General features: G+C 41.4%; 8 protein-coding genes, 1 long non-coding RNA gene and 1 pseudogene across 13 annotated transcripts; 9 read left to right on the forward strand and 1 right to left on the reverse strand.

Annotated features, from left to right (window-relative positions):
* Window positions 1-7,460: 7,460 nt before the first annotated feature.
* On the forward strand, window positions 7,461-12,927 carry LOC121684160 (extracellular calcium-sensing receptor). Its single transcript, XM_042064118.1, has 7 exons — window positions 7,461-7,476; window positions 9,456-9,639; window positions 9,783-10,071; window positions 10,207-11,022; window positions 11,102-11,329; window positions 11,802-11,925; window positions 12,017-12,927. Exons 2-7 carry the CDS (start codon window positions 9,473-9,475, stop codon window positions 12,925-12,927), a joined length of 2,535 nt encoding a protein of 844 aa, XP_041920052.1. The 5' UTR covers window positions 7,461-7,476; window positions 9,456-9,472.
* An 852-nt stretch (window positions 12,928-13,779) lies between these two features.
* Window positions 13,780-16,811, forward strand: LOC121684166 (extracellular calcium-sensing receptor). The gene is made up of 5 exons (XM_042064130.1): window positions 13,780-14,064; window positions 14,432-15,244; window positions 15,333-15,560; window positions 15,642-15,765; window positions 15,898-16,811. The coding sequence occupies exons 1-5, from the start codon at window positions 13,813-13,815 to the stop codon at window positions 16,809-16,811; spliced, it is 2,331 nt and encodes a 776-aa protein (XP_041920064.1). The 5' UTR covers window positions 13,780-13,812.
* Window positions 16,812-37,656: 20,845 nt separating this feature from the next.
* Window positions 37,657-68,525, forward strand: LOC121684541 (extracellular calcium-sensing receptor-like). Its single transcript, XM_042064602.1, has 3 exons — window positions 37,657-37,722; window positions 67,035-67,158; window positions 67,612-68,525. Exons 1-3 carry the CDS (start codon window positions 37,657-37,659, stop codon window positions 68,523-68,525), a joined length of 1,104 nt encoding a protein of 367 aa, XP_041920536.1.
* Window positions 68,526-69,652: 1,127 nt separating this feature from the next.
* On the reverse strand, window positions 69,653-78,006 carry LOC121684162 (sterile alpha motif domain-containing protein 3-like). Of its 5 annotated transcripts, XM_042064124.1 has the most exons (8): window positions 77,719-78,006; window positions 76,143-76,190; window positions 75,122-75,216; window positions 74,233-74,308; window positions 72,540-73,597; window positions 72,287-72,442; window positions 71,880-71,966; window positions 69,653-70,597 (listed from the first exon to the last, which is right to left on the reverse strand). In XM_042064124.1, the coding sequence occupies exons 5-8, from the start codon at window positions 73,587-73,589 to the stop codon at window positions 70,319-70,321; spliced, it is 1,572 nt and encodes a 523-aa protein (XP_041920058.1). In that variant the 5' UTR covers window positions 73,590-73,597; window positions 74,233-74,308; window positions 75,122-75,216; window positions 76,143-76,190; window positions 77,719-78,006; the 3' UTR covers window positions 69,653-70,318. The 5 variants fall into 5 exon arrangements, with proteins under 5 accessions (XP_041920058.1, XP_041920055.1, XP_041920057.1 ...); XM_042064121.1 differs by lacking the exon at window positions 74,233-74,308; XM_042064123.1 differs by having other exon boundaries at window positions 72,540-74,308.
* Window positions 78,007-85,668: 7,662 nt separating this feature from the next.
* LOC121684151 (extracellular calcium-sensing receptor-like) lies at window positions 85,669-88,841 on the forward strand. The gene is made up of 6 exons (XM_042064107.1): window positions 85,669-85,889; window positions 86,031-86,322; window positions 86,469-87,260; window positions 87,350-87,577; window positions 87,702-87,825; window positions 87,928-88,841. Exons 1-6 carry the CDS (start codon window positions 85,669-85,671, stop codon window positions 88,839-88,841), a joined length of 2,571 nt encoding a protein of 856 aa, XP_041920041.1.
* Window positions 88,842-93,162: 4,321 nt separating this feature from the next.
* Window positions 93,163-94,207, forward strand: LOC121684542 (vomeronasal type-2 receptor 1-like). Its single transcript, XM_042064603.1, has 4 exons — window positions 93,163-93,280; window positions 93,416-93,695; window positions 93,810-94,019; window positions 94,139-94,207. The coding sequence occupies exons 1-4, from the start codon at window positions 93,255-93,257 to the stop codon at window positions 94,205-94,207; spliced, it is 585 nt and encodes a 194-aa protein (XP_041920537.1). The 5' UTR covers window positions 93,163-93,254.
* Window positions 94,208-95,598: 1,391 nt separating this feature from the next.
* Window positions 95,599-96,414, forward strand: LOC121684543 (vomeronasal type-2 receptor 26-like). Its single transcript, XM_042064604.1, is given in 3 exon segments — window positions 95,599-95,908; window positions 95,911-95,959; window positions 95,961-96,414. Coding segments are annotated over 3 exon segments (813 nt in total).
* A 24,405-nt stretch (window positions 96,415-120,819) lies between these two features.
* Window positions 120,820-124,281, forward strand: LOC121684161 (extracellular calcium-sensing receptor-like). The gene is made up of 6 exons (XM_042064119.1): window positions 120,820-120,938; window positions 121,057-121,345; window positions 121,666-122,478; window positions 122,557-122,784; window positions 122,870-122,993; window positions 123,368-124,281. Exons 1-6 carry the CDS (start codon window positions 120,835-120,837, stop codon window positions 124,279-124,281), a joined length of 2,472 nt encoding a protein of 823 aa, XP_041920053.1. The 5' UTR covers window positions 120,820-120,834.
* Window positions 124,282-136,944: 12,663 nt separating this feature from the next.
* LOC121684544 lies at window positions 136,945-137,696 on the forward strand (annotated as a pseudogene).
* A 2,045-nt stretch (window positions 137,697-139,741) lies between these two features.
* Window positions 139,742-141,215, forward strand: LOC121684188. Its single transcript, XR_006023053.1, has 3 exons — window positions 139,742-140,442; window positions 140,732-140,766; window positions 141,027-141,215. It is a non-coding gene; the product is annotated as an uncharacterized LOC121684188 (long non-coding RNA).
* Window positions 141,216-144,179: the final 2,964 nt, after the last annotated feature.

The raw sequence follows: 144,179 nt of genomic DNA on the forward strand, positions 1-144,179 counted from the left end.
TTTTTTGTTAAAAAAAAAAACATAGTCCAGTATTTCTTTAGAAATTGAAATGAAGTTGTATGGACTGGACTATGTTTTTTTTTTTTAAAAACGGCGACGAAATTGTGAATTTCCAGAGCGTGTTACTCCACACTCGGCAATCGACTCCTACTGACTTTCCCCTAAAGTTTGTGTTAATTAAATGTTAACTAAATGTTTTAATTTGGTTTGTGGGCCCCTAGGCAACATTTTCTGTAGCCCCCCCCCCCCCCCCCCCCCCACACACACACACACACAAAATGGCCTACCACATAAGGCAACATATCATTGAACCACCAAATAGTCATAGAACATCTCTGCAACGTCGAAACAGCAAAAGCTGAACACCAAGCAGGCCTACTCACACCAGGCAGCATCCTTACAGAGCAGCATTTGAACCACCAACTACTCACACATAAGACAACGTTCTTACAGCAAGAACTGGCCTACTCACATCAGGTAGCATCCTTAAAATGCAGCAATTGAACCACCAAATACTTACAGACAAGACGTCCTTGCAGACAACTTCCTTACAGCAACAACCAACATAAAACAAAAGCCATAGCCTACAGTTTGCTACACCAACAGACAGCTTACAATAATCGACAATAAACGCAATAATGCTACAGCAGTTATGAACTAACCTACATATTCCTACCTTTAGAAGTTTTTATTCATTGTTTGGTAAAAATCCAATTTTGTCATGAGCTCTCTCTCTGCCTGGTAACACGTGCTGATTGAAGTCTGATGACCTCCACCTGTTCCTGCTCTGCTCTGCCTCACCCTCGTTACCTACCAGCTGCACTGCATTCACCACTCATCATGCCCTCTATATAAAGCCTTGCTTTTCAGTCCACACTTGTCAGATCGTCTGCAACCAGCACCAGTTACCTGCCTGTTTATTGAAAACGCCTCTGACTCTTTGCCTGTGATCCCGGACCCGCTCGACTACTTCTGTGTTCTCCAGCCCCGGTAATCTTGACCTGCCTTCCGTCCCTCTTCTACGAATACCGCCTAGTCCTTGACTGTACTGCTGCTTCGTTTCAATTGCTGTTGTGTGTGTGTTTCCCCCAGGACTTCCCGGATCATCCAGCTCCTGCCTTCGCTGTTCGGCTACTGGGGGAACACACACACGCAGACTCTTGGAACTCCTGTACCCCCCCCGGAACCCCTGAAACCCCCAACCCTTAAATAAACTTTTGAACGTGACGCAATTGTGGTCCTCGTCCTGTTTGGTGTCTGACAGTACGATCTGACCAAACATGGACCCAGCGCACGGTCGAACCAGCATGGAAACCGACGAACCAGAACCACCCACCGCCATGCAACGCCTGGAAGAGACAGAGAGAGAGGTAAACCGCAACACTGCTGACATTGCCTCCCTACTTCAAGCCGGCTTGAGCCAGCGTCAGCAGTTCCAGCAGCAACAGCAACAACTTGCAATGATCATTCAACTTCTCACCAACCTTTCTCCTCTGCCTGCTCCCACCGGCCCAGCCCCAGCCAGCCTGCTCACCGGCCCAGCACCCGAGTCTCCTGCCCAGTCCACTGCTACCGTGGCTGCCGGAGCCCCAGAACCCAGGATCGGCAATCCAGAGCGGTTCAGCGGCGACCCAACCCAGGTACGGGCGTTCCTGACGAGCTGCCGTGTCCAGTTTACCCTGCAACCCAGGACTTTTGCCACTGAAGGGGCGAGGGTCGGTTACGTGATCACTCACCTGACGGGCCGAGCTCGACTCTGGGGAACGGCGGAGTTCGAGCGCCAGACCCCAGCATGTGCAACCTTCAACCTATTCGCAGAGGAGATGCTCAAGGTATTCGATTTGGAATCCACAATAGCCGAGGCATCTCGGATCCTGATGAGTATTCGCCAAGGCAGAAGGACTGTTGCGGATTACTCCATCGACTTTCGAACCGTGGCAAGTCGGAGCTCCTGGAACATGGAAGCATTGGTGGATGCTTTCCTCCACAGCCTGGCGGACTACATAAAGGACGAGCTGGTTTCCCATGATCAACCCCCCACTCTTGATGAAGCCATTGCTCTGGCTGTCCGCATCGACCGCAGGATCCAGGCCCGCCGTCATGAGAGAGGGCGCCAGAGTCCATCCACCAGCACACGGAGTGTCCCAACTGCCCTTCTGTCCGCACCTGCCACACCATCTAGCCAGCCGGACCAGTCTGAACCGATGGAGATCGGCCGCACCTCCCTAACCCCTGCAGAGCGCCAGCGACGCATCACCTCCAACTTGTGCCTGTACTGTGGTGGTGATGGTCATCGAGTCGCCACCTGTCCAGCAAAAGCCGGAGCTCACCAGATGTAGGAGGAATCCGGATGAGCTCAATGAACATTCAGCCCTCCATCAGCCGTAAACCCCTCATCCAAGTCTGTCTTCACCTGTCTGATTCCACCCACACCCTGGCAGCCCTGGTGGACTCTGGCGCAGAAGCAAACATTATTGACACAGGACTTGCTCGTCAGCTGGGCTTGGAAAGCCATCGCTTGTCCACTCCTGTTCCAGCCCGGGCCCTGGACGGTCACGCAATTGGCACAGTTACCAGCATCACAGCCCCCATCTCAATGATGGTGTCAGGAAACCACCGAGAGACCATCCGCTTCCACCTGCTCAGCTCTCCAGGCCAACCCCTAATACTGGGCTACCCTTGGCTCCGTCTCCACAATCCTCACCTCGATTGGGCCTCCGGAACTGTGAAAGAGTGGGGAAATGCCTGCCACCTGACCTGTTTGCGTGCTGCCTCGCTGCCCCCCGGCTCAGTACCCCCCAGCATTGCCCACGACATTTCTAATGTCCCTGAATGTTACCATGGCCTCCGAGAGGTGTTCAACAAGACCAAAGCCACATCTCTGCCCCCACACCGTCCGTACGACTGTGCCATTGATCTCCTCCCTGGGACTGCTCCACCCAAAGGTCACCTCTACTCACTATCCCCTCCTGAAAGAAAAACTATGGAGGATTACATCAGGGACTCCCTGGCAGCTGGACTCATCCGCCCGTCTTCCTCTCCTGCTGGTGCCGGGTTCTTCTTTGTGGGAAAGAAAGATGGTTCTCTTCGCCCCTGCATTGATTATCGAGGTCTGAATGATGTCACAGTGAAGAACCGGTACCCTCTGCCTTTACTCACCTCTGCTTTTGAATTGCTCCAGGGATCCACTATTTTCACCAAACTGGACCTTAGAAATGCTTACCACCTAGTGCGAGTAAGGGAGGGTGACGAGTGGAAGACAGCATTCAACACCCACACCGGCCATTATGAGTACCTGGTAATGCCATTTGGCCTCACCAACGCCCCAGCGGTATTCCAGGCGCTGGTGAATGATGTGCTGCGGGACATGCTGAATAAATTCGTCTTCGTGTACCTGGACGACATCTTAATTTTCTCCAGAACTCTGTCCGCGCCTGCCCCACCTGCAATCAGAACAAGTCCTCCACTCGGCCCCCCGCTGGTTTACTCCAGCCCTTGCCTGTGCCCACACGACCCTGGTCCCACGTCTCCTTGGACTTTGTAACTGGCCTCCCACCATCAGGTGGGATGACTGTCATTCTCACTGTGGTTGACCGGTTTAGCAAGATGGCACACTTCATTCCCCTCCCTAAACTGCCATCTGCCAGAGAGACTGCCCAGGCTGTTCTTGATCATGTCTTCCGTCTACACGGGCTGCCCAGGGATGTTGTCTCTGACCGAGGCCCGCAATTTACCTCTACATTCTGGAAGGAGTTCTGCCGTCTTCTAGGGGCCACAGTGAGTCTCACCTCTGGGTTCCACCCCCAGTCCAATGGTCAATCCGAGCGGGCAAACCAGGAGCTGGAGAAGGCGCTGCGGTGCATGGTTTCTCGCAAACCCCAGGCTTGGGCACAACAACTGATGTGGATAGAGTATGCTCACAACTCCCTCACCTGCTCTGCCACTGGTATGTCACCTTTCCAGTGTGTGTATGGCTACCAGCCCCCCCTGTTCCCCAGCCAGGAAGGAGATGTGTCCTGCCCGTCTGCCCTCGCCTATGCCCGCCGTTGCCGTCGTACCTGGTCACAAGCTCGTGCCACGCTACTCAAGTCAGCTGTCAGCTATGCCACTGGGGCTAACCGCCGAAGATCGCCGGCACCCGCCTACCGTGTTGGCCAGAAGGTGTGGCTGTCAGCCAAGGATCTCCCACTGCGGGTGGAATCGCGTAAACTGGCACCTCGATTCCTCGGCCCGTTCCCTATCCAGAGGGTCATCAGCCCAACCGCAGTCCGGCTCCAGTTGCCAACCTCCATGAGGGTGCACCCTACTTTCCATGTTTCGAAAGTCAAGCCGACGCATGAAAGCCCGCTGGTCCCCGTGCCGCTTCCTCCTCCTCCTCCTCGCCTCGTTGACGGTGGGCTGGTGTACACCGTTCGACGCCTGCTTCGGTCCAGACGGCGAGGTAGGGGCCTCCAGTATCTCGTCGACTGGGAGGGCTATGGACCTGAGGAGAGAACCTGGGTGCCAGCCAGTCGGATTGTGGACCGGACACTCATCGCCGACTTCCACCGTCTGCATCCTGATCAACCTGCAATCCGTAGGGGCCGCCCCAGAGGGGTCCCTAACCGTCCTGCCCGCCCGGCTTCCTGTCATGTGCCTGACCCTGACCCTGTCTCGGTACCTGTCCCGTCTTCTGTCCACGACCCTCCAGCTCCCTCCGAGGATGAGGATGTTCACTCGGACCGCTCGGAGGAATTCTAGCCCTCCACCGGCTCCCCTCCGCCCTCCCGACGTGGTGTCACTCTTGGGGACTTCTGGGGCCGTCCCTTAGGGGGGGGGTTCTGTCATGAGCTCTCTCTCTGCCTGGTAACACGTGCTGATTGAAGTCTGATGACCTCCACCTGTTCCTGCTCTGCTCTGCCTCACCCTCGTTACCTACCAGCTGCACTGCATTCACCACTCATCATGCCCTCTATATAAAGCCTTGCTTTTCAGTCCACACTTGTCAGATCGTCTGCAACCAGCACCAGTTACCTGCCTGTTTATTGAAAACGCCTCTGACTCTTTGCCTGTGATCCCGGACCCGCTCGACTACTTCTGTGTTCTCCAGCCCCGGTAATCTTGACCTGCCTTCCGTCCCTCTTCTACGAATACCGCCTAGTCCTTGACTGTACTGCTGCTTCGTTTCAATTGCTGTTGTGTGTGTGTTTCCCCCAGGACTTCCCGGATCATCCAGCTCCTGCCTTCGCTGTTCGGCTACTGGGGGAACACACACACGCAGACTCTTGGAACTCCTGTACCCCCCCCGGAACCCCTGAAACCCCCAACCCTTAAATAAACTTTTGAACGTGACGCAATTGTGGTCCTCGTCCTGTTTGGTGTCTGACAAATTTACACAGAATATCAATGGACATCAGAGACAGTTGTTTCAATCTGTATTGGCTCATTGGATCTCTATTTTTAACAAGTTCCAGTTTTGAAAAAGAGCGCTCTCTGCTAGCATTGTTACAGGCAAAGTCATACGTTGCGGTGCTCTACTGAGCTGAATGTGATGCTTGAACGTCGCTGTCGTTGGCATATGGCTAGTGTTCTAAAGTTGTAACATTATCGCCATCAACCGTGACGCTATGTGTACATGGACATTAATATTCTGACTATTGACTATTGTTGCATCCCTTGCGTGTTGATCTCTGGTTCTTTAGCTCTTAGACTACAGGCTTTCGCTTTTGAGCCCCGCTCTCATACCTTCTTTCCGACATTTTCTCAAGGTGTCCAACCAATGTTCCCTCTAAGCTGCACGCGTGCGGGCTAGCAGACCAGTCGAAGTGGCCGCGCAATAGATTTTTCAGACCGAGCACATTTTTCAGACCGCACAAACGATTTTTTTCAGGGGTTAAAAATCTGAGCATCAAAGGCGATGTAGGCTAGGGAATAAACATTTAAAATACTGACATGTCTGACAACCAAGCCGGATGCAAGTTAGAATGTTTACATACAAAGTATCCTTAGGCTACTCTAGGCAGGCCCTGCTTCAGTTATGTAGTAGGCTACCATATTGAGCCGATGCTCCAGAAAAATGTCTGCCTAACGTTTAAACATGAGTGGCTAGATTAAATACTCCAATCTGACACAAAAGATGGTCCAGGTAGGAAAAAACTTTCAGACATATTTACGAAAGGAGTGGTGTGATAGCAAATTCTGCTCGGAGGCCAAAGCGAAAGGAGAGTTCGCTTGTGGGAAAACTTGGTCTGAGTGGAATCTTGATTACCTAAAGCGTTATCTGACACAGAAAGTCCATGTAGACGTATTGAAAATATTAAGACATAGACATGGGAACTCTATCTATCAAATTCTCCCCGAAACTAATTCATCCCGAGAGAGACGAATTCAGAGAGCACGATCCGACCCTGAACAAATACAATTATTAATCGACAATAGCCTGGGTGTTCCCATGCTGCCTTGCGCGCGATTTGATTCCCGCTGCTAAGGCAGCCTGGAGACCATGGAGCAAATTTTCGCCTGAGATAGGGAACCAATCACAGAACAGGGGGGAAAGCAAGACGATGATGAAACGGATCTGGGCATTTTTTTCAAATACGAGAAAATGAACGTTTGGTTCCCAGACCACGTCTCATTGAGAAGTGGTGGTGCTAGCCAGGCTAAATCGACAATGTGATGCTAGCAATTAACACCAACATGTCCATGTTATCAGTTCAAGATATACGATCATATGGCACGATGCTTGTGCTTTACATTACGTTTTGGAAGCAAACTGATTTCAGTTACAAGACAGTTTTTTCTGGAATCATTCAGCTTTCAGGATGCCCTGCAGAAAACATCCTTGATGCCATTACCCAGTTCTACGCAGACCATGCGCTAAACATGAACAAAATGGTAATGTTTGCTTCAGATGGTGCTTAAAGGTTGTATCAGCGATTACAGCTGAACGTCACTTCTGTTGCTGTTCAAACAAAGCAGAGAGCTAGCTCCCTACTCCCTTCCCCTCCCTCCCGTGCAATTGAAACTCTCCTAAACGCGCATCTCGTTGGTTATTGGTTGGAACCCTTTATTTTGCCTTTGAGTGGTTGCCAACACTTGTTGGTAGCAATTGTTTTTGTGTACAGATAGGCTGCCTTCAGAGACGGCCTGCTTATGGCAGGCAGCTAGCGGATCGTTAGGAAAGATTAGATGAATTTGTATTCATTCAATTTAGATGAGTACCGCACCTGACAAGATGAGCCACATAGCCAGATAGGCCTATCTCCCTCAATGGAATTCAAATGACATGTTTTGTAGCCTAGTTTGTTGCAAACCACTCCAGTTATAAAATTGTTTATATAGGCTACCTTTAGGAAAAATGACACCATGTCAATTAAACAGGCCTATAGTTATTGTTAATCACTGCATCAGCATTTTTCTTTCAATGAAGTTCCACTTAAATGTTGTACCTGCTGAGAAATGACTAAACAACTTGGATACTTTTATTTGTATATATCTATATAATCATTATCAGTTATAACCAGTGAACCAGTCATAACCTCTCTAAACCTTACTGAAGTTCAACCAAAGATCCTTTAAGTTCAACTAAACTGACTGATAAAACACCATCATTAAAATGTTCCACAAGTCCAACCATTATAAAGGATATTGAATAAATATCAACCTTTTTAGACATATTGATGCATTTGCCGTTATCTCTTTGAATTCCCTATAGCTAACGCAGGTTCACGGTCATTTTCGGCAGGTCGCGTGGTTGCTAGAGGGAACATTGTGTCCAACTAAACTGTAGGCCTATGAATGACATATGTTTTGAAAACCAAATTTGACCATGAACTCCGCATATTTACCCAATCAGCGTCTTAAAACTTTAAATATTTATTTTGGGCCAATGAAGTTTAAGTTTTATTCTCTTATGTAAATTTAAAGTAATTATTATTTTTGTATGCCCAATGTGGGCCCCCCTGACAGTCTGGCACACTTGGGGCCCCTAAGCTGCACCCATATTTAGCCTGTGCATTGATATACGCCTGACAATAGCCTTGTTATTTTGCTAATGTTAATAGGAGCCTAAACTGACTTTGTGTAGGGTGTGATCTGTATAAGAACGCATAGTGTAATACATCAATGATTCTCATCCTCTTCGTCATACCCAGGTGATGGATGACTACAGTAGTATGTAATCAGACTCTGATTATCAGAGTTGGAACTGTAAGCCCCCTTTTATCAACAAGGTAAAACGACACAAAGTGAGGCAAACGGTGAACTTCTACCGCTGTACCATTGAGAGCATTCTCACCAACTGTGTCACAGTATAGTATGGCAACTACTCTACCTCCGACTGTAAAGCACTTCAGAGGGTGGTGAAAACTGCCCAACTCATCACCAGTTCCTCACTCCTGGTTAGTGTAGGAACAGAAATTTGTCTAGAGATTGTTTGAGAAATGAAGTGTCAGTCAGCCAGGAGTAGAGTCAGAAATCTCAGAGAGCTGTATTCACGAATCCGGAGACCTACGTCGTGTTGCTAACAGACGCAGTCTGATGTTACAAACAAGGAAACACAATTTATACCCCCCTCACAGGTCAGACAAGACATCTCCATTAATGGTACGCAAAACTTTTTACGACTTAGTTACCCAAGGGTTGACCATATGTATAAGGTTGTATCCCATAACGACCGACATCTATGGAATCCAGTCAAGATTGACCCCAAGACAGTAAATAAGGTCTTGGGCGCCAGCCCGTCCGGAGCAGGGCCTACCCAGACTCCTTCGAAGACACATACACACACACACAGCATGTCACACTCAAACACACGGCATGGCTGCGCAAACACCTTGAACACGGCATTCCACAGATGTTACCTCATAAATCTCTCCTTCACATTCTGCTTACAGCAGCGTCTCTTTCTTCAACATGTGCACAGACCATACCAAAAGAGAAAATGGTTGAATATAGCACACAAACATAAATGGTGAACACCTTTAAGGCCAAAATGCCTTACTACATTAGACACAAACTGCATTTCGTTGTCTCTGTACTTTGATTGTCTCATGCTCCTTGAACCACTCTTTCACAATTTGAGCCCGATGAATCCTGGCATTGTCATGTTGGAATATGCCTGTGCCATCAGGGAAGAAAAAATCCATTGATGGAATAACCTGGTCATTCAATTTATTCAGGTAGTCAGCTGACCTCATTCTTTGGGCACATAATGTTGAACCTAGACCTAGACCTAGAACTGCAGCAGCCCTAGATCATAGCATTAATCCCACAGGGAGGCTCTTACCTATTTGCTTAGTTAAATCCAGGCGGTGACCTTTTTTTGGCCAGGCAGTGTAATAATGACTCCAAATGGAACCTAAGTCATCAGCAGCTGAGTTACATCAACAAAGAGGGCACTTTATAAGGTCTTGCAGACTCCCCCTTACCATTTGTAAACAGCTCATTCTACTCTGAGATGCCCATCTGTGCATTACTCCTGATCTACACCTTGATGGCAAAGGCAGAGAAGCCTGTCTGTCACTTAATGGGGATGCCTGAAGGACCTTTGTTATCAAAACAAGGAGATGTGATCATCGGAGGAGCATTTTCAATTCACAGCAAAATTAACCAACCACCAATGACTTTTATGGAAAAGCCAGAACCTATAACATGTTCTAGGTTTGACTATAATTTTACAATGTTCTTTTTTGCATCTAGCATTTAAATGTGTGGAATTTATATGTCAAATGCACTGCCATATTTACAACAGCTTTAACATTATGTAACATGTAACATGATTTTTATATTGCTTTATTTTCCAGCATAAACTTCAGAGAATTCCGCTTTGCACAGACAATGATTTTTGCCATTGAGGAGATAAATAATAGCAGCAGCTTACTTCCAAATGTGTCCATTGGTTATAAAATATATGATAGCTGTGGCTCAACTTTATTGTCGATTAGATTAGCTATGGCTTTAATGAATGGACAAGACCTCACAGTTGGAGAATCATGCACTGGGCAGTCAGCAGTGCATGCAATTATAGGAGAGTCAGAGTCCTCCTCAAGCATAGTACTCTCCAGAACAACTGGACCCTTCAAAATTCCTGTGGTAATGTATCCGAAATTCATTCTACTACTACTACTACTACTACTACTACTACTACTACATACTATATTATATGTTTTGACATTTCACTGAAATGCTGTCTGTGATCCAATTACTACAATGTGTCTATTTCAACAGATTAGTCATTTTGCTACTTGTGCTTGTCTAAGTAATAGGAAGGAGTTCCCCTCCTTCTTTAGAACCATTCCCAGTGACTACTATCAAAGCAGGGCTCTGGCCAAACTTGTTAAACACTTTGGCTGGACCTGGGTAGGGACTGTGAGAAGTGATAATGACTATGGAAACAATGGTATGACCACATTTGTGGAGGCTGCAAAGAGAGAGGGAATATGTATTGAGTACTCAGAGGCCATTCAGAGGACCAACTCACATGAGAGGATCGCCAGTGTGGTGGAGATCATAAGAATGGGCACAGCTCGTGTATTGGTGGCCTTTCTGGCACAGAGTGAGATGGAGGTGCTGCTGGAAGAGGCCATTCTTCAAAATGTCACTGGACTGCAGTGGATAGGAAGTGAGTCCTGGATCACAGCTAGGCACCTGGCCACTCGAAGGACAGCTAGGATCATTAGTGGAGCCATTGGCTTTACAATAAGAAGGTCAAAAATCCCTGGGCTGAAGGATTACCTCTTGAAAGTGAATCCACTCAAAAACATTTCCAGCTCCATTCTGAGGGAGTTCTGGGAGACAGCATTCCAGTGCCAGTTGCCTGAAAAAGGCAATGCAAAAAGTATGAGGCTATGTTCAGGTTCTGAAGACCTGACAGAGCTTAAAAACCCCTACACGGATGTGTCAGAGCTTAGGATCTCCAATAATGTGTATAAAGCAGTATACACAGTGGCTCATGCAATGCAGAACCTTTTGGAATGCACAGATGGTCAATATCCTACAGAGGGCAGAGAGTGTATTCTCAAAGACAGTAGAGGGCCAGGTCAGGTAAGGCTGCTTGTGATTTTAAGACCAATAAAGTCCAAAGTAGAAACAAAATGATGAATAATACATTCTCCAAATTCAGGTATTACATTATTTACAAGAGGTCAATTTTACAATGCCCTCTGGAGAGAAGGTTTACTTCGATCAAGATGGAAATCCGGCAGCAAGATATGAGTTGGTAAACTGGCAGAAAAATGCAGCAGAAGACACTGTGTTTGTAACTGTCGGGGAATACGATGCCACGCTACCAGAAGGCAAGCAATTTGCCATGAACAATGTCAATATTGTTTGGGCTGGCAACAACAATTCAGTAGGTGCAATGCAGACTGTATGATTAAAAATAACTTCTGCTATAATTTGCAATATCATTTGAACATTCTACAATGCCCTCTGTACTATGTAGATTCAATATTGTCTTTTTGTATCTTGTGTGTCACAATGCTTTGGTGATAAAAGTACAATTACTTCAAGTACTATTGTCCTGTTTGATTGTCTTTTAATCCATGGTACTTTGCTGTGAAAATGATATATTCCAACAATGGTCTCTTCAAAAAGCATTTAAAACTCACTCAACAACTAGTTTATTTGTTATATCCATACAAAGTTACTTTGTCCCAGCTATCCAATTCATAATCTGATATTTTGTTGTTGCTTTCTTTTGTATTATGCAAAATGCTTAATTTACCCTGTTTATTATTGCTCTATTAAATGTGTTTAAAGTAATTCTACAAAAAATTCACCAAATACTTTAAACTTAAACTTGACTTTTAACTGTACAACAGAAACCAAGCTCTGTGTGCAGTGAGAGCTGCCTCCCAGGCTATCGCCAGGCTGTGATCAGAGGGAGGCCTGTGTGCTGTTTCTCCTGTGTGAAGTGTGCTGAAGGGGAGGTCAGCAGTAAGATGGGTGAGAGACTAATCTATGATAACATGCGTGGCAATTTTCAATAAGAGCATATTGACTGTACTGTATAATAACAAAGTATGTGTTGTTTTAGATTCTACAGAATGCACAACGTGTCCTCTGGAGTACTGGTCAAATAAAGACCACAGCGGCTGCATTCAAAAGCGCATGGAGTTCCTCTCTTTCACTGAAAACATGGGAATCATCTTGACTACTTTTTCTCTGGCAGGAGCCTGCTTTACAATTATAGTGGCAGTTGTGTTCACCTGTTTCATTGACACACCCCTGGTTAAAGCTAGCAACACAGAGCTCAGTTTTCTGCTCCTGTTTTCTCTCACCCTCTGCTTCCTTTGTTCTCTCACATTCATTGGCCAGCCCTCCGACTGGTCCTGCAGACTGAGGCACACAGCGTTTGGGATCACCTTTGCTCTCTGTCTGTCCTGCATCCTTTCCAAGACTATGACAGTGGTCATGGCTTTTAAAGCCTCAGTACCAGGTGCTGGGGTTCCTCAGTGTTCATTGCCCTTGCAGAGACTGAGTGTATTATGCTGTACACTTCTACAAGTGATCATATGCGCCCTATGGATAGCACTTGCTCCTCCAGTACCATACAAAAATATGACTAACTTCACTGATAAAATCATTCTAGAATGTGATCTTGGATCAGCAGTGGGTTTCTGGGCTGTGCTAGGATACATTGGACTTCTTGCTGCCTTATGTTTCATACTGGCTTTTTTGGCTCGAGAGTTGCCAGATAACTTTAATGAAGCCAAATTCATCACATTCAGTATGCTGATATTCTGTGCAGTCTGGATCACTTTTATTCCTGCTTATGTCAGCTCTCCTGGAAAGTTCACTGTGGCTGTGGAGATATTTGCTATGTTAGCATCTAGTTTTGGCCTCCTTTTCTGCATATTTCTTCCTAAATGTTACATAATATTATTTAAACCAGATAAAAACACAAAGAAACATGTGATGGGTAAAGCACACATGAAGTCACTGTAACCTGTTCCACACAGACATCCAATGTTTAAAGGAAAATACTCCATCAAGCTACTTTAAGGATCTATCCTTATCATTAAACTACTATTAAAGACTATTAGTACACATTAGATCCACTACTGTATTGCCAACTGTCTCTTTAAATTTTCCTTCATGAATCACTGTAAATCACAGAAGTACACAAAGAATGTCCACTTGAAGAGAAGAGTTTCCACTTGATAATATCTAGAGAAGGGCCCCAGACCTATATTATGAGTTACTTTGGATAGTGTCTTCTAAATTAATAAATCTAAATTATTGAGAAATATGAGACTTATGTTGAACTTTCAAGACAAAATGCAGTGGAGAAACTCTTGAGGACAGATAGGAGCTGACTGCTCTATTTTTCTGTCAATCAATATTCATTTGCTCACAATTGGTTGAAACAATACTCGACTCTATGCTGCTCTCCACGCCTTGTCCTAGATTATCTACTATAAGAACCAGATCATCAGTGTGACTGGATGCTGTCTGACAGATATAGTCTGTGGGGGAAAGCAATGTTGTTGTTAGCTTATTCAATTCTACTTACATTGCTAGATGCAACACATACATGCAGACCTTATGGATCACAAGAACTCCTTCATTTTTCAAAAGACGGCAACATTAACATAGGAGGCATTTTTTCATTTCACCAAAATCCGACAGGTGTGAATCCATCACTTCAGGTAAACCCAGGACATGTAAGATGTGAAGGGTAAGATAATGACAACATCTAATATTTGTAATAAATTATATGGAAATATCTCGAAGTCTAGAAACACATTGGTAAATAGCATAATAGTACTAATATTACTAATATTTCTGTGTTGTTCTTTCAGACTTGATCTTGGAGAGCTGCAATATGCCATGACTATGATCTTTGCCATAGAGGAGATTAACAACAGCACTGAGCTCCTGCCGGGCTTCACGCTGGGATATAAGATATTTGGCTCCTGTCCCAGCGTTCCCCTATCTGTGGGGGCTTCTCTTGCCATGATGAATGGTCCTGTGTCAGAGAGCTGTGTCACACCTAACACTGTGCATGCAGTCATAGGGGAAACCACATCCACTGCCACCATAGGCATTGCGAGGACCATGGGTCCATTTCACATTCCTGTGGTGAGCACAGTGACCGCAGGGAACAGCCATATATATCCATGATGAAACTGTCTGACACCCAAAGTGTTACTGATTTACTCCACTTTTTTCTGTTTCCTCCAAACAAATTTGGATGAATACTTGAGTGTATACTGAATTACAAGCTGTTGTGTAAGGGGCATAGACAAAAGTATTTGCCTACATCCACTGAAATTAATAATTTATTGGCAAATAAACCCTGGAAATACATATTTTTTATGACCTTTGATGACTGATGTTTTTTTCTTTCAATTTCATTGTACTATCTTGTCTGCTTTTGAGTATTATTATTATTACTATTAATTAGAATAAGCATTAATTATCATCCTGTTGGCTTCTTTTGCTGCAGCTCAGCCATTCAGCCACATGCGCGTGTCTGAGTAACAGGAAAGAGTTCCCCTCCTTCTTCAGAACTATTCCCAGTGATTACTACCAGAGTAGGGCTCTGGCAAAGCTGGTCAAGCATTTTGGCTGGACTTGGGTAGGGGCCATCAGAAGCAGGAGTGATTATGGAAACGATGGAATGGCCACTTTCCTTAATGCAGCTGAAAAAGAGGGTGTCTGCGTTGAATATTCTCTGGCTATCTATAGGACTGACCCACATGAAAAGTTTCTTGAGGTGGTCGATGTCATCAAGCAGTCTACATCCAGAGTGATTGTGGCTTTTGCAGATGGTAATGATCTAGACATTCTCCTTAAAGAACTCTTTCTCCAGAATGTAACTGGCTTTCAGTGGGTTGGCAGTGAGGGTTGGATCACATACAGGTATGTCGCCACGCAGACAAACTATGCAGTAGTTGGTGGGGCAGTGGGCTTTGCTGTGCCCAATGCAGTCATCCCTGGATTGAAGGAGTTCATGTTGGATGCCCGTCCCTCAATGCAGCCTGGGAACCGGGGGCTGGTGGAGATGTGGGAAAGTGTGTTTGAGTGCAGCTTTGACCCTCACTCACACAGCACAGCCAAAGCTTGCACAGGGGAGGAGTCCCTGGGAGACACAAACACTCGTTTCACAGACGTGTCAGATGCCAGTCTGCTAAACAACATTTACAAGGCCGTGTATGCTGTGGCACACTCTCTAGATGAACTCCTTGCATGTGAAAATTATCGAGACCCATTTGCAAATCAGTCCTGTGCAAACAAAAACCAAATTGAACCATGGCAGGTTTGGTGACTTCCACTCACTTCTAATATCTTATTTTGCTCAGCAATTACAAGACCATAATATAATGAGAGAGTGTTTTGCATTGCAGGTCTTGCATTATCTGACCATGGTGAATTTTACCACAAAGCAAAAGGAAAGGGTATTTTTTGATCACCATGGGGACCCAGCTGCTCGATATTCCCTAGTAAACTGGCAGATGAACTCTGCTGTCACCATCACCTTTGAATCTATAGGCATTTATGATGCATCTCTACAGGAAGGACAGCAATTCATGGAAAATGGTGTCACTGCAGTTTGGGCTGGAGGCCAACAGGAGGTAAATTCTCTGAGATACACTTCAGAGATAACATGTATGCTAGTTTATGTGTCAAACATACTGTATGCTTGCTTGTTTAAGGTACCAAGGTCTATCTGCAGTGAGAGCTGCCTGCCAGGCACTCGGAGGGCTTTCGTAAAAGGAAAGCCCATCTGCTGCTTTGACTGCATCCACTGTGCAGACGGTGAATTCAGTAACACCACAAGTGAGATGGCACAGCTCCTCACCTTTACTCTAATGCTGTTCATGTTACTCTGCGGAAAGATCACACTTACCACATTTGTCAGATATCTAAAAGTGGCCATCTTTCCCATATTCAATGTGTTTGTCCTTTCAGATGCAGACACATGCTTGTCCTGTCCACCTGAATTCAAGTCAAATGAAGAGAGAACTCAGTGTGATTTGAAAAATACAGAATACTTACATTTTAAGGAACTAATGGGGATACTGCTAGTGACATTCTCTGTGTTTGGTGGATGTTTCACAATCACAATAGGCCTAGTATTCTTCCACTACAGGCAAACACCTATTGTTAGAGCCAACAACTCAGAGCTGAGTTTCCTGCTGCTCTTCTCACTGACTCTGTGTTTCCTTTGTTCTCTTACTTTCATTGGTCGGCCCTCTGAGTGGTCCTGTATGTTGCGTCACACAGCGTTTGGGATCACCTTTGTTCTCTGCATCTCCTGTGTTCTGGGGAAAACAATAGTGGTGTTAATGGCCTTCAGAGCCACTCTTCCAGGCAGTAATGTCATGAAGTGGTTTGGGCCTCTGCAACAGAGACTCAGTGTTCTTGGCTTCACTCTCATACAAGTCCTGATATGTGTCCTTTGGTTAACTATATCCCCTCCATTCCCACACAAGAATATGCATCACTACAAAGACAAGATCATTCTTGAATGTGATGTGGGTTCAGCTGTTGGATTCTGGGCCATATTAGGCTATATCGGACTCCTTGCTGTCTTGTGTTTCATACTGGCTTTTTTGGGTCGTAAATTACCTGATAACTTTAATGAAGCCAAATTCATCACATTCAGTATGCTGATATTCTGTGCAGTCTGGATCACTTTTATTCCTGCTTATGTCAGCTCTCCTGGAAAATTTACTGTAGCAGTTGAGATATTTGCTATTTTGGCATCTAGTTATGGAATGCTTTTCTGTATATTTATCCCAAAATGTTACATAATTTTACTCAAACCAGAGAAAAATACAAAGAAGCATGTGATGGGAAAAGTGTCAACAAAAGCCCTCTGACTGTACAACCCTTGTTTTACTGTATACTGTGTAGCCTGTGCAACATTGTAGGTTGCTTTTGTGGAAAATGTTGAAAAATTGCTCTTATGTATTGGAATAAAATGTGCTTTTACAAACTTTCCAATAAATATAGTCATTATTTTCTATCACATTGTATTATCACCATATTGTTTAGAAATTGTGGCATGTGAGGCTATGCCTGTTGATGGTAATAGTTTTTTCACCACAACACAACTGTCGGATCCATTTACTGTGTTGTACTCAAAGCTTGCAGCCCCACCGTTTAAATATATAGATATTATTATTAAAAATATTATTATTATTATTAGTAGTAGTAGTAGTAGAATAGTGGTAGTAGTAGTAGTACTAGTATTTGTCAAATTCAATAGAGGCTGTCAATAACTTCTCCAGAAAGAATGGATTATTCAGTCTTCAGTGATGCTTTCTGAATAGGCAGACACAGCATTGCCAGATACAGGGCCCAACAGTAACACTTTCACTACTTAATTAACAACCCAACATGCTGACTATAGACACCAATTAGTCACACAGATATATACAATAAGTGATTAAAAAGTGAAATGGTGTAATTTAGTCATGATGGTGATAGAAGTGTATGGTAAATGTAGGTGTAAACTGTGTGTAAGATGAGTACGTATTGGATGGGCTGGAAAGAGTGTGATGTGTGGTGATGAGGTGAAATCCAGTCTCAATAATATAATAATTATGTCAATAATAAATACAGAACTTCTGACATGCACAGCAGGTATTGACACAGACTGTTTCAATAAGGGAAACTGATGTGTTCATTTACATGAGAAAGACACACATAGTATGATAGTACAAAATCGTTATGGCTGTGGAAGTATGGTTTTTTTTTAACAAACTCCAGATTAGAGCTCCCTCTAGCAGTGCTATCCAGATGGTGCATCCTTACCAGAAACTATACATGACTTGAAAGGGGGAGACTGGATAAATGAAATGCTCTAGGTCTTTTCTCCATCTGACATTCATGCGGCTATAGCAGACTCAAGCCTTCTCAAATTGTATCTCTTCACTGATTGGCCAGCTGGTAAAAGTGGTTGATGTTATGTCTCTTTTATTTGAAATGTTTTCAACTTGCAAAATTATGCTTTTTGGAGCAATATAGTTGTTAAATGCTATTGCATTTTAAAAAGGAAGTGGCAGTTGTACGACGGAGAATTAAGGCCACACATGAAGAAAAAAAATATTTTTGCCATGACTAAATTAAACTCGACATGTCAACTTTAAAGGTAGGCTACAACTGAGAAGATTGAAAAGGAGGACGAATGAAACATTTGAGTTTTCTTCGAGTGCAACAACTATAGACAGACATCATTTGGACAAAAACAGATCATATTAACCTCCGTTGCTCTGCCAAATACTTTACTGTTACGTCCTTTTTATCACAGAGTTATAGGCGATAAATTCGATGGTCAAAAGTAAACTTCATTAGCGATTTATTTATTTATTTTATTATTAAAGAGTGTTTTTCATCGAAAGGTTCGACTTCATGCTTCAGTAGCCTAGACTACTAAGTGTTCTCCCCAATCCCAGACTTTCACATTGCATGTTTGTTTGTATTGGATGCAAAACAGCCAAGGCTATTGCTGAATGTCTATGGACAGACGAATGAAGCTGTCGTCCCGACCAGGCAACCCCATGTAAATGCACAGATATCTGTGTTTATACTATATTTTATGTAGGTGAGACATGGAAAAGCAGTTTTAGAAAAACTTTTTTGTCAAATATTGAAGTTGTGGGAAGTGTACATAGCTTAAACTGTATGTTTAAACTGTATTTCGAGTTAATGTCGGCAATGTCGGTCCCTATCAGACCAGATCAAATGATTGTTTGATGCTCAAGGTTCCTCGTACCAACGCTGAGTTGGGAAAGTCGGCCTTTTGTTATGGTGCCCCTACTTCCTGGAATAATCACTAATGTAACATAAAAAATAACTCTCTACTTTCCTATAATCAATTCAGATCTGTAATTACAAACCTTCCTATGTCAAATTGTACCTGTTTTATGTAAATGTTATTGCATTGCATGTAAATGGACTATTATCACTGTTCTTCTTAATATTATTCTTCTTCTGACCGAATTTGACGTGACCACTGAACCGTTTGACGTCATTCAAACACTCCTACAAAGGTCTTGTAACGGAGATTTGTCCTATGTCTTTTCACATTTGTGAACTTTATACTTTTTGAGATATTTACGATAAAAGAGCAAGAAATTCTCATAGAGTTAACATTGACCGCTGTGGCGGCAACTTAATTGTATTATGACGTGACCTGCAGCTGAAAGCAATCAACAGCTGAACGCGAGCTACCACTGGAGCTGTGAATCTTCTGAACGTCTTCGCTTGCCGTGCCTTGGTCACTTTATTTGCTCGTAAAACTCTCCTTCAGAGGCACATTTCAGACAAGGTAAGTGTTCCGGTTTTTGGTATTTGAGTCATTTATGTCGTCAAATATTATGTAACGTTAGCCTTATATATGTATGAAATGATGGGTCACAAATAGAGTGCGGATCGGGCCGCAAATTTCTGTCCGAACCCGGCCCGCGTCCGACAGAGTTGCGTCCGAACCCGACCCGAACCCGACAGGCATTTTCATTTTTATGTCCGAACCCGACCCGAGCCCGACGCAGATGATGCCTCAGTTATTCCCATGCTAGTGATTAAACGTTCACGTTTGTGGATAGCCTGTCTTTTTAGCCAATTAAACGGAACACACAACAAATTGTCTACAGAATCAGATGAGCGTGCACGCACGCAGGTCACACACAGCGCACATTAACACAAGAGGCCCAAGCAAGCATAGCCTATTGAAATAAAATTCTTGTCTTACCATTGACGAAAAGTCTTAAAAATGAACTGCAACAGTCGTTGAAACTACAGTGCCTCTGTCACTGATCCATATGCAGCATCGACGTTAATTGGGGCAACTCGAGGAAATCCTCATCCAGTTGAACAAGACGACCTATCGGTAGCCTATGTCTTTACCACAGTATGCAACGCAAATAATCTTAAAATCTCCTGATAGGCTAACAACTTTTTTTAACGTCACCCAAGACTGTGCTTATGTGCATATGTGCGAAATGTGCATAACCATTTGTTTATGTATCGTGACAACGCGTGTGCATTTCAGGCGGCATGCCTGAAATGCGTTGTCACGATAAACAAATCTTGCACACAGGAAGAAAGCTATTAGGTCTTTTTTACATTTTACTTTATTCTCAAAAAACAAACGTTTGCATCATGTAAAGCAGACCTGTTGGTTACCCAACATAATAAGGAATTTTAAATGTAAAGCTTCCAATGCATATCGCCCCCATGTGTTCGAACCCGAACTGAACCCGACTACAATTTCTAAATATTTGTCCGAACCCGTCGGGACCCTTTGGGCTTGGGTCGGGTAGCCACACTCTAGTCACAAATAGCTAAACTAATGTTATAACGTTAGGTAACGTTTTAACGTTAGTGAAATAGTTGACGTTAGCACCTTGCTACGTTGATATTTATTATGTAAGGAAACCCACTGTTAATCAACGTTAATATGTCGTCAACTTTACAGTGACCGGTTAGCTGTAGGTTTTGATAGCTAACGACAATCAAACGTAACGCACTAACGTTACATTTGTTCATTAGGCCTACTGTAGGCTACTGACCAGGGGGTCGTTTCTAGAAAGCATCGTTTGCTAACTTGCGTCGCAACCTTGGTAGTCCGCTCCATCGTTCTTGGATTTGGTGTTTCTAGAAAGGGTAGGTCGAACTCTCAATCGCAAACAAGGACGCAAAGTTTGGTCGTTTGAACTACTGCCCCTAGGCAGTCGCACTTGTCACAAAATCACAACCGCCTAACCAAAATTTGCGAAGTGGATGTTTATCTCGTGACTCAATGATTGATCTATCCTGTAGCTTAATTTTGATGAAGACACTGCTCCCCTACTTGGCTCATTCTTGCTATTTATGTTAATTAAAGTATTGCCTTGCTTTTAGTATTATAATCTTCACAGTCCCTAACAACAGCAGTGTTAAATGGTGTAGTGGCTAAAGCAGATGACTTATTATGCCAACGTTGTAGGTTCGATTTTCTTATGATGTGAGATTGTCCTCTTGCTTCTCGCTACCTGCAGGTGAACTAGTGTGACACGTCCAACGCGCTGCCGTTAAGCCACGAGACGAGACACGTCCCATGTCCCCATGACCCCAGCTTACATTACAAAGTCCCGCAGATGAGCGGGTGGCCTGCGGGTACGTCCCGAGTGGCTCGGTGGCGTCTGCGTAACAGACGGGGTTGTTCCAATGTCCGACCCCCCAACAGTCTCCGTTTCACCCACAGTCTCTGTTTCCCCACCGGGACGTGCTAAGGGCCGGTAGGGCGCCAATCGGTCACGGTGAAGGACCACGACTCTCCTACGTCCCGTAAGCTGAACACGGTACACCACATCAGATAGCTTCGCTAACACAACACATGGTCCTATCCATTTGCTACACAGTTTAGGGGAAACCCCTTTTTTACGCTGCGGGGAGTAAATCCATACTTGGTCCTGTCCCGCAGAGCGAGTGTCATAGGCACGCTTCTGACGCATCGCTGCTGTGTGCAGAGCCTCGTGATTGAGTTCGTAGGCTTCCTTGAGCCGTTCACGGAGCTTGTAGTAATAGTCCAGCCCTGGCGTACCCTTGACTGCTGGTTCCGGGGGTGGCCCGAATGCTAGGTCCACGGGTGTCCGGAGGTCGTGGCCGAACATTAGAGCGGCAGGCGTACACCCAGTGCTCTCCTGGACGGCGCTCCTATATGCCCACAGAACCATCGGAATGTGAAGGTCCCAGTCTGCCTGTTGATTACCAGTGATGGTTAACTGTTCTGCCAGCGTTTTGTTAAAACGTTCTACAAGACCATCGCTTTGTGGGTGCAGTGGAGTAGTCCGTGTCTTTTTCACCCCCAGCAACCGGCAAACCTCTCGGAACACCTCTGCCTCGAAGTTCCTCCCCTGGTCGCTGTGCAGTTCTTCTGGGGCGCCGAACCGAGAGAACATTTCGTTCACCAAGAATGCGGCTGTTGTGATGGCACTCTGGTCAGGTGTGGCGTATGCTTCAGGCCACTTAGTAAAGTAGTCCATTGCTACCAAGATGTACCGGTTATTCCGCTCGGTGACAGGAAAGGGTCCCAGGATATCCACGGCAACCCGTTCCATGGGTGCTCCGACCTGGTACCGCTGTAGCGGGGCATGGGAGCGCCGTCCGGGTCCTTTCCTCGCCGTACAGGCGTCACAGCAATGGACGTATTGCTCTGTATCGAGGCGGCAGCCAGGCCAATAGAACCGTGACCGGAGCCGGCGTAGTGTTTTCGTGACACCGAAATGGCCGGTCCCCACCGCGCCGTGATTCATTTGGAGCACCTGGCCGCGGACACAGGGTGGCACCAGCAGCTGCAGTGTCTCTCGCTGTCCGGACGGTGTCTGCCAGCGGTGATACAGCAACCCATCCCGGATGGTGAAGTTGGGCCACTGTGAGTAGAGGGCTTTAGTTTCTGAGTCCAGGGCAGACACAGCGGACCACTGTGGACGCTGCCCTTCTTCCACCCAAGAACGGAGCCTTGCGAGGACGGCGTCTTGCTCTTGCATCCGCCGCAGCTGCTGACGGTCGAATACTTCCCACCCGCTGGTGTCTGCCGGCGGCACCGTGGCCGCACTCCTGGAGATGCAGTCTCCCATCTCTCTTGAATGCTCGTTGTCGATTGCCTCCACTGCTGTCGTGCTCCTCATCTCGTTCCGCTCACAGTGGCGGAATTTTGTTTCCAAACATGGGCGCCGTGACAGCGCGTCTGCATTCGCGTGCAGCCTGCCAGCCCTGTGTCGTATTTCGAAGTCATAGTCTTGTAGTGCTTCCAGCCATCGGGCCAACTGTCCCTCCGGCTCACGGAAACTTAGCAACCAAGTGAGTGAGGCGTGGTCTGTGCGTAGTAGAAACTTGTTTCCATAGAGATAAGTTCTGAAGTTTCTTATCCCCAGAACCACCGCTAGCAGTTCCCTTCTCGTGACACAGTAATTTCTCTCTGGTCGACTGAGAGCCCGGCTAAAGTAGGCAATAACCTGCTCCCCATGCTCTCCCTCTTGGGAAAGCACCGCCCCGACACCCACATCGCTTGCATCAGTGTCGAGAATGAATGGCCGAGTGGGGTCAGGGAATGCCAGCACGGGTGCCTCCACTAGCGCTGCTCGAAGCCTGTCGAATGCGTTCGTACAGTCCTCACTCCAGTTGAAAGACTGTGACTTCTCAGTCAGCCGGTACAGCGGGCTGGCTTTGAGAGCGAAGTCTTTGACGAAGCGCCTGTAGTAGGACGCCAGCCCTAAGAAGCTCCTAAGCTTGGCAACATCGCGGGGTTTTGGCCAGTCTCTCACGGCGGCGACTTTGCCTGGATCAGTTGACACGCCGGCCTCACCCACGATGTGCCCGAGGAAGGCTGTTTCCCTCCGCAGCAGATGGCATTTCCGAGGGTGTAGTCGCAGCCCAGCCTTCCAGATAGCTTCGAACACTTCTTGTAGGTTGGCCATGGCTCCCTCGAAATCCGCAGCATGGCAGAGTAGGTCGTCAAGAAACACCACACAGCGACTCCGTGGCACGCCCGCGAGCACTCGCTCCATTAAGCGCTCGAAGGAAGCGGGCCCGTTACAAAGTCCAAATGGTAGGACCCTGAACTGCCACAGCCCCTGCCCGATGGAAAACGCCGTCTTGGGACGTGCCTCTGGCGTCAGGTGCACCTGCCAATACCCACTCCGTAGGTCCAGCGAACTGAACCATTTCGACCCAGTGACGTCATCAAGCGCGTCCTTGAGCTTCCTTCACATTCACTGTGGCCCCCAACTCAGTAAGTCCAGGCCGATGATGCCGTCATCTTGTATATCAGCCAACCAGAAGGGGTGTTGGACAGTGCGACCAGCGATGGCAACGGTCATGGCTTTTCTTCCTTTCATGGGTGCCCGTTCTCCCGTCACTCTGGCAATCTGTGTCTGTGTGGCTACCCAGCCAGGTGGTGTTGACAGTTCGGTGCCGGGTAACACACCCGGTCGGATGATTGAAATGGTCGAGCCAGTGTCCACTAATGCCCGCACGAGTACTTCATCAACGTCACAGTCCACATACAGTCCATGCGCGTGGCTAAGGCGTCCCAGTCTTTGTCGGTTAGGAGGAAAGTTGATTGTCGAGGGCAGCGGTCCTCCCACTGGGCCAGCCTCTATTGGTTTGACGCTGGCTGTGGAGGTGCTTTCCGCGGGGTGGGCGCAGGGCATTCCCGGGCTATGTGCCCGAGCTCCCCGCAACGGTAGCAGCCCTCATCCCGTTTCCTCTGCTGTCCGGAACTTCGCCGTGGATATCGTCTGGCGTTGATCGTCGCCACCTGGCGCGTCTCCATAAGCTCCTGCTCGCCGGGCTCCATGTTCACCTCCACCTGCCGTACATGCTGCCTATTGGCGCATAGGACATGCTCAACACGTTCCGCCTCGTCCAGCGCTGTCGTCAGAGAGCGGGGGAAGCTTAGGCGGATGTGCTCCCGAAGCCGTTCTGGGCGCAGGCCCCGCACAAATGCCTGTAACGCTAGCTCCTCTTGTTCAGCACCGGCAAAACTTGCATATCCTCTTCGCGCATAAAGCCTCAGGTCCGCCGCGAATGCCCCCAGGCTCTCCCCTTCCTTTCTGTAACGAGTAGCTAGTTTCTCCCGTGCATCGTCTACGAAGATGCGCTGGCCAAAGCGGCGCTGCAGGGCTCCTTTGATCGCCGGCCAGTTAGCGTGTTGACCCGGCGTTAAGTCCATTAATGCCTGAAGTGCCTTTCCCTCCAGGGCAAGTGCAACTTGCACGCCTGTCTCTTCCCTCGACCAGCCATTAAAGTCGGCTGCCAACTGTACTTGTACGAGATAGGTTTCCAAATGCCCTTCACCATTGTACTTTGGCAGTTTCATGGTGGTTCTCTTAGGCGTGTTCTCTGGCGGACGAGTTGCCATGTTCAGCACAGGGATTTCCGGCAGCGGGCGAGTTGGCATGCTCAGTGCAGGAATCTCTGGCAGCGGGCGAGTTGGCATGCTCAGTGCAGGAATCTCTGGCAGCGGCCTCGGTTCTAAACCTGGCATTCCGTCCAGGGCAGTCGGCTTGCTAGGGACGAGTGCAGCTGGGTCGCCACTCTGTCGTGGGTCACTGGCACCATCTGCCTTGGTAGAGCGTGATGGATTTCGAATCGGCGATTCTTCCATCTCATAGGTGGGAATCTTGCCTTTCACGTAAGTCGTGGGTTTGGTGGATCTTCCAGATGTTGTCCACGTCGGTGTAAACATCCTTCTCTCTTTCTAGACCTTTCTGACACCAATGTGACGAGGCAAAGAATACTTGCTTTCTTGGCAGTTTATTACCAACATTTACAGATAACAAACATACAACTTGGAATGGGTCAGCTTATACCCAGTGGCTATACTACACAACCTGGGTGGCATCCCGTAACATAAACCCTTTCGTCCCGACAACACAACAGCCGGCTAGTTTACACACATACATTACAAGTCACTCACCGGTGATTAACACATAACATTAGGAAGCTTACCCAGTATCTTAGCCATACATTTCTCCCATAATGCACTGCATGAAGGTAAGCATAACAGTAACACATTTCCCTGTCAGCATGTCCGAGCCACGCTACAATATGTATCACTGCATCATCAACAGTGTCGTTGTTTGGTCGCAAGTTGCGTCGTACCATGGTGGTTTTCTAGAAACGACCCCCAGCAGCGTTTTAACTAGAACATTAGCAGCTAACCAGGGGGTCGTTTCTAGTAAAGTTAGCAACGACGTTGCTCAACCACCATGGTACGACGCAACTTGCGACCAAACAACGACATTGTTACACATGTTTCCAGAAAGCATCGTACCTGTGTCGCAATTCGCTACCTCCAACAACGTTGTTGATGATGCAGCGATAGATATCATTGGTGGAAACAGTGGCAACGTGTAATACCCCACCCCCTAGAAATTCTCTGCCACAGCCTATGTTGACATTTTTCTCTTTAACCGAGTGATTAATGCTGGCATTGTCATTGTCATCTGCAAAAACCTAAACCTATTAATTGCAAGTATATAAAACATTTTACTGAAGCCGACCAATATGTGCCATTATTTGCGTTAAATATCTATGTTGGAAAAAATATATAGCCTGGACAAATGTCTGGGTATCGCAAATGTTATCTATTGTCTCGTGGCTTAACGGCAGCGCGTCAGTGCACTACGCGCTCGGCCGGAGTTCGCATCCTATCTCTTCTTTTCATCTCTGAGTAAGAGTAGGCCTACGAGACACAACAATAGGTTTTGACCATACATATTTATGTATATAGTTACTCTACATCGAGAGACCATAAGTACAATACATCAGTCAAAAACAATTGAATCTACCTGTCACACTAGTTCACCTGCAGGTAGCGAGAAGCAAGAGGACAATCTCACATCATAAGAAAATCGAACCAACAACATTGGGATAATAAGTCATCTGCTTTAGCCACTACACCATTTATCACTGCTGATGTAAGGGTCTATGAAGATTATAATACTAAAAGCAAGGCAATACTTGAATTGACATAAATAGCAAGAATGAGCCAAGTAAGGGAGTCAGTGTCTTAATCAAAATTAAGCTACAGGATAGATCAATCATTGTGTCACGAGATAAACATCCACTTCACAAATTTTGGTTAGGCGGTCGTGATTTTTGGTTAGGCGCTCCGGACACCAACAGGAACTACCAAGGAATGACACAAGTGCGACTGCCTAGGGGCAGTAGTTCAAACGACCAAACTTTGCGTCCTTGTTTGCGATTGAGAGTTCGAACTACGCTTTCTAGAAACACCAAATCCAAGAACGATGGAGCGAACTACCAAGGTTGCGACGCAAGTTAGCAAACGATGCTTTCTAGAAACGATCCCCAGAGAAGTAGGTAGGCTATAGCCTACTATGGCTCTGGTTCTATTCAATACCAGGTCACTTTCCACAGGTGTATAGAATCAAGCACCTAGAATAGATTATGAATGCAGACTACATGGTGCTTGATTATAGCCTACTGAAGGGACCTGATGAAACCCATCATGGGTTTCATTCATGGCATGAATAACGTTACTTGTTGATGGTCATAACGTTATGGTTACCGTTCACATTTTAGTTAAAGCTGACAAATATTCTCCTGTCTTTATGACCAAATGTTTAACATTGTACACCGCTTGTTTGTGTATAACATAGGCCAGGCTACGTTTTCATTCTACGCTTCTGATTCTTACGCAGCCTAACACCATCACAGTATGCTATCATAGTTCGTCTATTGATGGGTTTCATCAGGTCCCTTTCCACAGGTGTATACAATCAAGCACCTAGATTATGAATGCATTGGTGCTTGATTAATACTCCTGTGGAAAGGGACTTTAGGAAATAGACCATATAGCAGTTGGTTATCAAGATAATTAGTATCAGAATGATACGTCCTTACTCATATGATTAGCAACAGCAACAACAAACCCTTTGGCTGCAAAGTTTTCTAAGCTTTTTACGTTTTATATTTTTAAAAATATGATTAACTATCAACTATTCCTAAACTGAAAACAATAAAACACTGAACTCTGCTTTGTTTGCAATTTAATAATAGGCTGGCAACTACCAGTAGCTTGATGGTGCAACAGTTGTATAGTACTCTACCTTTTTTTTTAATTGTCCTAGAATTGTTGAGAGAATTGTTTAAAAAGCTTAAACTGTTTACCATGTTAGTTGTTAGATTAAAATGTGTCAGCCTAATGTAATGTAACAACTTCACTTAAATAAATGAGTTGTATTGAACAATTGTACAATTGCAGACATTCCTTGCATTGTTTTGGTATAACTGTTAAACTTGTTTGCTTTTGTCTTTTAGGTTCCAGATCAGACCAGTGGTGATGACTGTATGACATTACTTGTGTGCCTGTCTGTGCACACCTGTCAACCATACATCTCTGACAATGTTGCTAGCAACATACCTACTAACATACATTCTTACAAACATGTGACCATATCTTAACATATCTGTGCACATACCATTTACCATACTGTGTCAGACACCAAACAGGACGAGGACCACAAAAGCGTCACGTTCAAAATTTCATTTAAGGGTTGGGGGTTAAGGGGGTTCCGGGGGGGGTACAGGAGTTCCAAGAGTCTGCGTGTGTGTGTTCCCCCAGTAGCCGAACAGCGATGGCAGGAGCTGGATGATCCGGGAAGTCCTAGGGGAAGCACACACACAACAGCAATTGAAACGAAGCAGCAGTACAGTCAAGGACTAGGCGGTATTCGTAGAAGAGGGACGGAAGGCAGGTCAAGATTACCGGGGCTGGAGAACACAGAAGTAGTCGAGCGGGTCTGGGATCACAGGCAAAGAGTCAGAGGCGTTTTCCAAAACAGGCAGGTAACTGGTGCTGGTTGCAGACGATCTGACAAGTGTGGACTGAAAAGCAAGGCTTTATATACAGGACATGATGAGTGGTGAATGCAGTGCAGCTGGGAGGTTAACGAGGGTGAGGCAGAGCAGAGCAGGAACAGGTGGAGGTCATCAGACTTCAATCAGCACGTGTTACCAGGCAGAGAGAGAGCTCATGACAGAACCCCCCCCCTAAGGGACGGCCCCAGAAGTCCCCAAGAGTGACACCACGTCGGGAGGGCGGAGGGGAGCCGGTGGAGGGCTAGAATTCCTCCGAACGGTCCGAGTGAACCTCCTCATCCTCGGAGGGAGCTGGAGGGTCGTGGACAGAAGACGGGACAGGTACCGAGACAGGGTCAGGGTCAGGCACAGGACAGGAAGCCGGGCGGGCAGGACGGTTAGGGACCCCTCTGGGGCGGCCCCTACGGATTGCAGGTTGATCAGGATGCAGACGGTGGAAGTCGGCGATGAGTGTCCGGTCCACAATCCGACTGGCTGGCACCCAGGTTCTCTCCTCAGGTCCATAGCCCTCCCAGTCGACGAGATACTGGAGGCCCCTACCTCGCCGTCTGGACCGAAGCAGGCGTCGAACGGTGTACACCAGCCCACCGTCAACGAGGCGAGGAGGAGGAGGAGGAGGAAGCGGCACGGGGACCAGCGGGCTTTCATGCGTCGGCTTGACTTTCGAAACATGGAAAGTAGGGTGCACCCTCATGGAGGTTGGCAACTGGAGCCGGACTGCGGTTGGGCTGATGACCCTCTGGATAGGGAACGGGCCGAGGAATCGAGGTGCCAGTTTACGCGATTCCACCCGCAGTGGGAGATCCTTGGCTGACAGCCACACCTTCTGGCCAACACGGTAGGCGGGTGCCGGCGATCTTCGGCGGTTAGCCCCAGTGGCATAGCTGACAGCTGACTTGAGTAGCGTGGCACGAGCTTGTGACCAGGTACGACGGCAACGGCGGGCATAGGCGAGGGCAGACGGGCAGGACACATCTCCTTCCTGGCTGGGGAACAGGGGGGGCTGGTAGCCATACACACACTGGAAAGGTGACATACCAGTGGCAGAGCAGGTGAGGGAGTTGTGAGCATACTCTATCCACATCAGTTGTTGTGCCCAAGCCTGGGGTTTGCGAGAAACCATGCACCGCAGCGCCTTCTCCAGCTCCTGGTTTGCCCGCTCGGATTGACCATTGGACTGGGGGTGGAACCCAGAGGTGAGACTCACTGTGGCCCCTAGAAGACGGCAGAACTCCTTCCAGAATGTAGAGGTGAATTGCGGGCCTCGGTCAGAGACAACATCCCTGGGCAGCCCGTGTAGACGGAAGACATGATCAAGAACAGCCTGGGCAGTCTCTCTGGCAGATGGCAGTTTAGGGAGGGGAATGAAGTGTGCCATCTTGCTGAACCGGTCAACCACAGTGAGAATGACCGTCATCCCACCTGATGGTGGGAGGCCAGTTACAAAGTCCAAGGAGACGTGGGACCAGGGTCGTGTGGGCACAGGCAAGGGCTGGAGTAAACCAGCGGGGGGCCGAGTGGAGGACTTGTTCTGATTGCAGGTGGGGCAGGCACGGACAAATTCTCGGACATCCCTTCTCAAAGAAGACCACCAGAAGCGCTGGGCAAGGAGATGGCAGGTGCGGGCGGAGCCCGGGTGGCAGGCAAGGCGGGAGTTGTGTCCCCACTGTATGACCCGGGACCTCAAATTCTCTGGGACGAAGAGACGACCGTCTGGGCATGCACTGGGACTGGGATGGTCACGGAGGGCCTCTTGAATTTCCTCCTCGATATCCCAGGTCAGGGCAGCTACGACGCAGGGATCGGGCAGAATTGATGCAGGTTCCTGGGAAGGGGCGTCATCCTTATGAAACTGACGGGAGAGAGCGTCCGGCTTGGTGTTCCGAGAACCTGGGCGGTATGACAGGGTGAAGTTGAATCTGGTGAAAAACAAGGCCCAGCGGGACTGTCTGGGGTTAAGACGTTTGGCATTGCGGATGTATTCGAGGTTTTTGTGATCGGTCCAGACCAGGAACGGAACTGTGGACCCCTCCAGCCAGTGACGCCACTCCTCCAGGGCAAGCTTGACAGCCAACAGCTCACGGTTTCCAACATCATAATTGCGCTCTGCAGGTGAAAGCCGGCGAGAGCAAAATGCACAGGGGTGCAACTTGTTGTCCTCCTCTGCCCGTTGAGAGAGTATGGCCCCGACTCCCACGTCTGAGGCATCCACCTCGACAACGAACTGCCGGTCTGAATCCGGCATCTGGAGGATGGGGGCAGTGGTGAACCGGGCCTTGAGGGTATGAAAGGCTGTGTTGGCCTCTGGGGTCCAGAAAAAGGGGTGTTTGATGCTGGTCAGAGCTGTGAGGGGAGCGGCGACGGAGCTGTAGTTCCGGATGAATTTCCGGTAGAAATTGGCAAAACCGAGGAATTGCTGCAACATCTTCCTATTCCCCGGAACTGGCCAGGAGGTAACTGCCGAGACCTTTGCGGGGTCCATCTGGATATTGCCTTCAGCGACGATGTATCCCAGGAATGACACAGTCTGAGCATGGAACTCGCATTTCTCCGCTTTGACATAGAGCGAGTTCTCCAGGAGCCGCCGAAGAACCAGCTGGACATGACGGGTGTGTTCGGACAGAGTTCTGGAGAAAATTAAGATGTCGTCCAGGTACACGAAGACGAATTTATTCAGCATGTCCCGCAGCACATCATTCACCAGCGCCTGGAATACCGCTGGGGCGTTGGTGAGACCAAATGGCATTACCAGGTACTCATAATGGCCGGTGTGGGTGTTGAATGCAGTCTTCCACTCGTCACCCTCCCTTACTCGCACTAGGTGGTAAGCATTTCTAAGGTCCAGTTTGGTGAAAATAGTGGATCCCTGGAGCAACTCAAAAGCAGAGGTGAGTAAAGGCAGAGGGTACCGGTTCTTCACTGTGACATCATTCAGACCTCGATAATCAATGCAGGGGCGAAGAGAACCATCTTTCTTTCCCACGAAGAAGAACCCGGCACCAGCAGGAGAGGAAGACGGGCGGATGAGTCCAGCTGCCAGGGAGTCCCTGATGTAATCCTCCATAGTTTTTCTTTCAGGAGGGGATAGTGAGTAGAGGTGACCTTTGGGTGGAGCAGTCCCAGGGAGGAGATCAATGGCACAGTCGTACGGACGGTGTGGGGGCAGAGATGTGGCTTTGGTCTTGTTGAACACCTCTCGGAGGCCATGGTAACATTCAGGGACATTAGAAATGTCGGGGGCAGTGCTGGGAGGTACTGAGCCGGGGGGCAGCGCGGCAGCACGCAAACAGGTCAGGTGGCAGGCATTTCCCCACTCTTTCACAGTTCCGGAGGCCCAATCGAGGTGAGGATTGTGGAGACGGAGCCAAGGGTAGCCCAGGATTAGGGGTTGGCCTGGAGAGCTGAGCAGGTGGAAGCGGATGGTCTCTCGGTGGTTTCCTGACACCATCATTGAGATGGGGGCTGTGACGCTGGTAACTGTGCCAATTACGTGACCGTCCAGGGCCCGGGCTGGAACAGGAGTGGACAAGCGATGGCTTTCCAAGCCCAGCTGACGAGCAAGTCCTGTGTCAATAATGTTTGCTTCTGCGCCAGAGTCCACCAGGGCTGCCAGGGTGTGGGTGGAATCAGACAGGTGAAGACAGACTTGGATGAGGGGTTTACGGCTGATGGAGGGCTGAATGTTCATTGAGCTCATCCGGATTCCTCCTACATCTGGTGAGCTCCGGCTTTTGCTGGACAGGTGGCGACTCGATGACCATCACCACCACAGTACAGGCACAAGTTGGAGGTGATGCGTCGCTGGCGCTCTGCAGGGGTTAGGGAGGCGCGGCCGATCTCCATCGGTTCAGACTGGTCCGGCTGGCTAGATGGTGTGGCAGGTGCGGACAGAAGGGCAGTTGGAACACTCCGTGTGCTAGTGGATGGACTCTGGCGCCCTCTCTCACGACGGCGGGCCTGGATCCTGCGGTCGATGCGGACAGCCAGAGCAATGGCTTCATCAAGAGTGGGGGGTTGATCATGGGAAACCAGCTCGTCCTTTATGTAGTCCGCCAGGCTGTGGAGGAAGGCATCCACCAATGCTTCCATGTTCCAGGAGCTCCGACTTGCCACAGTTCGAAAGTCAATGGAGTAATCCGCAACAGTCCTTCTGCCTTGGCGAATACTCATCAGGATCCGAGATGCCTCGGCTGTTGTGGATTCCAAATCGAATACCTTGAGCATCTCCTCTGCGAATAGGTTGAAGGTTGCACATGCTGGGGTCTGGCGCTCGAACGCCGCCGTTCCCCAGAGTCGAGCTCGGCCCATCAGGTGAGTGATCACGTAACCGACCCTCGCCCCTTCAGTGGCAAAAGTCCTGGGTTGCAGGGTAAACTGGACACGGCAGCTCGTCAGGAACTCCCGTACCTGGGTTGGGTCGCCGCTGAACCGCTCTGGATTGCCGATCCTGGGTTCTGGGGCTCCGGCAGCCACGGCAGCAGTGGACTGGGCAGGAGACTCGGGTGCTGGGCCGGTGAGCAGGCTGGCTGGGGCTGGGCCGGTGGGAGCAGGCAGAGGAGAAAGGTTGGTGAGAAGTTGAATGATCATTGCAAGTTGTTGCTGTTGCTGCTGGAACTGCTGACGCTGTTGGTAGCCGGCTTGAAGTAGGGAGGCAATGTCAGCAGTGTTGCGGTTGGCCTCTCTCTCTGTCTCTTCCAGGCGTTGCATGGCGGTGGGTGGTTCTGGTTCGTCGGTTTCCATGCTGGTTCGACCGTGCGCTGGGTCCATGTTTGGTCAGATCGTACTGTCAGACACCAAACAGGACGAGGACCACAAAAGCGTCACGTTCAAAATTTTATTTAAGGGTTGGGGGTTAAGGGGGTTCCGGGGGGGGGTACAGGAGTTCCAAGAGTCTGCGTGTGTGTGTTCCCCCAGTAGCCGAACAGCGATGGCAGGAGCTGGATGATCCGGGAAGTCCTGGGGGAAGCACACACACAACAGCAATTGAAACGAAGCAGCAGTACAGTCAAGGACTAGGCGGTATTCGTAGAAGAGGGACGGAAGGCAGGTCAAGATTACCAGGGCTGGAGAACACAGAAGTAGTCGAGCGGGTCTGGGATCACAGGCAAAGAGTCAGAGGCGTTTTCCAAAACAGGCAGGTAACTGGTGCTGGTTGCAGACGATCTGACAAGTGTGGACTGAAAAGCAAGGCTTTATATACAGGACATGATGAGTGGTGAATGCAGTGCAGCTGGGAGGTTAACGAGGGTGAGGCAGAGCAGAGCAGGAACAGGTGGAGGTCATCAGACTTCAATCAGCACGTGTTACCAGGCAGAGAGAGAGCTCATGACATACTGAGACTTATCCAAGATCTACACTGAGACATTCTGAGAACTATATTGTTGTGTGAGGACTATACTAACTATATGGAACTTGTATACTTGTGAATCATATTAGTCAACCATTCATACCTTTGAATCATACCTGTGCTGTAACATCTGTGAAACTTAGCTGTGCTGTTAGACCTCTGTTTTTAGACCTGAGCTGTGCTGTGTGAAAATTAAGATCTAAGTTCTGTCTAAAACTGATCATCTGAAGGGCTGACTCTTTTATTCTTCAGTATATATCACCATCAAATTTGACCTATTGTCATTAACTGAGGCCTCTAGCTGTTGCTGCCAGTTCAGAATTAAAACTGATAAATAAATCTGTCTTATTATTGGTTAACTTTAAAATTTGGTTTCAACAACTTTGATTTTTTGACTTCAAGCTTGCATTGGTTGTTAAGTGTTCATTAGTGTGTTCTGAGTATCATTCTGCTGTTTCTGCAGTACTGTATTAAAATCAATATTGATCAATATTGAATTGACTATTTGTACTGACTGTCATATACTCTAAAATAACATCTAACCAAGTACAGTAGGTGGTTGTCTGTAAATCTATGTAATCTGAATAATCATACTGTAAGTAATGTTATACACAGCAGTTTTTAAATTTACATGCAATGGTAATTCCCTGGAATTACATTTTCTAGTTTTGTTATTGTTATTATTTTATTATTAATATTTTCTGTATTTTTATTTTCCCTTCCTCCTTTATAATGTTATGTAGGTTGTCTTATTATTTGTTTTATTTTGTTTTATTTTCCACAATTATTATACTAATCTCTTGATATTCCATTGCCACTGTGTAATCCCGGCTTCACTGAAAATGAGGACTTACCTCAATGAACCTCTGAGAATAAATAAAGATTGAATGAATGAATGAAAAGTGTTACGGAGCACTGGAGGTGTCATTGCAAGATATTTTTGTATAAGAATGTGCACTCATTTTAGTAAATTGTGCACTCATTCTACTAAATTGTGGCCTCATTTTACTAGATTGTGTGCACAATTTAGTATATTGTGTGCTTGTTTTACTACATCATGCTCTCGTATGGATATACACCAAAAAATATCTTACAATGACCCCTCTAGGGTTCAGTAATTAATGTTATATTAAGATCAAAAATCTATTTGGTATTGTTTTTTAGTATGAAGAGACTTACCGCAGTCGCGCTATCCGGAGAATTTTTTTTCGTTGTTCGTTGTTTACATGTGTTGAATGGAAGTCAATGGGAGCCGTAAATCATTAATAGAGGTGACCAAAGAATTTATCCGGATAGTGTGACTGCGGTGCTGGTAGGGAGACAGTTGGTAAGTGTTCTTAACAGTCTTCTGTAATAAACTCTGGGTTCGCTAACTAGGTTGTTGGTGCTTCGTTTTATGTGTAGAGGCCCTAAGCAAGCTACTGACGAGGTTTGGTGCTGTTTTGAACAATATTACTGGTTAAAAAATGCTATTTGGGAAGCGTTTAGCTTACTGCCGATAACTACGCCACTGTTTGCGATTTGGGGCTATAGCATATCAGGCCAAGCTCTGACAGTATAAGATTGCTAATTAGTAACTCTGTTGCAACATGACAGTTCATTTAAACTTCACAAGGAGTTTGGCAAATTGATATACAAGCTTAATGCGGCCAAAAAACTGGAAGTACTTCATAGGTGTGCAAATATATGAAAAATAATTGACATTCTAAAGACCGCATCAGAATAGGAAATTCAACCAAGCAGTGGTATGAACCATGTATATTGTATTGCTTTGTTAAACAATAATTGTATCATCAGCGGGAGATAATGCAAAACTTGCTGTTTGCAATGAGCACGGCGGGGCATAGTTTATTTTCTTCACATACTGTATTAGATGTGATGTGGTCCTATTTTGCACTGCTATGTGGTAGATCTAGATCTAGCTATTAATTCAGCCATTATACACACAAGTTATTAAATCAGCCATTACTCTATGTTCAGGCTGAATTCACGTGCATGCATGTGTTATTGGAGGAGTTCTCGGAGGATCTCTGGTATGATGTTCCCTGTGGGGGTATCTTGATCACTATAAACTGGGGCTCCTCGCTTTATCATTTCACTGGCCTCCATTTTGTGTTTCATAGTCATGATACAGCCAACTCTGCTTCTACTCCTTGCGAGTTTGTGTGCTAATGGACTGATGCAGCAGAGTTGTAGTCTGCTGGGCCAGCCAGCACGGCCTCTCTTGTCATCCGAGGGAGATATCAATATCGGGGCAGTTTTTTCAATACACAGAGAGCCACAGGTGGAGACTCATACTTTTACATCAGAGCCAGAGCCTACATCTTGTATAAGGTTTGTACTGAGAGGAGCCTATTTTATTTATTATTAATTGTACATTAATGGATAATGAGTTATAACTAACTAATAACTAATAAGAGTAATAACATTGTTAGGTTTCAATTATTGTAAAGACTAACATTGTTAGGGTTCATCAACTATTTTAAGTCCTTGTATTTTGTATATCATGAATATTGTTACAGACTGAATCTGCGTGAGTTTCAGTTTGCTCAGACACTTATTTTTGCGATAGAGGAGATAAACAACAACACAAACCTCCTCCCTGGCACAACTCTGGGATATAAAATATATGACTCCTGTGGCTCTATTTCCCTGGCAGTCCGTTCAGCTATGGCTTTGATGAATGGCTATGGGGAGACACTGAGTGAAGAATCATGCCAACGACCACCGGCTGTTCAAGCCATTGTTGGGGAATCTAGCTCCTCTCCCACTATTGGCATATCAACTGTAGTGGGACCCTTCAGCATGCCTGTGGTAACACATTATAATTATGTTTAATATCAAAAGGACTGTAAAAATGATATATTTCTGATGCTATGCAACTTGTTATGTTTCACTTAATTGTTTTTCATTCAGCCTTCTTTTTGCCTTTTAATCCAATTTCTAGGTGAGTCATTTTGCCACATGTGCTTGTCTCAGCAACACAAAGAGGTTCCCAACCTTTTTCAGAACTATTCCTAGTGACTACTACCAGAGCAGAGCACTGGCACAACTGGTCAAGCTATTTGGCTGGACTTGGGTTGGAGCTGTCAGAAGTAGGGGTGATTATGGGAATAATGGAATTGCCACCTTTGTGGAAGTTGCACAAGAACTTGGTATTTGTATAGAGTATTCTGAAGCCTATTTCCGAACGGATCCAAAAGAAGATTTACTGAGGATCATTGAGGTGATGAAAACGGCCACTGCCAAAGTAGTGGTGGCATTTCTAGCACTTGGGGACATAATTCCTCTTTTAAATGAGCTGGCACAACATAACGTGTCAGGGTTGCAATGGGTGGGCAGTGAGTCATGGATCACTTCTAAAGGCCTATCGGAAACAAAAGCCTACAGATTCTTAACGGGTGCTGTAGGGTTTGCAATTGGAAATGTAAAGCTGGAAGGCTTGAAGGAGTTTCTCATCAATGTGCATCCCTCAAAAGCACCAAAAAACCTCTTACTCAGAGAGTTTTGGGAGACAGCATTTCAGTGCTCATTTAAAAACACCCCCTTTGGAGGCACGCAGTGCACAGGATCAGAGAGCTTACAGACTCTGCAGAATCAGTACACAGATGTATCTGAGCTGCGCATCTCCAATAAAGTCTACACAGCTGTATATGCCATTGCACACTCTCTACATAATCTTCTCATGGATGCAGCAGTCTCCAATGAAACCCATAGAAATATTTTAGTTCCTGAAAAGGTACATTTAAGATCAAAAGAGTATAATTCAAAAAAAGTAATTTGAACAATGTGAATTTGACTATTAATTTAACCAACAGGTGCTTGAATATTTAAAGAAGGTTAATTACACCTCTAAAACTGGGGAGCAGATTTTCTTTGACTCCAAGGGAGACCCTGCAGCCAGGTATGAGCTGGTCAATTGGCAGCCGGATGATGATGGAACTTTGCAGTTCCGATCTGTGGGAATCTATGACACATCAATGCCCCCAGAGCAGCGTTTTATTCTGGACCAAGTCGGCATGATATGGGCTGGTGGTCAAACCAAGGTAACGCATAAAACAAGATCACTGTATAAGAACAGCAGGAATCTGCTAATACTATAGATTCAACTAATGGCTTAATGTTTTACAGCAGTTCATTGTGGTTATTTTGTCCCTCTCTGTATCAAAAAGGTGCCTGTGTCTGTGTGCAGTGAGAGCTGTCCTCCAGGCACCAGGAAGGCTGTACAGAAAGGCAAGCCTGTTTGCTGCTATGACTGTATACCATGTGGAGAGGGAGAGATCAGCAATGAAACAGGTATATACCATTTCAATCCAACTATAACATATATTTTGACATATATATGATGAAACATTACATCATGTTTTTAAATATTTTTTCAGATTCTAATGACTGCATACCTTGTGATGGGGAGTACTGGTCAAATGAGAATAGGGATCAGTGTGTGTTAAAATATATTGAATTCCTTTCTTACTCTGAAATTATGGGAATTGTTCTTGTATTTTTTTCTCTGTTTGGAACATTAATTACTATTTCGGTGGCAGCTGTGTTCTACATACACAGAGAGACGCCAATTGTCAAAGCCAACAACTCTGAGCTGAGCTTTTTACTGCTCTTCTCACTGACTCTGTGTTTCCTTTGCTCTCTTACTTTCATTGGTCGGCCCTCTGAGTGGTCCTGTATGTTGCGTCACACAGCGTTTGGGATCACATTTGTTCTCTGCATCTCCTGTGTTCTGGGGAAAACAATAGTGGTGTTAATGGCCTTCAGAGCCACTCTTCCAGACAGTAATGTCATGAAGTGGTTTGGGCCTCTGCAACAGAGACTCAGTGTTCTTGGCTTCACTCTCATACAAGTGCTTATATGTGTCCTGTGGTTAACTATATCCCCTCCATTCCCATACAAGAATATGAACCTTTTCAAAGACAAAATCATTCTTGAATGTGATGTGGGTTCAGCTATAGGATTCTGGGCCATATTAGGCTATATTGGACTCCTTGCACTCTTTTGTTTCATACTGGCTTTTCTGGCTCGTAAACTACCTGATAACTTTAATGAAGCCAAATTCATCACATTCAGTATGCTGATATTCTGTGCAGTCTGGATCACTTTTATTCCTGCTTATGTCAGCTCTCCTGGAAAGTTCACAGTTGCAGTTGAGATATTTGCCATTTTGGCATCTAGTTTTGGATTACTGCTTTGCATTTTCACTCCAAAATGTTACATTATTTTAATAAAGCCCGAGCAAAACACAAAGAAACACTTAATGGGGAAGACAGCAACAAGGTCTCTGTAGCGGATAATTTAGTCCCAATTCCTCATATTATCTGCTCTTTTATTCTTAAGAGTTCTGTCATGTGTTGTATCCATCCATTTAATTGGAACTGAAAATGTAAAAAAATTTTTTGATGAGATAAATCAGTTTGTTTTGCAGCGTTAGAATACACATGGCTTTATTTATAATTCAAATTACATGGAACTTTTAGCATTTATTTAGTGTCATTAGCAATAAACACTATCTCAAGGCACTAGGCTTGCTCACAGTGGTATTAGACAGGACAGAATCCACAAAGGGCCCTGACCCATTAGCTTTGCTCTCCACAGGCCCCACTCCAGGCTGTGGTGCTCTCCAGGTCAGGCCCAGACACACTGGACAGCCCCTCATCACATCTTTCTCATGCATGCTGTGGATATGTATTGTGTACTACAACATAAAAAATAAAATTGCCTTTTTACATCTCTATGCCCAGAACTAATCATGCGCTGTATGTGAGAAGCACAGATTGTAACAGGCATTTTCTATGAATTGTAGTGGCATGACTAATAATGAGATTATATTGAACTTTCTATTGCACAGAATTGTATTGTGGAATAAATGAGTGAGCTCTTTGTATTTGTAAATACAATAAATATGGTCCCATTCATGTTTAATTACCACCACCACCAATTTGAAGCATACCTATTGGCTGAGAAATCCTCATTTACAGTACATATACTACATAGCTGAGGGTTGACTCTCCATGTACGTGCACCATTTTAAAATAACGGTGGCCAGCAAGGGACATATGCGAAATACAGCTCAGTCTTTGGCGTCTGCATGTTAGCTTGGATTCATCTGCAGAATTTCCCTACATTCATCAATGTAAGTTACAAACCCATTTTCTACAAGCCACATGTCTTCCTAACATTCAGACGTTGAAGTTGTATTTTCCAACTAAATAAATAAAGAGAAAACTAACTTTGTGATCTGTCACTGTCTCAGGAAAGCTCTTGTTCTAAGTTATTTGTTCTCAAAGGCTCTAGACCCAGACACAGTTGATAACTAACCTAACATAGTTTTTTGCTAGAACTAGTAGACTACCACAAAGTTGCTGAACGTGTGTTATTTCAGGTTAGTTTGCAAGTTTAAGTCCTTATCTGCTACCTAGCTAGCGAACAGCACTAGCCGTTCCCATTCACTTTCCGTTTACTTTAGCTAGCTCGGTTAACCCAACGTGACAGTACAACGATATATTTAGTGATATGAATGGCACAATTGGCAGAAGATTAGGGAAAAAGATTCTGGACATTTTGGAATAATGTGATAAATGCCATTTTTCAATGCATTTTTCCACAATGGTTTTCTGTATATCCAAGTGCTGCCACCTCACCCTACCGCCTGACCCCTAGACTGACCTCTTTGATGTTGGAGGTCAAAAGTCAACATCATAAATACCTTGAATGTGATATCTCAAGAACGCCTTGACACATACTCTAGCTCTAGATCTCTACTCCATACCATGGTACCAACGAATACCGTAGGTAACATATCTGAATCTCGGCAGACGTTACCTTTCCTTTTGCCTGTTAAATGTACCTGTGCTGGTACAGATTACCTCAGTATATTGACCCCTATGACATGTTTGTCCATGCACTTGAAGAAATAAAATGCAACCTTTATTTCAAAAGCAATTTATTGATTATATACAATAATCATGTAAATCATTGTGACCAACAAAACAATCACACCGATATAGGAACGCCACCTATTACCACTCTCTTACGTATATATCACTTAATATTCATTTCTATACAAACCAAGACGGCGGATTCCAAAAGAAACGCAAGCACCCACACCATACATGTAAAGTCTAAATTAGCTATGTACCAAAAATTACATTTTACTGTGACTCGAAGAGCTGTAAACAGTGTTGTAAGGCTGCGTGTACAAATCCGCTTGGAGCTCCAGTGGAATTTTGATTTGCGATGAGAATTCTCAGTCTAACCATTGATGTGCCGTGAGAAAGGTCGGAAATAGGCACCAGCACTAAACTCCGAGCGTAGTAAACAAAATCGGATATTTCAGGCAGTAAAAGCCCCGGTAAGAACCAAACTAGATTTTGTTCAAATCTACACACCTATGGCTACTGAAAAATGTAAGGTTCATTTATCAAATGTTATTTCTAAGCATTAAAAAAACATCATTTTAGAATCTTTGAACGAAAGGGGCGGTAAACCGTCCAATAAAGTGCATCTCCAAACCGTCCAATAAAGTGCATCTCCATCTAAAATGGAAAAAAATATTAAGTTGTATAATAGTAATAGTATAAAAAATCAATATCATGTCATAAATTAGTGCTTTGTATTTAGTAGAGCCCTGGAGGAGGCCTAGCCTACCGCCTGACTGGGCGACTAGACCTCACCCTGGGCCTAGGAGAGCTCTCCATGGCAGCCCTGGGGTCAGAAGGCAGCCTGGGGCTTTGCTGGAGTCAGTAGCCGGCTTCAGACCATTGAGGCAAAGCCGAGCTAGCCAGGCTGTGCCGGGGCTAATTGCTTTCACACCTTCAGGTGCAGGTGCCAACTGGTGCCACTTGGGGGCTATATTGGTGCTACTGGCCCCTGATTTCTGGCCCACCCTAAACGTTGGGCCACTTGGTGCTAGAGCCGGTGTGTGAAGTTGAGAAACATGATCGAATGGAATGGCTATGAAAGCACAGCAGTATTTGCTAGTATACCGAGTTTAGTGATAGCGGTTACGTCTGTATTAAAGATGTTTGCCTGTAGGCTAACTCTGTCCAGAGGTCACCATGTAGCACAGTAGGCTAAAATTAAAAGTGAACTTCTGAGTTAATTAACATAGACAAACGTCCCACGTCCCCAACTATCGTAAAAGCTCCAATTTTAGTTTCAGCCCCTTTCGTTCAGAAATTCTAAAATAAAGATGTTTTTTAATACTTCAAAATAACATTTGATAAATGAACCTTACATTTTCCAGTAGCCATAGATCTGTAGATTTGAAAGTCTGGTTTGGTTCTTAGCAGGAGCATCTGCTGCCTTCAAAATCCTATTTCCTTTACTGTGCACTCGGAGTTTGGTGCTGGGCTGGTGGGTGGCCACTCAAACGGCACATCTTCATGAAATCAAAATTCCACTGGAGCTCCAAGCGGATTTATACACACAGCCTTACAACACTATTTACAGCTCTTCGAGTCACGGTAAATTGTCATTTATGGTACATAGCTCATTTAGATACATGTTGTGTGTGCTTGTGTTTCTTTAGGAATCTGCCATCTTGGTTTGTATAGAAATGACACGTAAAAGGACAGAAATAGGTGACTGACTTCAATAGCATACAGTATAGGAAAGAGATACGCGACTTTCTGCTCATCCTGTGTGAAAATAGGTGGTATTGGTGACATTTTCACAAGCGAGGGTGTGTCGAGGTGTAATGCGGAGAGGCTAATGGCCTGACAGTCTGAACACAAACGTGTCAGGGTCATGAGGCTTTTAGCCTGGGCTACTATCACCAGGTGGCCCCTCAAATTACCCTAGCCTGGCCTGGCTTGACGGTCTGAAGCCGGCTAGTGTTAGGCTTGGGGTGGGGACAGTGGTGAGGGTGGGTGTCTGCATGCTGCAGGGCCTAACAGAGCTCTACAGTGCAGTCATGTGGTCAGAAGGCAGCCTGGGCCTATGCTGGACTCACTGTTATGCTTGGGGTGAAGAGAGTGGTAAGGGTGGGTGTCTGCATGCTGCCCAGGGCCTAGCAGAGCTCTGCAGGGCTCTGGAGTCAGAAGGTAGCCCAGGCCTCTCACAAGGCCTCGGGCCTATGTTGGAGTCAACTCCGCTGCACGTCAGGGAGTTCTTTGCCTCTCGCCGTCGTCCATTAATTCCGTAAAACAGGACACCTTGGCGGCCGTTATCCCTTACTTAACTGACATAACCCTACATGAAACATTACCGAGAGAGCTCTCAAATGCACAAGTTCTGTGCACTTTCAGTCAGAGTGTTTGCACTATGCCTGAAACACACGTGCATACCTAAATCCTCAAATTATGGCCGGGATTCTATTTATAGCCAGGCCTCAGATTCGGACAAATAAAGGCCAGTAATAATTTTGTTACGATTTAACTCATAAAAAAGCTCTTCTTAATATTTTATATTGTTGGTTGGTTTAATATTGTTGCCAATGAAAAGTCATTGCCCTACACCATGAGTCTCCAACACGACGCTCTCAAGCTACCAGTCCCTTTCCACCCCTTCTGAGCTTGCCCGAGGCTGAAGCAGTAACCTACATTTAAACACAATTGTTGCTGCCAGGCATCAGCCTACGAATTTTATAAAAAAGTAAATAATGCATAATTTAAAAAAAATAACTCAATTTAGGCTATTGTAGACCTCTTTGGGTCCGTGTAACGCTTTGCAGTGCTTTGTTCTATCTGCTCCAGCCATCTGATCCAAATAAAAAATGTATTCAATAATCCAATTTTCTATTTTTTTTAACTGGTCAGCAAATAGATAATTGCTACTATTTTCTAAATTTGTCATTAGTCATACAAGATAAAGAACATCAGAAACTGGATTGGAAACAAAAGTAAAATTCAGTTAATATTGGATTTTTGCCTTTTTTAACGTTTTTGTTGGGCTAAACCACAAGTGTAGGGGGGGTGACCTGATATAACAGAGGGCGCGGTGTTGATCACATTTTATCAGCGGATGTAGAGATGAAGGGCTATCAAACACAGTTCAGCTTGAGTCAAGGTGCGATTGATAAGGTCAGCTCGAGACCAGAACTTCAGATGTAGAGGGAGACATTGCTGCATCCTGACACTTATGAGTACAGTACGTGTTCTACACATGTCTCTGGGAGGCTACTCATGTTCTGGGAGGCTTTGGAGACCTACATGAGTGTTACCAATGGACTTGAGCCGTAGTAGCCTACAGGCAATTTGCTGTTGATATTAATAAATGGATAAACTCTACTCTTAGTTATCTCCATTGCAGCAGATCTAACTTGAACGTTAAGCTACTCCATTTAATTGGGAATGCGCCTGCGCTCACGAGAGGGAGAGAGAGCGGCAGGTTCCAGCTGGCTTGTCATTGTTGATAATTAATATCTCCTTCGTATAAGAAATTTTTAAAAGGAAATCATGAAGGCAACATTAGTTCGCACTACTGACCATTTATAAACTCTGAGAGGGCACAGCCATAGGTACAGCACTAGCTATAGTGGAGCGGGCAGAAGATCATTGAGACATAAATGTGAAATATTCTTAAAGCGACAGTGCACAATTTTTTATACATGTGTTAAACAGCATCAAATTAGCAGTATTTTTTAAGCAATTAATATTTTAAAACAAATACTTTTGATACTAAATGATAAGCTACGGGGGTGGTTGTGCGGCCCGCCAGCCAATTTTCAAAACCCAATGTGGCCCTTGAGCCAAAAAGTTTGCCCACCCCTGGTCTAGGCCCTAGACTGATGTCGATGGCAAAGCATTCTGCTTCGGGGAATTATTTGCTATGGCATGGCCATGGTATTCAAATATACTGTAGATATGTTCAACATAGGCTGAAAGTTATGTTTAACGTCCCATCTCCCAAAAATCGGCTAAATTTTATTTATTAATCTCTAAAGTAATGAGTCAAAATCACGAACAACTTCAGGCGGCGCTCTCGTCCATCATCTAGCCTGGCCCAGCTAGATGGTATTCTCCACCCGGTGCTCGTGGTTCAGTCCAAACACAAGCGCAAAAAAGGGAAAATTAGAAAATTGACACACCATTTCAATTTAACTTCTGAACAGAAAACCGTAACTGTGCTCAACTGAAAATCAAAATAAGCATCAATAACCCATTTACTGTGCCGTCCTAAAGAATGGATAACGGATTTTTAAGCCTATTTTTATATTTTTTCATGTGAATTCTGCAAATTGAACACAGCACTGCAAAGTGTTACATGGACCCTCTTTGGCTAGACGGAATAAGGTTTCCATTACAGCACAGCACACGTTCCATGAATTAATGAAAACGGATGTCTTATCTCGCAATATGATGGAAATCCCGACACTCTTTCAACTACATGAGACTTAATAGTGAACCATCAAATACCCCACAGATTTCAGTGGTCATCAGTCCCAATATTTAACAATATAACCAAACAGTCCAAACGTAAATTAAATCCCAAATCGAACATCTCCTACCAGTATGCCACTCCAAACGTAAAGTAGGCCTATGTCTCACAATAAAATGCACCACGTAAGAAATAAAGGCCTAGCTGCCACGAATACAAGCCTGCCCCAAATAAAGGTGCTGTGCTTTGCACAGCCTAAATAAAAGACCACAGCCATAATTTGAGGATTTACGATAGTCTGTCTCCTAAACATTCTTCACCCATTACCTAGACATGCATGAAAACATTTGAAAACAAAACTCACTGCCATACACCGTGTTCCAAATTGCCGCAGAGAGATGCCGCACACTCCGAGTACGCTAATTACTTTATTGAAGCGATAACGTCTCGGCCAGTCTGGCCTTCTTCAGATCGCATATAGCAATACAGATTCAACCCTTAGTCTTATAGAGGTTAGTCTAGTCAGGCCTACTTCAAACACCTGACATCAATCCAATCAGCTCCCTATTATTCCACATTCCACATTATTAAGCATGCCACAGGTTTCAAGCAATATGGGAAAGAAAAAGGATCTCTCTGCTGCTGAAAAGCCTGAAATTGTGCACTACCTTGGACAACGTATGAAAACATTGGATATTTCCCAAAAACTTATGCGTGATCATCGTACTGTGAAGAAATTTGTCACTGATTCAGAGCACAGGAGGGTTCGTGCAGACAAAGGCATAATAAGGAAGGTTTCTGCCAGACAAATTCATAGGATTAAAGGAGCTCTAAGCGATGCCACGTGTTTTTTAGGCTAAAACATTTTATGTCACTTAATGCAAACATCACCTAACCAATCGCTAGCTGTCTGTGTCCTGAATACACTGTAAAAAAATGTGATCTCTGTGGACAGCCCTGGCTCCAAAAATGGCAACAAAAACAAATTGGACAAACCTAACCCATAAAAACATATCAAACTGTTCCAGCAAATCACAGACAAGATGTGCGTTTAGAAGAGTTTCAATTGCATGGGAGGGAGGGGGAAGAAGTAGCGAGCTAGCTCTCTGTTTTGTTTGAAAGTCAACAGAAGTGACGTTACCCAGCATCGCTTAGAGCACCTTTAAGAGAACAGCTGCTAAAATGCCATTGCAAAGCAGCAAACAGGTATTTGAAGCCGCTGGTGCCTCAGGAGTCCTGCAAACCTCAAGGTGTAGGATCCTCAAGAAGTTTGCAAGTGTGCATAAACCTACTATTCGGCCACCCCTAAACAATGCTCACAAGCAGAAACGGTTGCAGTGGGCTCAGGAATACATGAAGACTAATTTTCAAACAGTTTTGTTTACGGATGAGTGCCGTGCAACCCTAGATGGATGGATGGAGTAATGGATGGTTGGTGAATGGCCACCATGTCCCAACAAGGCTGAGACATCTGCAAGGAGGTGGCGGAGGCATGTTTTGGGCCGGAATCATGGGGAGAGAACTGGTAGGCCCCTTTAGGGTTTAGAGTTTCTGACTGACCACTTTCTTCCGTGGTACAAAAAGAAGAACCGTGCCTTCCGTAGCGAAATCATCTTTATGCATGACAATGCACCATCTCATTGGCTGCTATGGGCATAAAAGGAGAGAAACTCATGGTGTGGCCCCCATCTTCCCCTGACCTCAACCCTACTGAGAACCTTTGGAGCATCCTCAAGCAAAAGATCTATGAGTGTGGGAGGCAGTTCACATCCAAGCAGCAGCTCTGGGAGGCTATTCTGACATCCTGCAAAGACATTAACCCTTAGAACCCGATTGACACAAAGTGCATCAAAAAACACACCCTTTCTTCTCTGTTACATTGCTCCGCGACTGTTCATCACAACGAGACAAAACCTTTATTTCATGACAGAGAAGAAGTGGGGCTTTCCAAAGAGACTACGCACTTGTCTGTACGATCAAGTATGAAAATTAAAAAAAATCATGAAATTAAATACAATTGCATCATATTTAAAGTCTATACTTCTCCGCGTTCACCTGCGCACCCATTACTCTCGTTTGAATTACTCGCGAACCCGTGATCGCATAGATATGGCAAGCATATCAGATGAAAGAGGAGAAACAGGGCTATCCATTGGTACCATGGATATCGATCTTTCTGGCTTATAAAAACAGACGAAGTGATTGCAAAATATTAACGTCATGTACACAAACCAACGCTGCACACCCATTACTCTCGGAGTAATTACTCACGGACCCGTGATCGGATATATATGCCACGTATGTTAGATGAAAGAGGAGACACAGAGCTATCATCTGATACCAAATACATCCTTCTGGGTTATAAAACAGACGAAGTGACAGCAAAATAATAACTTCATATAGCTGGACTTACCCCACGTTTTTGTCTGTTTTTGTGGCAAAGCATGTTTATAACCCAACGCTATCGTGTGTTTCTCTATGGCAAAACATGTTCATAATCCGGTTTTGAGATCCTAGCAAATTCCTGCATGGCATCCAATTCTAGGCTCACATTGCATCCCAATTTGTTCAACAAAGAAATACCTTTTTTGCCTTTACTTTGTTCATGGCAATGCAGTAAAAAGTTGAGAATCATCGTGAGTGCATACACCATAGTCACACATGCTAACAGGCAAACTTGGGTCAAGTCAGGTCAGATCAGTTCGTGTCACAGATATGGAGCGCAGAATGGTCATTTTTCATCGCTAAATAAAAAATGGCATTTATTTCCGTAAATCACACACCACATATTTCTGTAAATTGCTCAGCCCCAGAGTATCCTTCAACATGGCAATTATATTGCCCGTTTCAGGACAGTCTGCCCTACACACACATGAAATGCATGTAGAGCTATGAGCTTGCTGTGGTGAGATACAGGTCAAAATATAAGAATGTTTATAATATGATTTTTATATTTTAATTCTTTAAAAATCAAAATAAAATCAATGCTAGTACTAATACAGTACTAATGTAATAAAACTAACAGTAAAAAAATCAATGCTAGTACTAATACTAATATGATGGCAGATCTGGATAGCCTAGACTCTGCTGAAAAAAACAATATATAATATGTGTGTGTGGCACTTACAATGACCAGAATAAATCCTTATGAATAAAGGTAGTGAAAATGCCCTAAAAACAGCTTAGGGTTCTAAGGGTTAAAGCAGAAACTCTTCAAGAACTCACAAGTTCAAAGGATGCAAGAATTGTGAAGGTGATATCAATGAAGGGGTCCTACTGTATGTTTACATGTAACTTGGCCTGTTAAGATGTTTTTGATTGAAATAACTTATACTTGAAATAACAACCTATAAAATGTCTTGAAACTCATAATATTTTGGAACAGTGCATTTTGAGTTTTTTATTTTTGAAAAAAAAAATAAATACTGTTATCATTGCAAGGTTTGTTCAATAAAATTCGAATTATACTTTAATGGTTGACTTGGAAATTATGCAACTATTCTACTATTTAGGAAAATCTGAGAAAAATGTAATTTGCATAATAATTTGGAATGCAGTGTATATGTAACATTTGATCGCTGCTTTGCTACAAATGATCTTTCACGTAATGAATGCGCACACTAGAAAGTGAAAGTAGGCCTACTATACGCTCCGTGTCTGTAGCTACAATGATTATAATGTTCCTCAAATGGAGAACACATCCAACTTTTGCTTTCCTTTCCTGTCGATAGCGGTTGATGAAGAAGCAGGGGTCGGCAACCCGCGGCTCCGGAGCCGCATGTGGCTCTTTGATCCCTCTGATGCGGCTCATAATTAATGAGTATTTAATTAAAATGTATTTTATTTTAGTTCGTTCATTTTCAAAATGTAATATTGTGGGTCTATCTGAGTAATTTATATAACTTTCCACCTCACTTGACTCCGTAACCGTAGCCTGCACAATATTGTTACATTCGCGGTTCGTTGCCATGTCAATATCAAACAAAATCACCGATTTCCCTCCATTTCAGTCAACTCAATTCTTGCGTCTCACTGAATATGAGCCAGCCAGACTCCAAGGCCATCACCAAATCTAATCTCTGGAAGGCCTAATGTTCAATTTCGCCAATGACATGTCAACGAAAATTGAGTGTTGTGTTATTAACTATGATGTTACTTTGCATACCAAAGGACACTGGGAAAATAGGGGGTGGTGTTTAGCCTACATGGGAAGCCTAAGCCTACTTCTGTCATTCCACTTTACAAAATGTATTAAAAAAATCCTCTGTTGAATGAAAGTAACTGTAAATTAAATATCTAAACTTTTTCTTGTAACCGTCTTTATGTGGCTCTTTTGAGATTAAAAAAATAATACATTTGGTTAAGGTGGCTCTCCAGGCAAAAAAGGTTCCCGACCCCTGACCTAGGCTATAATTTGACTTCAGCGGTGACAAATCCTGCTGAGTGAGAGAGAGAGAGAGAGGCAGCCGCAAAGTGGTCCTGTGCGCGTGTGTGTCTCTGCATGGGGCTACATTCAATTGAAGTCAGAGTTGGTCCGTCCAGTCAATGGTCCCGCATTATTATAGCCTGGCTAGCGCCACCACTTCTCAATGAGACGTGGTCTGGGAACCAAACGTTCATTTTCTCGTATTTGAAAAAAATGCCCAGATCCGTTTATTGGGTGCCACGGATGTCTATCAAATGCGTCTGTGCATAGCTCATCATCGTCTTGCTTTCCCCCCTGTTCTGTGATTGGTTCCCTATCTCAGGCGAAAATTTGCTTCATGGTCTCCAGGCTGCCTTAGCAGCGTGAATCAAATCGCGCACAAGGCAGCATGGGAACACCCAGGCTAGCATTATTATGTGCAATACTTAATAACTTATGCGCAATACCCGCAATCTCGCGCTGAAATTAAGGCCCTGGTTTTAAATGCACATCTTTTTTTCACTCTCGGAGGTGGCCTGTGAGCATTTGCTCTGCTGCCAGTTTGTGCCAATATCGTCCAAAATGGTTGATTGCATTGCATTCTCCACATTTTTAGCTACATTTTCATGTACCACATCAGCACTTTTGTTAAGTGAATCTTTTGTAAATTGCTTTACAATTAGCATTGGGCCCTCGTTGGCAGCCTTCTTTATCACCCGGCTCGCCTCAGCTGGCAGCCATTCACTCCTTCCTCTGAATGTTCTTTTAAAATGTGCATTTTTTTCTCTATCATTCTGGGAGGTAGTCATCCGAAAATTTGCACTGCTGCTGGCTTGTGCCACCATGTCGCCCAAAATGCTTAATTGCATTGCATTCTCCACATTTTTAGCTAAATTTTCATGTACCACAGCAGCATTTCAGTTCAGTGAATCTTTTGTAAATTTCTTTACAATTAGCGTCGGTTCCCGGTAGAATTCTCAATATTTTTGGCCTCTATGTGTCCAGTTACATAAAGCGCTTTCAGATATAACCTCCGGAGTATATGCGGAGGTTTGTCAAACGGAGGTCCTACCCTTCGGATGATTCAGATATGATGCTAACCTGCGGACCTTATACGTACGTATGTGTGAACGACATACACGCACATTACAGAATCTCCGTGTGGTTGTCGAGTGAGGGGTGGGGGCTTGTAGAGTTCACAAGATGCGAGATATGATGCAGAATATATGCGGCCGCTGCCTGTCACAGCTGCTTTTTGTTTACGAAGTGTAGCCTATGCATTATGTAGGCTAAAGAAGACAAATCTATTGTGCGTAGGCTAGTCACGTAAGTGCGCACTTGAAATTGACCTACACTATTTGTATGTGTGCTTCGAATAAACACATTTATCTGTTTTCAACGTTGTACCAGAATCTGGTTTGCGTTGGAGAGAGAGAGCATGCACAAACTTTATGGTAGGCTACCAGCCAATTCAGTAGGCTAACTCAAGACTTCAAGGCCATCATACAACGTTTTTAAGCAACAAACAAAATACTAACATAACAGTGAAGTTGTTCGTTTTTTCATGGTTTATTTTTTTCCAAAAGCATCCTCTCCCCATGTGTCTATTGCATTTAGGACACGTAAGGAGCTTGGAACAAAGTTGGGTTTTCTTCGTTTTAATTTTCTCTAGGCATATATGCTCAACAAATATCAGCTAGCTCAGCAGGCCATGAGAAGGCTATCAATGAACAGAAAACCGTGTTGGCCAACAATTTATTAAATACTCCTGTTATTGTCGTCAACGACGTCGCTGTAGGTTACTGCTTATCAGTCTTTTGAATTCGTTCGGCCTTGCCATGCAGTTGTAGGCTACAACGTGCCATTCCCTTCATGTGTTCTATCAAAATGTTGTATGCCCTCATGAACAGTAGCTCTGTGATGTCTGCATCTTTCCAGGTCGGAGATTTTCTGGACAGCACTATGCCACTCCATCATAACACTGGCATTTAAGTCAGACCTAACCACATGGACGCATGAAAGAAACGTCACCAACACGCCCTCTCACTAGGTGTGAATTTTAACCGCATGTTCTACGCCTCGTTCAGACACAGCACATTTACATAATGTCCGGAGGAAATACTAGGGGGGGGGGAGTAGTAGAACAACCGGCTAAATTCGGACTTCCATATGACCGGTTATGTCGTTCAGATATACGGCCCCACCGTTTAACATCGGCAGAACCTCCGGTCTTACACGTATGTCTGAAAGCGCTTATAGTCTGTCTGTTCTTGGTCTTAGATTTTGTGAAATTTCTAAATATCACCTGCTTGCTGCAGCTTCGGTCTGCACGTCCTTTTAAAACCGCATCTTTTTCTCTCTTGTGAGCATTTAATCTGCTGCCGGCTTGTCTCTCCACATCGCCCATAATGCTTGATTCTTGCATTGCATTCTCCACATTTTTAGCTACATTTTGCTGTACCACATCAACATTTTCTTTCAGTGAATCTTTTGTAGCCTAAATTGCTTAACAATTACCTTCTGGCCCTCCTCTTGGCTGCCTCCACTCCTTTGTCTTCGTTAACATAAATCTTTTTGGGCTCAATAGTCCAGTTACATAGTCTCTGTCTGTTTTTGGTTTTGGATTTTGTGAAATACGACTTACAGTATAGTCAGGTGCTTGGGAAGACAGCAGCAAGGTCTCTGTAGCGGGTAATTTAGTCCCAATTCCTCATATTATCTGCTCTTTTATTCTTAAAGGTGCCACGTGTAAGAATTGAGGTAAAAATATCCAAAAAATGAGCTACACGCATCAAAAGAATGAGAAGAAATAAGGGTGATGATGTCATTAAAAAATTAACAAGGTATAGTGCTGCAGAGATATCAACCTGAATTAGCATGCCACAGCCCGACAGGTGTCATAATACCAGTTTCAGCCATGGGAGGCAGTATGCAGGCAACATAAATGCCAGCCAAACTGCAATACACGTTTCACAGTTGGTACTCCAGGAGGTATACCTCATCTTATATGGAATGTGGAGTATGAATTGATTTTTTGGCGGACATTACACATGGCACCTTCAGAGTTCTGTCATGTGTTGTATCCATCCATTTAATTGGAACTGAAAATGTAAAAAAAAGTATTTAGACAGATAATTTTTGGAGATAAATCAGTTTGTTTTGCAGCATTAGAATACACATGGCTTTATTCATAATTCAAATTACATGGAACTTTTAGCATTTATTTAGTGTCATTAACACTATCTCAAGGCACTAAGTTTGCTCACAGTGCAGAATCCACAAAGGGCCCTGACCCATTGGCTTTGCTCTCCACAGGCCCCACTCCAGGCTGTGGTGCTCTCCAGGTCAGGCCCAGACTCACATCTTTCTCATGCATGCTGTGGATATGTATTGTGTACTACAACATAAAAAATAAAATTGCCTTTTCATATCTCTGTGCCCAGAACTAATCATGCTGCTGTATTTGAAAAGCACAGATTGTAGCAGGCATTTTCTATGAATTGTAGTGGCATGACTAATAATGTGATTATTTTAAACTTTCTATTGCACAGAATTGTACTGTGAAATAAATAAGTGAGCTCTTTTTATTTGTCTGAAATTATTTGGATTTGCTTGCGAAGTTACAATTCATTCAATGCGTAATAATGCCTTAAGAAATGTCAAATATTTTTGTAGTCTCAAATACCCATCCATGTCTCCAACCTTGGGCTGAATTAGGGCCCTATCTTACAACCGGCGCATCGTGGTGCCAGGCGCGACTGAAATCTTGTTCCTAGCTTACACCCAACACAGTGATCATTACTCTGCCACAGTGGTGGCGCCAGTATTTTTTGCTGTAGCTAAGCTGTTACTGTATTGCATTCAGGTGTTGCTGGTCATTTTCAAATGAACCAAATCTTTTATTTTCAAAGATTTGGGGGGGGGGGGGGGGATGTTGCACAGAGGGTTGCACAGATTCAGTTCAGTTCGTGCAGACGTGTAAAAATCACACATCGATGACGGTGTGTCAACCCCTTACAGAAAAGTAAAGTAATTGTTTAGTATTTTGTATTATAATCTTATAGGCCTAGTATGACTAGCCTAGTTATTTCGTAAGGGACTGTTGCTCCCAGTAACATTGTTGAAGGCCTATGTTCAATACTCCAATTCTCCCTGAGAAAAAAAAGTCCCTGCACTACTGTAGCTTCCAATAAGTGAAAGAATTTAAAGCACTAGGCTACTGCTTGTTTAATAAATCAGTAAATGGAGCAGGACCTAAATACCCATCAGACATGCTTCAGCAGTACACACCTTCTAGACCTCTCAGGTCTCAGGACAAAAACCTGTTTGTAAAACCTGTTGTTAGAACTAAACATGGTGAAGCAGCTTTTAGCTGCTATGTGGTTAAGCTCTGGAACAAACTTTTGGATGACATCAAAAAGGCCCAACTGTAGCCAGTTTTAAATCTAGACTTAAGACCAAACTGTTCTGAGATGCCTTCTACTAACTACACTGAGTTACAAATTCTGAATCTGTTTTAATTATTCTACCTTGTCTTTTATGTTGTCTTTTTAATTATTCTTCATTTTTAAATGATTTTATCTTGTGGGCAGTATTTTGGGCACCAGCGCATGGCGTAAAACTCGTTTTTCACCCACGGAAAGTTTAATTTGGTATTTTGCATGTTTATTTTTTAAACATTGCGCCCAGGGGTGTGGCAATTAACAACCTAGGGAGGGGCCTGGCACGTTGTCTAAAAATCGCTATCATACACCACCTAAACCTGGTCAGAAGTCAATGGCGAATTGTTCATATGCTATTTTAAGAGCGCATGTCTACAGTCATATTGGCAGGTGCACGCACCATCCTTCTATCATTTATGAACGCACACCAGCGCATGTCCATGCAAAGCATTACAAATTGCACGATTACAATGGGAAACATAATTAGAATAAAGATATTACGAAATACTGTACATGTCATGATGAGTAGTTATTCACCATCATTTGCAAATTGGTAATGACGGTTAAAAGTGATTAGGGGAGAGGCGAGAGACACGTATGAAGCACAGCTGAAGACACACTGTCACGAGATATAAGCAACTCCTCTGCAGGATAAATGTTGTTTTATTCAGTCATTTGAGCAACATTAGGGTAAGTGTTGCTTTTTCCAGCCTATGTTTTCGGTGGTAACCCATTGTCAGTCAATAGTGAAAATTACCAAATTTCCCTCACGGGATCAAAAAAGTATATATCCTTATATACTATATAGTGAAAGTAACTGCATATAACTGTCTTGTCGTTGACTGACTCCTTGGTAGGGTTGGGTATCGTTTGGGTTTTATCCGATACCGGTGCTAAATCAATACTTTTAAAACGGTGCCGGTGCCGAAATGGTGCCTGAACCAGTACTTTGTTTTTAAAATGTTTTAAATTAAAATGGTCTAAAGCATGAATTGCTTTTTTTGATAAGACAAATTTGAAGATGAAATTGAACTGTTATATTCAATTTACTATCAATATCTCATTGCTCCTACGAATAATACATTTAAATGTTAAAACGGCTTGCCATGCATGCACACACAATGGTGAGCTCTGCTTTCAAGTTTACCCAGTGTAGGCAGTTTGCCATAATGTATGTTAAAACCACTTGCCATAAAACTGCCAGGTCATGGACAATGGCATTTACAAGCAAACTAATCTAACAAGGACTCTATTTTCCAGTTAATTCAGTGTGTTCCCAAATGCTTCAAGAAATGTCAAAACACGCAGTAGTTTTGAACATGTTAGGCTACCTGTCGGTGTTGAAGTGTTTAGATTCCCAGCGCTAGTATTTTAACAGCAACTATGGCTATTCGCTAACACCAGTCAGCTGAGTTTAATTAGGATAACGTATGGAGATGGTTTCGTAGCCTCTTTGACAGCTCAGTGACAGGTATGTAACCTACATATTTATGTTTTTGCCAGCTAACTTTTAACATGATCTTCATATTCGTTGTGATGCTATATGGGCCTCATGCACATGCAAGATTAATATCATGCCATTATGTTGTTTAACACACTGTGAAATAAATTTTTCACCTTACAACTTTGCTGATAACATTTCAAATAAATGTCAGTTAGCGCATTAGCAAGGATATTGTGTAATGTATAGGCTAGCCTACTGTTGATGTTGTTCTACTACTCCACTTGCACACTTGTACACTTTACAACTTGTTGTTGTTGTCCTGAAAACACAACACTTCTGCTGCTCTTACATAACTTGCACCACTATGCCACTTTCTTTCTTACTTAGGTCAAACAGAACTACCCAAGCCTTTTATTGGCCTGACTTTGCACTAGTATTTTATTGACTGTCTATGCACAATTTCAACCAAAATTTTGCTGCTCTTATTTTTTCATTATTATATGTGCCCTCTTATTTACTTATTTACTTACTTTTTTGTTTACTTGAATGTTGTGTTTGTCTGTGGACTTAAATTGGTAAAATATGTCTTGTCTTCACCGTGGGATAGTGAGAAACGTAATTTCGATCTCTTTGTATGTCTGGAACATGTGAAGAAATTGACAATAAAGCTGACTTTGACTTTGACTTTGACTTATAGTGAGATTTAACCGTAGTAATGCCCTTCCACGACTGTTGGCTTATTGTTTGGAATACAACAACATCCCATGTTCTTGCATAGATATATTTTGGTTTGTTTTCTTTGTGTTTCGGGAGTATTTCAACCACAATTGCATGCTTATCTCCTCAGTGTATGAAGCACAGCAGCGGTTGCTATAGCAACCATAGACTCTGAACAGGACGGCAGATAGCACTTAGGCAAAGTCTTTGGCAAGATCTGAATGTAAACAGATAATACCGTTCAAGTTTTTTTTAAATTTCCTATTTCTTTCAATTCTTTAACTTAAGACATGTAAGTAAGTTTATTCGCTGGGCAACGTACAAACTGACGAGTTACATTAGCCCTAGCACTATGAGCTACGATAAACGTTAGCTAGAATAGCTAGCTTCTAAGTGTGGCAGCTAGTTATTATTTCATGTTCTGATATGACATTCTTAACGTTTTGACTATGTTACAACTGATAAAAGCAAGACAAATAAAGTAACCAAATCGCTTTGCAATATTTTAGTCCAGAAATACTTATGGGTGTTCATTTACCATAATGTTAATTACAGTAGCCTAACGTAACGTTATCTCCCCTTGCTGTTACCACCAGTTTTAATAACTTTACATTTGCGATCATGACCCATTTCATCTAACAACACCACTGGCATCTTCTTTGACTATCAGACCCCAAACAGCAATACATTGAACTACAAAGATGTTATAGTAATGGTGTTCAGTTCATCATAATCTTTATGACATAATGTAATTTGCCGTCCGTCTCCCATCTTTTTGCCGTCCAGCATGGAGCCGTCACGTGACTTAAGTCACGTGTCTGCAAGGGGTGAATAGGTTGATCATGTACTGATGTCATATACTGATCTTTCTTACATTAAATAATTTTAATTCATATTGTTTACTCTTTTATCCTCTCTACTTGTTCCTTATGGCCTCCTCATCGCTAATTTCGGGCTCACCATCATCAGGGATTGGCTGATCTACTGCTCAGAGGCTACAATTTTTACTGCATAGCCACACAGATCAAGCTTGGGTTTTGTTATCAATATTTGCATAATATTCGCAAAGTCTATGAATTGCAATGTTGATACAAAAAGGCTAACATTTTAATTAATTTAAAAAGTTGCTTGCAAATAGGTTGACAACGCTAACGTCCAATATTACCCAATAATTATGTTGCTAATCATTGCTATCTCTCTTACCAGTTGCCAGTGTCTAATAGCCAACTAAGTATCTAGTAATTAGGGCCCGAGCACCGACGGACCGAGAGGTGCGAAGCCCTATTGTTTTTGAAAGGATTATTATTATTATTATTATTATTTGTTAACCTTTTTGCTATTTTTGAGGTGGTTAACATGGATGAAAAGTCTTGGAATTTGGCACACACATCTGGTATCACAATGGCTACACAGGCATAAAGGCTTGGCCCCGGGCGTGGCCCAGGGACTCAGTAGCGCCAGAGACTTTCTAATGTGGAGACACAGGACTCAAAAAATACTCCATAGAAATGCATGGGGCTAGTTTGTCACGCCAATATGGCCGTTGTCTACACATATCCCACCCCTTCCTCGGCAAAACGTCGACATGTGAATACATTGAGCCAATCATGTGGTGTGATGTGAAGACATCGTGCCAATCATGTGTTGTGATCTCGCCGCTGGAGCAAGATTGGTGTCGTGAAGCCTTGCGCACACGCAGTTCGACCCAAAGACTGTGCCCGATGAGTGCCCATAAAACGTTGGTATAGCCTATGGCCGCCGAGTGGAGGGACTTGCCTAAAAGGACTTTGGTAGCGCCCCCTTATTGATTCAGTGATTGCCACATACTTTCAGCTAGACACACCAAATTTGGTAGGTGTGTGTATCTCCCCAAGATGAACAACTTTCGTATGTACAATGTATTAGCCACGCCCAACAGGAAGTGAGGTATTTGGGATTTTGTGCGGACTAAAGTGTGATGAATTGTGATGCCAAAAGAGGTGCTTCCCATTGGTAAAAACGCATGAAATTTGGCACACACATCAAGAGGTACCGTGAATACACAGGGGAAAAGCCTTGGCACGTTTCCTTTGACGTTTCCTTTGACATTTTCCTTATCTAGCCTAAAGCAAGCGCACACATCAACAATAATAATTAAAGTGTTCTTGTTGACTGAAATGGAGGGAAATCAGTAATTTTGTTTGATATTGACATGGCAACGAACCGCGAATGTAACAATATTGTGCAGGCTACGGTTACGGAGTCAAGTGAGGTGGAAAGTTATATAAATTACTCAGATAGACCTGCAATATTACATTTTGAAAATGAACGAATTAAAATAAAATACATTTTAATTAAATACTCATGAATTATTTCCAAAAGCTGAGCCGCATCAGAGGGATCAAAGAGCCGCATGCGGCTCCGGAGCCGCAGGTTGCCGACCCCTGTCCTAGACGGTTGATCCGATTCATGTGAAAGTTGGTATACATGATGCCAATATGCTTCTGATTCTAAATTGTGAAGCTTTTTTGATCTGTTGTAATTTGAAGAAATGGCGAAACTATGAATTTTAATACCCTTCCACATAAACAATAAATGTGTCTTAATTCACCATGCATAGCTTGAAATGTTTTCACAGGTTATTGAATACCATGGTAATGACAATATTCACAAGCCCATAATCCATATTTGGCATAGCGCCACACACTGGCAACAAAAAGAATGACAAGAACACTGATGTTAGCATAGCACCACCATCTGGGCAAGCAGGAAGTGTGTCAGAAATGTTCTATGCTTTGAATGAATGGTCTGAAACTTCTCAGGTTAATAAATATTATGATTAAGATGACATCCAGCCACCCAATGGGCCTGCCTGGCATAGTGCCCCCACCTGGCCAAGCAAGAAAATGTGCCAGAAAATAACATGCAACAACAAATAGCATACGCATCAAATATGAACATTTCACAAATGCACCGCATCAGCGCTTTGTGGAATTCCGAAATGTGACGGGTTGCAGACCGGAGGTGCTCAGGCCCGCCATTGCCGCTTGCGGCTATGTTTTCATATTGATTTTTAAACTATTAGGCTACACTTCTCTTTAATGTCATTACATTAGTGGTGTGTACAAGTCTAATTGACTGCCTGCCACTTTAAGGACGTGAGAGTAGCCTAATTACATTTCTGAGTGGATTGTAGGCTTGCACAGGCTCGGGGTGGGTAATCAGGAGAATCGGGAGAATTCCCGGTGGGCCGCTTCACTTTTGGGCAGGTCAAGGAAAAACATATTGACAGAAGTGTAGCCTAATAGTTTAAAAATCAATATGAAATTACTAGATACTTAGTTGACTATTAGTTATTATGCAGGTCACAGAATATTAATTATTAAAAAGATACAAACTTAATATGAATTACAAAATATATGAATGTATTGAAACATATGACATGATACCATCTCTTTAGGGGGTGGCTGTCTTATTTGGACAGTTCTACAAAGGGTTATCCTGCTTTGTGAATTACCCTAGTCAAAGCATTTACACAAATAAAGTAGGCCTACTTTTCTGTAATCCTTACTATTTATCTTTACTTAACCTTTTTAATAAGCATATCAAGATAATCTGTGTAATTTTGGTCTTATTAACCTTAAAAAAAAAAAATTGCAATTTGCAATTTTCACTTTCTCCTGCAATTTCTTCGCAACAAACGGCCAAAAACACAGCAACTTCCATCACTATTTTTTAGAAAAGTTATCGTGAAATCAGGCATTTTAGGTCGCAACAATCTCAAAAAATCCTCGCGAAATCCTGGAGGGACTGCTTATTACGCTCTGAAGAAACTAGCTCTGCATAAAACATAGGCGCATCGAGAATCGACTAATTTTAGCGACAAACTTTTTTTTGGTAGCTTAGCATGACTCGTTCTTTTTTATGAACTAAAGATTGTCTAGATGCCAGACTGCGTAGCGGAAATCATTTTCTAAAATACTTTTCGTGGATCACCTTGCAGCCTAGTTACTACACGCTATGACATTTAATTGCTAATGCAATCAACAGTCTAGCTCAATGAATGTAACTTTGCTCCGAAACGAAAGTTTAAACTATAACTTTAAGGCAAGGCAAGGCAGGTTTATTTATAAAGCACATTTCATACACAGGGGTAATTCAATGTGCTTTACATAAACAAAGCAAAGAGTAATAATACATAAAAGCATGAAAGGGCAATAGTTAAGTACATAAAATAGAATAATTAGAACAGTGGTTCTCAAAGTGAGGTCCGGGGACCCCTTGTGGTCCGCAACCCATAGCCAGGGGGTCCACAACATAATTTGCTTGAAATTATAAAGTTGAGTTTTATCATTTTAAAACAGATGATGTCTACAGATGATGCCCGTTTTCACCCATAAAACAAGCAAAGTGTCTATTTGCTCCTACCCACATTTAACTTCACTTATTGTAGGTCATGAAGAACCATTCCTACTACTGCTTAGCTTGGCTTATTTGTTAGCCAGCTAGCTGATGTGTAGAAATGTTTGAGTCAGTCCATGTTGTCAAGTGACAGATAAACCAAAACTGACAAAAGACGAATCTGCCAAAAAACATGGGATAGTGGACCTGGCCACAACTGCAGAGAATACAAATGGCATGCTTAATTCAGGCATGAAAACGGGTCAGGGGTGAAAAAGGTGAGAAGGGCGCGCGAAGAGGGAAATGACCGTTTCATAGCAAAACAAGCGCGAGTGACATTGTTGCCAATAGTGCATAGCTTCCATGGAGTATGAAGTTGCCTGTTTTCTTTATAAAGAAAACAAACCACAAAATGACTAATTTTTACAAAAAAAAAAACTTTATTTCTTCTTTTTGGCTTGGGCCTAAGTGTGACGGGGCCCACTTGCGCTGTTTGGCAACATGCCCAGCCTGGCCCTCCTCTCCTCCTCAGTAATCTACATGAGTTTTCTTTCTTTCTTTCTTTTTTTATTTCTTTGTGCCTGAAGTTCTGAAGATTTCATAGGCCTAATGGACACTTCAGAGTAGACTATTAGAATAAGTCTGAATAAGATAAGTCTGAATATTTGTTGGACCAAACCAGGTAATAAATAAACTGGGTAGGGTAGACTAGGCTTTAATTTGTAAAATTGGTTTGAAATGTTTTAACCTGCAGCCTATAGGCTACTTACAGATTGTGGCATTGTGCTAGTGTGTTTAACCAACCAATAAGGTTGTGTGAACAGTGTTCACATTACATGTTAAACCCTGTAGACACAGACTAGGCCTACTGATCAGGCCACTGAACGTTTCTTAAAAGACAGCATTACCCTGTCAAACACTGCTTTTGTTCGACAAAACGCACCAGCCCAGTTTAGGAGCATTTAATTCAACTATTTAGTTATTCACATTAGCCTTTGCTATACTGATAAAGTATGCTTCACCTTTTGTCAATCTAGATGGCTCAAACTGCACGTATTCTTCATCAAATGAACTCGTTATGTCTATATTTCTGTCCAGTATCGCTAACTGTAACAGCCTGCTACGTTGCTACACCAATCTCAACGTCTTTTTCTGACAGAAGTTGAAAGTTTCAACTAGCCCACCTGTGACATCAATCAGCATCTCTCCTCGCCGGGTTCACATTCCAGCTGACATTTCTGACGCATATATCTGTAGTCACACAAACAGGGAGGCTATTCCAGCGCAAGGTTAACATTCCAGTTTTCTTCAAGTGTAACAATGATTAGACATAGGCCTATATCATGTGGACAAAACATAGAACATATTAACCTCCATTGCTCAGCCAAATACTTTCCTGTTAGGTCCATATCACGGAGTTACAGACGATAAATGCGATGGTCAAAAGTAAACTTCATTAGCGGTTTATTTATTGCAGGTGAGACATGGAAAAGCAGTTTTAGAAAAATTAGTTTTGCCATATATGGAGAGTGACGGCCTGTGGGTCATGAAGGGCAGTTATTTGGATGTGCGGTGGCCTTACGTAAAACAGACTGAAATAACATTTTGTATAGAAACATTATATCATTGGATACATGTATTATTCTAGCTATATAAATGGCATAGTGCATGGTATTCCATAACAGCGAGATACAGCGCTTCACGATGACGGCAATGAGTATAGCCTACCTAGTTAACAGACAAGACGCAATCTATCTGAATATCTGCAATCTATCTGAAATAACACCTATTTGAAGCCTATTATTCATGTCACATATTGTGTGTTAGTGTAGGCTACTGTATGTAACCTGCGTTGTGTTGAACCTGCGCGATTCAGCCCTGCACACGCCCGGACTCGAACCCGCGAACAGCAGCACCTCGGATCGGGAGGCGAGCGCGCTAACAATTGTGCCAATAGCCCAGGCTACTGGCTCGCATGCCAGCAGCACTCTTGAGGCGTCGGGGAGTGAGGTTTACCAACGTTCCACAAGCACAGCTAAGCTAGCTGGCATCCGTTACAGCTACATAGCTTAAACTGTAGGCTATGTTTAAACTGTATTTCGAGTTTAATGTCGGCATGTCGACTTTAAAGTCGACACGTTGAGATTAAAGTAGATATATGATATTTCTTTATTCTCGAAATGTCGAGTTTATGTCATGACATTTCAACTTTATTCTCGAAATGTTGAGTTTAATGTCGACATGTCGACTTTAAAGTCAACATGTCGAGTTTAATCTCGCCATGGCAAATTTTTTTTTTTTTCTTCATGCATAGGGCTGCATTCACATAATCGTTGCTGGATCAGACAAGTTTTTAACAGGGCTCTTGTCTCACAACGCATCAAGATGCGTTCGCGTCTGAGCGTGATTTGTAAACTCAGTTGTAACCCCATACCCCCCACCCCACCCCCCCCACAATATTTTCTCATCGGATCTGCGCGAACCACGTAGGTCCCCTATTTTGGATTCAAAACGGCGAATTTCGCCGAAAGGTGAGGAGTTTTCATGCCTGTTAATTGTTACGGTTATGAGGGGGGTCCTCGAAAAATTTTCTCCCCCAAAAGGGGTCCTTGGAACAAAAAACATTGAGAACCCCTGAATTAGAAGATATATAAGATACAATGTAGAATAATTAAATAACAGAGTGCTAGGGCTGGGCAATATACAGAATATACTCGATATATCGCAGTTTGCTGTACGATGCGATACATAAAAGTGTTATATCGCTAATATTGAGTATTTCACGTCATCATTCTTTTAAGCGGCAACACTTACTTTGTCATTTTGTGTCCCTATCTCTCTTAACCTCTCCCCCTCCCTCTCAGTAACAATGTGAACAACGCACATCACACACTCACCAACCAATCCTGAACAATCTATTCAGATGAGTGTGTGACGTCTAGGTGTAGGCGAGAAGTAGTGAACTCAACTTTCTGTTCATCATAGTGCTGTTCAACAATGAGCTAGGTTAATAGATGAAAGCAGTTCTGATTTGGTTACACGAAAGGAAATAGCTAAGCAAATTAAACTTACAACAATATCTGTGCATTAGGCAGAAGGAGTAGGCTACTTATGTCTATGTGCATATCTGACTGTTTCAAAACGACAGCACAAATCTCACTCTCCACACATGCTTTTCTCTTGCTAAATGTTCGTCTAAGCTTCCCTCCAGATTGATTTTTAAATTAATCTTATGAGATCTGTGCATTGAGGCAGATTAGGCTACCGTCTATGAGTGCATCTGACTGTCTCAAAACGAAAATGCAAGCGTGTCTTATTTATCAACCAACAACCGAACGACTCAGACTGAACGACTAATTAAGAAAGCACGCACCACAACGTACCTTACCTTCTATCCGATGTAAGCCATCATCATTCATATGGAGATATCAGTGACAAAAATACATTTAAAATAAAATAAATTTAATTGTAAAGTTGCTCTACTAGTGCAACTAAATTTATTTGTAAAGTTAACTAAAGCCACAAAGCCATGCAAAAAGAGAAGTGAGTTAACAGTTTATCCTGGAGAGTGGATAGGCAGAGGGGCCTTTCGAAGAAGGCAGGGAAAGAAGAGAGAATGATAAAGCTATAACAGGCCGTGATGAATGCTCTGCAAAGATAAAGCTAAGATAAATGTACCTTATTTAAGTGTGTTGAAATTTTTGCATGCACACTTTTCCCTATGAAAAAATTTAGTAGGCCTACGCTACTGGCAATAATTCAAAACTAATTTCACCCCTGCTTTTACATGCAATTTTAAAATAGCAACCACCTGTGAATAACCAAGAATGTTTTAATGTGGATATAATTTGCAGGGATTGGACTGGTATTATCCTAGCCTACTGCATCATACTGGCATGATTTAAAATATCACAGGGTAAAAGTGAGAATTCATAAACTCCTTTTGAGAAAATGGCAAAATATTGAGATATATATCGTTTATCGTGAAATAGACTAAACATATTGCAATATTATTTTTTAACCATATCGCCCAGCCCTACAGAGTGCATAACAACTTCCGATTATTGGAACACAGCCAACAACTTAACCTTATGCTTCATTACACCTCCAATTAGGCTGTTGCATTAAATGTAGCTATAGACCAGCTAAACCATGTATTCCTAATGTTGAAAATACCTTTCACCTCTGAAGGTGCAGTCAGCGATCATACACGATTTCAGTCTTTTTTTTATCACATCTATCAATCATCTTCATCTTTGTCTGGTTTTCATTTTAGTTTACTGCATAAGGCCAAAGATTTATAGGTCCATTTTGGATGAATAATTTCACTGAGTTTTTATCAGGGAGTGTAAACTCATTGGACAAAATTGGAGACAAAGGCAAAGGAAAGACCTGACTGGCCTACTTCAATAATTTCATATCCAGTGTAGCACCTCCTTCATATGGGTACCATGTGAATACCAGAGGATTGCACATGCCGCATGGTATAAAAACATGTGTTCCATTTCATCAGATGCAGTCATAATCACTGCACTTTGGAAAATATGTTTTACGGTGGTAATTCAAAAATCTGTACAATCCTATTGCTATGGGTGTTTGCTTCCTCAGTGAAGTTTGGTGAACCTCAGTGCAAACTTAGAGGAAACCCTTTTTACCCTCTTTTACAGAAAGATGGAGACATCATCATTGGAGGCATTTTTTCCTTCCATAGTAACTATAAAAATAATAAATATTCATATACAGAGGCTCCACCTCCACTACAATGCACCAGGTCTGCTGGTATTATATTGTATTGTTCTATTCTGCACTGCACTGTATGTTATGTTGTATTGTATGGTACTGTATACTAGTAGTAGATTATCCAAATGCTCACCATAGTTAATATTTTAATCACTGTCATGGTTATCCAGTCTTAATTACAGATCATTCCAATACGCTCAGACATTATTGTATGCAGTGGAGGAGATCAACAATAGTACAACTTTGCTGCCTGGAGTGTCATTAGGCTATAAGATATATGACTCTTGTGGATCTGTGGCTATGGGAGTGAGAGGCGCCATGGCACTAAGCAATGGCAATGACCACACCACACAAGGACCATGTAACAAATCAGCTCAGGTTCTGGCTATCATAGGGGAGACATCCTCCTCACCTTGCATGGCTATTGCAACAAGCATCGGACCCTTTCGCATCCCAATGGTAAGAGATAAATACTTCAATCCATAATCGTGTCTACTTTTGATTTTCCCAAAGTCGAATTAAACCCTTGTGTGTATTTCAGATTAGTCAATATGCCACATGTGCATGCCTGAGTGACAAAAGCAAATATCCATCATTTCTCAGAACCATTCCCAGTGACTACTACCAGAGCAGAGCACTGGCTAAACTGGTGAAACATTTTGGTTGGATGTGGGTTGGTGCCATCAGAACTGATGATGACTATGGAAACAATGGAATGGCTACTTTCCAAGCAGCTGCTGAACAGATGGGTATTTGCCTGGAGTATTCTATACCCTTTTTTAGAAACTATCCACAAGAAAAGGTGCTGCAGCTAGTAGAGCAAGTACGTTTGTCCACCTCACGGATAGTGGTGGCGTTCCTCTCCCATCTGGACCTGGAGGTGTTGGTGCATGTATTTGCGCAACATAACCTCATTGGATATCAGTGGGTCGGCACAGAAGGGTGGATCTCAGATTCTTACATTGCCAGTTTGGACCGTCATCACATCCTAAGTGGGGCCATAGGACTGTCTATCCCCAAAGCACAGGTAACAGGGTTGAAAGAATTCATCTTGGACATACATCCCCTGAAGTCTTCAGGCAATGCCATTTTCACTGAGCTCTGGGAGGCCTTGTTTAATTGTAAATTCAGTCTTCTCAATAAATCTGCTGAGCAAATGTGCACTGGCAAAGAGGATTTGTCTGGAGTCAATAATATTTTTACAGACATGTCTTCGATGGCAATCTTTAATAATGTTTACAAGGCTGTGTATGCTGTGGCTCACACACTGCACGAGGCACTAAATTGCAAGGACACATGTGCTGACACACTGCAACCAGAACCACGTATGGTAGGGAGCGACTTCTCATTGTATACATTATTAAATAACAAGAAAACTTGAAAAATCTCTTTTTGGCAGTTTTTGTTGTATAATAAACATGGATTGCTGGCTTTGTCCCTTGCTATTAGATGTTAGAACAACTGAAAAAAGTAAGATTCAAGACTAAAGAGGGAGAGGTTGTGTTTTTTGATGCAAATGGAGACCCTGCTGCTAAGTATGAGATAATAAATTGGCAGCCAAGACAAGACGGGGAGCTTGGGTTTGTGGCAGTAGGACTTTATGATGCTTCTTTACCTGCCAATAGCCAACTGACAGTGAATGATGATTTCATACTATGGGCTAAAAATTCTACAGAGGTACCAATTACTTCACGTTCAGTCTGATCATAAACTTCAATTTTATTTATGATATATTATTGAAATTGGTTGTCACAGTGATTAACAAAATATTTATAAACATGCATAGTGTTTAAATCTATGCTCTAAGTTGAAATATTTGACATACATTTTAGACTATACCCTAGGTGTAAGAGACTGAAATATCAATGCATCCATGCATTAGTGTGTCTCTATGTCATGTAGGTGCCTGTGTCTGTGTGCAGTGAGAGCTGTCCTCCAGGCACCAGGAAGGCTGTACAGAAAGGCAGGCCTGTCTGCTGCTATGACTGTATACCATGTGGAGAGGGAGAGATCAGCAATGAAACAGGTAATTATGTAACACAGCAATAAACTTATGAAATGCTTCATACATGTGAAAAAATGGAATTTAGAGAACCCATTAAAGCATTACATGAATAAAATGTGTCAGAAACTTGACTGGTTACAATTTGTGGACCTATAAAGAAAAGGATAATAGACATTTTGGAGAGCAGCGGTAGACCTGCACATACCAGTGAGTAGTGAGAGTTCTGTACTGATCTGGAACTGGAAAGTAGATAGCTATAAATACAAAAGGTCATTTATATCCGAGAGGCAATTTATCAGTAATGAAATAGGTGATAATACCGGCAGTCTACCTCTTAGACAATATCATGGATTCATTTGTCATTTGTGGCTTACTTATTTAAACACTGGAACATACTGCATGTTTGAGAAATGTTTTCTCCTATATATTGTTAATATTTGTGCCAAATTAAATGTTTTTGTCTTTTATTTCTAGACTCCATCACCTGTGTTATTTGTAATCAAGAACACTGGTCCAACGGACAAAGGGATAAATGTCTGAGGAAGGCAACTGAGTTTCTGTCGTATGAAGAGATAATGGGGATACTACTCACAGTTATCTCAGTGATTGGAACCTGCTTGACATTTGTAGTAGCCATTATATTTTTTAAGTACAAGCGCACGCCACTTGTGAAAGCAAATAACTCTGAATTGAGCTTTTTGCTTCTGTTTTCACTGATTCTATGTTTCCTTTGCTCTCTTACTTTCATCGGTCGGCCCTCTGAGTGGTCCTGTATGTTGCGTCACACAGCGTTTGGGATCACCTTTGTTCTCTGCATCTCCTGTGTTTTGGGGAAAACAATAGTGGTGTTAATGGCCTTCAGAGCCACTCTTCCAGGCAGTAATGTCATGAAGTGGTTTGGGCCTCTGCAACAGAGACTCAGTGTTCTTGGCTTCACTCTCATACAAGTGCTTATATGTGTCCTGTGGTTAACTATATCCCCTCCATTCCCATACAAGAATATGCATCACTACAAGGATAAGATCATTCTTGAATGTGATGTTGGATCAGCTGTAGGATTCTGGGCCGTATTGGGGTACATTGGACTCCTCGCTGTTTTATGTTTCATACTGGCTTTTCTAGCACGTAGATTGCCTGACAACTTTAATGAGGCCAAATGTATCACATTTAGTATGCTGATATTCTGTGCCGTCTGGATCAGCTTCATACCAGCTTATGTCAGCTCTCCTGGAAAATTTACAGTAGCTGTGGAGATATTTGCTATTTTAGCATCTAGTTTTGGTGTCCTGTTCTGCATTTTCTTACCAAAATGTTATATAATTCTATACAAACCAGATAAAAACACCAAAAAGCACCTCATGGGCAAAATGCCCTCAAAAGCTCTTTGACTAACTGTGAAGTATCAAGCTAACAGACATTATTCATGAATGCTCATTTTTGTGCAGATGTGGTTTGGCATTGTTTGTGTAATGAAAATGTATAATTTGCACCTATCATTTGATTTCTAATAAATAATTATGTTATTTAATTAAAAGGCTCACATGAAAAGCAACTGTTACAGATTAATTAAATACATACAGTACACATTACATGTATGTTTAGTGGGTTTTACCCAACGGTATTCAGTGTAGTGCATTTTCCATCAGTATATGTGCTTTCTGGTTACTGAACTCATGACTGGTATTCTTGGCATCATCTTGGTAAGTTTTTATCATGTCATTTTCCCTTTTCCCATTTGTGCACAAAATCTATGATGCACTCTAGTGGCAGCGGGTGTTCAATTACTGTGCACATGCTATGCAAGAGGGCCAAGAATTAGGGGCTGTTGGGCCTCCTGGGTCACAGGAAGGCTGTGCTGGGCGACAAGCTTGCCTGCTGCTTTGACTGTGTACCATGCCCATCTGGCAAAGCATAAATATTAATTTGTATGAATTATCTAACAAAGGGCCAGACACTCGGGAGTATGTCAGTAACCGTAAATATCTTAGTGCTGTGAACATCAGCAGTCTACCTTAGTTGGGGTTTGTTAATGGGCAAAAATGTCCACACAATGTCTGCCTCTGCACTCTAAAAAATAATACACTGTCTCAACTTAAAAAAATTAAGGTAACAATTTGCATGGATCTTTTTAAGTAATTTCAACTTAGCGGTTTTTGAGTAAATATTGCGAGACTTATATAGTTAGACCAACTCAATTTGTTTAGCACAAGCAACTGAATTATATTGTGATCAAATTAATATAATTAAGTTGGTTCAACTTAATATAATTAAGTTGGTTCGACTTAATTAAGCTTTTAGAGGACAAATAAACTATTTGAGTTCTTCTAACTATAAAGGTCTCACAATATCTACTCAAAAACAGCGTAGTTGAAATTACTTAAAAAGATCCATGCAAATTGTTACCTTAATTTTTTTATGTTCTAGTAACTTATTTCACGTATGTCTGAATAAAAACACAAAGCAATTCCAATTCATTTGTTTATTATTAACGCAATGATAAAACATTTATGGCAATAACATTCTTAGTCTGACTAAGCATCAAAAAACAAAACATTGCCTCATTTTGCACATTGTCCTTTGCAGAAAATGTAAGCACCTTTTTGCTTTTCTTAAAATAAAATAATAAAATAAATCAGATTTGGAACACTCAATTCCAAGAGGCAGTGTTATTTATATGTGTATGAGCAACAAAACTTTGATACATTTCCTGAGTAACATTTTTCAGATACATTACCTTTGAGCTTAAGTTTTCTTTCAACTTAAGGAGCATATATAAAAAGGAACTTGTAAGGCAATATAACTTTTACTTTGTACCTTTTTGCTTTTCTTAAAATAAAATAATAATAGTAACAATTTGAATTTGATTAATAAAACATTAAATTGCATGTCAACAGTGCAAGACTTCTGTACATTTTTTAGATACATTACCTTTGGGCTATAGTTTTCCGATCATTCAACTTACAGTATGGAAAAGGAACTTGTAAGGCAATGGAACTTTTACTTTGTACCTTTTTGCTTTTCTTAAAAAAACAATACAAATACAAAAAAAATACAGAATTGGATTAAAACAAATTAAATTGCATGCCAACAGTGCAAGACTTCTGTATGAACAACAAAACTTGTCATATTATTGATACATTTTCTGAGGAACTCAATGACAGCAGTTTAATTCTTCACATTTTTAGCACAGCAGCTTATTTTTTAGAGACATTACCCTTGGGCTAGCTTTCAGACCATCCAGCTCAAGGAATATCTTTTGAAATACCTCAAAAGTATGCCTCAACTCCCTTGGATAGCTTAGGTTGAGCGAGTAGATCAGCCCCATTAGCAAGGCACAGGCTCTGGGTACATTCAGGTATGCAAGGACTTCGGTTCCCTCAATCACAATGTTTGCGCTAGATGGTGTGGCACTTCTTGCTATGACAATCTTCATCAGGTCGTTGGTAATGTCCCCATCATCCTAATCAGAAGCAAAATAAGTGTTTTAAAGGAGAATTCCAGCGTGATATTGACCTAAAGTGTGTTGAAACATGATAACAATAAATTTAAAAAAAAAGATTAAATAAATATTATTCCTTAAAATACAGAGGGCATAAGTAAGGAACCCCCCATCTTAAATTCCCATAGAAGCAGGCAGATTTGTATTTTTAAAGGCCAGTTATTTCATGGATCCAGGATACTATGCATCCTGATAAAGTTCCCTTGGCCTTTGGAATTAAAATAGCCCCACCCTTCACCATACCCAGAGATTGGCATGGTTTTATTTCAGTTAGAAATAATAGTTGGTTTGATTTGCATTGATAGATCTTATAAAAAGTACTCCACGCCAATCTCTAGGTATGGTGAAGGGTGTGATGTGGGGATATTTTAATTCCAAAGGCCAAGGGAGGACTTTATCAGGATGCATAATATCCTGGATCCATGAAATAACTGGCATTTTAAAATAAACTTTAGCATGGGAGTCTTAAAGAGTAACTTTTGCCAAAATGCATCCTAGGGTGTTTTTGTGAATGTACCCGAGTCAAACTTTAGTTTAAAAGCATAATTACATCCGATCGCCACTTTTAAGCTTGTCCGCATTGTCGTTTTCGGGATCAATGGCCTTTTGAATGGGAATCATAGGGGCACTACTATTTTGACACATGATCGCGTCAAATCGCTATTTTTAAAACACTAAGAAGGCTCGACACAACATGAAACTTTGATGGAAGCATCATCAGTGTCTACACATTAACTCGAGCATTGAACATTGTTTGTGTACACATAGTTTACTAAAAAGAAAGGTTCTGGAAAACTCACTCCTTGGCTGGCAAGATGGCGGCGAGCAGAAAAACCAAGTGAGTTGTTCAAAACCTTTCTTTTAGTAAACTCTGTACACAAACAATGTTCTCATTGCTCAAGCTCATGTGTAGAGACACTGATGATACTTTGATCAAAGTGTCATGTTGTGTCGAGCCGTCTTAGTGTTTTACATTTTTTTAAAAATCGCTATTTAAAAAAATAGCGATTTTGACACGATCATGTATCAAAATAGTAGTGCCCCTACGATTCCCATTCAAAAGGCCATTTGACCCGAAAATGACAACACAGACAAGCATAAAAGTGGCGCTTCGGAATTATGGTTTTAAACGAAAACCGAAAGTTTGACTCGGGGACATTCACAAAAACACCTTAGGATACATTTTGGCGAAAGATACGCTTTAACTTATGCACAACACTATACACTACTCAGATTTACCTACCTCTTTGAAGAGGTCTTCCTCCTTTTCTTTCAGGAACACAATGAGGGCACGAATAGCAACCTCTCTTCTCATTTCCACAGAATCATCCTAAGAAGAATTTTGAAGACAGGCTTTTAATAATTACCACTACTCACTGAGAATAGCTGAAGGATGACTTATGACTGGACTATAGCAATTAGTGATACCCTGGAAGATTAAATAATAAATAGATATTATAACTCAATTCAATTGCTAGTATTTCAACAAATGTTTGTAAAGAGCCATTTTAATCTAAGTTCTGCTTTTGAATCTAACTTGTTTTGTTTCCTGTTTTAGTAATTATATAGGCTGGGAGTTACGAGGCCTTGCCATGACCTATAAGAAAAAGTTGTTTTCTACTTGAAATTAACTGTTATGTTCATTCATACCTCTAGCAACATGTTCTTTATTCGCTGAATATTTATTTTTGCAGCCCCTCCTTTTGAGGACACCAAGGCCATTATTTTGGGGGAGTACTGGTCCAGTTTGGCCATGAATGTCGGCTCCAGGTTAATGGTAGAGATGCGTTTGAATTCTTCATTTATCTGTATAAAATAAAGGCACAAAAAAAAGGCACAATATTAAAAAATTGACCCCAATATAGCACATAACTTGCAAACCATTTTATGAAAAAATGCTTACCTGAGCTGCATCAAAAAGAGCAGGCCATCGGCCTATCAAGTCACTGACTGCTGGTGCTTCATTGACGATTTCTTGCCTACGAATGGAGAAAGTCTTCGCCATCTTTTCCGTGATGATCTGATGGTTGTCCCTCTTGTTTACTTCATCAAACAGGTTCAGTCTCTCATTTTCCAAGCTTCCTTCAGTTTCTCCTTGTGGGTGAGGGGGTAAATAGTTCACCTCTGCCCTTCTGGGCTTTTTTATATTTTTTGCAGGTGCTCGGTCATGTGCTCTCTTCTTTCTGATAGAGTTCACATCAACTTCAGGACATCCTAACCCTCTCAGTTTTGATCTATAATTTCCCATTTTATATTTTAGTCTTTGTAGCCATCCATAGCATCCATTATATGATCCCGGCTCTTTAAGGGATGGATGCTTTTGAACTAGTGCTAAAGCAACATCAGACAATTGTGCATTTGTTGGGTAGGCCACATACTGAAAGACAGTTTCAGCCACTTTCTCAAGGATATCTTGGAGGATTGAGGTGAATACCAGATAAATTCCATCCTTTTTGAAAGCTTCATTTCTTGACGCTAGCACAAGTTCTGTGTCATAGGCAAAACGAGGTATTGGAAATTCAGTAGGCCAACACTGAGAACGCCGAGTTGTGTGTTCAGGTGATGAGAGGATGACTGTATCAGCCGATCCAGTAGAGCAACTGCTGTTAGGACTGATGGAGGTCACTGAAGGATGGTCAGAGGTATGGATGGAAGTCTCATTTTCAATGGTGCTGTCCAGATCAGTAAACGTCAGAGTATATGTGGGAGGTTCAACAACGTGAATCACCTTTATTGTGTCCTTGTCCTGGAGTTCACTTGTTGAGGTAAGAGAAAAATATTCATCTCCAAAACCTGCATCCTTATAATGCAAAGTAAAGTTCCCGTTAAGCTCAAATGTCTCTTTCACAATTGATTCAAGTTCAGCCACAGTCCCAGGGATTCCATGAGGCAAGTCCAGTTTGCGAATGTCATGGTCCTGAAGAATGATGCGGAGTTTGGGTAATTGAGACATTGGGGCATCTGTAAGAGAAACCATATCACTTCAATTAGAGTAACAGCAGAATACATCCAGTCAAATCCTCTAAACATTGAATATCAAAAAAAGAACATAAACACTGATCCAGAAAGAAACTGGCTTTCACATAACACTGATATTTTTTTTTTAATCAACAAACTACACACCAAGTCTTCAGTGTTACCTTAAAAACATTTTTGTCAAACTAACAAGCAGATACATACATGGAACCTGTAGAAGTCTATTAAAGACGTGTTATGAGGTGTTGTGGGTAATGTCAAATAAATAATAAGGTGTAACAACTACTTCACCCTCTATGGAAAATGAATGTATCGCTTCAAGGTCACCATGCGCTTTCCTGCAACCATGTATGCTGCCATTGGGAAGATGTCAGACAATTCACTTGGCTCAATAACTTTAACACTTCTTGTGTTCTCAAGCTCATAGCTTCTTAGATGCTCAATGAACCATGAATTAAAACATTTCACAATGAAGCTGACTTGCCCTTTTATAACAACTATCTGAATCAATTCTGCAAAATCTGGCAGACCACCTGTTGAACCATATGCCAAGATCATTCCAGTGGAGTAACTGGTGCCACTGTAACACACAGTGTTTGCCAACTGGACAAATGACTCACCAGGGAGTTTTGTTTCCAGTGCTTTCTTAAGATCTTCCCTCAGCACAGTCAAATTTACTGTTGACAGTTTTGTTACCTGTAGAGATGATTGGACAATTTTACTGCTATGTAGATGGTATGCAAGCATTAACTGATGCTTCACTGCAAGAGACAACAGAATATTTCTGAAGCTGTGGGTATGCCTGACCACACGCTTAAAAAAGCTATGTTTAGCCTCGAAGCGCATAGTCCACAAAGACACAAGTGGGCCAAAAGCCTTCATCAGCTGTGGGTAGTGCTCTAGAAAATGATGCTTCGGAATTAGTGTTTGCTGTGGGAAAGCTGCCAGGAATCTGTGCCGATGCTCAGAAATCTTGCTGTCAAGGTAACAAATAGTTGAGTCTGTATGAACAGAGGCAATAACAAGTTCAACTATGTCCTTTAGGTTAAGAAGGACCAGCCATTTTGGATCACTCTCTGGTATTCTTTCTCCAACTATCAGAGGAAGGAGGCGAAGCAAAGCCCAATTTTCATGGGCATTCCCACCCACACTTTTTCTTGTGGCATAACTCAATGGAACTGGTTGTGGTGCATCTGTTTTATCTGCCCATCTGTATGGGAACTCTTTAATCAATTGATTTAGCTCATTAAATGTGAAGTATCTCTCTTTGATGAATGCATTTAGACACAGCGCTAACTCTAAAGGTACAATACCTTCAAAGAGATCGTGTAGCAAATCAGGTGGGTAGCCACATAAGACGTCAAAATGTTTTAGTTTTTCAGTCAGTGGGCACTGTCTTTTTACTCCACAACAATGAGACTGATTTGTATTCCCCTGTGCTGTCTGAATATGCACCTTGTGCTCTTGTATTGTCCTAGGACAAAATGCTCCTGTTCTGACTTCACTTACTTGGAACTGGGATTTTTCTCCAAGACAGAACCTGCATACATGTGTACTTGAGAAGCTTTCCACAAATCCTCCGATTGAGTGGGCACCAAGGTTATCTGCAACAACACAGTACACAGTACCTTTGACATTTATTCCTAAAGAAGGAATGTACAGTCCTTCCTCTTCTAGGCTGGCAAGATCCTTTAGCAGAGGTTGTAACACTGCACTATAGCCAAACCTTTTTAAATCCTCAGCCTTGCAGAGGATGGCTAGGTAGATTGATGTCAGAGAGGACCTGAGCAAAGGTGGCACATTAGCTAGAACCCAATACACAGCAGTAACTTTGTGTTTTTTTCTTGACGTGCCGAGTGGATTACATACCTCAAAGTCATCCACATACAGAATTAGAGAAATGGCTGGATTATTTTCTGATAGCAATTCATTGTTTTTAAAATTTGTGCCATCTCGAAATGACTTGTATTGAGTTTCAGATCTCCCATCTGTTTCACAATTATGTGTGAGAAAATCATGGATCTCTTTCACCTTCAAAACCTCAAGTAATGACTTCAAAATGGGTATATATTGGAAACTTCTCTGCTCCCTGGCACTGTGCAAATACTCAATCGGCTCCACCATGGAAAAATGCTCCTTGAAATACACTCTTCTTTTGTGGGATGTGGAAAAAGGTCCATTACTCCTTAGAGCTAATGTAATTGGGTTGCACTCGCATAGGTCTGTCACCATCTCTGAGATTACCAAATCATCAATGTCACAATTATGCTTCTTTATGCATGACTGTAAAATCTCTTTTAAAATAGGACCTGAAGCTGATGAAGAAACAAAGTGCAATTCTTCCACCAACTCATTAACACACATTTGCGGTACATTGAATATACATTCCAATTTCAGCAGCAGGTGGGCTAGATTTTTCTCAATTAACTCAGGCAATTCTCCAATTTCTTCATCTATAAGATCACTCACTGCTTCCTGAGTATCTTCCTCAACAATAGGATCATCCCCTGCATTTAAGGGATTGACATACCTCTGCAACAGTTCAGGCTTGAAGACGTCCAGTGAGTGTTTCCGGCTCCTGTGAGAGGCATAAGTTCCATAAATGTTTGTTTTGAAAGAACAATTTTCAAAAACACATGGGACAGTTTCCTGTTTTTTTAAATGGTGGCTAATGTGCTCAAAGTATCCTCTTTCTGTGGAAATGGAGTTTAAAGAGCAACATGGACATTTAAAAGACAGTATTTCTGATCGTGTCACTAATGCACGTGTTGAATGATTTCTTGACAGATGTGTACGTAGGCTGCCCCATGTTTTAAATGAGCAACAACACTCCCAATAAAGGCAAGGGAGAAATTCTCCACCATGGCCATGTCTAAGTCTATAATGCTTTAAGAGATCAGTCTTTCTTGGTGTTTCAAATTTGCAAATTTTACAGATCCAATTCATTTTTTAAAGTAAAAATGTAGGCCTATTACTCAATTTATAGGTGATTCAGACCTCTAATGCTTGCCACAGCTTTCCCAGCAAACAGTAGCCTAATATAACTTATTTTGCCATCATAATGTTGCCTTTTGTAATGTCATACTGTTCAAATTTAACAAAAACCCAGCAAGCTCAAAGAAAATGAGGCGGACACGTAACACGTGGACATACAAAGCAATGACACATGTCCGTTGCCTAACTATCGAACATTGTTAAATAAAATACAAAATAATAATAACCTTATGTACTGCTATGGATGACTCAAGCAAATGAAGGATGAACAAAATCTAAAATGTGGTTTGTAGGCACGGATAGACACGGATTGACCGATTGATTCCTCAAACCTATGCACAGTAAAAAAAAAAACTGGCCTAACCCAGTGGTTCCCAAACTTGTTTTCCCGCGTTACACCACCTACTGTACATCCTGACTCGGCTCGCGCACCCCCACCATCCCCCCACATAAAACGTCGCGCAACCCCACCATCCCCCCCACATAAAACGTAATGCATTCTATGGCAGGCATCATGTTAAATTAGCCTGAGCTAATAAATAAATAACAAATAACGAAATCAAAATGTGCAACTGGTCTATGACCTTGGAGAACATTATGAAGCACAAAAAAACAAACAACATAGGCATCAGATTAAAAAAAAAAATAATAATTGTTACACCTCTCTCCGACACTGCCTTTTCATCTCCATACACAGTGGAAACTTGCGTACCACGTGAACTAGCTAACGTTAATGTTAAAATGTTAAATGCACGGTAATTCAGCCGCCACGGTGAAACAAAACATAACAAAATGTGAAGACACCAGATAGCTAAAAAGTTACATTACTAACTCCAAATTAGAGCGAGCTGCAGGTAACTTGGAAGACGCCAACTACCTAAAGGTCACATTTTCAAATGGTTCAGGTAGCTAACATGGAAGGCAGCTAGATACAGTAGCTAGCTAAAATCCATCTTGTGTTGTTCAACTGTTCACATTAGCAAAAGGGCAAATTGTAACGTTACAATAATATGTAGTGTCATGTGACAACAATGTATATGCACTGTGTGCCGTATTTTGATAGCTGATGCTTGTAAAACAAAAATAAATGGGATAGCCTACTTCGCACGTACCTTTGATTTCGAATGTGCAGGATCCTGTTCCATCATTTCTGCTCAGGCGTGGACCGCGTGGTCTGGAAGGTTCTGACGTTCAGTCCAGTAGGCTACTCAGCTTTATAAGTTTGATCACGAGATCTACAAGTTTCACCAACTTAATAATTATCTATTGTTAGGTGGAAGAAAGACTGTGTGTTGAAAATCCATATGTTAATAAGTTGAGACAGATTTTTTCTTTTTCAGTTTGACAAACTCCTTAAATTAAGTTGTCAACTCACCTATACATGTACATGTAACAAAGTTATTTTTTTATGTTGAAAATGTTCTTTATTTTAAGTTTCATCTACTAACCTCATGAATCATTTTTTAGAGTGTGTGTTGTCTCTGTCAAGGTTGCCTTGATCTATATTTAATCATATATTTAATCATAGGTTATTGCAATCTAATACTATTGTTAGCTGTATTATAGCTGTTATATTGTCATCATTCCATATTAAGGTTTTGCACCTTCGTTCTAATGTTACGTCACCGTTTGTTTACAACTTGAGTGGTAGGCAAGCCTACAACAGTCGGGTTGCATAGGCTACACATAGTTACAAATAGCTTCAAAATTGAAATTTTAATATCAAATATTGACCGGGATGCCGACCACTTGTGTAGGCCCTAACAGTTGGTTTTACAATAAGAAGCAAAAAGGCAACGAACGACCGTTATCCTCATAGTTGTGGAGGATGATCGCAGCTGTGAAGTCTTTTATTCTCAAGATGGCCTAATGGTGTAGCCTACTGTCTACGAAGACGTAGGGCTGTATTTTGGGCTCCAGCGCATGGCGTAATACTCGTTATTCACCCGCGGAAAGTTTAATTTGGTATTTTGCACGTTTATTTTTTAAGCATTGCGCCCAGGGGTGTGGTAATTAACAACCTAGGGAGGGGCCTAGCGCATTGTCTAAAAATCGCTATCATACACCACCTAAACCTCGTCAGAAGTCAATGGCGAGTTGTTCATATGCTATTTTAAGAGCGCATTTCAACAGTCATATTGGCAGGTGCACGCACCATCCTTCTATCATTAATGAACGCACACCAGCTAATGTCCATGCAAAGCATTACAAATTGCACGATTACAATGGGAAACATAATTAGAATAAAGATATTACGAAATACTGTACATCTCATGATGAGTAGTTATTCACCATCATTTGCAAATTGGTAATGACGGTTAAAAGTGATTAGGGGAGAGGCGAGACACGTAGCCTATGGAGCACAGCTGAAGACCACTCACCAGATATAAGCAACTTCTCTGCAGGATAAATGTTGTTTTTTTCAGTCATTTGAGCAATATTAGGGTAAGTGTTGCTTTTTTCCAGCCTATGTTTTCGATGACCCATTGTCAGTCAATAGTGAAAGTAACTGCATATAACTGTCTTCCAGAGGTGGAAAGTAACGAAATACATTTACTCACGTTACTGTATTGAGTAGTTTTTCTGTGTATTTTGTATTTTTGAAGTAGTTTATAAAATCAGTATTTTAACTTGATTACATTTTGAGTGAAGTATTGTACTTCGCTACATCAAAAATCCCATCCGTTACTTGAGTAAAAAAAAAGTTCATACTAACGAAAACAGAAAGGGAGAGAAAAGAAATCGCGCCCTAAACCACTAGCCTAGTGATAATGATCAGCATGTAGCCTACAATAGGACATGAATCAAGCTGGCTGCCAAGCAGTCTTTCTGAAAGTGATGGAGATGGAGCTGGATCACGAGATGCATCAGATTACATGTGTAGCCTAACCTATGAAGGTGTATTTTCCGCTATTTCAATGGTTTTTCTCAGTTCGTTTTAGCACTAATGATTGGAGATATTCAAGCAAACACAAAACAAAGTGTTTTGACGTTAGTGCTCACCTTTCTTTGGAAAGAAGTTTATTAGCAGTTGTTTCCCCTTTTTTGATGTCTCTCTTTTTAGTAACCTGGCTTTCTTGGAGAAAGACATTGCACCAGCAGCACAACAATTAGCAGTCCACTACTAGCAATGCTCAACTAAATAAACAAAAGATAGACTACCTTATGAATCGTGCAGGCGGACTAAACCATTTAGCTCTTTAGCAAGGGAGAGTGAGAGTGACCTTAGACAGTTTTCACTACGTTTTGTATACAAAATCCAGTCAGTCAAACTTTAAATTTCGTCTGACATTCATTTTGTCATTTAATTTGGAAGTTAAAATATTCAGGTAAAATAAATATATGGTGAAAATATACATATATATTTTTAGTAATTAGCTTAAACTTCCAGTGAGTCTATTCGAAATTTTCACCACACATTATATTAACACACATATTAAAAATCCAAATATAAGAGTTATGTGTATTAAAGTGAAATGACACAGGAAAAAAGTATTGAACGTGGCTACTGAAAATTTCTTCAATACTTTGTGGATGTCTTGAAGCTGTCTTTACAAACAGAGGCTTTTCCACAAAGTATTGAAGAAATTTCAGTAGGCACGTTCAAGACTTATTGGCTGCCTTAGCTGCTGGCTGCAGCAACTCGAGCTAGGACCAAAGTCCTTTTCAGGCAACTACTTCCACTCGGCGGCCATATTGCAACACTTTTTGGGCACTTATCGTGCATCTATTTCGGCAGAAATACGTGTGCGTAAGGCTTCACGACACCAATCTTGCTCCAGCAGCGAGATCACAACAGATGATTGGCACGATGTCTTCACAGCACACCACATGATTGGCTCAGTGTATTTTACAACACACCACATGATTGGCTCAATGTATTCACATGTCGACGTTTTGCCGCGGAAGGGTTGTGATATTTGTAGACAACCCCATGCATTACTATGGAGGATTTTTTGAGTGCTGTATCTCCTCATTAGAAATTCTCTGGTAAAACTGGTTGTTCTGGTACCCCCCCCCACCCCCCTCCAAAAAAAAAAAAGTAACTAAGTAACTTTTACTTAAAGTACATTTTAAATGAACTACTTTTTACTTTTACATAAGTACATTTTCAGATCGGTATTTTAACTTGTACTTGAGTAATATTTCATCAAGGTATTGGTACTTTTACTTGAGTACAATATTTTCATACTTTTTCCACCTCTGCTGTCTTCGTTGACTGACACATTGGTGAAGTTAGTTTCACTTTGCCAATGAGTTCAAATAATAGACGAGTGCAAATGCGTGAAGGCTATGCTAGGTTTTAGTAAAGCATGGTTTAAGAATGACTATTCCATACGGTCTCGCAAGCAGCCTCCTTCAAATGCGCCGTTGAATGCCAAAATACCGATGCATTTATTTGACATATCGCGCGTTGCGCCGTTAAAGGCAATGACAGATGTCATTCTCATTGGTTTAAAATGATGTTACGCCCCAAACACACCCATATGACTGATTAAAAGACCTAGGAACACCTTGTTACGCCATGCGCTCCACTTTTGATAATGAAACCCCTCCCAATGTGAACTGGACATCCTACTAAATTTGAATAGACTTTTGACGAGTGACGATGCACTTTAGAATGTCATGATAGGGCCCGTAGGCATACAACTATCTACAGTCATCCAAAAATGAATTGCCAGAGATAGGCTATGAAGGGAAAAAGTGCAGCATTTTAAACATGGCAAGAATATTTTTACCGGAACAGTTTGTTCTAATTTGTCTCGTGAAATTCGTGCTTCGGACATCAATCACCTATCTTCTGTCCTTCTATTTCAAGTTATCATGAGTGTCATTTCATTATATAATCACAACAAATGCTAATAAATGAAAACAGAATAGGCTCATGTGCTATAGCCTACAGGTCAGTTAGGCTAACTCCCATACGTCAAAATAAACTGATTTGATCCTATGAATTGTTAGCGATCACACACAACAACTTAACACAGCAACCTCAAACACCACTGTTGAACCTAGGCTACTGCTTCAGTCAGAAATAAGCAGTTTATGAATTATCTTTACCCGTTTAATCAAGTCCACATGACCAAAATAACAGCATATTTAAAGGCTGAGCTAGCATAACAGCCTAGCCGATGCTGCAATGGATAACTAATAAAAAGTTTCATACAATTAATTAACTTTATCCCATTCTGAGTTTTTCTGGGTGGTTATATATCCATGCAGATCGTCTTTGAATAAGCCATCGCTGTTATATGTTATAATACGTTACAGGATTCATGACTTTAACGCCATTAATGTTACATGATGCTGACTGACGCTGGCTATAACTGTAGGCTACCGTTTTTAAAGGCCTTGTTGCAGGGTTTATTTTCCAACGAATTTGCACAATTTGCTTGTTGGTAATACACATTTAAACTGTTATCCATTGTATTTGATGTTGTTGGGTATCACAAAACGGAATATAATACAAAAAAGCAGGTACTATTTCACAGCGGTTTGAAGTGATTCTCCTTTCCCCCACAATGCATTGCATTACGTCACCTTAGGGAGGCTACAGACCAAAGCCATAGCCCACCTTGAGACCCTTGAGAGTAACGAGGGAGGAGTAAAGAGAGACGAGCTAGGGAGTGTTCAGCAGTAGATAGTGCAGATTATAGATAAACAGATATAGATAGCCTATATAGATATATAGACAGATAGATAGCTAGATAGATCATGTCGACCAGCGGCCAAAACGCACTCGCTTCCCTAGCATTACAGCAGCTCTCCACCACAGTTTCCATTGGGACGGGACAGCCCACACAAGTACCTGCCAAACTGCGACTTGCCCTTATTATCTCCCTCTTTGGTACCCTGACGATGTCAATGACAATCAATCACAAGGAGTAGTTATCGAAAATATTCATGCTGGAGACACGACCAGCCTAATCGGCGGCGGCTAAGTTTGCAACAACAGAGGTGGCTCACAGGTGGGACTGGAAAGTTAGCCCATAGCTATCATGATGCTTTATATTCTGATCTTCTGACTAAGTTTACCCGGTAGCATACTTATCTGAACTAACGACATGATCACCATCACTAGATATAAAGAAAATGTTGACTTTCACTCGGCGCTGTTCACTGACAGTAACTTAGGCTAAACAAAAAAAGTGTCGTAACGTTATAAGCATAATGCATTGAACTGAATAGGCGCATTATGTAGCCTCATAACGAGACTTCTCAAATTCAAAAAATTGCTCTAAAATCGGAAGACATTGTTATCTTTGTTAGACATATACTGTAAGGTAGTTGTCATATAAATGCTGTAACGAAATTTGAAGTGTAAATATACAAACTTTATGTTGAAAGTGTAACCCCGATCCGTTTCCCATAGGAATGAATGTAAAACATACCCTCCAAAAACCCGAAATTCAGAAAAAAATACTAAATTGATATCAGGCAACGTTATTACCATTGGTAGATCATAGGGTAGCTGTGATATAAATGCTGTGACGAAATTCGAAGTGTAAATATACAAACTTTATGTTGAAAGTGTTCCGCGATGTCCATTGGAATGCATTGAAATGAATGAAGTGCAGATCATGTAGCCCCCAACGTGACGTCATCACCGAATTGCGTAAAAAAACCCCGCTAATACTAAAAACAACAAAAACTGGCATTTAACACCATTTGGAGACATTTTTAAAAATGATATACATATAAAGTGCTTTATGTACCCATTAATCAACAGTGGTGGTTAACCTGCAACACAGGCTTTAAGTCTGCCGAGTCTACTGCCTACCAAAACCTGTCACTGTTCAGTTGAAGTTAAATGATCAAATGTTGTTTGATTTTGTGTCAACTTTCAGAGGGAAGACATGTTCCTTTCTGGCCAAATTTCACAGCTTCTAAGAAAGTCTCGTCTTCGTGTAAACCGAGTTTTTGAACAGAGAAAAAAAGTTAGGCTAACATTAGGCTACATGCAGGTTCTCCCATAATGTTATCGATACAGATCAATGCACCAAATCAGGGCGATTTTAGCGAAATAACGTTCCTGTGACAGGCTATCAAATATTGAACAATGGGATAATGTTTCATCATCACCTTTATTGATGCCGGAAATGTTGACATTGCTGAAATACAGAGATGTAGCCTACTGAGAGGCAGCTGCAGACAACGATGTTCAATGGGTTTAACTTGTCCCTTGCCTACCAGGTGGATGTAAACAAAGCTATAGAACCTAGAATATGTCACATGAAATATGTTAATTAATATAAAATGTAATTCAGCATGGAAATAGCTCAAATTAATTAATACTAATAAAAAATACTTTAGCATTCCTAAAAGTATATTTTATTCAAAATTTGTGAACTCTGAACTCAAGTTGTGAACAAGCAATATCCAAAAACAAATAATTTAAAGTTCTCAAACTATTTTATGAAGTGCTGGAAAAAACATCTGAACATTCTAAAAACATTCTAACTTTCACTCACCTGGTGAGAACTGTGTGAACTCGTCTTTGTACATCTGAACGAGTGAATAAAAGTTAAAAATAATTATCCCAGAAAGTCCCAGAAATATGACTTGAATAGAAGTTAGGCCTATTAACAATTAATTGATAAACTTTTAGAATACTTTAGAATACATTGTTTGCAGATAGGCCTATGTTAGCCTAGAAATCTAGGCGCACCCTAGCGGTAGTCTAGCAACTTTCCGAAAAATTAAACTTCGATCAGGCCAATCACATCGTGTATAGAGTCTGTGGGCTGGCTTAACATAATGATGGCAGAGTTGCGACAGTTCGGCGTGAATTAGCCTGCTACTTGAAAACAAAGAAAATGGATGTTGCTGTTGCGAACAGCGTGACAGTGGTGTTAAGCTTTTTTTAAGTTGGCAAAAGTTTGAACTAGCCAACTAGCTCCGCTGGTGGGAAAACGCATGGGACTCATGAGTTGTAGCGCTATCCTATTGCGTGCAGAGGGAATTTGAAAGACAACCGTTTATCCCGCCCCTCGGACTGAGCACTGCGAATGGTGAGTCCCTAGACCCTACATCTTGATGTGGGTCTGGCTCGTCAGGCTAGGCCTACGTTTCACTAAGCTTTCAATGGCAAACTCGAAACAGCGCCAAGCAACCACCAGTGGTCAAAAAAAGTATTACAGGTGTACAGTTAAGACTCGCCATAGAGAATGAATGGGGGAAATTACAGAGGTTATAGTTTGACGGTGTCATATTCCTGTGCGGGCCCGATGCTATATACCGCAGACATGTTTTGGAGGGCCACCCAAAATGAGGTGGCGAGCCGTAGTTTGTGAGGATGTGCAAGGATATCACCACGGCTGTAATTCGGCCTTGGCGATATCCTTGCAGAATGCTGAATGTATCATTCACGGAGTGATTACTAGCAGTAAAAAGTCTTGAGCAGCAATGTGCTAGGACATTGCAATGCGTGATGACTCATAAAATGCCTCTTGTCCAATCAAAAATGAATAAATAACTTGACTGGACCTAACTGTTGGATAATAGCCTTTCTTTTGCAGGGCAACCCTAAACAATGAAAAAGGAGAGAATATGACATTACATCATTTGCATTTTGTTGCTTGTGTATTCTAATTCATAGCACATTGTCTGACAAAGTTGGTTTTGGGTAGACAGCATATGCTGTAGTTATGGCAGCATGAGTCTCTTTTGGGTGAACTATGAAATGTTTTGGTGGCTATAGATAATTTTGCATTTCCAAAGGTTTACTGATGTGCTCAGATATAAGTTTGCAGAGTGTAGATATTTGAAAAAGTGGACATGGTATTTACAAATGACTAGAAAACTGTAAATGTGTCAGTGTGGTGTATGTAAATGGCATGGCACATATCAGGGCCTAGGCTCTGCTACCCAACTCAGTAGTCTTTAGTAAAGAGCCTATGGCCATACCCCATATCACTTTTAGCACCTACCCCCACCCACCCATTAATTGTATTGACATTACTGGAGTTCTGTGAGTACATCTATTCTGCCGGTCCCTGTGGGGACATCTTGATCACTATAAACTAGGTCCCCTCACCTTATCATTTCTGTGGATCATAGTCATGACCATAGTCATGATACAGACACCTCTGCTTCTACTCCTTGCGAGCTTGTGTGCTGATGCACTGATGCAGCAGAGCTGCAATCTGCTGGGCCAGCCAGCACGGCCTCTCTTGTCATCTGAGGGAGATATCAATATCGGGGGCGTTTTTTCAATACACAGAGAGCCACAGGTGGAGACTCATACTTTTACATCAGAGCCAGAGCCTACATCTTGTATAAGGTTTGTACTGAGGATAACCTATTCTATTTAGAACTTAACATACATTAATAGATAAATAGTTATACTTTTATATTTTGTGTCCATCAAGGTGGTGTCCATCCAGTTTTTTAATTACTTTCTATATTATGAATATTGTTACAGACTGAATCTGCGTGAGTTTCAGTTTGCTCAGACACTTATTTTTGCGATAGAGGAGATAAACAACAACACAAACCTCCTCCCTGGCACAACTCTGGGATATAAAATATATGACTCTTGCAGCTCGATTACTCTTGGAATCCGTTCAGCTATGGCTTTGATGAATGGCTATGGGGAGACACTGAGTGACAAGTCATGCCAACGACCACCGGCTGTTCAAGCCATTGTTGGGGAGTCTGGCTCCACTCCTACTATTGGCATATTAACTGCAGTGGGACCCTTCAGCATTCCTGTGGTAATATATTATATGTTTTTAAAACAACATTCAACAAACAGCAGCAGGGCTGTCAGAAAAAAAAATATTTCTCATGATATGCAACCGTCTAGTATTCCACATAAAAGCCTTTTATTCAGCCTTTTTCCCTTTAATTTAATTTCTAGGTGAGTCACTTTGCCACATGTGCTTGTCTCAGTAATACAAACAGGTTCCCAACCTTTTTCAGAACTATTCCTAGTGACTACTATCAGAGCAGAGCATTGGTCGAGCTTGTCAAGCTATTTGGCTGGACTTGGGTTGGCACTGTTCGAAGTAGGAGTGATTATGGGAATAATGGAATAGCCACCTTCCTGGAGGCTGCAGAGGAACTTGGCATTTGTGTGGAATATTCTGAGGCCTATTTCCGAACGGATCCAAAAGAAGATTTACTGAGGATCATAGAGGTGATGAAAACAGCCACTGCCAAAGTAGTGGTGGCATTTATGTCACTTGGGGACATAATTCCTCTTTTGAAAGAGCTGGCACAACATAACGTGTCAGGGTTGCAATGGGTAGGCAGTGAATCATGGATCACTTCCAAAGGCATATCAGAAACGAAAGCCTACAGATTCTTAACGGGTGCTGTAGGGTTTGCAATTGGAAATGTAAAGCTGGAAGGCCTGAAGGAGTTTCTCATCAATGTACATCCCTCAAAAGCACCACAAAACCTCTTACTCAGAGAGTTTTGGGAGACAGTGTTTCAGTGCTCATTTGAAAACAGTCCCATTGGAGGCTCGCAGTGCACAGGATCAGAGAGCTTACAGACTCTGCAGAATCAGTACACAGATGTATCTGAGCTGCGCATCTCCAATAAAGTCTACACAGCTGTATATGCCATTGCACACTCTCTACATAATCTTCTCATGGATGCAGCAGCCTCCAATAAAACCCATAGAAATGTTTTAGTTCCTGAAAAGGTACATTTAAAGTATATGAATATAAAGCACAGTGAATATAATACTAAACAACGTTTAAACATGCATTCAACTATTAATTTATCCAACAGGTGCTTGAATATTTAAAGAAGGTTAATTACACCTCTAAAACTGGGGAGCAGATTTTCTTTGACTCCAAGGGAGACCCTGCAGCCAGGTATGAAGTGGTCAACTGGCAGCCGGATGATGATGGAACTTTGCAGTTCAGATCTGTGGGAATCTATGACACATCAATGCCCTCAGAGCAGCGTTTTATTCTGGACCAAGAGGGCATGATATGGGCTGTTGGTCAAACCAAGGTAAAGCATAGAAAAATAGGATCACATTATAAAAAGTAGTATGAGTTAAGTATGAATAATGATTTTCGGGAAAAAAAAATCCACAGTTGATCATGGTTATTTTGTCCCTCTCTATATCAAAAAGGTGCCTGTGTCTGTGTGCAGTGAGAGCTGTCCTCCAGGCACCAGGAAGGCTGTACAGAAAGGCAGGCCTGTCTGCTGCTATGACTGTATACCATGTGGAGAGGGAGAGATCAGCAATGAAACAGGTACAGTATATCATGAAAATCCTAAAATAAAATACATTTTGACACACATATGACACTGATATAAGGAAACCATGCATCATATTTTTAAATATTTTTTTTCAGATTCTAATGACTGCATACCTTGTGATGGGGAGTACTGGTCAAATGAGAATAGGGATCAGTGTGTGTTAAAATATATTGAATTCCTTTCTTACTCTGAAATTATGGGAATTGTTCTTGTATTTTTTTCTCTGCTCGGAACATTAATTACCATTTTGGTGGCAGCTGTGTTCTACATACACAGAGAGACGCCAATTGTCAAAGCCAACAACTCTGAGCTGAGCTTTTTACTGCTCTTCTCACTGACTCTGTGTTTCCTTTGCTCTCTTACTTTCATCGGTCGGCCCTCTGAGTGGTCCTGTATGTTGCGTCACACAGCGTTTGGGATCACCTTTGTTCTCTGCATCTCCTGTGTTTTGGGGAAAACAATAGTGGTGTTAATGGCCTTCAGAGCCACTCTTCCAGGCAGTAATGTCATGAAGTGGTTTGGGCCTCTGCAACAGAGACTCAGTGTTCTTGGCTTCACTCTCATACAAGTCCTGATATGTGTCCTGTGGTTAACTATATCCCCTCCCTTTTCTTACAAGAATATGAACATTTACAAAGACAAAATCATTCTTGAATGTGATGTGGGTTCAGCTGTAGGATTCTGGGCCATATTAGGCTATATTGGACTCCTTGCACTCTTGTGTTTCATACTGGCTTTTCTGGCTCGTAAATTACCTGATAACTTTAATGAAGCCAAATTTATCACATTCAGTATGCTGATATTCTGTGCAGTCTGGATCACTTTTATTCCTGCTTATGTCAGCTCTCCTGGAAAGTTCACAGTTGCAGTTGAGATATTTGCTATTTTGGCATCGAGTGTTGGATTACTACTTTGCATTTTCACTCCAAAATGTTACATTATTTTAATAAACCCCGAGCAAAACACAAAGAAACATTTAATGGGGAAGACAGCACCAAGATCTCTGTAGGCGACATTTCAGTCCCAATTCTTCACATTATCTTCTCTTCTTTTTTCATTATTAAAAAAAGTATATTTATTTTAGCTTTTGTTCATGAGTTCTATCATGTCTTGTATTCCTATATACATAAGTATAATTTCTTATCACAAATGTAAAAAGGCAACAATAAAATACACATGGCTTTGCTTTATATCCAAGTAAAATGTAATAGTACGCATTTATTTAGTGTCACTAACATTAGCAATAAACACTATCTCAAGGCACTTGGTTTGCTCACAGTGGTATTAGACAGGACAGAATCCACAAAGGGCCCTGACCCATTAGCTTTGCTCTCCACAGGCCCCACTCCAGGCTGTGGTGCTCTCCAGGTCAGGCCCAGACACACTGGACAGCCCCTCATCACATCTTTCTCATGCATGCTGTGGATATGTATTGTGTACTACAACATAAAAAATAGGATTGCCTTTTCATATCTCTATGCCCAGAACTGATCATGCTGTGTGTACGAGGCACATATTCATATATTACATGAATGCCAGTGGTATGCGCAGTTCAAGAGGATTTCTTTCTATGGCACAAAACTGTACTGTGAATAAATCAGAAATCTCTTTGCATGGGTCTGGAATTATTTTGATTTGCTTACCAGGTTGCAATTTATTAATGAGCAATATCTGACATAAAAAAACTGCTGTTTCCCACCTTTGGCAAATACAGCAAGCAAATACTTAACTACAAATATTTTGCAAGGTGACCATGGAGTGATTTTTGTGCCACTCGAAACGGAATCTAAATATTTTGGATTTGCACTAGAATTTGCTGAATTTGAGCAATTGTATTGTATTAATATTTCTACCTTTCAGTTCACCTGGCTATCCATCAGAGAGTGCTATAAGGCTTATCCAGCCATGATTACAGCCGTTATCATAAAATACTGTTTTTTCCCCCTCCTTCAAAGGCATTAAGTTCAAAAGTGAAAATAATTTCCAAAAGAAAGTGCCATGGTAGGACACTTGATTTAGTATAGTTAATTTGAATTTTTTCATGGAAAATATTCTCAGGTTAAAATGTGCAACTCCGTTACCGATATGGTAACAGAGTTACAGCAAAGTCACAGAATTCTTTCCAGATCTTCAGCTGAGATGTTCTGAACAGCCCCAAATTTGATGTGTATGGTCACACTAAAAGCCTCTGGGGGCATGTAAAGTTTCATAAAATTCTGTCCATCGAGGGCCATGAAAGAAATTAATTTGTATGTGTACATCTAGTGATTGTACACCCATCAGCTTGTAGATGGTGGTATTGAGAGACCGGATGAGTGTCAGTAGGTTGACACTCACAGAGTACTCACTCACTCACTCACACACACAATCACAGGCAGCGCCGCCCCACACACACACACAATTACCTCCCCCCCACCCCACACACACACACATTACACCATACCGCCCTACACATACATAAGTCCCCTCACACACATACCATTTCACATACAACCCCCTCACACACACAAACAGGTATAGCCCCCCACACACCCTATTACACCCCACCCCCCACACAGACCCCCACCCATACACCCACAGACGGGTATACCCCCCCTTACACCATACCTCCCACACAAACACACACATGCCATACCCCCCCACCCCCACAAACACACACCATTTCATAAACTAGCACACAAACATACCCCAAGCACACCCCATTACCCCCCCCCCCCCCCAACCACACACACACCCATTACACCATACCCCCCTACACATACACAAGTCCCCCCCACACACATTTACGTACAGATAATACCCCCCCCCCCCCCCCCCCACACACACCCCATTACACCCCCCCCCCCACACACACACCCACCCATACACCCACAGACGGTATACCACCACCACCCCCCCTTGCACACATACACCATTACACCACACCTCCCACACAAACACACACATACCCCCCTCCCCCCACCACACACAGGTACAGCCCTCCCACACACACCCCACCACACACACCCACCCACACATGGGTACACCCCCCTTACACACACACACCATACCTCCCACACAAACACACACATCCCCCTCACCCCCCTCCCCAAATTTATAAACTAGCCTAGCACACAAACATACCCCAAACACACCACAAACACCCCCTGCCCCCCCAACCCCCCCAGTCGTGATCTTTTTTTACAATTTTTACAGAGAGAATGTGCTGGACTGAGCACCAGTCATATTTTGTACCACTATCCTGTACATCTATGTTGTGTTGTGTTGTGTAGTCGTTGTGCAACAAATACATGATCGTTGTGCAACAAATGCACAACGATCAATTTACACAATTAAATCTTATTTTAACAATAGGAACATTTTTAACTCCATTACCATGTAACTCCGTTACCATGACTTATGAAACGTTTGTGTCTTAAAAGTATGTTAAAATTAGTCACACCCGCGAAATCTTTGGTCATATTATGGGAAAAAAGTAAAGAAACACTTCTATATGAGTTTTTTTAATTTTATATTTTGAGAACCGCACGTTTGTTGATGTTGACTTTTATGGTAAGAAAGTGATGTCAATTTTCTGTAACTTCTTTAACGAGCACTTTCTGGCTTTAAAATCATATGAAGATTTAATTTCACCAGACCATTTTGTGCTACTATTTAAGTAGATGTAGGCACATACAAACTGATATATTGTTCTTAAATTTTGGTTCATTAATTGCTGTGTGGCACCAAAAAATCTAGTGGAAGTTTAACTCCGTTACCGCGTGATCTTCCCCTATAGCAGCCAGGCTCTGTCTCCACGGCTTATTTGATGTGTTTTATTGCAGAAAACACTGGAGTCAATTTTCACTGGAATTACACTTTAAATGTAATGAATAGGGCCAGAAACAGGAAGCACATACACCCCCCCCTCCCCATGTTCATTAAGAGCTTCTTGTCATTTTTTTTATAACATAGCTTTAAAAAAAATCAATCATCAATGGGCCATAAACAGAGTTATGCGATTATGGAGCCAGTCATGCAGTGTAAATAGTACAGGCATATAAAGCGACTACGCTTTATATATAAAGTTATCTGTTGTCAAAATGAATAGAGGTCGATGGATGCTAATGCTCGCTGACAACAGAACAATACAAAACAAAACAGCCCCCCTTCATATATTATTTGATTTATAAGGGTGTGTCTTATATTATACTATGTATCATTCAATTTGTTAGCAGCAAACTTTACTCTGCTACCAAACGAGCTACAGGGACATAAAAAATCATCTCTAAAAGTCTTTATTACTACAAAAAAGTATTGACTACCACACAGTGGCATAGGTTTGCATGGGGACCATGGGGACTTGTCCCTACCAATATTTTGGGATGACAAAATTGTCCCTGCCAATATTTTAGCGAACTCATTCGGATTATGTTTGCTGTGAAGACAGCCTATTCATTTTGATATTCTCATAAAGTGCACATCTCCAGGACAATCAGTTTAAACATGCTATCATTTGAGTGTCTAAAAACTGAAGGGAATTTATCTGATGCTCCCGTTAAAGGGTGTCAAAGCATATGGCTACTTGCGTTCATGACATTAAAGAAGGCAAATGAAGTAGATCTGGTAAAAAAAGTTTAATCACCATTCCATATCAATGCTTATGAATGGTTACTATAACAACCATAGTAGGACGACGGTTGAGCCTGGAAGCAGGCTTCACAACAATGGAATCAACTGTAAAAAAACTAACTGTCCATGCTATCGCTGTTAAAGGGCCGAAGAAAGTTGTACAACAAACTGAACAAGTCGGCTACTTTTTAAATGGAACCGCTTGTTTCCTTTGCGTGTTATAAAGGCATGACTATTGCCTATAGTGGCAACCGGGTGATAAGTGGAATAACGGCCTTTGAGGTGTCCTGTTATACAGAATTAATGGACTTGGGCTGAGGCTGCTGCACGTCGGGGAGTTCTTTGCCTCTCGCCCTTGTCCATTAATTCTGTATTAATTCTGTTTAATATTGGTACCTGCACATATATTGTGGGTTTCCTAACACTACCTACACTGGAAAATAAGATTATTCCAACAATGAGTAAAAGCGTGTGATTTCTGTGATTGTTTAGTTGTTGTTTTTTTCTTATTCCCAGGGCAACTTCTTTCACATTTGTGCACCTGATAGGTGATGCACTCTAGTGGTGGCAGGTGTTGAGATGCAGAGCCTATACTATATAAGTTAGGGCCTGGATTTGGGGACAGATGCACAGTGCCATGCGGCTGCTGGTGCATATACTCCTGGGTCTTGTGATCCAAGCAAAGGAGCCCAAGTGCAGCCTATTGGGCCAAGCAGAGCTACCTGAATACGAAAAAGATGGAGACTTTGTCATTGGGGGAATTTTTTCCTTCCGCACTGAGCAAGATCGAATAGTGGACACTTTCATCAATATGCCAGATAGACGCCAATGCAAAAAGTAGGTATACCAAAAATTTAGAAATGTATGTTGCTACTTTTGTTAAAAAAAAAAAAAAGTTAAATTGTTGAATAAGTGGTGGATGGTTCTCTATACCTGACGATTAAAATTATGCAACTAATCAAAAATCTTCAGTTTCAATTTCAGAGAATTCAAGTTTGCTCATACTGTTATTTTTGCAATAGAAGAAATAAACAGAAACCCTGATATTTTGCCTGGGATCTCTTTGGGATACAAGATTTATGATGACTGTGGCACCATGGATATACTAAGGGCAGCCATGAATTTGATAAATGGTCAGCAGAGGACAGAAAACTGTACTAAACCAGATGCCATACAAGCAATAATTGGACATTCTGGGTCAACACCAACAATAGGATTTGCCAGAGTAATTGGGCAGTTTCAGATACCAGTGGTAAGACTTACAGGGCAAATTAATTTCATAATTGCAATCACTGATGGATGTATGTTTGTTCTTAGTTTCATGAGGATAACAAATCTCATAGTACTGTGTTTGATGACCTTACAGATCAGCCACTTTGCAACATGCCCTTGCTTGAGTAACAGAAAAGAGTTCCCCTCCTTCTTCAGAACCATTCCCAGTGATTACTACCAGAGCAGAGCTCTAGCTCAACTTGTCAAACACTTTGGCTGGACCTGGGTTGGAGCCATAAGCAATGCAAATGATTATGGCATCAATGGGATGGCTGGTTTTATGAAAGCAGCAAAAGAGGAAGGAGTGTGTATTGAGTATAATGAGGCTTTTGAAATAACAGGACCAAAACATGAGCTTCTAAGAATAGTAGATGTCATACAAAACTCCACATCAAAAGTGATTGTTACCTTCATGTCTCACAGGGAGATCAAAGTGTTAGTGGCAGAACTGCACCGACAAAACATTTCTGGTCTGCAGTGGGTTGGCAGTGAAGCATGGCTCACAGATGATTCCCTTACAGACAGTGAAGGGCACACAGTTCTCATTGGATCCATTGGATTTACAGTCAGCAATGCACAGATTCCCGGTCTGGGACCTTTTCTACAGAGCCTACACCCTTCCAAGTATCCTAACAGTCTTTTCCTGAGAGACTTCTGGGAATCTGTCTTTGACTGTTCTTTGAATCCACCAATGGAAAATGATGCCAGAAAACAGTGCAATGGATCTGAGCATCTCAAAAATGTCAAAAATCAGTTTACTGATGTGTCTGAACTAAGGTTTACCAATAATGTTTATAAAGCTGTTTATGCTGTGGCACATGCATTACACAATATCCACACCTGTCAGCCTGGAAAAGGGCCCTTTATCAATGGCACCTGTGCTATACCCACACAGATTCAATTATGGCAGGTGAGCAATAATTATTTATTTCATTAGAAAGGAACATGCAGTATTTTCATTCATTCTTGGCAAGATTACTGTGACTAATAATATGAGATGTGATAAGCCCCCTTATCATGACATTTCTATTTCTATTCTAAGGTTTTGCATTACCTGCAATCTGTGAATTTTGCCATGCCCGATGGTGAGCAAATGTTTTTTGATAGCAATGGAGATTCACCAGCAAGATATGAATTGATAAATTTAAGAAACATCAGAAAAGGAACCACAGACGTTGACATAATTGGCCGTTATGATGGGTTCTTGCCTAAAGATCAGCAGTTCAGAATGACTAACATAAACATTAAGTGGGGCGGAGGGCACAAAGAGGTAAACACACAACTTTTAAACATTAAATAGAAAGCAGCGAGGGGATCTGGGCCTGATTTGGTGCCGATCTGTTCCAAACCGGGGCCAGGTCACACTGCTACCCGGGATGCTGGAGGCATTCTACATATGGTTAAAAGATGAGTGTGAATGACTCAATGTATAAACATACACATCTGTGTCTGTTCCAGGTGCCTGTGTCTGTGTGCAGTGAGAGCTGTCCTCTGGGCACTAGGAAGGCTGTACAGAAAGGCAGGCCTGTCTGCTGCTACGACTGTGTACCATGTCCACCAGGCAAGATTAGCAATAATACAGGTGATGCATACTGTAAATGACCCCATTCACCAGTCTTTTTCTTTTTCAGATTTCTAAGACTACACCATTTAGCTTTTTTACAGCTGTCCAAGTGATATGACTGGATGTATCATACATACTATGCAAACAATTAATAATTAGTCAAACTACCTCTTTTAACAGGGAAAGTAAACCTGGTCATTTTTATTTTGCCCCTCCAGATTCTGCTGATTGTATGCAGTGCTTAGGCGAGTACTGGTCCAACAAGAGAGGAGATGCCTGCATCCCAAAAGAGATAGAATACTTGTCATATCATGAGGTGATGGGGATACTACTAGCATGGTTTGCTTCATTAGGAGCCCTCTTCACATTGATGACTGGAATCATTTTTTATTTCCACAGAGAGACACCTATTGTTAGAGCCAATAACTCAGAGCTGAGTTTCCTGCTGCTCTTCTCACTGACTCTGTGTTTCCTTTGTTCTCTTACTTTCATTGGTCGGCCCTCTGAGTGGTCCTGTATGTTGCGTCACACAGCGTTTGGGATCACCTTTGTTCTCTGCATCTCCTGTGTTCTGGGGAAAACAATAGTGGTGTTAATGGCCTTCAGAGCCACTCTTCCAGGCAGTAATGTCATGAAGTGGTTTGGGCCTCTGCAACAGAGACTCAGTGTTGTCGGTTTCACACTCATTCAAGTGCTGATCTGTGCCCTTTGGTTAACTATATCCCCTCCATTTCCTTACAGAAACATGAACCTTTATCAGGAAAAGATTATTCTTGAGTGTGAGCTTGGGTCAGCTGTAGGTTTCTGGGCGGTTTTGGGTTACATAGGAATCCTTGCTGTGATGTGTTTCATACTGGCCTTCCTAGCTCGCAAACTTCCTGATAACTTTAACGAGGCCAAATGTATCACTTTCAGTATGTTGATATTCTGTGCCGTCTGGATCAGTTTCATACCAGCTTACGTCAGCTCTCCTGGAAAACTTACAGTAGCAGTGGAGATATTTGCTATTTTAGCTTCAAGTTCTGGTTTATTATTTTGTATTTTCCTACCAAAGTGCTATATTATTTTACTAAAACCAGACTTGAACACTAAAAAACATGTAATTGGAAAAACATCCAGTGATATTCGATATTAAATATTGCAGGACTTCAAAACAAATACCTGTCAGTTCTAATTAATTTCCCTTTATATCTTCACAACAGAGGTGTTCACTGCAATATTGTAAACCTTTATTTTGATCATAAATATTACTATAATCTAGGGACTGAATGTCAATAGGGCCATAGGGATTTCAAACTAATTCAATGTAGCTGGACCTTCAGGTTGACTAAATAAAAAGATGATGACTGTATTAGACTCTATTGTTTGTGCTTACACACACAGACACACAGACACACACACACAGACACAGGTCAACAGAAAACTGCTCTGACTGAAAATGTTTTTTTTTTTCTGTGAACAGAAGTGGGCTTGTAATTCTACAGTTCAGAGAGGAAGCAGAAAGCACCTGGCACTGTAAGCTAAAAAGGATTACTTTTCTCTCTTTAGCAATCATTGCCACGAGTAAACAACTAGCACTACGCAGCTAAGCTGATAAAGTCAATTCATATTGTTATTTATGTTTGAGGTACCTTTCCACAGGAGTAGACATTTGAAATCCAAAGTAGTGTCCTTTTTAACGTATGGCCATAATTTAAATGATGAAAAAAAAAAATGTCACAAGCAAAAAGCAAAGTCTCTTGTGCAAGAAACAAAGCTCTCGTCTCTCATCAAGGATCTTGCTCATGGTAAATGTAAACGCAGACACAATGCCAATTAGATTATGTAGCGTTCATGTAAACAGGTTGGTTGAAATCATTAATGAGATTCATTTCAATCGGATTGAAATAAAAATGTACATGCAAATGTGGCTATTGATTCCAATGGGAAAGACAACTAGTCACACGTTACATCTAGTTATTGATTCACAGGACATTCAATCCTTTTACTTTACACAACAGTTATGAAGAAATATGTATATGTAACTGACTCATGCCGAAACTATGTACACTATGAACCTAATTCATTTCCAATACCCCAGTGTTGAGAGGACAAATTTAGCTTGTAGCTAACGCTTACCATAATCTCCCATGTAAAACGGTTAGCTTGCTAGCTAGCTATCCAACTGTGGAACTTCAGTACAACATAGCTATCTCACATATCTTTCCTAGTTGTAGGAAATACATAAGTGATGGAATTAGAATGAATCCCATGAACACACAGATAACTCTTACACCAACCTTATTTTGTGCCTTTAATTCACGTTGGTTCAAAGAATTCTAAATTCTTTTCCCTGCCCACTTCAATGCAGCTCCATAGGTTTCCATTATATCCACATAACGTAATATTTCCCCTAAAAGGGAGTGGTGGGTGGGAATATTGAAATGTTTCGGCTTGTGACGTAGGAAGCCGTGCCGATTTTGACCAGCTCACCCTGGAGACTGAAGGCAGGATACATTCAGAAACCCGTAGCTCACTCAAAACAGCATGGATGGCTTTTTTTCCAAGTTTGTAACGATTGTGTGGAAGCACCAGAGACACACAATAACACATCAAATCCAAGAAAAAGTTATTAAAGACTAATTAAAGTCTGACATTTAAATTAGACCATTTAGTGTGAAATAAAAATATTAACTGCATACATGTCACCACACATTTGAAATATGACTATAATACATGGAAACTAAATATTACCAGGCATGCTGCATCTTATGTAGTTGCCAACTCATTTGCCCTTTGTATTCATTGTATGTATTCAAATTGTTTGAACAGTCAGATTCCAGGTGTATGTGGCAAGGGCTACGGGTGATGTCGGACTACAAATCACCAACTTCCACCATTGTGAACGCTGACCCCTCGCTGGCAGATGAGCTCAACACATTCTACGCGCGCTTTGACCAAAACGTGGAGGACATCACCCAGGCACATGTTGAATGCGCGTCAGTCCTGCCAGGCCCAGCGGAGACTGCGTTCATGACGCTCTCAGAGCGTGGCGTGCGGAGAGCATTTAGGAGCGTGAACACCAGGAAAGCGGCAGGTCCAGATGGCATTCCTGGACGAGTATTCAAAACCTGCGCAGATCAGCTTGCTCCTGTATTCACCGAAATATTCAACCTCTCTTTGGCTCAGTCAACTGTACCAACATGTTTTAAAAGATCAACAATTGTTCCTGTTCCAAAGAACTCACATACTGCTGGCCTGAATGACTACCGTCCATTTGCTCTGATGTCTATAGCCATGAAGTGCTTTGAGAGGTTGGTCAAAAATTGCATCTGCTCATCATTGCCCTTAAATCTAGATCCCTTGCAGTTTGCATATCGGACTAATAGATCTACTGCATTAGCCCACCTTGATAACAGGGCAGGGAATTATGCGAGAATGCTGTTTATAGATTTTAGCTGAGCATTTAATACAATCAAACCTGTATTACTACTCACTAAGTTGGAAGATCTTGGACTGAATTCATCTCTGTGTAAATGGATTTTTAGCTTCCTGACTGGTAGACCCCAGGCCGTGCGGGTGGGTAGTCACATCTCTTCATCCCTTACTCTCAATACAGGAGCGCCACAGGGATGTGTTCTAAGTCCATTGTTGTATTCCCTCTACACATATGATTGTACAGCAGTACATGATTCCAACATCATTGTAAAGTTTGCTGATGACACAACAGTAGTTGGCCTCATTTCAAAGAACAATGAGCAGGCTTACTTGAGTGAAGTAGACAGGTTATCTAACTGGTGCCAGGAAAACAACCTCCTCCTGAATGTTACGATGACCAAGGAGATGTTTATAGATTTCAGGCGTGATCAGCATAAGATCAAAGACTCTCAAGTGGAAAGGGTAGAGAGTTTTAAATATCTTGGAGTCCATATTACTGAAGACCTGACTTGGACCAAGCACATTAATTCACTGGTGAAAAAGGGTCATCAGCATCTTTTCCACTTCAGACGCCTCAAGTACTTCAAGCTACCTCAACAACTACTGAAGAACTTTTACAGAACCACCATTGAAAGTGTTATCACTGGGAGTATAACAGCTTGGTATGGTGATAGCACTGAGCTAGACCGTAAAGCTCTGAGGAGAGTAGTGAGATCAGCTGAACGTACCACCAGAAGTGCCCTACCCAAACTACAGGAAATTTACATAAGGAGATGTCAGTCGAGAACAATTGTAGCAGGAGCACCAGCATAGCCTAAACACTTTGCACTTTGGACTTTCTTTCTTTATTCTTCTCCCTTTTATATATATGAAGGGTTCATATGCAAAAGCCTCTAAATGCCACCTACGTCAAAAATGAGATAAAGATGGTGAGTGAATGCTCTCCTCACATAGTATACGTTAATCAAATCATTTAACTTCAAAACACACCAAATAACACTCTCTTCCTGGTCTGAAATATCGATTTCTATGCAAAAACCTATAGGAACCGGATTTTAAATGCTCATTTAACAGAAATGTGGTCAGACGGATTTAGAGGGTTTTGCATCTGAACTCTTCATATATATATATATATATATATATATCCTTTGCACAGACAGTCTTGGAGTCAATGGAACAAGCATTGCAAGGCTACCTGTATAATGTATGTGACAAATAAACATTTATAAAATAGGTAGATGAGGTTTAATATATATATAACAATACACAGCTGTACTTATTACTAATACCCATTGTATCCCATTAAAACCCAACCAAAGGAATTGGAATATTATTATAGTGGATGGAATCCACTGTCTTGAAATCTCCTGGCTTCATCTTATTATAGTGGATGGAATCCACTATCTTGAAATCTCCTGGCTTCTTCTTATTATAGTGGATGGAATCCACTATCTTGAAATCTCCTGGCTTCTTATTGCATTGCATGTAAATGCAATGGACTATTATCACTGTTCTTCTTATCTGTTTTTATTATTGTTCTTCCGACCAAATTCGACGTTTAATGAAACTAAAACCACTGAACCGTTTGACGTCATTCAAACACTCCTACAAAGGCAACTTTTACACGTTTTAGCATTATGACGTGACCTGAAGCTGAAAGCAATCAACCACTGCAATCTTTCTACCACTGGAGCTGTGAGTCTTCGGAACGCTCGTCTTATCACCTGCCATGATCCCACTTTACTTGCTCGTAACTGTCCTTCTCTAATTACAGACAAGGTAAGTGGTCCGATTTTTGGCATTTGACTCATTTATGTCATCAAACATGATGTTGTATGAAATGATAGGTCACAAATAGCCAAACTAACGTTATGTTAGGGGAATAGTTAACATTAGCACTTGATCTGTTGATATATTATGTAAGGAAACCCACTTAATCAACGTTAATATGTCGTCAATTTTAAAGAGACCGGTTAGCTGTAGGTTTCGATAACGTTAGCTAACCACAATAAAACCTAACGTTGCTCCCAGCTAATTACTGACGTTAACGTTACATTTGCTCACTAACCAGCATTAATGTTAACGTTAACCAGATAAAGTAGCCTAATCATATTGTACGGATACTATCTGGCTCTTGATTAAATACACCTGTGGAAAGGGACCTGATGAAAGCCATACTGTTTGGAAACGGACCATATGACCAAAGTATTGTTATGGTGCATTCAGGGCACTTCGGAATGACAAGGACCACCCCCATGGCTACTTTGTTTTTCCGACAGCAAGTGTTCATGTGCTTTGCCATCGGAATGTGTGACAAACACAGATGCCACAACAAAGGTTAAAACATACACTCACTAATCCTAAACAAACAACTGTATTTGCTTAAAATATAGTGTAAGACGCTTGTGAAAGAAAGATATGCAGCTTTCAAGTGACAAAAACGGCAAATTCCTAAGTTCACATTAAAACTGTTGTACATGAAAGGCCACATGGACTACAAACGAACTACAACGTGACGACAAAAGTGATGACGAGCCCCTAACTGGGCAACTCTGTTAGCAAAATCTAGCCCCAGTTTCCGACCTCTGACTCACACATTACGTGACGTGAATGACGCGGAATGATGATTTTGTCACTCGGAAAAAGGTTTTTCCGAAGCCCATGAACGCTAGGTTAAAACACACTACAAAAGTTGAGGTATAACCAAAGATCCGCTTTAACCCTCTATGGTATAACGTTTGTGTTGTCAACATAGGCTACAGAGTATGTTTACTTGGCCTAGGCTAACGTTACTCATTTTTTTGCATTATTCTGGCCTAAAAATTAAAGCGTAGCCTGGTACACAAATCAAGCTTCCCAGTTGTAGTACATCCTAGAGTAGGCCTACATCGTAATCTGTAGAAAAAATGTGGATGACAGACCTAGCAAGCTGTATAAGCTATAGTGTAGGACTAGTTGGTTATCAAGATACATAATATCAGAATGGTCCATCCTTAAGACTCAGTTTATGATTATCAACAGCAACAACACACCCTTTGCCTACAAAGTGTTCTAAGCTGTTTACTTTAAACTGTTTGGCTATCAACTATCCTTAAACTGAAACGAATAAAACACAAAATGTTGCTTTGTTTGCAACAAAATACTATAGGCTAGTATATTTAACTACCATTACAGATTTATGGTGCAACAACCTCACTTAAATATCTAAGTTGTATTGAATAATTGTACACATTTCTTGTTTGCTTTTGTCTTTTAGGTTCCAGACCAGACCAGTGTGGTGATGACCGTGTATTACATTACGTGTGTGCCTGTCTGTGTGCACATCCTGCCAACCAACCATACGTCGCTAACATTAACACTTACATGTATTCCTAAAAACATGTGACCATATCTCAACATATCTGCACATACCTTTGAACTATACTGAGACGTAGATCTGAGATCTACACTGAGACATTCTGAGTATTATATTGTTACAGGAGGACTATGATGACAACTATATAAAGCATGCGCACATTTGAATCACACCTGTGCTGTGACATCTGTGAAACTTAGCTGTGCTGTTAGACCTCTGTTTTTAGACCTGAGCTGTGCTGTGTGAAAATTAAGATTCTAACCTAAGTTCTGTCTAAAACTGATCATCTGAAGGGCTAAATCTTATTCTTCAGTCTATATCACTACCAAATGTGATTAAATTACTATTAACTGAGACCTCTAGCTCTTGCTGCCAGTTCATAATTACCACTGATAAATAGATCTGTCTTAGGATAATATGATTGGCATTATCAAGTTCTGTAAGAATGCAAATTTAGTAGACATCTGGTTTCTCCCTAATCATTATTGGGTAACTTTAAAATTGGTTTCAACAACTGTGATTTTTTTTTTTACTTCAAGCTATTGGTTGATAAGTGTTCATTAGTGTATTCTGAGTATTATTCTGCTGTATTAAAACAAAAAATGTTGATCAGTATTGAATTAACAATTTATTTTTACTGGCATATACTCTAAGCTAACATCTAAGTAAGTGGTTTTCAAGAATACTGTAAGTCTGTGTAATGTGAATAATTATACTGTAAGTAATATAATGTTATAAACAGCAGTATTTTTGCATTTACATGCAATGGAAATTCCCTAGAGTTACATTTTGTAGTTACAGTGCATGAAAATGCACTGTACTGTTCTTCCTAGGCTTCTTATTCTTATTACAGTGCATGAAAATGCACTGTACTGTTATTCCAACTTTTCTTATTACAGTGCATGAAAATGCACTGTACTGTTCTTCCTAGGCTTCTTATTAGAGTGCATGAAAATGCACTCTTCTGTTATCCGATTTATTACAGTGCATGAAAATGCACTGTACTGTTCTTCCTAGGCTTCTTCTTATTATTCTTCTTCTAACGTAATTAATGCAGCTTCAACTGTTTAACGTAGAAACTTACGTATGTTACGTAGGTCTTACTTAGGACATCTGGGCTTTGTATTTTTCATCTTTGTAACTTTTATACTTTTTAAACTATTAATTTAAAAACTACTCAAAATTTCCCCATAGACTTAACATTGGGCTGATGACATCACAATCGGGCCGTTAAGCCAGGCCACCTGCACCCTATCAGTTTCTCAGGATCATTCTCTACACATACTGTTCAACTGTTTCCTCTGTCCACAACATAATTTAACCATTTAAACTATCCACCTATTTAACTGTTCAGTCATTCCAACTATATTAAACCTCATCTACCTAGTTCAGTCATTCCAACTAGTGTTAATTTGTTAAATAATGTCACCTATTTTTAATTTAGTCTTAGTCTTAGTCTTGTGATGAAATGTCCTTTTTAGTCTTTGTGATATTTAGTCATTCAAATATAATTTTTGTTAGTCAAGTTTTAGTCGACTAAAAGTCTCGTCATTTTAGTCTAGTTTTAGTCAAAAGAAAACTAAAGGTATCTTAGTCTTAGTCAGTTTTAGTCAACACATGTTAGTCTTTATTTTTACAACAAATTATTTCTGATTACCATTTCAGTAAAATAGTGTTTCACACATCTCAATTTTCCAACAATATTGTGTGTCCACAGGGCTACTCGTCTGTTATAATTACTCATTCTGATTTTTTGTCAGTCAGTATGTTTACATGCACAGGTAAGTCGAGCTACAGTTATAGCTCGGCTGGGATTTGACCATAGACAGTAAAAGATTTGACTGGACCACTGTCATATTCGTAGACCAGTGTTTCTCAAAGTGTGGTCCGGGAATCACTGGTGGTCCGCAAGCTATCCCAAGTGGTCCGCGAGCAGACGTGGTAAAATATAATATGAGTCGTTTGCAATATTGAACCAACTTGTATGTAAAAACAGTTCTGCAACACTGTCTATGTAAGATATGCCAGTTTAAATCATACAGTAACCACACAATAAGCAAAGTGCAAAGACAATAAGCAAGGTGGTTCAGTGAGTAGGCCTGTTGTGTAGACTAATTATAGGCTACTGATGAAGTAGGTCTAATCTTTTCTTTTTTTTAGCTAGGGTTAGTTAAGCAGTCCTGAAACTAAAAAAAAGTTTGAGAAACACTGTCGTAGACCAAAGTATTAATGTTTTACTCCGCCTCGCTAGATGGCGATATGCACCCAAACACAACACATTCCCCAAACAGACTCTCCATCTTAGCCATAGCTAACTTGCTAGCGAACTTTCCATATTAGTTCTAGTTCTCCTAGCAACCAACTATATTAAACCTCATCTACCTAGCAAATAATTTAACCATTTAAACTATCCACCTATTTAACTGTTCAGTCATTCCAACTATTAAACCTCATCTACCTAGCAACCAATATAGCAACCACCTCAAGTACCCTAGCAACAGCCTAGCAACCACTTCCACAGTTACAACCTAGCAACCAATATAGCAACCAATGAATTTAACCTAGCAACCAGCATAGCAACCACCACAACTCATAACTTAACGAAACATCGGTGAATGAGGGTGCCCACTTGATAACCCCAATGACATGCCGCATACTATATAGGCTACTGCTGTTGGATGGGCCATTTGTATTGCGCTTGTGACCATTTGTTGGCGGATTTGTGGGTAGTGTGCTTTTTAAAGTTAAACTTGAGCAGGGGCTTCTGAATGTGTTTTTACCTTGGATTTTGGCACAAGGGATTTTAACATCTAATCCTGTGTATTAATGTAATGCTGAAGCTAGCATAGGCTAGTGACTGCTGTGAATAGGGCAGCTGGCAACTAGGGAAAGACCTTGTGACAGCACGGAAAGACGGCTGACAGGAGGGAATAGACCCCGCCGGGGCTACAATGGGTTAGCAGCTCATTGTGGCAGTAGCCCAGGCTTCACTAAGCTATGGGCTGCACCCTACTAAGCTACAGTACGACATAATGAGAAAATACCCCTAGAGTCAGCGAGAGCAGGGGCGGAAGATGACTCACTTGTGATAGACATGGTTACTGACCCTGGAACGAATTTGATTACGAGTAAGGAAAACATGTTTGTGGAAGCCACTAGTTCAGAGAAAACTGAGAAAAAGCTGCAGATGTGTGTGTGCGGTTGGCAGAAGGTTACAAGTCTAAAGGGCCTGAAAATTCATCAAGGAAAAAAGAAGTGCTTGGTAGAGGGAACACAGGGTCCCCGCATTGATAGCTATTTCTTAACAAGTGCATCAAGTCAGTCGGTTGAAGTTCAGCGACAGAAAGAAACCCACAGTTCGCAGGACATCAGTACCCCTGTTGTTGAGGAAAGTTCTAGCACTGAGGCAGAAAGAGAGGCCAGTCAGCCAAGGAGGGAGAAGATTAATGGTCATAGGCCTGGGGTTAGATGGCCAGGCGCAGCAGAATGTAGAATGTGGGAAGATGTTAATAGTGATTTGGTCAGTATCCTGGGTCAGCTCAAGGGGACGGCTGAAAGCAAATTAGAGAAAATGGGAGACATTATTTATAGCTATGGTAAGGAAAGATTTGGGACTATTGAGAGAAGGACAAAACGGCACCATGAGGTAGTTAAATCTAGGCGCCAGCAGGAGATAGATAAACTTATCAAGGAGAGGAGGCAGCTTAAGAAGCAGTGGAGAAAAGCTACAGATGATGAGAAGGAAGGTATTGACTGTCTACAGGCAGATGTGAGGGAGCGGTTGGTAGTGCTAAGAAGAGCAGAAAATATTAGGAAAAATAGGAAGAAGAAATCACGAGCTCGACTAGCATTCTATAAAGACCCATTTAAGTTTGTTAAGTCTTTATTCGTAATGCAGAAGAGTGGTAGTCTTTTGGAACCTAAGCAGAAGCTTGAGGAGTATTTAGAGGGAGTGCACAAAGATGGGGAGAGGTTCAGAGAGATGGTACTTCCTGCTGATATCCCACCTATTGGTGAATTAAGTAGCCAATGCGACGATAGTCCACCAAGGTGGAAAGAGGTGCAAGAAGTAATAAAACGTGCAAGGGCCTCTTCAGCCCCGGGACCTAATGGAGTGCCCTACCGGTTGTATAAGAATGCACCAGATGTTTTAAGATTTTTATGGCAATTAATGAAGATAGTTTGGAAAAAGCAGAGTATTCCCAAGGCTTGGCGGAGGGCTGGGGAAATATTTATTCCCAAAGAAAAGGACGCAGTGGAGATTAATCAATTTAGGCCAATTAGTCTACTGAATGTTGAAGGGAAGGTTTTCTTCAGTGTGGTGGCACGGAGACTGACAAATTACCTTGAGAGGAATAAACTAATTGATACCACGGTGCAAAAAGCTGGAATTCCTGGCTTCTCCGGGTGCTTAGAGCATACCAGCATGATTTGGCACCAAATTCAATTAGCAAAGCGTGAGAAGAGAGACCTGCACGTTGTGTTCTTGGATTTGGCTAATGCTTTTGGGTCTGTGCCGCATAGTCTGTTGTGGGAGGCCTTTGATTATTTCAGAATCCCAGGTAGCATTAAAAGCCTAGTAAAAGCATACTTTCTGGATATTCAATTATGTTTTACTACAGCTGATTACACCACAGGGTGGCAACAACTTGAAATAGGAATCATGGCAGGATGTACCATCTCCCCACTTGCTTTTACAATGGCAATGGAGGTCATCATTAGGGCCTCAAAATGGGTAGTGGGTGGGGAGAAGTTGCAGGGAGGGCCACGCCTCCCCCCGATTCGGGCTTTCATGGACGACATGACAACCTTGACGACAACCGTTCCATGCACCAACAGGTTGCTGGGTAAGTTAAATAGTAATTTGCAATGGGCCAGAATGAAGGTGAAACCAAGTAAGTCGAGGAGTCTCTCAATTGTTAAAGGGAAGGTAACAGATAAGAAGTTTGCTATAAATGAGGAGGTGATTCCCACAGTTCTGGAGAAACCAGTGAAGAGTCTGGGAAGGTGGTATGATGCAAGCCTTAGTGATAAATCACAGGTTGAAGACTTGAGACGGGTCACTAGGCAAGGTATTGCAAAAATTGACAAGTCAGGGCTGCCAGGTAAGCTCAAGCTGTGGTGTTTGCAGTTTGGTTTGTTGCCTCGGCTAATGTGGCCATTGACAGTTTATGAAGTTCCTCTGTCAAAGGTAGAGAGGTTGGAAAAAATGATCAACTCCTTTGTCAGAAAATGGCTCGGAGTCCCACGCTGCTTAAGCAGTGTAGCCTTGTATGGGAAGGGTATTGTAGAGTTGCCAATATCTAGTCTGACAGAGGAATTTAAGTGTGCTAAGGCTAGATTGGAATTGACTCTTACTCAGTCCAAGGACCCAGTGGTGAGGAAAGTTGCACCCACAGTTAATGCAGGGAGGAAGTGGACTCCACATATAGTGAGTACTAAGCTACGACCCGACGTGATTCTATGGTCGGATTCAGAGAAGATAGTTTACTTCATTGAACTCACTGTTCCTTGGGAAGACAGAGTGGAAGTGGCCAATGAGCTGAAGAGAGCTAAATACACTGAGATAGCAGAGGAGGCAACTAAGCGAGGTTGGAGTGCACGATTAAGGCCTATTGAAATCGGTGCACGTGGGTTTGTGGCCAGATCTGCTATTGGCTTGCTGTCTGAATTGGGCATTTGTGGTCGAAGTCTAAGGCAGGTGGTTAGTAACATGTCTTTAGCAGCAGAACGGGCAAGCGAATGGTTGTGGGTAAGGAGAAGTTACCCTTCCTGGGGCGCAAGCTAAGGTAAGCTAACTGGCTCATTTGACTTGGTTGCGGGTAAGGAGAAGTTACCCTTCCTGGGGCGCAAGCTAAGGTAAGCTAACTGTTTAACCTTTAACTTAACGAAACAGGTTTTTGGCAGCATGGGGCGTAAGCTAACTGGCTAATTTGTTTTGTGTTTGGGATGGGGCCTAAGCTAACGGGCTAAGCTAACTGGCTAATTTGTTTTGTGTTTGTGATGGGCTGTGCCTAGGTTGATGGTTGGTTGGCCAAGGTTTTTTATGGTTATGGTTTAGTCCACATCAACGGGACAGACCAACCTAGCCAACTTAGACCATGCCTAGGTTGGTTAAGGGTATTTGGATGTTTGTTGTGGTAATATGGTGGCAGCATGGGGCGTAAGCTAACTGGCTAATTTGTTTTGTGTTTGGGATGGGGCCTAAGCTAACGGGCCAAGCTAACTGGCTAATTTGTTTTGTGTTTGTGATGGGCTGTGCCTAGGTTGATGGTTGGTTGGCCAAGGTTTTTTATGGTTATGGTTCAGTCCACATCAACGGGACGGACCAACCTAGCCAACCTTGACCATGCCTGGGCTGGTTAAGAGTATTTTGGGTATTGGATATTTCAATGTGGTAATATGGTGGCAGCATGGAGGGGAGTGTCTCCAGGACGCTGGTTTCACTGTTAAGCCTTCATGAGGTGTCGTGGGCCTAACTTAAAGAAACATCGGTGAATGAGGGTGCCCACTTGATAACCCCAATGACATGCCGCATACTATATAGGCTACTGCTGTTGGATGGGCCATTTGTATTGCGCTTGTGACCATTTGTTGGCGGATTTGTGGGTAGTGTGCTTTTTAAAGTTAAACTTGAGCAGGGGCTTCTGAATGTGTTTTTACCTTGGATTTTGGCACAAGGGATTTTAACATCTAATCCTGTGTATTAATGTAAAACCTAGCAACCAGCATAGCAACCACCACAACTAACCTAGCAACAGCCTAGCAACCATGTCAAAAACCTTAGCAACAGCCTAGCAACCACCCATACAAAAATGTGATATATGGACATATATGTGAAATAACAGGGACTTATAATTTTACTTATATGTTCATATATGCGATTCAAATATTTATGTCAAACATATATTCAAAGCTATATGTCCATACATGCATACAAAATATTTTAATTTCCCATATAAGATGCTATATATCTTCATATACTAGATCCAATTATTTGTTTTCCAAATATATGGAGAAGTTTATGTGTGAATATGTGACAGACTTATATGTAGTCTCCATATATGGTGGCATACATATCCATACACTAGATTCCACCACTTATTTTCTAATAAATATGTGAATGTGTGAATATGTGGCAGACATATTTGTAGTCTCCATATATGGTGGCATAGCCTACATATCTATACACTAGATTCCATTAGCCTACTTATTTTCCAAATGGAGAACTTAGTGTGAATATATTTGTTTATGTCTTGGCGTCACAGGTATGGTGTCGACTATGCTGCTCGGCATCTTTTGCCTTATGTGTCAATGTTTGGTGTGGAGCGTTTGAGTTGCACCATGTGCATACAAAAATGTGTGAGGCCAAAGCTACTTTAAATATAACAGATGCTTGTCGTATCTTGATATGCGCATGCGCACACAGCAATACCCATCCCCCACCCTTGACTGACTTTTGAACACCAACCATGGTAACTTCTACCGTCACTTTTCTGTCCTGTGATGCATCTGACTTTGTAAGCTGTACAAACTCTGCTGTCATCATATCCAAGGTAAGAAGGCCTTTAGTAAACGGGAATTAATTAGAAAAATATTGTTTTTATAATGTAATGTTAACCAAATCTTTTTGTTAACAGTCTAACCATCATGTTAGAATTAGCTAACGTTAATGTTATCAATTAGCTATCGATAACGTTAGCGAGCTAATATTGACACTAGACACTAGTTAAACTCACCTCAACATGTTTTTGCAATCATTTAACCCACCATGGGCAATGCTAACACTGTTACAAACAGTGCAGCATGCAAGACTAGGCCTATCATTATTTTTTACTCTTATAAACAAGGGTACACTTTGAAATGGGTCTTACATTTTCCTTTTTTGGGGGCACTGACTCTGTCGTGACTCTCCTGTTCCTAAATACACTGAACTGATCAGGATGCTCTCTGTCTTGGATGCGCTCAGACACACACGCACCACCACCCCTCTCTCTCTCTCCCCTGTCGTGTGCACGCTAAACTCAGATCAGCTCTTGATCGCTCGCTCTAGATTCCGGGAGATTTTATCTAATTTGCGGCCGTCAGGGAGCCGCTATCAATATGCGGGAGACTCCCGGAACTTCCGGGAGACTTGGGATGTCTATTATGTGGAATATCTAGAATGATAGTTAACATCATATCCAACAACAAGCCTGTCTGAGATGTCGTTATGAATATAAGTTTTAGTTTGAATGAAATATCAGGTGTAAGTAAGTTAGCTAACCTAGCTATAACTTAGGCTACATTTAAAGTGGCTGCTAATAACCATGCAGGCTAACGTGAACGTTAGTAGGCTTAAATGGATCTTTAGTTTGTGAAGGGTAGTGTTAAGCCTTACAACTAGGGCTGCAGCTGTCGATTCTTTTTGCAATAGATTAATCTAGCACTTTATCGATCGATTAATCGGATATTTTTTTTTTTTGCATTTTTAAACAACCAAAACAAATAATGCATAACGAAAATGACATTGCTGTAAAATGATCAAGTATATTGGCACAGAGGTATTTATTCTAACTCCAACATTTGGCTCCAAAACTAAGCCCATTTATTGCAATTTACCCATTTAGTGTTTATAAGTGCCAGTGCCAACAATTAAATAATGTTCAAAATGCTCTCTGTAAAATTGCAACCTCTTGTGCATGACTTGCTGGGTGAACAAAGCTGTCCATACTATGTTGTGTTGTGAGGGAGAAGAGGGAAAGCAATTTAATGTATTCATATGCACAACAAGTTTCATGCTGTAATCTAGACCTGACATCAAAGTAAATATCTGTTTTATGTAGATTTCTACACCTGCAGCATTTGGCATTAGGCTACTAACAAATAATTTTACCATTACTAAAAAATAGCCTACCATTAGGCTACTAACAAATAATTTTACCATTAGGCTACTAAAAAATTATTTCTGGGGTGAGCCTATTTGCTATGGTAACCTAGCAACCTGTGTGTGTGTGTGTGTGTGCACGCGTGCGGTGCGTGAGGGAAGATGAGGGTGCATGCGTGTAAAAAATAAAAAAAGAAGGGGTTCTTTTTTAGGCATACTGTCTTGCAATTGAACGTGAATAAGTGTACTACTTAAAAACAATCAGCCAACATCAATGTAGGCTAGGCTACGTAGATAGATAGATAGGCTAGATAGATTGATAGATAGCCTACTTTATTGACGCTTGGTGAAACAGCATGGAGTGGATGTTTTCGGTTCAGATGCTTGTTCTTTTCCTTTTTGAGTATGTAATGATGCCCAAACTTTACTTGAAAACTTTAGACATTCTCTGCCATTTATGGACATCTTGACTCCGCAATCGCGCCAGCTAAATTCAGAATGTATCACCAGAGCCCGTCTTATTAGATATTTTCTGGTATCACGATTCACACGCTACTGAACAACGGTCCGTGTGGAACAATCAGATCCCTGCGCGTATAGTGTGCGTCATAGGAATTTAACGAGGCTTCGAGGCAGGGTTTTTGCCGCGAGTAATTTTTGTAATCGAGTTATTCGAGTAACTCGATGAATCGTTTCAGCCTACTTACAACAGAAGACTTTGTGTTTATTAAAGATGCATGTGAAGGTAGTAGTGCTTCAGTGATGGTCTTTTCATGTTCTGTGTGTTTTACAGCATATTAATCTTCTCTGTTCCCTGTTTGCAGGTGGTGATTTGTGAGGACTGCTGCCCTGAGAACATAGTGCATTCTGCCAAATCAATGTGTGCCACTTCCATACAGAGAACAAAAGTTTCTACCTGGAGAGTTTACTCACTGTTTGTGTGGAAAAAATAAACTTTAATAAAAGGTTAAAAAAAAATGTTGTGTGTTTTCTTTGGAACATCAACAATGTTATATTTCTGAAATATACATATATTGTGACATATTTCTATAAATGTGACATAGCAGGACCTTACATATATTTTGCAATATATTTACCTAATATGAGTGCAAATATATGTCCATAGACATATATTTGCAATATATTGGTATCCCTACTATGCATACAAATTTTGACGCATATGCTTCAAATTTGGTAGTGTTTGTATGGACTCAAAGATGAAGTGAGTTGATGTTGGAGGTCAAAGGTCAAGTCAATGAACACTCTGAGTGCGATATCTCAAGAATGCCTTAACCCTTTAGGCGCCAGGTTTTTAAAAAAATCATTCGATTTTTACATCAAAATTTCAAAAGGCCATGGCTTGAAAGTGGTCAGAGATAAAGTCCTACTGTAAATGTGAAAATCATTGAGTATGAACAAATGTTTATGAAGGGTGTAAATTTACACATCTAATTTGCATATTATGACGTCACTGGATGACAACCACCTAGAATTATGCACATTTCAGTAAATACTGGATGTTGAACATATATTTGAGCAGTTTTGCTTACTTTTTTGTCATTTCACCCACATAACACCTGAACAGGAAAGCAGTCACATGTAAACCAACAATAGTAAACTATTACTATAATCACAAACCTTATTCTACTATACAATAAAGTAGCCTGGTCAAATCAGTTCCTATCGCGGGTGACTTTGTAGTTCTTCAGAGCCCTATTTTTACTATCCCTGCTGTCTTTACTACGTCCATTACGGACACTATCATCACCTTTACCACTGGCACCTTCAGCTACGTTGGGCAGAGGGTCGACATAAGCATGGCATGCTTAGTGAACACTGTCGCAAAGACGCACCTCCATTCACAGACGTAACGTGACTAGACGATCGCTCATATTCTCCAAAAGGCAGATATTCTCCTTCAGAATCAGACTAGGTAAATAACAGACCCAAGACTTCATCACATGTGAACTTTTTCTTCAACATTTGGTGTATTTCTGCTTCAATTTGTGCGAAACTATGGTCTGCATTGCTTCCGCGTTATGGAAGAAATGCACGTCTTATGTGTTTCTCGTGTGTAATCGCGTGTAATACCACGTCCATTACGGACACTATCATCCCTATTACCACTGGCACCTACAGCTATGTTGGGCAGAGGGTCGAAATAAGCATGGTATGTGAACACTGTCAGTGAACACTGGTAGTGAACACTGTCGCAAAGATGCCAAGACGCACTTCCATTCACAGACGCTCTGACTATCACTGCCAATAGACGATCGATCGTATCCTCCAAAATGCAGATTTTATCCTTTAGAATCAGAACAGATGAATAAAAGACCCGATACTTCATCACACGTGATTTTTTTTTTTTCAACATTCGGTGTATTTCTGCTTCAATTTGTGCAAAACTATGACCGCATCGCTTCCGCGTTATGGAGGAAATGCACGCCTTCTTCGTGTGTTTCTCGCGTGTTTCTCTCGTGCTTCCTCAACATTTTGAAAAAAAAGGTTGGGCTTGAATCGAAGCTCTGGGTGTTTGCCAACTAGTGGTGGAGAGTACAAATGAGATTTGTCACCGTACATGGATCTATCGTCTGTTTTAATCAGTGACGTTGTTTGTCGCAATTTTGCGACTTTGGCGGGTAAAGGGTTAACATGCCTGAAATTTGGTATGAGTATTTGTATGGATTCGAAGATGAAGTGAATTGATGTTGGAGGTCAAAGGTCAAAAACACCTTGAGTGTTATATCTCAAGAACGCCTTGACACACAAGGTCTTTTGGTACGAGGGTTTGTATGAACTCAAAGATTAAGCAATTTAATGTTTTTTTTTTCCAGGAATTTCCTCACCAACATTAAGCCAGCAGCTTTCCATCCACTATTGTAATTCCTCTGGCATTACATTCTAGTTACACCTGTCCTTACATCGTTCCCATCCTGATATTCACAACACTATCAGGGCTTAAAATAAATTTTTCAAAATGGGGGGGGATTCCCCCCTTAGGTTATTCATGTAGGGGGGATTTACAGGGGCGATTCTGATACCAAGTCAAGAATTGCGATTTCAATACTTCCTTCAATACTTTTTTAAAAATGTATTTGATTTGGGGGCCCCCACCACCTTGACGTCATCAGTAATATTGAATATACTGTAGTGGGATCATTCACAACAGTGGCCATCCTAGATTCTGCTTGACTCTCTCCACACACACAAACACACACTGTTAATGATGGCTTATGTGATATGTTTCTATTATATATATTTAATTCATATAGAGTGTATTTAGTTAATAATGTATAGTATTTTACTAATAATTACTAGTAGCTAAACATATTTAGTAATTTGAATGCTCCATGTTGATTTTTAAACTATTACACGTATGCATATCTTTAATGTGGTGTGTAGGCGTAATCGAGTGCCTGTCACTTTAAGAAATAAGTGAGAGTAATTAGCCTTCAGCCTGAAGGTTTAAGGCTAGTAAATAAAAGTTGTGCATAGTGCATAAGGATATGTGGATGCAATTCATTATGTTTTCTATGTCATTAGATAAAATAAATGTTCAAAAAACAAACAAGTCGAAGACAATCTTTCTGGGATCAAGTGTTTTGCAATGTTCACTAACGATTTTAGTGAGCATTACTGGCGTGACCTGAGCTAGCAGGATAGTTAGCAAGGAGCTCTCTCCAGATGTAAAAGTTTGCCATAGTTGCGTAGCCTATTTGTGTAAGTGCAAAGTGGTTCTCTCTGTGTGTGTGTGTGTGTGTGTGTGTGTGAGTCTGCATTAGGCTATGTTCAATTCAACTCGGTAGTTGATCCGCCCAGTCAATAGCACCGCATTCACGCCACTTAATGATTAGATTAACGTCATCAGACAGGCTGTAAAAGTGTATGCGGGAATTTCCCGCATTATGATGGCTAGAGTTGCTTGAACAAATTATGCGCAATATCCGCAATCCCGCAGTGACTGTTGAAAATGTCAGTGTAAAAATGTGAGTGATATCAGTGGCAGATGTACCATCACTTTTGCGGCCACTTGAGGCGTATTTTCTTCGCAACATGCGCATAAAAACATGGCGTGTGATGTACAAACAGGCCGCGCTTGGGTAAAACCACAGACTGCCTGTCACAGGAGCTGTCATGCATATGCATTCATATGAGGGTCAGGGGAAAGTGGGGGATTCATGTAAAAAAATGGGAGGAAAATGTAAAATGTACCTAATTAGGTATTTCCCTGTATGTACGAAAACTGCCCATGAATGTGCATGTCTGTTTTGAGGTGAAACATTTCCGCCTTGTGAAAGCAGGTGTTAATCCAAATTGCTACAGCAAGCAGGAAAAATCACATGAGGGATACCTTTATTGACATGGTTTTGTTAACTTTTAATGTTGAGCTCTGAAAATGTGACATTGTCCATGGCCCGGTTGCCCGATAACGATGGATACATGCACTACGAGGGTTTTCTACGATTCATCTTAACATCATTTGTTTGGTTTTTCTGTCTGTTTCCCAAACATAGCGTGAACGCGCATGCACTGCTTTTAAGATGCTCTTAACGGGAGCTATCCATGTTCTGAAATATCCTCTAATTTGGTAATATCAGGTGACTGCACGTTACAACTACCATTTAAACTTCAATACGAAAATAAACAACTTTGACATCTGCATGTAAGCATCCCCAGTAGGCTATATACCACACCTAGACATAAATAATAGTAATGATTTAAGATTAGCCTAGATTGTTTCAGTTTTCGTTTGTAGCAATATGTAGCCCATGACCATATTAGGCTTAGGCTATAGCAAATCAAGATTTTTGTACTTTAGGACCTACTTAGGTTACTGATGTTTTCGAGGAACTAGGCCCATATCTGGAGTATGGGTTGAGATGATAAAACATATGGAGAAAAACTGAGGGGGTCATACTGGGATGTATAGGTGATTTGCTGTAGAATGACATCTTTAAAGGCTTCCTCTTTCTTCCCCTACAATGCCATACATGATAGACCATTACTTGCTGTCACAGTAGTGACATGTGTTGTTGGCAGACTGTATAGTAGTAGTAAAACTAAAGTGTAGGGTTTGAAGGAAAAGTTTTATGTATGTACAGTGGGCAGTGCTTCGACGGATCACGCGGTATCACGCGACTTTAATTTGTATTTTTCCAGTGAGACGCTGCAACAACCCAAACAACCGGTAGATGGCTCAAGTGAGCAGGGTGTCTCGTAAAAAGAAATGGAGCCTGGAAAACCCTACACAGACTTCACTACAGACTTTAGCAGACTGGTTTAGAAATAATGTAATAGCCAGAAATATGCCTGCCCTGCCCTAATAAAGAAATATTTGGTTAACTGCGAGTGAATCCCGTTTGCAGCCGTAGAGACGCAGGACAAATTAAACATTCTGGTTTTCTCCGAGTGCAACGATGATAGACAGACATCATTTGGACAAAATATAGATCATATTAACCTCTTTAAGCCAAATGCCTTCCTGTTACGTCCTGTTATCACGGAGTTACAGGCGATAAACGATTTTTGATGGTCACAAGTTTACTTCATTAGGGACTGTTCGTTATTTATTTAAGGGGCTATCGGAGGAGTTTTGGGAGCATTAGTCCAAAAAGACGTGACCCTCCCTCGCCAGCAATACATTTTTCTATGACCCTCCAAAGTGATTATGAAAAAACCACTGTCAACTTTTTCCGGATTTATCACGTAGGCTACTGTATTTTAAAGTTTTCACATATTTTGCCATAAGCCGTTTATCATAGGCTATCACGAAACCAAACTACAAAGGCGAACACTTTAACAGGGGGAATTAATTGGGCATGAATCATGCTGAACGCTATTTCGCTACCTTAGAATAATAAGTTTCTATCTGCGTGTTGAGAAGGTACAACCCGGACGATTGAAACGGGGGACGAATGAAACATTCCGGTTTTCTCCGAGTGCAACGATGACAGACAGTCATCATTTGGACAAAACATGGAGCATATTAACCTCCGTTGCTCAGCCAAATGCCTTCATGTTAAGTCCTGGTATCACGGAGTTACAAGCGATAAACGATTTTTGATGGTCACAAGTTTACTTCATTAGCGGTTTATTTTTTTGGATTATTAAAGAGTGTTTTTCATTTAAAGGTTTGACTTCGTGCTTATTCAGTAGAGCATTTAGTGCTCTCCCCAATCCCAGACGTTCACATTGCATGTTTGTTTGTAATGGATGCAACCGCGAGATAGGCTATGCGTTTGACAATGAGTTGTTAACAGAACCAAGACATATAGCCCAGCAGCAATCTAGGGACTGTTCGTTATTTATTGAAGGGGCCACCGGAGGAATTTTGAGTGCTTCAGTTGGAAGTTGCATGACCCTCTCTTGCCTGCTAGAAATTGTTCAATGACCCTCCGACAGAATTGTTAAAAAAGACATGACCCTCCCCTGCCAATTGTCGCCGTCTTCCGCCCGCGCCACAGCCACACACTTTGTGATAACTAAATCAATCTTTCCCGTGAGCTTGCATGCTACCAGCCCTTCCTTTTCAAATGTGTTGCGCCTGTTTGCACAATTTCACAAATAATCATATGTGATTAATAATATGACAAATAATCCCTGTGCACGGGGACCGAAACAATGCATGCCAACTTTTTCCATGTTTATCACGTATTTTAACTTTCCCCCGCTGTCTTGCCGTTTTAATGTTTTCCCGTAGAATATCCCATATTTTAATACTCTCATAACAGCCCTGCCATCGGGCCTGTCTCTGTGTTGCCCTGTTGCTACCCCTTGCCCTTCCAACGAAACAGAGGTCTTCAAATCATCGTTTTCCTTGCTTGAAGGCGAACTTAGAGTGATGTTAACCTATTTAAGTTTAACGGCGTGATTGTCGTGAGCGCACGATTGGCGCTTGCATGTTCGGCCTTATGTCTACGTGCGCACCTGAGGCTACTCAGCTGCAAGAGAAATAATTTCCCCTGTTTGTATGTTCACTGCAAGTTGGCCTACCATAACTTACCAACTCTGCACTGTATACCCTAACTGGCTATTTATATTTTTCTGTGAAATAAGCAAATGTATTTGTTCAACTGAAGCAGAATTATGCATAGGCTACTTGGAACATAATACATTTGACAAAGGACAGACAGTATGTTGCTAGTGACAAAATATTAACTTTCAGTGTTGACGGGGGGATCCCAAGCAGCTTTCAGCCATAAGGCTACTTTGAGAACATTTCAATTCACCCGAAACTAATATTCAAAATGTTGAAAACTATTTCGGCATAGCCTATAAAGCAGTTTAATTAAATGGAATGTTAGTTGTAAACAAACGAGCTACTTGGTGAGGCTTGGCCTCACAGATGCGCTCGTGCCTTAGATGGCAGGAAAAATCTTCACGATAGGCCTATTAACTAACCACCCGATTCACGTTGGCTGGGGGGAAGGGGGCCATCAGAAATTTGTGCCCAGTTAATCCGGCCCTGCCCCCCAAAAATCACACCTTCCCACCTCTGACAGCTTAAAATAAGTCAAGAGGACTCCTTACTCACAGACCTATTCACAAACCTGTGGAATTTTCCGTGTTTTGAAATGCAGCTACAGGAGCTTCCAATCGCGAGGAAGCAATTTTGCATTGTAGGCATAACTAACATGCAATAACGCCGCCAACAACAACCAAAACTAGGCTAATCATTGTCAACATGTAAATTAAATGTAACATTATTGTGAATCAAATTAAAATGTTCTCTTTTGCAAACGTAGGCATAGTAACAGAATAATTTAATAATGTTACAAAGATACTAAATCAATCCGTATGTTTCATTAGGCTATACTAGGCTATTTGTTTTGCCTTGATTCATTTAGGTTAGGCCTTTTTAAAAAAAGTATCATAACGCATATTCTGGCGGGTCTGTTATTTACTGTAGGCTGCGCAAACCACATGCCTTTATTTTGGGCAAGCCTGCATTCATTCATTCATTCAACCTTTATTTATTCTCGGAGGGTCATTGAGGGAAGCCCTCATTTTCAATGAAGCCGAGATTACAGAAGCGAAGCTAAGCGCTCCACAAACAAGACAACATTCGAGGCCTTCTGTTGAAGAATTTGATATAAAACCTGCGCTGACAGTAATCCTCCTGCCCCTGATAGGCCTACCACAGCTGTGGATAGTGTGGAATGTTTAAGTAATAACACAATCCAATGTGTGTCTCAATAGTCCCCCGCTGGACACCTCACACATTTCTCTAGATTTTGCAACGAACTTAAATGACACAATGCCATAACATATGCCGGTTTTAGGACACACAATAATGTTTGTAATGATACCAGGTAGGCCAGGTATTGTCAAAGGTGCATGGTGAAGTGAAATTCTTACTTTGGAAAACAAACATTCGCCGATATCATCGCCGATCAGCAGAATATTGCAACAGATTCTGTGTTCTGGACTTCAGGTAACTTGTTAAGCCAGTGGTTCTCAAACTTTTATTTCATTCCCCACTTTGATCAAGGGGCATGACTGATGATAGTGGAGATAACGTGTTATCCCGAGGCTTTTGCAAGTCAGCATCTTCGACGGTAGTCTATTAAAAATATAAGTTTTCGATGTCCCAAACGGAGAGCCATACTTTATTGTTTTTAACGATATCTATGCTACTCACAAAAATGTAGGCATGGGGACATGATGAAGTAGGCTATCCAACTGTCGTGTGTTAAATTATTGTGATTACGAGCCAGTGGTTTTCAAACCTTATGCGTGACTCGGACATCTAACTAAATGCAACAGGCTCATATCGTCCTCGCATTCGCAAAATGAGGACCAGTGTTTTGTCAAATTGCAAATAGCTATTCGTTTTAACTATTTTTTTTATGATAGTATGAAGTGCTTTTTGTATAGGCTACTATCTTAATCTTGGAATATGGGCAGGGAAGTGGCGCGTCTGCAGTCAGCCAAATATGAATGTAATTCTGCGGTATAAAGCAGATGTATTTGTTTATTGTACAGAAAAATAAAAATGACATGTCAAGTCAATTGACTACATTGCAGTCAAGAAGTAGGGCAAATTAATTTACGAAACCAAAACGTGGGTCATAGTTGTCTAAGCCTCTATTGCGTAGCCTGTTAAAAACGTCGCCAGATAGTTAAATCGGCAACAACATTGTTTTCTGCAGAAGCCTACCCAAGGCTACAGATTAATTCTGAACAGTTATTTCTCTACTGGCTCAATTATCACACCACTGTTTTGATTTGCGTAGTTGCTTTAACCCCAACACTGACAATAATGTAGACAGCAAATTTCGATTTTCGTTACCACCGTGAAGTCAAGCCTTAAGCCATACCCAAGTAGCCTAAATCGAGGTAATGTTTAATTATGCATGATTTATTTTGTTATTGAATTCGTAGGCTGGGATTACTCTCGGCAACAATTATGTTTAATGGTAGATCCTGCTTCAAAAGGGACTGCAGGCAGAGCGATGTACAGTGGCAGAGCGACGCACAGTGGCTGAAAGTGGTACTAAAGCTTCACGCAGCTTCACGCCGCGTAATGCGCGAATGAAGTGGTCATTTGAAAGCGATGCCCACTGTATTTAAATTTTACATCAGAGACTAGATGTCGTCATCAGATTTCTAGGGTTGTAGTGTTGGGCTACAGTCAGACCTACTGTAGGTTCAAAACCTGATGTTCTATATATCTACTCTTTATGATTTCTAATACTACTTCTAATACCATCCACCTGTCCCCAGTCATCTGGCCTGTGTGCAAAAGAAGTGCTCCACCCCCACCCCCCACTATGATATAAAATCAGTTTAAAGAATGAATGGTCTGATAAGATATTAAGATGGTGCTCCTGTGCACATGGTTTCTTATCACACTGGTACCCGCTGCAAACACCCTCTGCAGGCTTTGGAGAGAGCATGACCCTCCACAGCTCAGCATGGATGGGGATGTGATAATTGGAGGTATTTTTTCTTTTCACAACAGCTGGATAGAAAGGAAGCCCTCATTTACAACAGGGCCAGAACACCCACAGTGCAAAAGGTGAGCAGTCATCAGAACTTAAAACCAACGTGAGAATTTCACACTCTTTTGACATTAACTGAATGTACAACTAATTTATTGTGAATCTGCTCACTCTAACTGGCATTATTTCTTACAGTTTAAGCCTCAGAGAATTTCAGAATGCACAAACTATGGTATTTGCCATTGAAGAAATCAACAATAGTACCATTATTCTTCCCGGTGTGCAACTCGGATATAGGATCTATGATTCGTGTGGTTCTGTGGAAATGGCAGTGAGAGCTGCTTTATCTCTGATGAATGGGCAGGATTATCCAACCAACACTTCATGTTCTCATCCAGATACTGTCCAAGTCATCATAGCAGAGACATCATCCACTCCTACAATTGCCATTTCTGCAGCAGTTGGACCTTTGAATGTACCTGTGGTAGGACCATGTACAGCATTTCTAATCATTTGATTCTCACAGAATTAATTTGGTTTGTGTGTGTTATTACATTATACAGCTATACAGATATGATGATATTTATTCTAAAGGACCTTTGTATACATCAGAGCATCTATGAGCAAATGAATGTTATTTATGACATAGTATTGTTATAGTATGTACTGAAAGTTCACCAACTGAGTATTGATTGATGCATCCAAATTATGTGTGTATAAAAGGCAATGTACACTGCAATTTCAAAGAAAATGATAAGCCCCTAAAGATGGAAAATACCAACTATAATTTGTGTTCTCTTATAGATCAGTCACTTTGCCACTTGTGCATGTCTCAGTGACAAAATGAAACATCCATCCTTCTTCAGAACCATCCCTAGTGACTACTACCAAAGCAGAGCGCTGGCCCAGTTAGTCAAACACTTTGGCTGGACCTGGGTAGGAGCCATATGCAGTGATAATGACTACGGGAACAATGGGATGATCACTTTTATCAAAGCTGCCATGGAGGAAGGAGTGTGTATCGAGTTCTCTGAACCATTCTTTAGGACCAATCCAAGGGAAGACATTTTGAGAATAGTTGATGTTATTAAAAAGTCCACATCAAAAGTGATTGTTGCATTTGTTTCTTACTCTGATATGGAAGTCTTATTGAAAGAACTTGCTACTGAAAACATTACTGGTTTGCAGTGGATTGGTAGCGAATCCTGGATTTCTGACAAAAATATTGCAAGCGGTCAATGGCACAATATTTTACAAGGCTCTATGGGTTTCGCAATTCCAAAAGCTAAAATAAAAGGCTTGGAAGAATTTCTTGCTAATCTTGACCAGTCAACCAAAATACCTCTCTATCAGGAATTGCTAGAGACCATCTTTGATTGTCAACTTAGTAGTAACAGCCATATGGACAGAGAACTGTGCAATGGCAATGAACGCCTGAGTGATGTACACAACCAATACACAGATATATCCGATTTGCAAATTGCAAATAATGTTTACAAGGCAGTGTATGCCGCTGCCCATGTTTTGGATGGGATGAGAGTCTGCACAGGAACAGGAAGAGAGAAATCTAGTGGTAAACCCTGTATGAAATCCACTGATGAAGTCAGACCCTGGCAGGTAAACTGAATTTTTAAGATACAATAATAAGTAATGAAGATTTAAAACGATTTTCTTACATGATCACCATTGTTTAAGGTTCTTGAAAACATGAGGAATGTACATTTCAACATCCAAAGTGGAGAGGACATATATTTTGATGCAAATGGAGACCCTGCAGCTAGGTATGACCTGCTCAACTGGCAACCGGGTCCAGATGGTGAAATAAAGTTCATTAAAGTGGGTTTCTATGATGCTTCTTTACAAGACCCTCTTCAGCTGTCAGCAACAAACAGCAGCATAGTCTGGACTCAAAGCCAACATGAGGTGAGATTTAGGCAGGCATACTACACTGAGTAAACACAGTAGCTTTTAAAGCAAATGCTAAGAGACAATGCCATTTGTGACACAGGTGCCTGTGTCTGTGTGCAGTGAGAGCTGTCCTCCAGGCACCAGGAAGGCTGTACAGAAAGGCAGACCTGTCTGCTGCTATGACTGTATACCATGTGGAGAAGGAGAGATCAGCAATGAAACAGGTATTGCAACAGTGTAGTAATCACAAATAATGAATATGTTTCATACAACACAGAGTTCAAGAGATATTGCGGCACAGAATAAAAATCATCTGTGCTAAAAGAATCAGTGCAAATTCAGATTTGTCCTGTATGTTACCTTTTTATGAACACTGGTTACACCAGATCTGTATTATGTTACTATAAGTACTATGTTAATATAAGATAAATCACCCATAAAACAGTCACCAAAACAGAAATGCTTGTTTTACAAAAAGTCTTATGCACATCTTATTACAGATTATGTAAATGTAGTATCACCTTCCAAAAAGATATTTTAAAAATCTTCAAGTTTTAGATTAAACAAAACCAATAATTACGTTGTATATTGTTTACAGATTCAGTCAGCTGCTTCAGATGTCCATTGGACCTCTGGCCAAATACACAGAGAGATACATGTGTCTTGAAGTCCATGGAATATCTCTCATTTGAGGAAGTCATGGGAAGAGTTCTAGTGTCTTTCTCATTGCTAGGTGTGTCAATGACTTTGTGCACAGCAGTAGTTTTTTTAAAGAACAAAGAAACTCCCATTGTAAAGGCTAATAATTCAGAACTTAGTTTTCTTTTATTATTTTCATTAAAATTGTGTTTCCTTTGTTCTCTTACTTTCATTGGTCGGCCCTCTGAGTGGTCCTGTATGTTGCGTCACACAGCGTTTGGGATCACCTTTGTTCTCTGCATCTCCTGTGTTCTGGGGAAAACAATAGTGGTGTTAATGGCCTTCAGAGCCACTCTTCCAGGCAGTAATGTCATGAAGTGGTTTGGGCCTCTGCAACAGAGACTCAGTGTTCTTGGCTTCACTCTCATACAAGTGCTTATATGTGTCCTGTGGTTAGCTATATCCCCTCCATTCCCATATCAGAATATGAACATATACAAAGACAAAATCATTCTTGAGTGTGATGTGGGGTCAGCCATAGGATTCTGGGCCATATTAGGCTATATTGGACTCCTTGCTATCTTGTGTTTCATACTGGCTTTTTTGGCTCGAAAACTACCTGACAACTTTAATGAAGCCAAATTCATCACATTCAGTATGCTGATATTCTGTGCAGTCTGGATCACCTTCATACCAGCGTATGTTAGCTCTCCTGGAAAATTCACTGTTGCAGTAGAGATATTTGCCATACTTGCTTCTAGTTTTGGATTACTTTTCTGTATTTTTATTCCCAAGTGTTATATTATACTTCTCAAACCAGAAAAAAATACAAAAAAGCACATGATGAGGAAAATGCCAAGGAAATCCCTCTAGAAAAAAATTCTATTGTATAAGCACTTTTAAAATATTTAGGTAGAATTTATTTTCACTAACAAAGAACTTAAATACCATACATAACACCCAGTGCAATAAAATGTGTTATAATTTACCATCTTGGCTTTTCTACTGTAATTGCTAAAAAGATCTGAATGATATCAATGCCTTCATATGAGCCTTTTCTGGGTAGTGTAAGGCCAGCCTTTTTGCATTCCTGAGGCAGATGAGGAATTCTCATTGCAGAATGTCCTTTGTAGTCAATTTACCTCCGTTTGTATTTGTTTGCTGCTATTGACCATTCGCAAAAGCCACGCCCCCTAGTTATTGTTACTACGCCCGTCAAACTCAGAATGGAGTTGTCTAGAAATTCAATGGTACAGTAGCTGTTAAGACTCTGTAAAAGTTACAGCACAAGAGGCTCTTTTAGAGAGCCACTGACCTAAATTAATTTACAATCATTTTCTGTTGAAAGACTGCAGTATGACATGGAGACACATGTACTCATAAAAACTCATATCTAGCTTTGTTGGGTGACAAACTTAAACAGGAGGCGAGTGTGATTCACTGATATTAATATTAGCTGTGCTAGATAGATTTGCATGCATGTTACAAGGACACTGGGCCATGTCATGTAAGGAACATGGTGCTGCCAAAAAAAGGAAACATAGCCTAAATTGCAGAGCCACTTCAACTTTATTATAGCCTGACGAGCCAGACCCACATTAAAATGTAGGGTCTGGGCACTCACCGTTCGCAGTGCTCAGTCTGAGGGGTGGGATAATCGGTTGTCTTTCAAATTCCCTCTTCACGTAATAGGACAGCGCTGAGTCCCATGCATTTCCCACTAGCGGAGCTAGTTGGCTAGTTCAAACTTCTGCCAACTTAATAAAAGCTTAACTTGTGTCACACTGTTCGCTAACAGCAACATCCATCTTATTTGTTTTCAAGTAGCAGGGAATTCAAGCCAAACCGTTGCAACTCTGCCATCAATCATTATGTTAAGCCCGCCTAATGACTCTATAGACGATTTGATTAGCCTGATAGAAGTTTAATTTTTTGAGCTCACAAGCTAAAGGAGAGTTGCTAGACTAGCCCTGGCAGCAAATGTAGTTTGCTGCCGCTAGGGTGCGTCTAGATTTCTAGGCTAACTTTATTATTATTATATGGTGAATAAATGTTATACTACTGTGCACAGCCCACTGATCTATAGCACAGCCCCATGCTTCTCTGACGTGACGAAGCTAGCACGTTATTACCAGCGGTTAGCTAACTATGCTAACGTTAGTTATCAAGTCTCCTCCAAGTGACAATCATTTTATATACAATGCTGGCAATGCTGAAAACAATTAAAATCCTTATTTATCTTACTTACATAGAGTTGACTGTGTGGCTTAATCCACAGATGTGGTGAAGCACTGTTTTCGTTATGGTTTGCTAAGAAGTAATGTTAACCCTTTGCTTTAAAATAGTGGAGATCTGGGACGAGAGAACTTAATCTAATTTAACATAATTACAGAAAACTTAATCAAGATTGAAAGGCATTTTTCTGTGTATCGGTGTTGTGTTTATGTCATTTGACTGTCCTTTTCAACTCACTCAACTCAATATCACTATAAAATCCCATAAAAACGGACAAATATCAAGGCTCCCAATACATTTCTATGGAGCCATAAGGTGAAGTTGACGGGCCATGTCTGCCTGCACGGAGCTACTGGACTGCCATTGGCTCACCTGCATTCGATGGGCGGGGTTTTGCGAACGGTCAATTGTCTTAGCTCCCATTTGGCGGTGGTTCCGGGGTACCCTGCTAAGCAACCCCCATAGTCTCCTCTCTCTCCAATCTGGAACTCTTCCTGAACTCAACTACTGAAAACTGAAATGTAACTGTCAAATGACAAATGATAATGTATCTGTGTTTGATATATTTTTTAATGTCTCAGTGCGAGAAGTAAAAGGATTTATAGAACTGTAAAATAAGTGAGTATATGTTTTTCTGTAGTCTGGGAGAAAATGGTCTGTGTTCTGATGAAAACACTCCCATCCCCTCCTGTTGATCTAATAAGGATACCCTGTGGAGGTCCATGGTTTCCATTAGTGAATAATATCTATAGCTGCTTTCAGACACGTCCTCCACAGTATGGGGGGAAGTCTCCTATTTGCTTTTTTTACGTGCTTCAGTTACACACTTCTGTGTTACGCACATTCTCCCATTTCGCTTCTGTCACATCCACAGCGCGCAAGTTCGAAATCAAGGCGCCCTTTTGAAAGAGACGTGATTTATTTAAAACAGAACCTTTGATTTTGAAAATGTAAGCATGGTGAACTGAATAGCGAACGACCTACAGTAAAATGGTGGGTCATCACATAGCCTAAAAAATAAATGAATTAACAAAATTTTACTTTTGCTCTGAGGTTTGCTTATAAAGAGTCAAGACATGATTGAGGTGTGTAGATTCATAATTTAAAAACTCACAGTTGAGAAAGAAAGTTTCAAGCTGTTTCTAATTATATCAATTTATCTATGCTAACAAAGCTGTAGACTGACCTGCAGTTACAGTTTCAAATACAGTAGAGAGACTGGAATAACACTACCAGCCTCCATGGGAAACAAATCAGAGAAAGGAGAATATAAACGATGCTGCTTGAACATAGTGCAGGCATCTGTGCAAATGTATGGAGGACTTTGGTCAAGTTGGAAAGAAATGGACAGATTCGAACAAAGTAGAATATGAGATTATGACTTCACATCAAGTTAAAACTGATCATGTGATAAATTATGTGATTAATCGCGATTATATTATAGAAATTCACCGATTAATCACGATTATATATTTTTTAAAACATTTGACAGCCCTAATATTTATGGTATTTGTTTCAGTTTTTATTATTGATATTTGATGTTATTATTACTATTTTGCTTAATATTGCTGATAGGCCTAAGCGGGGGTCCTCCCCAGGAAATTTGTGAAATTCTGGCAGTTAAACACCATTTTAATGCAGTTTGGGAGGGACAGAAAAAGGCCTACTCCTTAACAGAGCAAGCAGGGCTCGTCTTCTGTCTTACTAAGCTATGTGACATGAATATTGGCTACCTGTATATAGCTATCACTTTACTGCTGACACTAGGCTACCCTGCATGAAGACACATTTCATGTTAATAATAGAAATGTTAGCAAAACTATAGCTTTTAAACGGAGATGCATATCTCTCTCATTCATTTGTTTGCGCATTGGGCACTCATAGGCTACCACTACCACCTAATTGTATGCCTCTATATTTGATGACACCAAATTAAGTATGATCAGGGAAACTTTTAGCTTCTTTCACAAATCATTCAATTGTGCCACAAATTAACAGACAGAAGCCGGGTGTAGGCTAATTTAAATTTGTGGCTCCGTGGACCAGCAGTCTACTCATCGAGGAGGCTCAGAGTTTGAGAAACGCTGCAGATCAGAGAAAGCCCTGGTAACAGAAAGGCAGGCATTATTTTGTTGTCACTATACAGTAGCCTATGGAAAATGAACCAATGGGCTGCTGTCAGCTCTTTAACTTCATATGGGATGGGCATTTTTAGGCTTTCCCCCCCAAAATTGCACTGTGCCTACTTCAGAGGCCGCCACTGTTCCCACCTAGTTTGCCCTACCATCAAATGCTTGGCCTCTTTAGAAAGCTGAGACCTTGTAGTTACTTAGGGAATAATCAGAATAGCTGTGGGAAGTACTGGCACATGGACAGAGGCTAGAATATTGTTTTTTTTATTTCTGCCAGATAACAAGCATCTCTGAATTGACCACATTTCAGCCCTCTAGAGGTAACTTGAGATGACTTAGAAACACAGCTGAGCCCTAGCACCAGGTCTTGTGAACCTGTGTGAAAAAGTAGATCAATAAAAAATGAGAAATTAGTACTTTAGACCATTATTTGCCAAGGTATGCTCATGCGTTTTGTAAAATGCCCTATGGAAACTCCCCATAGGACTTTTGGGTTCCCAAAATGCATACTGACAATAAAAGCCTTACAGTGTGGCAACCTCTTGGTGTAGAAGCATAAGCCTGGTCTCAAATGAAAGGTAGCACTCTGAGGTTTCTTGCAGACTATTTGGATTGTATATCAGGGGTTGTGATATAGAATAGAATATAGAAGATGGACTATACATCCGCACAACTAATATTGGAAAAAACAACATGAATATTTATAATATGTATATAACAATTTATAATATATATAACAAATTCTATAATATATATAATATATAATTATATATATATTATACTATATATATATATAATTATAATATATATAACAATTTCTATGGATTCCCATATGTCAGTACCCAATATGCTGCATCTACTTATTGCACTGCAGCTGTACTGCAGCTAGAAAGTAGGGAAGCACCAAAAGTGGAGGGAGGACATTTTTAATTAAATTTAATTGAGACATAGTGAGATTAAAGGCTGGCGCAGCCAAAAAAAAGTAAGAGATTTAATTGGGCCATGCCCGTGTCAGTAAGGAAAATGAACCAGTGGGCCACGGGCCCACGGCCGCTGTCCATACTAGCATTAATTCCAAACCGGTGCTGTCAGGAAAACAAATTATAATTACATCGGCGATTCGGCCCAAAGGTTTGTCGGCTCACTGTCACACATGCAAACTAGTGAGACTTTAATTGTTCCACTAGTTAACTAGTGGGCAAAAACAGTCAGCTTGTTTGTCTTTTTAGGTGTAACTAGTTAACTAGTGAACGACATATGCATGCCACTAGTTAACTAGTAAAACCCACAACACCCTCACTAGTAAACTAGGGGGTATTTTTGCCTTTACATGTTAACAAGTGACCATTTTGGCATCTCACTAGTTAACCAGTGGGGCTTAACTAGTGTGAATTTAGACTTGAACTAGTTTACTAGTATACATTTATGACCTCACTAGTTAACTAGTTTGGACAAAGGATGCATCAACTAGTTAACTAGTGAGCCTGCTGCCATCACCTAGCTAGCTATAAGCCATTTATGGTTCACTAGTTAACTAGTGACATTGACCTACTCCAACTAGTTAACTAGTCAGGAATTGTGCCTTCACTAGTAAACATGTGCACATTTTTGGCTGTCACTAGTTAACTAGTGAGACCCAAAAGTCCAACTAGCTGACTGGTATGCATTTTGGCCTTTATTAGTTAACTAGTGGACATTTCTGGCTCTCACTAGTTAACTAGTGAAGCTAAAATGTGTTCACTAGTTAACTAGTGGGTATTTTTGCTGTCACTAGTTAACTAGTGTGCACAAACATTGCTCACTAGTTAACTAGTTGACAAAAATGCCTTGCATGTTGGCCTGATATCAAGATATCAGAAAAAAATGCTCAAGCGGCTGGCCAAATTGCATAGAAGTTGGGTGTTTGTGGGAATTTGACATTCAGTAGTCAGCTAGTAAACACTTTTGTACCTTACTAGTTGACTAGTAAAATATAGAAGTCTTCAATGTCCACTAGTTAACTAGTGAACATGCTGAGCATTACTAGTTAACTAGTAAGATATGAAACATATGAACTAGTTAACTAGAGGGAATTTGGGCCTTACTAGTTAACTAGTGGGCATTTTGGCTGTCACTAGTTAACTGGTTCACACAGAAATGGCTCACTAGTTAACTAGCGGACAGAATGACAAGTATGCCTGATTTCAAGATATCTGATCTTGATAAATGCTCAATCGGTTTGCCATACAATTGTGGACGTGAACAGACAGCTACAGACACGGAGCGCATAGTAGGCCTACTTTCACTTTCTAGTGTGCGCATTCATTACGTGAAAGATATTTTGTAGCAAAACAGCGATCAAATATTACATTTATGGCAGTGAGTTTTTCCTGCATGTTTTCATGTCTAGATCATGTCTAGATAACGGGTGAGAAATGAGACAGACTATCGTAAATCCTCAAATTATGGCTGGGGTCTTTTATTTAGGCTGCGCAAAGCACAGCACCTTTATTTGGGGCAGGCTTGTATTCGAGGCAGCTAGGCCTTTATTTCTTATGTGGTGTGTTTTATTGTGAGACATATGTGAGGCCTACTTTTCGTTTGGAGTGACATACAGGTAGGCTATCAAAAGTAGAAGATGTTCGATTTGGGATTTAATTTACGTTTGGACTGTTTGATTATATTGCTAAATATCAGGACTGATGACCACTAAAATCTGTGGGGTATTTGATGGTTCACTATTAGGTTTCATGTAAGAAAGAGCAAGATAAGGCATCCGCTTTCATTCATTTATGGAATGTGTGCTGTGCTGTAATGGAAACCTTATTCCGTATAGCCAAAAAGGTCTACGATAGCCTAAATTGTGTTTTTTTTTAATTATGCATGATTTACTTTTTTTATAATTAATGCAAATATAATTCATAGGCTGATGCCTGGCAGCAACAATTGTTTTAGAATGTAGGTTACTGCTTCAGCCTCTGGCAAGCTCAGAAGGGGATGGCAAGCGATTGGTAGCTTGAAAGCAACGTGTTGGAGACTCATGGTGTAGGACAATGACTTTTCATTGGCAACAATATTAAACCAACCAACAATATAAAATATTAACAAGAGCTCTTGTATGAGTTCAATCGAAACAAAATTATTACTGGCCTTTATTTGTCCGAATCTGAGGCCCGGCTATAAATAGAATCCCGGCCATAATTTGAGGATTTAGGTATGCAGGTGTGTTTCAGGCATAGTGCAAGCACTAATCTCTGACTAAAAGTGCACAGAACTTGTGCATTTGAGAGCGCTCTCTCGCGGCTGTAGATGGTAATATTTCATGTAGGGTTCATGTCAGTTAATATGAATTAACATTTAAAAACATGTTCAATTATATATTTTTCATATATAAGTCGCACTGACTATTAGTGTTAATTTTGTCACCTATTTTTAATTTAGTCTTAGTCTTAGTCTTGTGACGAAATGTCCTTTTTAGTCTTTGTCATATTTAGTCATCATTTTTGTTAGTCAAGTTTTAGTCGACTAAAAGTCTCGTCATTTTAGTCTAGTTTTAGTCAAAAGAAAACTAAAGGTATCTTAGTCTTAGCCAGTTTTAGTCAACACATTTTAGTCTTTTTTTTAAAACAAATTATTTCTGATTACCATTTCAGTCAAATAGTGTTTCACACATCTCAATTTTCCAACAATATTGTGTGTCCACAGGGGTACTCGTCTGTTATAATTACTCATTACTCATTACTGTCAGTCAGTATGTTTACATGCACAGGTAAGTCGAGCTACAGTTATAGCTCGGCTGGGATTTGACCATAGACAGTAAAAGATTTGACTGGACCACTGTCATATTCGTAGACCAGTGTTTCTCAAAGTGTGGTCCGGGAATCACTGGTGGTCCGCAAGCTATCCCAAGTGGTCCGCGAGCAGACGTGGTAAAATATAATATAGATGAGTTGTTTGCAATATTGAACCAACTTGTATGTAAAAACAGTTCTGCAACACTGTCTATGTAAGATATGCCAGTTTAAATCATACAGTATGAATCCACACAATAAGCAAAGTGCAAAGACAATAAACAAGTTGGTTTAGTGAGTAGGCCTATAGTGTAGACTAATTATAGGCTACTGTTGAAGTAGGTCTAATCTTTTTTTTTTTTTTGCTAGGGTTAGTTAAGTGGTCCTGAAACTGAAAAAGTTTGAGAAACACTGTCGTAGACCAAAGTATTAATGTTTTACTCCGCCTCGCTAGATGGCGATATGCGCCCAAACACAACACATTTCCCAAACAGACTCTCCATCTTAGCCATAGCTAACTTGCTAGCGAACTTTCCATATTAGCTTACTTGCTAGCAAACTTTGCATCAGTCTAACTAGTTAAATAGTTTACATTACATGATGAACATTTTCGTATGGACATTCTGGGGGATGTTAATTTGTATGAGAGAAGCTTCAACTTCTGGGTATGTAGCATTGTGGCATAAAGCTTAGGTTGCTAACTCTGGCAGAAATCTCCAGTGTTCTTGTTCCATGTAGTTTCGTGTTGCAGCCACAGGGTTGCAGCAACAGCACGTAGACTAGCCTACAGGAAAGCTGTTGCATATGAACTCATTCGGAATATTTTGAAAACGTAACAGCTAGATATTCTGTCTTCTCATTTTGTAGACTAAAATGAAGAGAGACAATAATGCATCTTAAGATAGTCTTAGTCAGTGTTTCAGGACATTACTGCCGTCTCGTCATCGTCTCGTCTTAGTCATGAAAAAAAAGGTCGTTGACGAACATATTTCCTCTCGTCTCGTCTGACGAAATTAACACTACTGACTATAAGTCGCAGGACCAGCCAAACTATGAAAAAAGTGTGACTTATAGTCCGGAAAATACGGTATATTTCAATATTAGATCTGTTTTAGATTGTTGAATTGTCCTTGATACTTTATTGCTGATTGTGTCTTGAACACTGATTGATTGTAGTGTAAGAATATTCCTGGCATCACAATAAATTGTTATATTAATTAGTAATCTGGAACATTACTTTCTTAAGGTTGTGTTTCTGTTTAATCAGATAACTAAGTAGTGAATGTGTGAATCAATTCTTCAAAGTTTTCAAACCTCTGAGTGAAAGCTGGGCTCAGCCTGGAACTTGTTAAATTGTCATAGAGTCACTGATTGAGTGAGTTAAACTTCATATATTAAAGGTCACTGAACTGTAGTGGTGGAATGCAACGAAGTACACATACTTTGTTACTGTACTTAAGTAAATTGTCCACGTATTTGTACTTTACTTAAGTAGAATCTGCAATGCATACTTTTGACTTTGTTACTTACTTCGTTACATTTTGCAGCAATTATCTGTACTTTTACTCCGCTACATTTCTACAACACCATTGTTCCCTTTTTACGTTACATTTTATGATTAGTTTTTTTTTTTTCTCTGACAAACACATTTGTTTTACCAGGGGATTGCGTTGCTACCAAAGATTCTGGAGCGCTATGTGCCCAGCTTCTAAGTGTTTGAAACTAATTTCTAGCTTGCCTTGTAGCCATCTGCATTCGGTAGGCTATATTCACCAGACCCATGGCTACACAGGACATGCAACTGTGTTCGGTGCCTTTCTCAGTCTCTTATCTGCAGCGTTAAGCATACTACATACTCAACGTTCCCGACTGGTAGCGCGACAATGTGACGTCAAAATGACGTAGATCTCTCTGGCACGCCAGGATTTTGGCCGGGTAGTGCGCGGTAGCGCACCACTCTATTTTTTTCAGCTGAGCGCCACAAATCGGAAACCGGAAGATGGACTAGTTCGAGGGCAAGTAAGAGTCGCAGTTCGGAGGACCGTTTTTGTTAGAGTCGCAAATTTTTAATAGTTTGCTGGATAAGTTAACAAAGTTACCAGCGAGAGTTGCAACACATGGAATTAAGAGGAAAGAATAGAAAAGATCTATTTTCAACCAAAGGATATCTACTAAGACCTGAACAAAATCTCTTTCCACTTTAGGAAATTACACAAACTCAGCCAGCTGCTAGCTAGCTAGCCAGCTATCTAAAATGTTTAAATTATTAAAAATTTCCCTCGGGATGACTAACGTATCTATCTATATATCCATCTATCTATTTATCTATCTATCTCCACACACCTTGGAAACTAGATGGTAATAATGATGGTAGTTGTGAATAGCAGCAACCAAAGTCTGAAGTACCATCACAGAGGCTAGCTAGTGTTTTTTACTGCCATTGACGCCAATGCTTCTGACAGCTTCTTCTATGTGTATCGTAGGTAGCGATAGCCTTTTGACAACAGCGACACCTCTGTTCAGGAGAATATTTGAACTAGTGTCGCAACCACCACGCGCGAGTATAAATGGTTACGGTGCTCCCGTGACGTCACATTGTCGCGCTATAGGTCGGGAACGGCGAGTATGTAAAAGCCTTTAGGGGCTCCTCTCCGATGAGATTGCTAGTTCGCGGATCAACGAAGTTACAGGCTATGCCCATGCTTCTGTCACACGTCTGATCATTTGTGGCACAAATTAATTGTAGACTATTATAGAACCGTTAATATTTATCTGCTTATTTGTACATTTACTTAAGTACTGAGTTTCAGTACTTTCTCCACCACTGCTGAACTGAGAAGTACTGCTAAAGGTGTCAGGTTGGATCCTTTATTATTAACAGATAAGCCTTTGATAGAGAGATAATCCTTTGGAAAAACATTATTACGGGTTATGATGGGGAGATACCTACATTTCAAAGATTGCCAAATGAACCAAATTGCAAAAAGTGAGTGCTTTTGATTCCTTACTTCTTACATGTAATATGCTAAGCTTGTAAGCATAAAATATATGAAATACTTTTTAAATAGCATTATAGTAATTAATAGTAAAAGTACTTATTTGTACTTCCGTGTATTGTATACTTACCAGTACTCATATACTAAAAAAAATGAATGAAAAGTTTGGTACTTCTGAAATGAACAGTAACTGATTTATGAATTATTTTTCTCTCCACAGTCTTAATTACTGAGAATTTAAATTTGCACAAACAGTTATATATGCAATTGAAGAGATAAATAAAAATCCAACTCTTCTCCCACAACATAGATTAGGGTATAGAATCTACAATGCCTGTGGATATTCCAACATACTAAGGTCTGCAATGGCATTAGCAAATGGTGTGGAAAAGGTCACTGACGGAAAGAACTGTTCAGGAACAGTCAGAGCCCAAGCTATAATAGGTCACTCAGCCTCAAACCCAACTGTGGGTTTCACACGGATAATAGGACGTTTTCATGTCCCAGTGGTAACACTTTCCATTTACTATTTCCATAATTTTAATGAATAAATCATTTTCCAAGAGTTCAAGCTTTCTTTATGTTCTTTATGTATGTTATTGTATTCCCATTGGTAATTATCTGAACAAATATCAGATTTACTAATATGTCAAATGAATATGAACTGTGTCTACTGTATAACTGTCCAACATTTTTCAATTTGTCATTTTTTATTATACAGATCAGTCATTTTGCCACATGTACTTGCTTGAGTAACAGAAAAGAGTCCCCTCCTTCTTCAGAACCATTCCCAGCGACTACTACCAGAGCAGAGCTCTAGCTCAACTTGTCAGACACTTTGGCTGAACCTGGGTTGGAGCCATAAGCAATGCAAATGATTATGGCATCAATGGGATGGCTGGTTTTATGAAAGCAGCAAAAGAGGAGGGAGTGTGTATTGAATATAATAAGGCTTTTGAGAGCACAAATCCTGAACATTCAGTTCGCCAGATAGTAGACGTCATACAAAACTCCACATCAAAAGTGATTGTTGCCTTCATGTCTCACAGGGAGATCAAAGTGTTAGTGGCAGAACTGCACCGACAAAACATTTCTGGTCTGCAGTGGGTTGGCAGTGAAGCATGGCTCACAGATGATTCCCTTACAGATAGTGAAGGGCACACTGTTCTCATTGGATCTGTAGGATTTACTGTCAGCAAGGCACAGATTCCTGGTCTGGGACCTTTTCTACAGAGCCAACACCCTTCCAAGTATCCTAACAGTCTTTTCCTGAGAGACTTCTGGAAATCTGTCTTTGACTGTTCTTTGAATCCACCAACCGAAAACGATGACAGAAAACAGTGTAATGGATCTGAGCATCTCAGAAACGTTAATAACCAGTAATGTCTATAAAGCTGTATATGCTGTGGAACATGCATTACACAAACTCTACACCTGTCAGCCTGGAAAAGGGCCCTTTACCAATGATACTTGTGCTGAAACCACTAACATACAGCCATGGCAGGTTAGACCTACATCAAAGAATTCTTTGTATTCATCATAACACATCACTCATTCCTGTTTTAAATCTATTGATATGTTGATGTTCTAGCGTGCTTTCTTTTTTATTTGTTTTTCTAAATTTCAGATTTTACAATACCTGCAACAAGTCCATTTCAGCACAAAACAGGGTGAAAATATATATTTTGACGAACAGGGAGATTATCCAGCCATATACGATCTAATAAATCTACAAAATGTCCAAAGAGGAACCATGGAGGCACTGAAAATTGGCCATTACAATGGATTTTTGCCCAAAGGACAAGAACTCAAAATTAGAAATGTCAGCATTGTTTGGGGTGGAGGGTTCACAACAGTAAGACTCTCTTACTTTAGTTGCCTTATGGCACCCATAAGGAAGGCAGAAGTATTTACCATGTTTCTATTGACTTACTATTGATTGTCCATCACAATAAATACAAATAAATAAAAATGATGCAGGTGCCTGTGTCTGTGTGTAGTAAGAGTTGCCCTCCAGGCACCAGGAAGGCGGTGGAGAAAGGCAGGCCTGTCTGCTGCTATCAGTGCATACCATGTGGAGAGGGAGAAATAAGCAACACCACAGGTAATGCTACTTTGTTTTTTGTCTTAATGTTGATGCTCCATCAAAGAAGACTACTGTGGTATTCAATGTTATCAATGTTTAGACAAGGTAGACCCATATTTTATCTGAAAGCTCTGAAACCCTCAGGCTGTTTCTTTTATTTAAATACAGACGCATCTGATTGTCTGAAGTGTCCTCCAACATACTGGTCCAACTGGAAAGGTGATCAGTGTGTCTTAAAAACAATTGAATTTCTACCCTACACTGAAGTGATGGGAATAATTCTAACATTTCTTTCCTTGATGGGTGCCAGTTTGACCATGTTAATTGGAGTTATTTTCTGCCAGTACAGACATACACCCATAGTAAAATCCAACAACTCAGAGCTGAGTTCCCTGCTGCTCTTCTCACTGACTCTGTGTTTCCTTTGTTCTCTTACTTTCATTGGTCGGCCCTCTGAGTGGTCCTGTACTGTATGTTGCGTCACACAGCGTTTGGGATCACCTTTGTTCTCTGCATCTCCTGTGTTCTGTAAAACAATAGTGGTGTTAATGGCCTTCAGAGCCACTCTTCCAGGCAGTAATGTCATGAAGTGGTTTGGGCCTCTGCAACAGAGACTCAGTGTTCTTGGCTTCACTCTCATACAAGTGCTTATATGTGTCCTGTGGTTAACTATATCCCCTCCATTCCCATATCAGAATATGAGTCTTTACCAAGACAGGATAATTCTAGAGTGTAATGAAGGTTCAACTGTAGGTTTCTGGGCTGTGTTGGGGTATATAGGAATCCTTGCAGTTTTGTGTTTCATACTGGCTTTTCTGGCTCGTAAGCTACCTCATAATTTTAATGAGGCCAAATTTATCACATTCAGTATGCTGATATTCTGTGCTGTCTGGATCACATTTATTCCTGCTTATGTCAGCTCTCCTGGGAAATGTACTGTAGCAGTGGAGATATTTTGGCATCTAGTTTTGGTTTGTTATTTTGTATTTTCATTCCCAAATGCTATGTTATCATTTGTCATCCAGATGAAAATACAAGGAAGCATATCATGAGAAAGAATGCACATTAAATGCTATGTGGGTTTTCTGTGATTCCATAATTCTTTAATGAACTGATTGTATTGAAATTCTTGTCATTATACAGTAATAAAATAAAGCAACAAGTGACATACATCTTTGTTCAACCATTGGTCTCTACAGCCCTTCATCACACACCAAATACATAAAAAAAATCAAAATAAACAATGAATGCAGAAGGCTGTTACTACTGTAGCATTTTTGCATACAGGTTCACTATATTTAAATGCTCAAATGACAGCTCAAACTCCTAAAAGGCCGAACATGGGCAATTTCAACAGCAACACATTTCATTTCAAAACCACTTTGTTTGCATTATTTGAAGCAGCAACAGGTCAGAACCCTCATTTTGCTCAAACTTTGTTTGCAAGCCTTAAAGACTGCAACATCGCCCTCTAGTGGATTTAAAAGAAAACCCTGAGCAAATCACACTGCTCACAAATTGTGTTCACATTGTAGCAGTAGAGAGAGATGTTAGTAATAAGAGAGGTGAACACCAGCAGATTAATCTAATGCCGCCATATATTTATATAAAACTCAAATGCGGTGATATCACTCTCACAAAAACTAAAATCATTATCAATTATCATATTCTCATCTCATATTCACCACACACCTGCCGGATTTGAAGTGTGAGTTACAGCATATAGCTGTATATGTCATTCAGCATTAAGTGTGCCTTTCGAGATGTGCTGTCTAATGTGCCCCCATATCATCATAGAATGTGCCCATAAGATGCAGAGTCCATCATTTCTGCAAAAAAAATGGATTGGTCTTACCACAGTTTTACATTTCACCTTGGTGCATCTTAAATGAGCTTGGGCCCAGATAAGAAAACGGCATTTCTGGATCATGTGTAAATATGGTTTCTTCTTTGCATGGAGTTTTAACCAGAATATTTGGATGGACTATCATGTTCATAGAGAATGGCTATTGGATGTTTTCCTCAGCCCATGCAATGATTTTCATTACAAAAACAGATTTTTAATGCAGCGCCATATGAGGCCCCAAAGATCACAGCCATCTAATATTGTTTTTCATCCGTGTTCCTGTGTACAAAGATTTCCCTGGATTCTCTGAATATGAAGGTGATGTTTTGTACTATAGCTGATAAAAACCCCAAATTCTTCAGAATTATTATTTGCCCACACAGCTTTTAGTGATGAATACCTCCAAATCTTTTTTTTCCTGTGAGACTCTGCCTCTTTCAAAAGCTTGCATCAAATTCAACATGAGCATATTTTTTCATAGTAATATAATTTCTCACCTTCAACGTTTGACATGTTGCCGATGCTTTTTTTAAAACTAAATATAGGTTTACAAACTTTGCAAATTATCCCATTTGTTTGTTTTTTTACATTTTGCACAGCATCCCAACATTTTTGGAAACAGAGGGATAGATTTATCAAGCCGTTTGCGCCTGTTTCCAGGTGTTAATTGTTCGCAAAGACTGACATAACTGATACAAGCTATTTACAAACAGGCCGCACTTGGTAAAACCGCAAACTGCCTGTTGCAGGAGCTGAAAATGGCAAATTGCGTTTTCCCGTGTCATGCATATGCATTCAGAGGAGGGTCAGAGGAAAGTGGAAGTTTCGTGTTAAAATGTAGGAGAAGCGTAAAATGCGCCTAATTAGGTATCCCCTGTATTTACGAAAACTACCCATGAAAGCGTAAGTTTGTTTTGCGATGAAATATTTCCGCCTCCTTGAAGCAGGTATTACTACAAATTACGGTTAAATGCTTCAATAAGAGGAACTTTCAAAGACAACAGAATCGCTATTCAGAGCACCAGTTTTGCGTTGTACGCGTAAATTGCAGTAGAGGTTGGAGAAAGGTTATTTACCAGATGAGCTGCTGGTTTGATAAATAATGCGTGTTAGTAAATCTATCCCAGAGTTGTACGTTGTGATTACTATACAGGGGTGCGTTTCCCAAAAGCATCGTTGCTAACTACGGTAGCAACTAACATGGTTGCAACTATGTAAGTACGACACAACTGTTCCCCAAAACGATAGTGTGAACTATGGTGGTGGAACTTACATAGTACGATGCATCGTGACACTGCGTCAGTGTTTCCCAAAACCATAGTAGCAACTAACGTTCGCAACCACTATCGTAAAGTTGTGTAGTTACAGCTACACCTCTCGACCTGTAGTATGTAGTAAGAACCATAGTAGACGACGTAACCCTGATGACGGAACACGCAGAGGACAGATGGATGAGAGGTAGCCATTAAACGATCCCATAACATTGCTGTGGGATACCATACCATAGCATTGCTGGAATCTACAATTGCACATTACTGTGGTACAGTGGAAAGTGAAGTGTTATGGAGTTAGCCTACAACAGAGCGGCCTGTGGTGAAGTGCTATGGTGACCGCAATCATCTGTGTTGTTATTATTCGTGAATTTACATGTAGCCTAATGCTAATGTGTCAGCACAGATTCTTTCGAACACCCGTTAAGTTAAGTTATCTGGTGATAAAGCTTTTGAATGCCAACGGTATTGTTATGTGAGGCTAGCATTGTAATTGTTATAAAAGGATAACGTTACATTGTAGTCGTATGTTAAGTGTGTTTGGATGAAGCATCTGCTAATCATACACATAGCTAACGGTATATGGACTCTACAGCCCATTATGATGTGGTGAAGTGACTGTGCTGTGGCAGAGACTGTAGCGTGTGTGCTTTACATGAGAGAGGTCAGGGGTTCAAGACTGAGTCGATGGGTGTGAGGTGAGTATGCCTGTGGAGTGGGGTTTGTGTTGTATCTTGTCTGATCACAAGCTATGTTTAGTTGGTGTATAAGTTAGGCTACTCTCAGTTATTATATGATCTTGATATTTGAACACATAGCTGAATTATGTTGGTACAATGACATTGGAGAATGCTGCTGTGAAGTTGAGTAGCCTCTCGCTTGGAGAACTTTAAGACCTCTGGGACTTAAGTGAGCATGCAGAGTGCTGTGGTCAGTGTCAAAATGTGACATGATTTTCACTGATTTAACTTGTCCTTCATGGCCCAGGTATGGGTAGGCCTGTCATGGGAGGCGGAAAAATGGTAAGTTGCCTTTGCTTTGTGACCTTTCAATCTGTGTATGTATTTTGATGTCATGGCTCATAGGGAACGTGTGTGTGTGTGTGTGTGGGAGGGATCATGGGGAGAAAGTGATGGTACATTTACCCCCTCACCCCCACCAAACTAAAAGAAATGTAAAAAACATAAACAAAGGGGGAAAAAACAGGTAATGTGGCAGGGAATTGTGGGGTTTGGGTGTTTAGGCCAAACATATGTGCAACTAATTCCCAGTGTGCTTCCAGGCCAGCAGGAAGGTGTGCAGCAGCCACTGGAATGACCTCTTCCACCTCCTCCACTAACAGCTCCTCATCAGCCGGCAGTGGGATGTGATCCTGAAGGGCCATGTTGCAGAAGCGCCGCCACCAAAACTACACTGCACACCTTTGCAGGATGGAGCTTCAGGCCACCAGCGGATTTGCTCACACACCTTTCCACATGCCCAAGGCCCTCTCTACAACAACGCATTCCGGCTATGGGCGCTGTTGTACCGCGCCTCTGCCTCGCTGTTCAATTTAGCATGTGACATATAAACAAACAGTTGACATGCTTGTATTATCATAGGGGGTTGATGGAATAAAGTAGGTCTTGAAATGTCAGTGCACTCACAGGGAATATAGACATGCATTTGAAAACAACAGTATAGACTTTGCTACTATCTCAGGAGCAGAAGGCAACAACATGAGCAGCACCTACAGTAACACTGTGTGTGTGTGTGTGTGTGTGTGTGTGTGTGTATGTTTTGAGCATTTGAGCATTGAAACATTTGTGCTATGTGAACTGTGATTTTGTGGTTGTGATTCAACACACAACTTCATAACTACAATGGATGAAAAGTAATGGTAAAAAAACTGTATCTGTGCATTTAAAATATCATGAAATACTTGTGTGTGGTAACAGTATTCAGTTTTCAGTGTCACAGTGAAAACACATAACAAGGGCAACATTGGGCAAATGCTGCATAAAGGCATGAAAATATTCCAGTGAAATGAAGGGCAATGATAAAGTAAAGTATTCATTTATATAGCGCTTTTAGAACAGAGTGAAACCCAAAGCACTTACACAACAACATGTTGCTCAACATTGTTCATATTACATATCCATATTTATTCTGCTCTTACTGTAAGGTAAGTGCTAAGATACTGCACATATTTATATTTCATTTATATTACTCTAAACCACCTTCTGCAAACCAACTGTATACTACTGTATAGTACTGTATACTATGTTGAATCTAATCTAACCATGCCAATTTTCATAGAACATAATATACATGTATCCTAAGCCTAGGCTAGTAAGCATATGGTCTCCAATCAGTAGTTAAAACTAGGACTACAGGTTCTAAACGATCATAGGAATATTTAGTGATTGAGCCTATCCAAGATTCCAACACCATTGTTAATTGGTCATTATCCAAGCCCGAACCTACGACTACAAGATCCGAAATGCAGAGGTCTATCCTTCCACGCCACCTTGTCACGCTACAACAAATGAAAATATTGGCCAGTATTTATATGTAGGCTATTCGGTGTGTTTCATTAAATGTGTAACTTATTTGTTCACATTTGCTCGGCGGTTGGCGATTTATGCTTCACTGATTAGGCTAATTAGTAGGCTACGTTCAATAGACTGTGACGTTATTATTCAAATTATTATTATGCCTATTATTATTATTAATAGCCTATATTTTTAAAAAGCATACATAGCCTAGGGCCTATTGAAATGACTGCCTATTGTTGTAATAAGTATTATTATTATTATTATTATTAATGATATTATAACTGCTGGGCCCAGGAAACTTCATGCAATGTAAAATGTCATTACTTTTACGTGACTTCATGCGTTCGGCTCTAACCGACATAGCCCGACATTCTCCGAACACATCTGCAACTATTGTAGTCTGAACCATGTTGGTTGAAACCAACATGGTTCAAACTAACAAAGTACTATGTAAGTACGACGGTTTTGGGAAACAGTCGTAACTTACATGTTGGTTAGTTGAACGATGCATCGTACCACGTTAGTAAAAAGCTAACCTCCGTAGTTGTACGGGAAACGCACCCCAGTATATAAGATAATGCATAACAAAACAAAATTGCCTAAGAATAAGTAATGGGCTATCACCATCTCTTTGCAGATTTAAAATGTCATTTTAACCATTTTTAACTACTATACAAATATACAAAAGCATAAATGTCCCCGTTATACAACAATTAGGTCTGATCAAACTATTGGATACTGATTGGATGAGAAGCATTCCAGAATGGGGATGTCCAGGGATATCCCTATTCGGACTTCTCAAAAACCGCTAGTAATCATTCCAATGCAAACAAACTTCAAGATGAGAGCTCAGCTATTTCATAACATCTCATTTGGCAGTTAGTGAGTGAGAAAATGGAATAGGCCAAATGTTCAATTTAGCATGTGACATATAAACAAGCAAAGTAGGCTCTATAAACTACTGTGTGCACAAGGACATCGCCTCTCACAGAACTTGCCTCTAGAGCGATATGCTGCCAACACTAAGATTTGACCTATTGTTTTGGGGTGGAAGATGACCAAACAAAAATTTGAATTAACCGAAAATACAAAAAATACAATTAATAGAAAATACAATTTAAACTTGATTAGTTAGTACTAGAACTGTTGTAAAAGCAAATGGCACTCATGATCTTGAGGTTGGTAAAGGATATCCCAACAGCTGTGGATCCTTATCAATCAATCACCCTCACTCATGCCATACTGCTTAATTACCCCCATATTAATGTTTATTTCCATGATTCTTCCATCATGGTGTTTTATCCTTTCTATTATCCCCACAATACATTGCACTCATAAAATAAAGTACAGCCAGGGACAGGATTAGTGAATATGGCCAAGACCTCATACTTGCATGCTGTCTTGGAGCCCTTTTGGAAGGTTTTGGATATCTAATACTGAGCTGTGCAAACCAAACTAAAGGAGTGGTTTGCACCATGTAGTGGCTGGCTTCTCTGAAAGTATTGTAACCACATAGCTGTGTCATATAATGCACAATCTAACTACAGTACACCTTTGGCAGTGCAGGGTATACTATACAATATGTGGGCATTTTACACTTTCCTCTTTTTTTTAGTATTTTAGTATTTTGTATAATTTGTATTTTAGTATATTGAGCATATTATTTATCTTCTACTGTCCTTACTGCTTAGTTGTGTTTTTATATTATATACTTTAATTACTCTTTCTGCTGTTAAAGAAAGAATGTGTTTGTGTTGTATGTATGCTGCTGCTGAGACCTTGAATTTCCCCTGGGGATCAATAAAGTATCTATCTATCTATCTATCTATCTATCTATCTATCTATCTATCTTTAAACCTACTGTTTATTGACTGCTTTGCCAGAAAGAAATTGGCAAG

This window comes from Alosa sapidissima, chromosome 15 (assembly GCF_018492685.1).
Source record: "Alosa sapidissima isolate fAloSap1 chromosome 15, fAloSap1.pri, whole genome shotgun sequence".
Taxonomy (NCBI): Eukaryota; Metazoa; Chordata; class Actinopteri; order Clupeiformes; family Clupeidae; genus Alosa; species Alosa sapidissima.

What these genes read in the sequence shown, in the direction of transcription:
- LOC121684160 (XM_042064118.1), top strand. Translation starts at nt 9,473, where the DNA reads ATGGCAAAGGCAGAGAAGCCTGTCTGTCACTTAATGGGGATGCCTGAA. An exon ending in GACCCTTCAAAATTCCTGTG is followed by an intron (nt 10,072 to 10,206) that starts GTAATGTATCCG and finishes CTATTTCAACAG; the next exon opens with ATTAGTCATTTTGCTACTTG. An exon ending in GGAGGTCAGCAGTAAGATGG is followed by an intron (nt 11,926 to 12,016) that starts GTGAGAGACTAA and finishes GTGTTGTTTTAG; the next exon opens with ATTCTACAGAATGCACAACG.
- LOC121684166 (XM_042064130.1), top strand. Translation starts at nt 13,813, where the DNA reads ATGACTATGATCTTTGCCATAGAGGAGATTAACAACAGCACTGAGCTC. An exon ending in GTCCATTTCACATTCCTGTG is followed by an intron (nt 14,065 to 14,431) that starts GTGAGCACAGTG and finishes CTTTTGCTGCAG; the next exon opens with CTCAGCCATTCAGCCACATG. An exon ending in GGGCTGGAGGCCAACAGGAG is followed by an intron (nt 15,561 to 15,641) that starts GTAAATTCTCTG and finishes TGCTTGTTTAAG; the next exon opens with GTACCAAGGTCTATCTGCAG.
- LOC121684541 (XM_042064602.1), top strand. Translation starts at nt 37,657, where the DNA reads ATGCCCCCAGAGCAGCGTTTTATTCTGGACCAAGTCGGCATGATATGG. An exon ending in GGGCTGGTGGTCAAACCAAG is followed by an intron (nt 37,723 to 67,034) that starts GTAACGCATAAA and finishes TATGTCATGTAG; the next exon opens with GTGCCTGTGTCTGTGTGCAG. An exon ending in AGAGATCAGCAATGAAACAG is followed by an intron (nt 67,159 to 67,611) that starts GTAATTATGTAA and finishes TTTTATTTCTAG; the next exon opens with ACTCCATCACCTGTGTTATT.
- LOC121684162 (XM_042064120.1), bottom strand. Translation starts at nt 74,458, where the DNA reads ATGCGCTTCGAGGCTAAACATAGCTTTTTTAAGCGTGTGGTCAGGCAT. An exon ending in ACTGGAAACAAAACTCCCTG is followed by an intron (nt 73,598 to 74,232) that starts GTGAGTCATTTG and finishes TTTCTCTTACAG; the next exon opens with ATGCCCCAATGTCTCAATTA. An exon ending in CTCTTTTTGATGCAGCTCAG is followed by an intron (nt 72,443 to 72,539) that starts GTAAGCATTTTT and finishes TATTTTATACAG; the next exon opens with ATAAATGAAGAATTCAAACG.
- LOC121684151 (XM_042064107.1), top strand. Translation starts at nt 85,669, where the DNA reads ATGACCATAGTCATGATACAGACACCTCTGCTTCTACTCCTTGCGAGC. An exon ending in GACCCTTCAGCATTCCTGTG is followed by an intron (nt 86,323 to 86,468) that starts GTAATATATTAT and finishes TTTAATTTCTAG; the next exon opens with GTGAGTCACTTTGCCACATG. An exon ending in GGGCTGTTGGTCAAACCAAG is followed by an intron (nt 87,578 to 87,701) that starts GTAAAGCATAGA and finishes TATATCAAAAAG; the next exon opens with GTGCCTGTGTCTGTGTGCAG.
- LOC121684542 (XM_042064603.1), top strand. Translation starts at nt 93,255, where the DNA reads ATGCCAGATAGACGCCAATGCAAAAA. An exon ending in GGCAGTTTCAGATACCAGTG is followed by an intron (nt 93,696 to 93,809) that starts GTAAGACTTACA and finishes ATGACCTTACAG; the next exon opens with ATCAGCCACTTTGCAACATG. An exon ending in AAGCAGCAAAAGAGGAAGGA is followed by an intron (nt 94,020 to 94,138) that starts GTGTGTATTGAG and finishes CATGTCTCACAG; the next exon opens with GGAGATCAAAGTGTTAGTGG.
- LOC121684161 (XM_042064119.1), top strand. Translation starts at nt 120,835, where the DNA reads ATGGATGGGGATGTGATAATTGGAGGTATTTTTTCTTTTCACAACAGC. An exon ending in GAACACCCACAGTGCAAAAG is followed by an intron (nt 120,939 to 121,056) that starts GTGAGCAGTCAT and finishes TATTTCTTACAG; the next exon opens with TTTAAGCCTCAGAGAATTTC. An exon ending in ATGAAGTCAGACCCTGGCAG is followed by an intron (nt 122,479 to 122,556) that starts GTAAACTGAATT and finishes CCATTGTTTAAG; the next exon opens with GTTCTTGAAAACATGAGGAA.